The 144179-nt window shown below is 43.1% G+C and overlaps 1 protein-coding gene across 1 annotated transcript; it reads right to left on the bottom strand.

Moving 5' to 3' along the window:
- Nucleotides 1-32630: 32630 nt before the first annotated feature.
- Nucleotides 32631-96587, bottom strand: LOC145349490 (collagenase 3-like). Its single transcript, XM_080198025.1, has 20 exons — nt 96456-96587; nt 80749-80900; nt 76538-76683; nt 75513-75638; nt 72924-73085; nt 68717-68825; nt 62417-62547; nt 58519-58675; nt 58314-58411; nt 51296-51388; nt 37201-37364; nt 36597-36829; nt 36352-36500; nt 36126-36251; nt 35652-35813; nt 34545-34695; nt 33695-33825; nt 33223-33382; nt 32884-32987; nt 32631-32749 (listed from the first exon to the last, which is right to left on the bottom strand). Exons 1-20 carry the CDS (start codon nt 96564-96566, stop codon nt 32646-32648), a joined length of 2769 nt encoding a protein of 922 aa, XP_080054151.1. The 5' UTR covers nt 96567-96587; the 3' UTR covers nt 32631-32645.
- Nucleotides 96588-144179: the final 47592 nt, after the last annotated feature.

Raw genomic sequence — 144179 nt, 5'->3', positions numbered from 1 at the left:
AGCTGAATGTGGGGAGCTACTTTAAACTCCACTGGAGTGAAATACTCCTGGCCGGGTGGGAGATATTATTGGCCAGCAGAAGTCAGTCCTGGGCCTGATAATGACATTTAGATTACATTAGAAACAAACTAAAATCACCTACCTGGTCTTCCCGCCGGTTTCCAGCGTGGCCTCGACCACACCTGCTCTCCGACGATGGGAGACACGCATGCGTCGGGAATGCATGCACAAATCCTGTGAAATGGCTGACACGTGCATCTCCCAACCCGATGCACCAAAAAACTAGCATGTCACGATGGGAGAATCAGGCCTCATAAATCTTCCCGAGTCAGGAACGTATGGACAGGTGAATTGGCCCGAAAGAGTGAACAATGGCAACCCCTGGTTAACGAGCAGATAGACACCATCGCCGTTAGCCAAACTAAAATTGGGATTTTAAACAGGCTCAAAGCAAAGATGAGGAATTAAAGCAAATACAAGAAGGGGCACACCCCGCTTCCTACAATAGGTAGGAGGATAAATTATCATCAAAGGATGGACTTGTCCTGAAAGATGGACAGGTACATGGTGTTAATGCAGGACAGTAATCAAATTATATCACTGCCACCATGTCCAAGATCATCAAGGGGTGGAAGTCATGGCAGAGCAGTTAAAGGGCTATGTTGGTGGCCAAATATTGATGATGTAAACATCAATAACTACATAATCTGTGCACAAAATAACCTCGACAAATATACATGAGGGAGAGCTGAGACGTACCTGGCCTGCAGAGGGTCCTTAGATGAATTTACAAGTCAATTATATTGGCCCTTTGCCACCCTGCGTGGGAGCATATGGATATATATTAGTCACAATAGGCACTTTTAGCAACTGGTTCGAAGTATCCCCCACCCGCACAAACACGGCCAAAGTCACATCAAAAATTCTCGTGCAGCAAGAGTGGGTAGGTGCTCCCTTGGAGAATAGAATCCAACAGGGCACTCATTTCACTGCTCAAGTAATGCAGTACATTATGAATTTTTGGGAATCAGTCAAAAGTTCCACATTGCATACCATCCTCAATCCAGTGGGAGAGTAGAGAGGATGAACCGTACCCTAAGGTACCTTTAAGGTTAGAAAGACTGCCCAGCAGAATAATTCCACATCAAACCCTTTGTCCTGATGCTATTACAGAATATGGTAGCAATTTCCACCAGCTTTACCCCCATGTCTTGATGACCAGATGCCCCGTGAAGGGAATCGAACCTCTGTTCGGGCTAGATCTGTCCGAGCCCAAAATCTCAGACCTTAGCCATGAGAAAGCACTAACACCACTACTGGATAAGGTTCAAGCTGTACAGATAGCAGCAGCTGTTAAAATGAGCCAGGAAGAGAAACAGAGCAAAGGCTATTCCAAAGCAAAGTAAACCAAGTAGTGTCTGAACTAGGACAAAAGGTCATGCTCCAGGTTTTCCAACCAGGCATCTTTCTGTCCTCTGGTTCTCAAGTATTCTGGTCCTCATTCTGTGGTAGGTAAGGCAAGGTCACTGAGTTGCAAAATTCTAGTGGACTCTGGGAAGTCCGGATGGTACCACATAAATCAGATCAAGGCATACGGTTCCCAAAACAACCACCAAATTCACATAGCCCTAAAGGAATATGAAGCATGGACCACATATCCTGATCCCTTGCCACCGATTCAGATCCCACAGAACAAGAAGACAATGCCATTACCCACCCTGACCACTGCCCCGAAACAGAACTACAGGGCAGCACTCCGCTCACGGAGCGTCGATGAGTCATCATGGCTCCGGGGCTCAGAGAAGTGTTTTGAAACTCCAACGAGGAGGATGAGGCCAAGCAAATTCCTGACAGGATCCTTCTATGTAAACACTGTTCATTTTCAGTAAGCATGTGGGCACTGCTGCTCCCTAATTGATCATGGTGCCGGAAAAGCAACAAACTGTGTAGACACAACCACAACAAATTTTTAATAATCCCCTCGTCATACATATATGTCGGGAATGTTATAGAAGGAGCACAGCTTTTCTTTCTTCGTTTGTAAGAGACCAGTGTGTTAAAATTAGAAGTATAATAGCAGTTAAAAACACAAGTTAGTCCAATGTCTAAATTATCTTGATCGTTATTACTGACAGAAAACCCTTATGTAGTCTCTTCTCATCTTGTCTCACATCATCATTAATAACACGACTTCTGTATCTGCTGGTTTCTGCACATTAGAACAGTTAATGGCACAAGTTCTTAGAGGAAAACTTCTCATATTCCCTCATCTCATCTTGTCATTTATATCACAGTTCCCCTGAAGCTCTGCCATCTTCTTCCAACTTACACAGAATAGAGGATGGACCAAGTGGTCCAGATCCTAGCAGCAAGCTCTCTTGTGCCAAGAAGCATCAGCTTAAATATAGGCGTGTGACTGCAGACACATTCCAAAATCCACATTTGTGGTAAACCTACAAAATGTCTGGTCAGGCCAGAATTTATATCTGATATAATTGACATGGTAACCGTAATGGGAGTTGGGAGAATCAATTCCAAAAAGAGCTTTTCAGGGAAAGATTCGACAAATAGACTTACATTAACACTGCAATGAAGTTACTATGAAAATCCCCTAGTCACTGCACTCTGGTGCCTGTTTGGTTACAGTGAGGGAGAATGTAGCATGGTCGATCATGGCACCTGGAGGAAATCCTTACAGACACAATGAGAACGTGCAAACTCCACACAGGCAGATCCAAGCTGGGAATCGAATGTACGCCCCGGCACTGTGAGGCAGCAGTGCTAACCACTGTGCCGCCCCACATGACTGTGTTCAAACCTCTTACACCCTATGAGGGATTGAGATATTATTCTTGTTACTGTGAGTACAATACTGGCATGGGTGTTCACTCACTGGATACATCATACACCTTCGTAAATACATTTTGCGTTCATGATAATGTTCTCATCATGTGAATGACTCTTACATTTGAATCAATGTGCCCTCTTATTGTGAATATGACCCAAGTTTCCACTCCATGACTGCTTCCCTTCATGTGTCTCAGATTCATGTGATATTTAGCAGACTCATCTTAGTCACTCACTCCTTGTGTCATGTCAGGGAGATGTGTCAAACCACATGGCTGTGCATTGATCCTCTAAGCTTTGTAACCTCAACACAGAGGATGCACCCAGGATCCATTAGTCACCCCAACACATGAGACCCAGTGATCACCCCAACATCCAGGATCCAGTGATCACCCCAACATCCATGACCCAGAAATCACCCCAACACCCAGGATCCAGTAATCACCCCAACATCCTGGATCCAATGATCACCCCAATGCCCAGGATCCAGTAGTCACCCTAACACATGTGATCCAGTGATCACCCCAACACCCATGACCTAGCAATTGCCCCAACACCCAGGATGCAGTGATCACCCCAACACTCAGGATCCAGTGATCATCCAACACCCTGGATCCAGTGATCACCCAACACCCAGAATTCAGTGATCACCCCAATACTCAGGATCCAGTGATCACCCCAACACCCTGGATCCAGTGATCACCCAACATCTGGGATCTAGCGATCACTCCAACACAAGGATCCAATGGATCAACCAACACCTGGATCCAGTGATCACTCCAACACACGGGATCCAATGGATCACCCCAACACTGGGATCCACTGATCACCCCAACACCCAGGATCCAGTGATCACCCCAACACTCTGGATCCAGTGATCATCCCAATGTCTGGGATCCAGTGATCACTCCAACATCCAGGATCCAGTGATCACTCCAACACTCAGGATCAAGTGACCACCCCAACATTTATGACCTTGTCTCTGGTGAATTCTTACTTGTTTCGGTTCTGTAATTGTGCTACTTATAGCTTTAGTATCTGCTCACAGCTTGGAGAGACCAATGGCCTTTCCTTTCAATGCTTACTCTTTTCCTTTCGACTGCTTCTTCAGCTCTTTCATTTCTGAAACTTTATTTATTGCATTTTGTGAAGATGGAGTAGAATTTTTACAACTAGTCCACTTCTCATCTTCTGTGCAGTCAGCATAGCCTGTTCCTCCGCCATGGAATTACATGTGCTCATGCTTCTTGGAAGGTTAAACATAGTGCAGTTTCCCTAGCACTGAATTGTGTTCCTCAGGTCATAACATAAAAGTGTTATGACCTGAATCCATTACGATCTCTACAACCATGTGGAAATCATCTTGGCTGCTTGAATGTCACCTTCAGGTGCCAACAATAGCACAATGTGCAGGAGAATCAGCTGTAAATAAAAAAGACAAAACTGAAGCATTTTATAAAAATAACTTTTATATGATTTTAAATGGGGACTGAGTTACTTCTCAGATCCTTGGACCAATTTTCCACTGCATTTTAGAATAGTGGTTTTGAATCCCATGTGCAAAGAGATAAAAGCACAAGACAGGAACAGGCTCTTCAGCCCTCCAAGCCCAGGGGATTACCAAATTTATCTTACTGGAATGTGAATTTACAGCGATCTGCCCAAATGTAATGCCTTTTGTTGTATTCTAAACATTTGAGGTACATTCCTGTGCAAGATGTGACTTGTTCAAAATGTGTTGGTCTGACAGAATACTTCCTGTGGCTGGTTAATAATTACTCCCAAATGCCTTTCCATTCCTCCTTTGATAATAGACATTTTTAACATCTGTAAATATCTCATATTGTTTACATGTGTTAAAAAGTTGTAGATGGATCATCAAGGTTTATTTTATAAAAGTTCATAGGGATAAGACATTTTTAGAAAGGTGTTTTCCACTGGGTTTATCACATTTGGTGATTTGTCTCTCTGCGGATTGTCTCCTTGACATGATGGAGGTTTTGACACACTCTGATGATGTTTTGCTGCAGTTGTGTAGGGCATTGGTGAGGCCACGCCTGGAGTATTGTGTGTAGTTTTCGTGCCCTTATCTGAGGAAGGGTGTCCTAGCTATAGAGAGAGTGCAGTGAAGGTTTACCAGGCTGATTCCTGAGACGGCAGGTCAGTCATATGAGGAGAGACCAAATCAGTTAGGATTATATTCACTGGAGTTTAGAAGGGTGAGAAGGAATCTCATAGAAACTTATAAAATTCTAACAGGATTAGACAAGGTAAATTCAGAAAGAATGCTCCCGTGGGGAGTCCAGAACTAGGGGTCATAGTTTGAGGCTGAGGTGAGGAGAAATTTCTTCACCCTGTGGGTGGTGAGTGTGTGGAATTCACTACCACAGAAAGTAGTTGAGGCCAAAACATTGTGTGATTTCAGGAAGGAATTAGACATGGCTCTTGGGGCTAAAGGGATCAATGAATACCGGAGGGGAGGGAAGTGGGGGATCAGAATATTAAATTTGATAATCAGTCATGATCATAATAATTGGCAGAGCAGGCTTGAAGGGCTGAATGGCCTACTGTTGCTTCTATTTTCTATGTATGTTTCTATGTATGCTGAAATGGGAAATGTTTAAGACATTACACACAGTTAGAAAGTGATGGTTGTAAACATCCTCATACTCATAAGACTTAAAGTAAAGATAGACAGGCTGGGACATAATGATCGAAGACTGACTCAAGGCTGACCTGCATGGGGCCCTTGGAAAAGAAAGCATTGACTTTTGCGAGGTTCTATTCGCAACAAACAGACCTCACCAAAAGCCTGAGTATTTTCATTGGACTTCAGGACTGCAACCCTAAAACCTGAAAAGGATGGCAGAAGAAGGAACAGGGGTAGTGATAATATAGATTTTAAGATCCTAAATTTTCAGAATGTTTTCCTGAAGGGACCTCAGTCATTAATGTCTTATGGGTTGGATGCCCATAACGGTAAGACAGTAAACCAGTGATCTATCAATGGATGAGATCAGGTCTTTGGGTAACCTCCCCAGACCGTGTGGAAGTGAAGGGAGCAGCTGTCGAAAGCCCATTGCCTGGCCAGGAATCGGATCATTCAGGGACCAGCTGCTGAGAAAGAGAGCCCTCTTCAGCTGTTCCAGTTGTAAACACCTGGCCCAGTAGGTGCATTGTGGAGGCTGGCCACAACACGGAGCCTGATTTTTCCTTTCCTCCTGTACAGGGGAATCCCCACCCCGCTGAACGGCAGTTTAAGAAACTGGAGGCAACGGTGGAGACCGGCAACTTCCTTGCCATTTTCCTCACAACTCTGCCTATTTTTGAGAAAATGTCACCGTATGTGTATTAGAAGCTTTAAAATCAAGCTTAATTTATATTTGTTCAGCTTTAGTTTCATTTTTAAAAGATGTCTGTAAGTCCGTGGGTCTGTTTAGATGCCTGCATCGCAATTGAGATTTTTCTATCCCTAAAGGAACCTCACTGGTCCCACTGCAGTGAACGGAGATTTGGCTGAGTGCCAAATTCTCTGTTGTCCCTTGCAATGGTGGTGGGGGTGGAGGGGTGAATGGTCAGAGAATTCTAGCCCTTCCTTCTGAAAGTAAGAAGTCTCACAACACCAGGTTAAAGTACAACAGATGAGTCAATGAAAGAGCAGCGCTCCAAAAGCTCATGATTCCAGATAAACCTGTTGTTGGACTTTAACCTGGTGTTGTGATACCTCTTACTGTGCTCACCCCAGTCCAGCACTGGCATCTCCATGTCATTCCTCCTGAAAGGATTAGTGTGGTGAGTGTCTTTTCAAGGGCAACTCAACTGGGACTCAGAATGGGTAATCATCCCAGGGGGTGGAGCCCTCTTAGGCCAGGAGACATGTCTAGCTACAGCCATGAGGGCAGGTAGAAAAACTAGACTGTAGCAACCAGCGACCCACACAGCAAAACAGAACCAGTTACTTCAGTTGAACTAAAGGCAGTGCAGTTGGAAGCAGGTTTCCACAGACACAATCAATACAGGCAGAACAACACAGAGGAACAGAGAGCAAATTGAGAAACTAAAAAAGACCCAGATACAAGGGGGAAGGTCAGAAGCAAGTTCCAAGAAGGAGTTTTGGGTCAAAGGAACAAAGAGTAGGAATCTGCAACAAGAGGTACTATTCTGTGAAGTTGAGGTTGAGGAGCAGAGAGAGGCCTCAGGTTAAAAGACAGGGCTGAAAGGTGCAGACGTGGGAATATGGGCTTGTGAGAAGCCAGACACCTGAGGTGATGAGCAGGTTGGTGACAAGCAGTTGCCAAATTGTGTGAAGATTTGGCATGTCTCGATTTCATGTGTATCAACCATTATGGAATGTGCTCCTGTAAATGGCAAGGTAAATGGGAAACAGGCCTCTGTGTTGTCTTCACTTCCATGTGGAGTGAAGGTGGGAGTGCCCAGAGTACAGTCAACGAGTGAGCTCCTTTCTGAAGAGTGGTTCAGATGGGTATATAATGGTTAGCAGCCCCTGAGCTGGCCTCCATTGCAGCACTGTACTGGGCCTGCTGCACATGAAAACCTGCGTGGAGGGGGTGGGGAGTGGGGGGAGGGGATCGAGGAGGGGGAATAAACTCAGGCTGAGCCCATCAGTTCAGCTGTGGGGAGACTTTGAGGCAGCAGAGTAAAATCTCCAAGAATTTGCAAAGTGTTCATTATTGCATAAGGGCTCAGTGACATTGGTCATTTTTCTAAGAGGCATTCAGATATTGCAAAGCACAGAGAAATAAAGCAGGAAAGTCAGTATTCACATTACAACCTGCAGTCAACACCTCTCAGCCACCTTGATTCCTGCCAACATTGACTTGGAATGAACATTTTCACTGGGCCTGTTCAGAATCGTCTGACCTCCAGTTCCTGTTCGTGTCTGTCCATGTGGGCAGCAGACCTTCCTCAAGGTTCTGAGGACCGCAAAATCAAACTAACTAGCAGGCAAAAGTGGGAACACAACCCAGATTTGATCCCACCTCCCAATTCCCACCTCCTATCAGAAATTTAGGATCCTGATATGAAAAGGTAGTAATAGTTGCTGAATAAAATGGAGGATACACTATAAGTCATTAGAGTGGCACAAATGAAATGTTAAAAAAGAAAATGATCCAATATTTCTGGGATACAGGAAGGGCATTGGAAGGCTTCAAACCACTGAAAAATCCAACAAGGCTGAGAACACAGAAGGTCTTAATGGAACGGTCGCATTTGCATCTTGTAGCTTTGCCTCCCATCGACAGTCAACTAATTGAACAACATGCTGGACAGAAACACGAGTAACGAGAGGCCACAGCCACTGATAGGCCTCAGTAATTGTGAACTGGGATGGCTGTCAATTGGGTCAGAGTATGTGGGGTCCGTGATCGGGAGAGTCGGGGGAGAGGGGGTTGCTGATGGCAAGGAAGCTCCTGTTGGCAATTTGGAAAGTGAGGTTGGAGGCCTATGATATTGAGACCTGGGCAGGCTGTAAATTGCAGCTGGGTGAGACAAAAGCCTTTCTCAAGGAACTTGGGGGAATATATCTGCTCCTTCTGGCCCACAAGGAACGATAAAAGTGCCAAGTATCTTGGGGAATCAGCAGAACCCACCTTCGCTTCACTGTTGAGTTTCCTGATTCTTGGGAAATCCACAGGGTATCAGTTAATTTCCTGATTATACTGGAAAAGCCTCCTTAAAAATGTTCAGGCGCGAGTGACATGTGAGCATGAAGTTATGAAGGTTTTACTTCACATCTCCCTTACCCATCATGAATGGGCAAAAATCGAGACTGTTAAGTGTGTGGGAGGTAGAAACAATGTAGATGGGAACCACTTTTGAGTTAGCTGACTTTCTTAGTACACCATTACTTTGGGTAATTCCCAGATGATTTTATTCCCAATGGATCACACAGTGATATCATTCATCAGCTGCACTGTGTGGGTGCCGGAGGCAAGTGATTTTGCAACAGCAGAAAATAATGACAATGAAGAAGTTAACCTGTTACCTCACAAAATATTTTTACATCCAAATATTCTATGCCACTGTGCTGTACGTGACTGGACAAGAGGTTAAAATACGTTGATTAAACATCAGCTATGTGCTGAGCTATACATATCTTCCAGAGGTCATTATCATTCTCTTTATCAGAGAAACTGCAGACAGCTAGACAAAAATAATAATTTTTAAAAACCAGAAATGTTTTAATTTTATGAGTGAAAAATATTTTGTTTGAGTTTGGATCCTGCCTCTTCCCCTTCCTTTCTCTGCATGCTGACACTATTTCAGTTTACTTCACTGAGCCACTACTCCATTTCAGAGTCGTGGGGAGTTAGAGCCTATCCCGACTGGCACTGGGCATTAGGCAGGTTACACCCAGGGCAGGGTGCCAGTCCATCATGCTGTTATCATCCTTTAGCAATTACAGTCTGGTCCATTGATCAATTATGGAATGATTCATGTTTGACAAAGTGAAGATCAGAATGAAAAGCTCTGTTTAAATAACAATGAATGTATTTGTCCTTTGGAAGGAAAGGCATTGCACAATCAAAAATACCGCGACTTGCCCTGATGATTCACATATTTCCTTCACAAAATGTCAAATAAAGAACAATGTTATAATTTTTGTAATCTGAAAGAGTGACAGCAGTCGCAATCCAATTTAAACACATTGAGGATGGTTTTTCTGTCTTAAAACATTTGAAGTCTTTTTCCAAGGCACTTTAGTTACCTACACTCATTGTGGTGTAGCAACAAGAGATTAAGAAGGAGAGAATCTGCATTTCTACATTTTCCAGCATAAACTGCGGCAAGTTACTTTATTGGCAGAAAATAGGATGGAAGCATCTTCTGCTAGTTTTTTTCCTGAAAAGTTGATCCCTTCAAATTGCTATATATTCTTGTTGTCCTTTCCTGGGATCCATTCATTGACTCCAGAGTGAACAGTTTAAGGATATTTCAATGAGGGGCAGTGAAATGGTCACTAAGTGTTGCATCTTATTTTGCAGTCATAATGCTCTCAGGTAAGTTAGATTGAGTATTTCACTGTGATTCTGTAATATTGTCCAAGCTGCAGTATGATATGAATTTATCAGGTGCGTGATATGTCTTACAGAAAAGCTGAAGAATTTGTCACCGTTGGTATCATAGTGAGACAGATTGTTCACTGAGTGGGCTGTAAGGGATAGTTTAGTATTTGAAAGGCCAGAAAGTTTCTGCGGCGTCTTCCAATCTAAACAACTGTTCTGAAAGCCAATAAATAGAGTGCTGACTATTTATTCCAGTTACTATCGAATCTGATGAGAGACGCTGACTGGCTTGGAGTCTATTCTCGATTCCAAGAAGGCTGCCATGTACATCATTGGTGCCTGCAATGAAGAAAAGACCTTTCCCCATATTACTGCAAATCAGAACTGAACATCCATCAATCACACAGGCCAGTTGCTGCACATTCTCAGGAATTGGTTTCAGAATACCAAGTGGTACGATGTTCAGCAAAGATCTTTCTTTCCAGACTATTATGCACAAATTTGGGGTTGCATAGCTCTGTAGTCAAGGGTACAGATGATGTTCCAATCCAATGAGGCAGTTCTGAACCAGTGTGTCTTTATTCGTTTTTCTTTCAAACACTTCTCCAACCAACAACTGGCAAAAGATGGAATTTAATCCAGCTGTACGTGACAGGAAATATGCCAGCCACTTAATGGTGGGAGAGACAGCACAACATTCTCTCAGTGGCGATAAAACCTCCCACAACTAAGTTGGGGACAGGAGAAGGCCAATGTGGGAAATTTCCTCGCTTGCACTGGATGTCAATCAGGTTGTTATGAACCAATTGACCCTAATTATTCCTAAACCCGCTGGAAGCTAATGGTGACTCAAAGATTAAGTGCAAGTGGTATGACTTTCTTCGTTCTCCAGAAGACTGCCATTTGGGGAGGGACGGGAGCCTCTTTCTAACACACTTCGTGACTGATCAAGGGCTGCTGAAAGCCAGCCCCTGCCCTTGCCTCCCCTCCTGTTCCCCCCAACTCTGATGCCCTTCTCTTTCTGCCTGACTCATCTGAGTCAAGGGCACCAGCTACAATTACTGGCAAAGACCCTGGGGCCTCACCACTGCTCCATCTGGCATTGCCGGCAATGGCGAACTGCTGGCCTCTGATTGGCCGACAGCTCTCGGGAGTGGGGTTTCCACCCCAGGCTCTGAATTCACAGGCAAGTTAATGGCTGACAGGCATTTAATCTAGTTAGGTCTCCCAGACAGAAGCATGGTGTGTTTCCCATCACTTAGAGAAACTGTGCGCTGGACCCAAATCAAAAACATTAAATCTGACCTTTCTGCTTCGAACGATAACTCTGGTCACTTTTTCTTTTATTCATTCATGGGGCATGGGCGTCACTGGCTCGTTGATCAATACTTATTGCCCATCCCTAGTTGCCCTTGGAGGATAGTTGAGAGTCAACCACATTGCAGGGGCTCTGGAATCACATATAGGCCAGATCAGATAAGGATGGCAGATTTCCTTCCCTAAAGGGCATTAATGAACCAGATGGGTTTTTCGACAATAGATTCTTAATTCCAGATTTTTAATTGAATTCAAATCCCACCATCTGCCATGGTGGGATTCAAACCCGGGTCCTCAGAACATTAGCCGGGTTTCTGGATCAATGGTTCAGCAATAATATCACCAACCCTTATTCCAATGCCTCATAACTGTCTGTGTAAAAAAGGTTTTGTCTCCTTTTATTGGTAACAGATTTCTTATATTTAATTATATATTGATGCCACACTGCCTATACCTGTCAACTGGAAACAATCATTTTTCCAACCATTAGTGCCTTCCCTTCATAAACTTAAACACAGCTGTCAAATCACCCACAGTCTCACCAAATTCAGTCTCTTTCATTGATTGAACCTGCTCCAAGAGGTTTGGGAACAAACTGAAAAGACTACAGTTCAAATTGGAATTAAAATATTCCTCTCTCTCAGAAAGGTCAAATAGTAACCCACTGGATGGAAATCTTACACTGCGGTACTAGATGGGATGCTCCCCTGAGGGCGATTGATTAAAATAGATAAATATTCAATTTTCTGGAATTGATCCTTACCTGATGAAAATTGAAAAAGAAAAATCTCTAAAAAAACTCAACCGAAACTATCCACTGAACTTCCTGTGATGTGTAATTTCCCCAAAATGAAGTGAAGCATAACTATAGCAGCAGCTGTTAGCCCCAGGCTACTGTTCCTGCCTGTGCTTCATAATCTATGGAAGTTGACTTCATTAAGCTCAAGAGAATCTTATTCAAACTTTGCTGTAGGTATCAGCATTTAAAATACCCAGAGCAATGTAGATTCCTATAAACAAACAAATGCATACCTATACTTTCTAATTTATCTGTGAAATATTTTTAGAATTTTATAATTCATCGTATATACTCACATAAAGGTTGACCTCGTGTAAAAGTCAATCCTATTTTGGTCTAAAAGAAAATATAATTTTTTTCATTTATGTTATATAAAATCAACTTTAGGTTTTCAGAGATCAAACCGCTATTATTAGTTACTTACCACTAATTTTTACAGTTCATAAAATTAAATTAAATGGGCGGCATGGTTGCACAGTGTTTAGCACTGCTGCTTCACAGCTCCAGAGATCTGGAATCGATTCCCGGCTTGGGTCACTAGCTGTGTGGAGTTTGCACATTCTCCTCGTGTCTGTGTGGGTTTCCTCCAGGTGCTCCGGTTTCTTCCCACAGTCTAAAGATGTGCGGGTTAGGTTGATTGGCCATGCTAAAAAAATGCCCTTAGTGTCCTGAGATGTGTAGGTTAGAGGGATTTGTGGGTAAAATATGTGGGGATAGGGGGTAGGGCCTGTGTGGGATTGTGGTCGATGTGGACTCGATGGGCCGAATGGCCTCCTTCTGTACTGTAGGATTTCTATGATTTTAAAGGCATATGTGGAAACTTTAAGTTTTCCCCTCCAAAAATTCCAGTGGCAATCTCTCAACCAGTTGACAAAACTAATGAATACCGCATGATACCGCATGATACATCATGATAACTTCGCCAAAGAATATCAAGTATGCAGCTCAATTTAAACTGGAGAAAAGATTGGCGGAATGGGTTAATGAATATCAGCAAAGTGGTCACATTATCACCAGTGGAGCCATCTGACTCCATGCTGTCAGAGAAAGCTCTCCAAGAAAAATAGGGTGGTCATCATAGGGGATTTTAACTTTTCCAACATTGACTGGGACTACCATACTATTAGAGGATTGAATGGAGAGAAATTTGTTGAGTGTATTCAGGAGGAATTTCTCATTCAATATGTGGATGGCCCGACTAGAGAGGGGGCAAAACTTGACCTTCTCTTGGGAAATAAGGAAGGGCAGGTGACAGAAGTGTTAGTAAGGGATCACTTTGGGACCAGAGACCATAATTCTATCAGTTTTAAGATAGCTATGGAGAATTTGGGTCCTCTAGCAGAGAAAATGGAATCAATTGATAGTCACAGGTGAGGTGCCTGAAGATTGGAGGGTGGCAAATGTTATGCCTTTGTTTAAAAAGGGCTGCAGGGAAAAACCAATGAGCCACACATCTGTGGTGGGTAAGTTATTGGAAAGAATTTTGAGAGACAGGATCTACAGGCATTGAGAGACACAAGAATTGATTAGGGTCAATCAGCATGGCTTTGTGAGTGGAAAATCATGTCTCACAAATTTGATTGAGTTTTTTGAAGGGATAACCAAGAAGGTAAACGAGGACAGTGCTGTTGGTGTTGTCTATATGGACTTTGGCAAGGTTTTTGACAAGGTACCACGTGGTAGGTTGTTGCATCAGGTTAAATCTCACAGGATCCAGGGTGAGGTAGTTAAATGGATACAAAATTAGCTTCTTGAAAGAAGCCAGAGGGTGATTGCAGAGAGTGGTTTTTCAAACTGGAGGCCTGTGACCAGCGGTCTGCCTTAAGGATCAGTGCTGGGTCCACTGTTATGAGATTTATGTTAATGATTTGGATGAGAATATAGAAGGCATGGTTGGTAAAGTTGCAGATGACACCAAGATTGATGGTATAGTGGACAGTGACAAAAGTTCTGTCGGATTGCAACAGGCTCTTGATCAATTGGGCCAGTGGGATGACGAATGGCAGATGAAGTTTAATTTAGATAAATGCGAGGTGATGCATTTTGGTAAATTGAACCAGGGCAGGACTTACTCAGTTAATGGTAGGGCACTGGGAGAATTACAGAGCAAAGAGATCTAGGGATACATTTTCATAGTTCCTTGAAAGTGGAATCACAGATGGACAGAGTGGTGAAGAAGGCATTTAGCAGACTTGGTTTCATTGTTCAGAACATTGAATATAGAAGTTGGGACATCCTGTTGAAATTGTACAAGACATTGGTAAGGCCACACATGGAATACTGTGTACAGTTCTGGTCACCCTATTATAAAAAGGATATTATTAAACTAGAAAAGTGCAGAAAAGATTTACTAGGATGCTATTGGGACTTGTGGTTTGAATTATAAAGAGGGGCTGGATGGATTGGAACTTTTTTCTCTGGAGTGAAGAAGGCTGAGGGTTGATCTTGTAGAGGTCTATTAATAATGAGGGGCATAGATCAGTTAGATAGTCAACATCTTTTCCCAAAGGTGGGGAAGTCTAAAACCAGAGGGCATTGGTTTAAGATGAGACGGGAGAGATACAAAAGGGTGCAGAGGGGCAATTTTTTCACACAGTGGGTGGTGAGTGTCTGGAACAAGCTGCCAGAAGTAGTAATAGAGGCAGGTATAATTTTGCCTTTTAAAAAGCATTTAGACAGTTACATGGGTAAGATGGGTAAAGAGGAATAGAGGCCAAATGCAGACATTGCAATTGGGATTAGCTTTGGGGTTTAACAAAAAGGGCGGCATGGACAAAGTGGGCCGAAGGGCCTGTTTCCATGCTGTAAACCTCTATGACTTTATGACTCTAAGCAAAGAAAGATGGCACAGATATTCCTGTATACAAGGCCAGTGCCAGGTGGTGCACAAGATTCATGGAAAAGCACTACTTAGTATAGGATTCTGTCAGAAAACAGAAGTTTCACAGTGTTTGACACCTAATCTCTGAAAAAAACAACATCATCAGGATGATTGGCCATGCGAAGACACAGTTCACAATGGTTCCATCTTCTATACTGATGGCACAAAATTACAGCTAATGTGATATTTAAGCATGAAGCTTTCCCCAAAGAGAAATTGCAGAAAGATGTTGTCATCCACGTTCAACGGAAAGGCTGAATGGATGAAAGCGGTTGCAAGAAATGGATCAAAATGTAGAACTTGAAACCAGGAGGACTAGAATAAAGAATAAGGACTAGGTAAAGAATAAAGTTTGCATCTGTTGGGAAAATCATTGGCCATAACTTTTGACTAGTGTTGGAGAGAAATGGCTTGACAGAATTAGAAGAATTTAATGCACATTCACCTGCTATTGGAACTGTGCTGAAACTTCCAATGACTGGAATTGCTTGGGGCCAGCTTGGAAGACTCCTTATAAGCCCGAGTATAGTCCAGTTCTGGTGGATTCAAGCAGGGCATACCCCTTTTCTACTGGACTGATGAACAGCATGTTCAAATTCCACCTTGTTGATGCTGTAGCCCACAATGTGAGATCAACTAACACACCCATAAAAGTTGTTCCTAGTGGTCTTATGCATGTCGTTCATGATGTTCATATAAATAAACCAAAAGATATGAAAGAATTGGAGGACTGGAAGGTGAGGTAACTTTCACTAACAGCACTGTGGGTGTACTTACACTGCATGGACTGCAGTTCAAAAAGATGGCTCACCAACACCTTCTCAAGGGCAGTTAGGGATGGGCAACAAATGCTGACCTAGCCAGTGATGCCCACAATCTGTGAAAGACCAACTGTAATGGGCCAAATTTTACTGTCCCACTTACCACAGAAATTGGAGCAGATGATAGGCAATGGAAAGTTCCATTGATCTCGCAGGGAATTTCCAGTTTCGAAGCGAGTGAGGCTGGAAAATCTTGCCCAATATGTGAGCACCCTCACTGGCAACATTGTGCTAATTAGTCATAGGTACAAGGAATGAACTTGATCACAATACTTTCAAGAAACCATTTCTAATATGTAAAATATTGAATGCACTTAACGGTACTGAGGCCAATTACTTGTCGATGATGATACCAACGTTACTGATACTAATGATAATCATGATGATGGTGATGAAGAAGATCCATTTGAAAATGTTACATAAGCAGGTTATTGGGATGAGTTGTTCCACGATTCAGGTTGACATCAGAGTAATTTTGAAAAATGTAAAATGAAGCGCAGCATTTAATTCATCATGTTATACATTTATATTGTGATGGATGAAATGTATATAGCTAGTCAGGCTAGAAAATAAGCAAATGTTAGAAAATTAATATGAATTGTTCAGTGTTGTTGGTTTTTACCTTATCCCATTGCAACAACCTTTATTGGGTCCAAATTAAGCACACATGGCAATCCTCAGAACATTGCTCACGTACTGCAGCATTCATCAGCAGAAGCTTTATTATTATTTATTATTAAGGCCATTAAAACATTCATATTTTCAGTGAACCCCATTGATTCCATGATGCTTAGCCTAAAAGAATGGTCTCAATCTCAGGGCTTTTCCATAATTATATACATATATTAAAATGGATGCCCTGAAGAATGCAACGTGCAGAGAGAAGAACGGAGCAGAAGGAAAACGCTTGGCAGCGCTATAGAGTTGAGGGAGAGCACTCCTATTCCCTGACTGTCGAGAAAGAAGTCTTTTAAAAGAAATAAAATAACACTTATCTTTCATTGGCAGTGATGAAAAACACTGATTGGGCCAGTCCTGATGCCTTTCCTGCTCATGGATAACGAATTTTGTCTCAAGGTTCTACAACAGGTATTAGGCACATTCAAGGTACTGAAAAAATGGGCCCAATAGAATCCTACATTGCAAAAGGAGGCCATTCAGTCCATCAAGTCTGCACCAACCATAATCTCACCCAGGCCCTATCCCCATTACCCCATGCATTTACCCTAGCCAGTCCCCCTGACACTAAGGGGCAATTTAGTATGGCCAATCAACCTAACCTGCACATTTTTGGACTGTGGGAGGAAACCAGAGCACCCAGAGGAAACCCACGCAGACACAGCGAGAATATGCAAACCCCACATAGACAATGATCTAAGCCAAGAATCAAACCCAAGACCGTGGTGCTGTGTGGCAGCAATACTAACCACTGTGCCATTCAGCAGTCAGACCACATCTGCGCAAATTAGGCATATAGCAATCCACTGCTCAATTAATATGCTCCATGTCCATTTAATTCACATAAACAAACTCAATGTATACTAATTTCCAGCTCCATGGGGCAGGGTTGCCCCTTGCAACCCACTGCCCCGCCTTCACCCCCAGCAACCCTGCTGTCAGCAGGGTTTGTTCGCACCCTCTGCTGCTGGAGAACCTATGGCAGGGATGTTTCCATCGGCAAGATCTGAAGAAACAGCTGGAAAATCCTACCCATGTTCAATCTGGCTCCCATTTTGGGGACAGCCCTTAATTCTGATATTATTACCATTGTACAAATATTTGTAAACATTGTCATTTACTTTGCAGTCAGTGTTGACATTACTCCAGTTCATGAAGAAGCTGGCTGCAGAAAACAAAAAGCCATGCCAAAAGATGGATCCTGAATGAAGTAAGGGGGATGCTATTAAATCTAGCAGCGCTCAGTGCTATATGACTCAGACTATAAAGTGATGCAATCACTCCCACTCTAAGTGGTGATTAGGGCAGCAGGAAGAGGAACAGGAGGTGGCTAAGGAGGAGGAGGACAAGGAAGAATGAAACCAGGAAAAATAAACAACTCAGATAAGGAATTCTGGTACAGATTTTAAACAGATGGCTCATAAAAACTTCCAAGATTAAGCTCCATGTTGGCTGAAGGCCAAATTTGCAAAATGTGATATTCAAACAATTTTTTCATTCGAAACTTAAAAGTCAGGAATTTAAAAGCCGCCCCCAGTTCTTGATACGGGACATTCCAGTGCCTGAACCAACATTTCAATCCATTAGTTTCATGCACTAAATGCTGGGAGTACCAATTAAAAATTTAAATTATCTCAATTTCTACTATAGTGCAGTGAATCCCAGGTACATGTCGTGCTGAGGAGCAATGATTCTGGTAGCATTTAACAAAGGGTACATTCTTCATCCTGACCTATGATGAAACTGTGAACAACGCCTTGTACTTAGAAAGCTCTTTTAAATACGAAACTCTTCCAAGATTTTTTACAGAGGGAAAAATAAAAGAGGACATATATGAAACATGGCAAGAGCGTTAGAGAGGAAACCTTGGTCAAATTGATGGCTTTTAAGAGGGTGTTAAAATTGAGCTAGAGTGGATGAAGGATTTAGGAAGGGAATATGCCTAAGGCAGATGACAGTTTAGCCAGCATGGGATAAATAAACAGAGGACATATGCTCAAGTCTGAGGGCAGAAAGGTGTCACATGACTGCAATAGGTTGCAAATTTAGAGTGGGGCAAATGCATGGTAGGGTTTAAGATGAGTTTAAGTATTTTGAGTTAAATGGGGAATGCTGAGTCAATGCAGATAATTAAGACTGCCAATGATGGGCAAGCAGGATATAATATAGGACGGGAGATGGGAAGCTGAGTTTTCAATGAGTGAGCTTTTTCAAAGAAACAGAATGTGGGGTTGGCAGAGTGAATGTTGGTGTGTAGAGCTGATTAAAGTAGAAGATGGTTCTAGCAGCAACGGAACCAAAAGAGAATATGCTGGAAAATCAAAGGGTCATTTGGACTAGAAATGTCAACTCTTTTCTCTCCTTACATGCTGCCAGACCTGCCGAGATTATCCAGTGTTCTGTCTTTTGGTTTCAGATTCCAGCATCTGCAGTATTTTGCTTTTATCTAGTAGCAATGGAAATGCATAGGGCATTTGTGGGCGTTACTATGAATTTTTCTTTGTAATAGATGAGAATTGGGAATTAAGGCTTTGCAAAGGTTTTGCATAATCATATTCAGCCTGAGCAGCTAAACAGGAAGCATTGGAACAGGAATAGGCCATTCAGCCCATTGAGCTTGCCCTGTCATTCAATATAATCTTGGCTGATTATTTACATCAATGCCTTTTTCCACACTATTGCCATATCACCTTATGTCATTGGTAGTTAGAAATCTATCATTCTCTGCTTTATACATATTCAATGGCTGAGCTTTCACAGCTTTCTGGGGTACAGAATTTCAAACATTCCTGTGTAAAGAAATTTCTCATCATCTCGGTGATAAGTGGCTTCCCCATTATTTTGAAATTTTGTCCGCTGGTTCCATACTTCCCAAACAGGAAACATCTTCTATGCATCTACTCTGTCTGTCCCAGGAACAAGCCTGGTGAACTTTTGTTGCACTTCTTCAGTGGCAGTAATATCCTTCCTAATGTAAGTGGGCCATAACAGTCAATCTACTCAATAGTCCACTTAAAAACTAATTCAAGAACTGTTCATATTTATTCTGGCAATTCTGTTCTATTATATGGGCCTTGTTAATGTGGTCAAGATCTTTCTGACATTATGTGAGGAGCAAGTTCCTTTTCTGTTTTCTCCCTGAAGGAGGCTGTTGACATAAGGGAGACGGAGGAGGTGGACCCATGGCAGAAATGTTAGTCATGTGGTTCTGATATGACAACTTTTGGAGGAAAAACATCTGCTTCACCACATTCAGAAAAGTTGAGTCAGATGGAAGCACAAAGTAAAACATTGCCTGTCAGAGAATGGATAAGGGTGAGAGTGTCAGGCGCTTTCAACACGTGAGGAAGGGAGATTAGAAAAAATTATAGCTACTGACTAATCCGCAGATTCATTCTGTAGAGGAGCTTTGTATTAGATTGCATTGATTCATCAGTAAAATCTCCTTAGAACCTTAATGGGCAGGACTGTCCACGTTCCCCCACCATGTGGCAGGAGGCAGCCTGCTATTGGCTGGCAGTGGGATCTTCCAGTTCTTGTATTGTCAGTATACCCAGAAAACAGAAATGGAGGAAATGTAGACTGGAAAGAATCTGTTCTGAGTCTGTTAAACATCTAAACAAGAGAAAATTCTTGTTCATAATGGTTTATCCGATAATTGTTTTGGATGTGAACTGTGTGGTGATTGTGAATGTGTGCAATGGAGAAGTGGTATTCTCACTGGGCAAGTAATCCAGAGCCCCAGAAGTGGTGATCAACCGGGTGAGTGAAGGAGGGTTGCGATTGGTTGGGAGGTGAAATGGGGGTGGCATTCAGCCGGGGGTGGGGGAGGTGGCATCATCAGATGGGAAATTGGGGGTCTGGAGGAGGTGATTTCTGGGCGAGTGGGCTGGATGACAATCTTCCAATGTACATAGTGCATTGGGAGACCAGGTGCATGTGTAATGGCACCTCTAGCAGTCATCAGCCGGTTTTCCAGCATGAATAGAATCCGTCCTCTCTTCCTTCAGGGGAGAATCACACTTTGGCTCATTTTTTTTCTTTAAGTGACATAAGATAGCATCGGAGAGCTTGCTCAAAAAATGGACGTGATTCTCTCCTGTCTTCATGCTTGTTTGACACTTAGAATCTTTTTGGTAAGATCGGTCCCCTCCCCTATGTCTCATAGGACCCCTCAGTTACATAATAAAGGGGAATTACCACAGGCAACAGGGAGGCACCTTAAGGATCCTGTTCTGAGCTTATTACAGAATGGCAGCAGCTACAACACTGGAATGTTCAGCTTGGTAATGACTGCACTGCCATTTTAACTGCCTTACATCATTAGCATCAGTCAGGACAAGTTAAAAACAGCCCATGCAGAATAAAAAAATAAACTGGTCATATCTTCTTTGGTTTGATCACTGAAGTTTTAAAAACAATTAAAACACAGAATTTGAGAAATATTTACCTTCATTTATCAGCATGGAAGATTAGAGTCTGTGTACGGAATGCAGATGCATCTCTCTAAATTTTGAAATTAGTGTGGGTGGAGGCTGATTTTATTGTCGATTCAGAAGCCAATGGGCTCAGTTTTCCAGCCTTAAATCAAAATGAATCACTGAAAGTATTATGTTTACACACAAGTTTTCTGTTAGTAATTAGAATATTGGGCACCAAAATATCCAACAACATTTCACCAAGTCGTTTATGATATGTTCAAGAGCTTTGTTCTTTCATTTTTTATTGGTGGATCGGGATCAGTAAAATGACTCATTATTGAAGTAAGTAACTACAATCATATTAATTTTAAAGGCAATGTGTCTCGCAAAAAAAGAGTGGAACATGTTGTCACGGAAACCTGTGTGGTACATCTGAACGGAAAATATCATAAAGTCTGTTTGAAATAAAACCAGAAGGTGTTAGCAACATTCAGCATGTCTAGCAGCATCTGTGGAGAGAGGAACAGAGTTAAAGTTTCAAGTCAAATATAACTTTGTCAGAACTGTTTCTGTTCTGCTTCTGTTTATCTTGATAACCAAAGTAAAGCTTTTAAATCTACCTGTAAAAAGAAGATAGATTAAAAATTTATACAGTGACTTTTTATGATAATTGATGTTTATTAAAACCAATAAATTCCTTTTGAAGTGTAGGCCTTGTTGTAATGTAGGTAACATGGCAGCCAATGTCGGCCCAGCTGCTGAGAGAGTGATGATGGAGCACCTGGAGGAAACCCACGCCGACATGGGGAGAAGGTGCAGATTCCACACAGACAGTGACCCAAGCCAGGAATCAAACCCAGGTCTGTGGTGCTGTGAGGCAACAGTGCTAACCACTGTGCCACGCTGCCACTCCATCCAGGAGCACAGCAAGGGGCAGTAAGGGAAAGAAGGTGCTAGCTGAACTATCAAGTGTATCGTCCAAGAGTCAACTACCTCCAAATGGCTGAGCAGCAGTGCTATGGACTGAACCTATCCAAGCAGGTGTTCTTGAACATTTGTGCTCTGGTCCACAATGACCTAAAGCTTTGTGACCCCTATTGCAGTCATCAGGGTTACCAGCAGCTTGAACTGTCCACGGAATTGAATGGCATCTGACAGCCTGCAGCTCATCAGGCCATCAGGGAGATCCTGTTCCAGAGAATAGGAGTTGACATTCACTTCAGAACACATGGGCCAGTGCAGGCAGAGAGGGCATTGGGCTTTGCACCATCAATGCATTCCCTGAGAGATGGGGAGTATGTGGAGAGGAGACTACACCTGAATGAGACATAGATAGAGTTGGGGATTTGGTTCAGCTCAGAGGGTCCAAAAGATGTTCCTTTTTCTACCTTGTTCCCAGCCTCTTGCACTTATTTCTCTCCAAGCTGGATGAGTGCAATGTCATATTACTTTATCTGAATAAATTATTAACTAATTGACTAATTAAATAAATAAGATTGGACAGACATGACAGGGTTGGTAGAGTGCCGTGACAACAGTGTGTGGGATGTTGTGGAATGCATTGCAATTCCAGTCAACCTTATCTGCAGTAAGTGTCTGAAGCTTAGGTAACTTTGGCTCCAAGTTGCTAAGCTGGAGTCTGAGTTATGGACATTGTGGGGCTTCAGGAAGGGAGACGAGTTACTTGGACACTTTGTTCCAGGAGGCAGTTACTCCTTTTAGGTTAGAACATTAGAGCTGGCTAATGATCATGGAAGAGGATGTGCAGTCACAGGTCAGGCAGATAAAGGGTGGAGTGATGGAGGAGCCTCAGCCCTTGACTTTGTCCAACATGTACGAGGTTCTTACTGCCTGTTTGTATGAGGAGAAGGACTGCAAGGTGGATGAGTGGACTGCCCATGGAAGAATAGTGAAGGATACCAGTCAAGTGTGGGGATTGAAGAGGAAGGTAGTCCTGAGAGGAGACAGCATTGTCAGAGATAAATACATTGGCTGCATCAACAGCATGAGTCCGAACACTAGATTGCCCAATGCCAGAGCTAAGGGAAACTTTCTGTGAGAAGGGGAAGTACGTAAATTAATAACAAAAGAACAAAGAACAACACAGACACTGGCCCAAATCCAATTGTCTGCATGGCAAACAGTGATAGTCACTGAGTTGTCGTGTTGCCCAGCATCTGGTCCAGTTTAAGCACACACTAATGACATGAAGCACTAAGCTACTCTTGAAACAACCAAGAGCAGCCCTTGTATGACCCATCGCATGTATGCCCCTTGTTAACAAAGAACAAAGAACAACCCAGCACGGGAAACAGGCCCTTCGGCCCAACGAGCCCGTGCCGCTGCATCCTCCTACACCTACCCTGTCCTGCGTGTATGCGAGTGGAACCCCTAACTTAGCCAGATTTGGGGAGAATAGTGTCAATTTGGTATTCCAATCAGCCTAAGAGCACATCTTTGGGGTGTGGGAGGAAACCGGAGCGCCCGGAGGAAACCCACGCAACCACAGGGAGAATGCGCAAACTCCCACAGACACAGGCCCAAATCCATGTATCTGCACAGCTAGCAGTGCTAGTCACTGAGCTGTTGCGGTGCCCGTCTACTGGTCCAGGATCAAGCACACATACCAACACGAAGTACTAGGCCACTCCCGGAACCTCCAAGAGCAGCCCACGCACGACCCACCGTGTGCATGCCCCTCGTTTGACAACAAGGTGGACTGCCACCTGCAGAATAAAAGACAAAAACGTTAACATGTAAGTCTACATTTCCGGTGTCTCCCGAGGCTCTGACCCTATTTAATACCCTCTACTATAACCCTCCATCCTTGTTTCGCTCATGTGTCTATCTAAGTAAACCTTAAACAAGTCCAACGTGCCTGCCTCCACCACCCTACTCGGTAGTGCGTTCCATACCCCCACGACCCTCTGCGTGAAGAACCTTCCTCTCACATCCAAATTATACTTCTCCCCCCTCACCCTTAGATCATGACCTCTTGTAATTGTCCCCAATCTAGGGAGCAGCCTATCACTATTGACTCTATCTATTCCCTTCAGTATTTTATATACCTCTATCATGTCTCCCCTTAATCTCCGTCTTTCCAAGGAGAAAAGTCCCAGTTTCTCCAACCTTTCCTCGTAACTCAGTCCTTCCATGCCAGGCAACATCCTGGTAAACCTCCTCTGCACCCTCTCCAGAGTCTCCACGTCCTTCTGGTAGTAAGGTGACCAGAACTGGACGCAGTACTCCAAATGCGGTCTAACCAACGTTCTGTACAACTGAAGCATTAGACGGCAGCTCCTATACTCTATACCCCTTCCTATAAAGGCTAGCATTCCATAAGCTTTCCTCACAACCTTCTCTACTTGTGTCGCAACCTTCATAGACTTGTGAACCTGCACTCCCAGGTCCCTCTGTATTTCTATACTCCTAATCGGTCTACCTTTTATCACGTAGCCCCTCTCTGCATTATTCCTTCCAAAATGCATCACCTCGTATTTGTCAGGATTAAATTCCATCTGCCACCTATCTGTCCAATTTACCAACCTATCTATATCCTGCTGTATCACCTGACATACCAACAAGGCGGACCGACTTAAAACCTGTGAATTAAAAGAGAAAAACATTAGTATCATTCCACATCCTTTTACATTACCAGGACGTCCCAATGCTAATGAACCTTATTTAAAACAATCTACTATATCCTCCCATCTCCAACCCATTCATGTGCCTGTCTAAGTAACTCTTAAACAACTCCAGCATGCCTGCCTCCACCATCTTACTTGGCAGAGCATTCCATACCCCCACTACCCTCTGTGTGAAAAACTTCCCTCTAATATCCGTGTTATACCTCTCCCCCCTCACCCTAAGCCCATGGCCCTTCGTACTGTGTGTCTCTAACATAGGAAATAGCTTACCTCTGTTTACTCTACCTTCATAATCTTATATACCTCTATTAGATCCCCCCTCAGTCACCGTCTTTCAAGGGAAAACAGCCCCAATTTGCTCAATCTTTCCTCATAACCCAGTCCTTCCATACCAGGCAACATCTTGGTAAACCTCCTCTGCACTCTCTCCAGAGTCTCCATGTCCTTCCGTTAGTAGTAATGAGAGAGGATTTTAGATTGGAAGATCAGAAATCAGTTTTGGCGGAACTAAGGAACAGCATGGGGCAGCACACTCTGGCAAGAGATGTTTACAGGCCACTAAATAGTGGGAACCTGGGGCATGATTGAATCAGGAAATTAAAGATGTGTATAATAAGGGTATATAGTCATCACGTCAGACTTCAATCTATAAATAGACTAGGTAAATCTAATTAGCACTCATGCTGAGCAGGACAAATCCTTGGAGTGTATATGCGATGGTTTTCTAGAACAGTATGTTGAGGAGCCAACTGGAGAATGGACTCTTTTAAAGCTAGTACTGTGCAATGATAAAGGGCTCATTAATAATCTCATTGTAAAGGAGCATTTAGGGAAGTGTGACCGTCATATGATGGAATTTTACATGACGTTTGAAAGTGATGTAGTTCAGTCAGAGATTAGAGACTTTAATCAAAACAAAGCAAGCTATCAAATCAGCAGGGACAAGTAAGCTTAGGTAGATTGGGGAATTGCATGGATAGGTTTGATGGTAGTCAGATAATGGCTATTATTTCAAGAGTCAATGCATGGTTTGAAACAAATTTATAATCATGTAAAATCTAGTAGGAAAAGCAATCAAGCCATGACTAACAAGACAAGTTAGAGTTTCTATCAGATCCAACAAAGAGGTGTGGAAGTTAGGTTACAACAAATGTGAAAATTAAAGTTCCATAATTTCAAAACAAAACTCTGTCAAGTAATGGAAAATATTATTAGCCAAACATGGCCTTCAGTCAGGCCAATACTAACATAAACAGGATAAGCGAGTATATCTAACGCCTTCTTCCATAAACACTGCATTCCAGGTTAGGATAGCAGGATGAAAACAAAGAACAAGTTACCATGGAGATTACCAAATAGCAAGATATGGGGGCATATTATGCGAATGAAGGATTGGTTTTCTATTGGATAAGAAAGGGCAAAAGGCTATGCTATGATTGGTGGATATGTATATCAATGAAAGATGTGAAAAATCCCTCATTCCTGATTTGCTGTAATTGACTACAACTGCTGAGCTGTTTCTCTGTAACCCCAGAACTGCTCCACCCATTCTGTGTTGGTTGTAGAGAGTTCTCCTTGTGCACAATTAATTAAAAACCTTGAGATGGATGCATGGTGTCCAGCACTGTTTACTGAGTGTGCCTCTAGGTTGCTATTACCCAAGAGAACACTGACAGTTTTTGGAGGTTCCACTGAGATTGCAAACCCCTGGAGTGTCTACACGGGAAGGAAGTGCGATGCCTCGCTGACCAAGGGCTCAGAAACCATGGCTGCCTGATTTTTAGGCATTGAGCCGATTTGACCAGGGGAATGCACGTGCTGTCCTGTGTGGACATTACCAGGGTAAGTAGGTGGAAGCGAGAGTTCGAATCCCTCGAGGGTACAGCTAAGGGTTGGGGGTTGGACCCCCCATATAGGAATTTTTTCAGGGTTCAAGTCCCTGGAAAACCGTGATCCCGATTTGGCTGATTACCTAATTCCAAATCAATCCAGATCTTTTTTGCTGTTGTACCCTTTTCCGCTACATGATGGCGGTGAGCTAGATGACCTTGTGCTGCTTGAATCGTTAGTGTTTCAATCCTTTGTTAGCCTTTCTCATTAGTCTTGAATGTTTTGTATGTGTGTTGGTTTTTTTCTGCCTGTGTGTAACTGCGTCTCACGCTGGCCGGCAGGATAGAATAGATCGCCTCTTTGATCATGGGAAATTCATTAGGGAAGGCATATGAGCCTCCTTTCAAGAAAACACTTGCTGCATACATGTATGTGCACTAGGGGCAAGAAAGGGACAGATGCATCTAGGCCTCCCGGACTGGCAGAGACAGGTGACGTCGGAGCTTCAGCCCAGCTACCCTGGCATCCCATGGAGCATTCCTGTGGCCTCTGGGCACCCCAAGGGAGGAGGAAGAGCTTGAACCCATGCCAGGATCTTCCACCCAGGAGATCCCGAGATCTACCGATTCACCCCTTCCTCACACAAGGGCATCTCAGGTGGTGAGAAACTGATGGTGGCTGCTCTTGCGGTGGTCTCTCTATGCCAACCACATCCTGAGCCACCTCCTCCTTCTCTGCCTCTGCTGCCGTGATAATGGCCAGCTCCAATCGAGCAAACTGAGATCCATCTGCACAGTGCTGTTTGGACAGAGCATAGAATGACAGATTATTATCATTGGCTGCATAGACCCAGCACGGCCCCAATCCCTCACTTGGGACAGTACCCCGACTTGTGAATGCTGGCAACACCACACAATCCATGGTGCCATGCGTGACCCAGTTAGGGTTGTGTAAGATTCTCATCCTGACAAATGCTGGCACAGATTCTGCAAATCGGTGTGTAGCCTTGGGCAATGCACACCCTTGAACCATTGCTATGTGCTGAGCTGCAGCATCCGTTACAGGCATGTGTTGCTGGTCTGTGTCACAGGGCAGGGACAGACTGCAAATCAGACGTGTGCCCAGTGACAGCAGATTCCATGCAGTCCGTGTCTGAACCTCTGCACCCCGGCCTGGAGCAGCAGCTGCTTCATCTGGTTAGGCCTCAGTCAGCGCATGGCGCACTCCTCCCCCACCCCAGAGCACCAGTCCCTGACCACACCCAGGTGTCACTTGTCAATGGGCCAGAACCTGAAGGCAGCAGGAGGAAGGCCACCAGGCATTTCCAGGGCCTGCCTGCAACATCCCAGCACACCACTAGCAGCACTTACCTCCTCACACTAGTTCAAGGCTGCCACACCTGGCTGCGACTCTTAAATACCTGTTCTGATGCGTGCCAAAATTACATCACGCCAAAGAGCTGGGAGATGTAGACATGGGTGGAGATTGCTGTGTGGATTCCACTTATGGCATGCAAAGATATGCAAACTTATATTAAACAGTGGCCCACCAATTATCAGCGGATCCCCAGCAGCGCCATTTTTGTCTGGCTGGGAGATGCACACAGGTTGAAAACACTGGCAGGGACCCGGTGAAATGGCCGACTCCCAACCCGACCCGCCAGAAAAGTGGCTGATGCGGATGGGAGAATCGTGGCCATGCTGTCCAGCGCTGTTTGTGTTAAGAGTGGACTGAGTATGCCTTTAGATTGCTGTTAACAAAGAGAACTCTAACAGAGGCACATAAAGTTGCCAAATAAGTAGTAAGCCTGAAGTTGGGAGCATTTGAAAATTCAGCAAAGAAAACAAGGAACTTGCTTAAGAAAGAGAAAATAGAATATGACAAGTGAGGAACCTAAAAACAGATGGTAACAGCTCCTATAGGTATGTAAAAGAAAAAGGTTAGCAAAGACAAAAGTGAGCCCATTACAGGCAGAGACAGGAGAATTCATAATGGGTAAAAATAGAAATTTATAGTGGGTAATATGGAAATGACAGAGAAACTAAACAAATACTTGTATAACAAATACTCCCCTGCCTTCTCATCCAAGATCTTTATTTACATGATCTTTCATCTTTATTTACATGAGCTGTCATCTGCCCGCCAGCCTAAAAATTGAGGGAAAAGTCCCTAAGTGACCACTTAAAGGCCTTAATTGGGGCAAGAATGTGCTTGCCTGCCCCAGTGTAAAATCATTACCAGGTGAGGGTGGGAAACCGGAGAGAACCCTCTCCAGCAATTTCATTCTTCCCTCCCCACCTCAGAACCTGCCGAGGGTACATTGAGATTGTAATGTTCTGGCCTTTGTGTTAGCCTTCCCAAGGGTCTCACACAGGAAGTTCATCAACAAAATGAGAGCCTGTGGGACTGGGGATAACATACTGACATGGACTGATTTTGTTTAATGGATGGAAAACAAAGCATATGGATGAACAGATCATTCCCAGGTAGGCAGGCTATGAGGATATGAATAGTCAGGTACCACAGGGGTCAGTGGTTGGGTCCCAGGTATTTACAATCTATATCAATGATTTGGATGTGGGGAACAAACTTCCAAATTTGTTGATGACGCAAAACTTGATGGGAATGTGAGTTGTGAGGACGATGCAAAGAGACTTCAAGGATATTTAGGTAGACTGAATGAAATCATAGGAATCATAGATATCATAGAACCCTACAGTGCAGAAAGAGACCCTTCAGTCCATCGAGTCTGCACCGACCACAATCCCACTCAGGCCTTACCCCCATATCCCTACATATTTTACCCACTAATCCCTCTAACCTTAGCATCTTAGGACACTAAGGGGCAATTTTTTATCATGGCCAATCAACCTAACCTGCACATCTTTGGATTGTGGGAGGGAACTGGAGCACCCTGAGGAAACCCACGCAGACATGAGGAGAATGTGCAAACTCCACACAGACAGTGACCTGAGCCAGGAATCGAACCCAGGTCCCTGGAGCTGTGAAGCAGCAGTGCTAACCACTGTGCTACTGTGCCAAATGGGCAAGAACATGGCAGGTAAAGTGACAAAACATGAAGTTATCCACTTTGGTAGGAAAAACAGAAATGGGGAGAGACTGGGAAATGGTGATGTCCAAAGAGACCTGCATGTTCTTCTTCATAAGTCACTGAAAACCAACACACATGCAATTAGGAAGGCAAATAGTAGCAAGGGGATTTGAGCACAGGAAAAAGAAGCCTTTCTGCAGTTGTACAGAGCCTTGGGGAGACCACACTTAGTGTACAGTTTTGGTCAATTTGTCTAAGCAAGGATACATTGGCTACAAATAGAACGCAAGGAAGATACTTCTGGCGAGAAGGTGGGATTGTCCTTTGTGGAAAGATCGAGGTGACTGGGTCTGTATTCTCTAGAGTTTAGAAGAATGAAGTGTACAAAATTCTTACAGGAATCACTCAACAAGATAAATACAGGAAAGGTATTTCCCCGGGGGTGGGGACGGGGGAATGTTTCTAGAACCGGGGATACAGTTTCAGAATAAGGTGTAGACCATCTAGGACCAGAATGAGGAGGAATTTTTTTCGTCAGAAGGTAGTGAATCTTTGGTAATCTTTACTTCTCTGGAGGCTCCATCAGTGAATATGTTCAAAGTAGAGGTTGATAGGCTTCTAGATATCAATGACAACAAGGAATACCGGGACAGTGCAGGAAGAGCACATTGAGGTAGGAGGTCAGCTCTGATCTATTTAAATGGTGGAGTAGGTTTAAAGCAAATGGCCCATTCTTATGTTCACAGGGTTATCAAGGCACCAATAGATTAACAAGCACAATTCCTCAACTGAGAAGCTTTCCATTCATTGAATGTCCAGTCGCTCTGCCACCACAGAAATCACATCTTGCTGTCAGTGCTGGGTTCCAGAGCAACTGTCATCATTCCTTCCTCCTGTGAGAGTCCAAGATGCAGGATTGCTTCAGGCCAGAATCCAGACTCTGTTACTGGCTGCTGGGCCATGAGAGTTATCCCCTGGAGAGGTGGCTCTTGATGCTCATCCATTAACCAGATAGACGCAGAGAAACACTATAAGCAAAAACATCTACTAAACCGAAGTTGCATTGTACACTCCCTTGCCACCCAGAGACATTGAGCATGGTAGACTGTCATGATTATCACCCGCACAGGTCATGCATCTGCAATAAACTCAGCGCCAGCACCTTAACTTTCATTTCAGCCTTTGTACAAGCCATAGCAACACACAACTCTGATCATAAAATATTATTATCAAACTGAGATAAATCAATGAAAAACAGCAGTGGTGTAGTTGCTATGTACTTGGACTGGCGATCCACGTGTTCAAATCCGACCATGTTAATTTTGATAAAATGCCCAAGAACTTCGACTCTGATTTGAAGAGATTATTTGGAACTACTAATTTCAATAAATAAATCTGCAATATAATGGTAACCATGACAACTATCATTCATTGTTATAAAAAGCCACTTGATTCACTTGGGAAAGGAAATCTTCCATCCTGAATTCATCTGACCTTCATGTGACTCCAGGCTCACAGTAATGGGTTGATTCTTAACTGCCCCCCACAATGATCTAGCAAGCCACTCAGTTCAAAAGCAACTTGGGGTGAGCAGCAAATGCTGGCCTTGCTGGGGGCACCCAAATCCCAGGAAAGAATAAAGAGACAATCGCTTGGTGGTAATGAACTTGATATTGCTGACAAAAGGCAAGCTTTGACAGTATGTCTGTTTCATCAGCATTAAATAAAAGGTGAAGGTGATCATCTGTGCTCAGTGCTGATGTTGGCTGCTGACATGCTCTGACCGTTATGGGCACCCAGTCTGCTCAGCTCACCTCCATGTTGTTGTATAGAGTTAGAGGCCTGTCATCACTTAAAACACACCTGCTTAGGTTTATCTAGTGTTGAACCCCCTTGTGGCTTTGGACCCTTGACCTCATTGTGACACTGTGACTGCTAACTTATCTCTTTCCAGGCCCTTTTGTGCATGGTGGCACAGTGCCATAGACCTGGGTTCGATTCCCAACTTGGGTCATTCTCTGTGCGGAGTTTACATGTTCCCCTTGTGTCTGCATGGGTTTCCTCTGGGTGCTCTGGTTTTCTCCCACAGTCCAAATGATGTGCTAGTTAGGTGCATTACCATGCTAAATTCTCCTTCAGTGTACCTGATTTTCACAGTAACTTCATTGCAGTGCTAATGTAAGCTTACTTGTGACACTAATAAATAAACTTTAATAGTTTCTTTGGGTCAACGACTGTGCAGTTCATGTATGTTTTGTAGTAATCAAGAATTCCTAAGAAACTGTTGAAAATATAATTGTTCAGTATACTTGCTGAAAACAGCTGGATTTCTCAACTTCATGATGTGGAGATGCCGGCATAGGACTGGGGTAAACACAGTAAGAAGTCTCACAACACCAGGCTAAAGTCCAACAGGTTTATTTGGTAGTTTGCTACCAAATAAGCCTGTTGGACTTTAACCTGGTATTGTGAGACTTCTTACCGTGTTTTCCAACTTCACCCACTAGTGGGATTCTCCACTTCCACTGTCGTGAATGGAAATACGGCTGAGTGCCAAATTCTCCGTTCTCGCCGGAGGCAGCAGTGGGGCATGGATGGCTGGAGAATTCCAGTGTCTTATTTTTACGTTTTTGATCAGTTGCTAATTTCAATGACATGTTTACTCTAATGTGATGCAAGATACCATAAATTGTGTTGGCCTCATGTCAACCAATGATTCATACATGATGATGTAGAAAATTGAAAACTAGAATGTATAAAATTTAGTTCAAGGCTTTTATTCATCATCTCAGTATGCTTTGAAAAGTTATGTTTTAATACAAATGTCCTGGCAAAATTATACATTCAAGTGATTCAGCACTGTTACAAACATGAAACATACCAGCAGAAAATATATTCAACTCGTCCGAACATCACAATTTGGTAAAAGTTTATCAATTATGCTAAATCATAGCCATTTACTTTGTATTAATTACATAAAGTGAATGATAGAAATAAACTACACAAATACAATAGAAAAATATTAGCTATATATCAATCTTGTTTCTGTCCTTAATTATGCCTGCATATTTTAATGACATGTTAAAATCTCAATACAATTTAATGTATTTGTATCTCTTCAAAAATAAATGAAATACTATAAATCACTATGGAAGAATATTCAATTGTTTCAAGACAAATGTATAAAAGTTTTAACTATTAAAAAATAATTATTTTTCAAACCACAGCAAAATAATCAAATTTTAATCTGACATGAAGATCCGCTGCTTTTACAGATGCATTGCTCTGATTAGATAGATTCTAAGATAAATTATTTATTATTAGCTAATAACAATTTAGCCAACTATTTGGCCTTAAGACACGGATAATACGTTTGTTCTTGTAGTCGTATTCATACTGTGCTGCTCCATTAGAGAAGTAGAAGTAGCCTAAAGAAGAAAAAATAAAATCTTCAATGTATTGTACAAATAGAATAATTAGCTTAGAAAATAATTCAAAAATGGGCCATTGTAGTTTCATAAACATTAAATATTTCAACCTTGCCACCTGTTTCTGAACTCACCATAGTTTTGAAATGCTGACTCTACTTTGTTCCCAATTCCAGGAAAGTCATCATTTATCTTTCTGGGGTAGCCTCTGTCCATTTGTTTCCATATCAAATTATAACTAAACAAAAAGAATAAGATATTTCATTTTAAATGGATATCATTTTCAAGGGATCTTGTCAATTATTTTGTTTTCATTATCCATGTTTGCTTCAGAAATCAGAGAACCTATTAATATTATTTTTCCCAATACATTTAAGCTTTAAAATGCTCTTGGTAATACTTGTTTGATTCTAAAAGAATTTTGCTTTATTGTGGAGGAATGGGGAGCATTGCATAATAATACTAGTACATACCTCCAGTACTGGTTTCCCACGAAGAATAATACTGTTCTTGTCTCCTTGATATATAAGGCAGCATCTATATGTGTAACATATCTTGGCAACCCAAAGGATTTGATGCTCCGAGGATAGCCTCTCAAAATCCTGAAGCCTCTAATTAGCCAGTACATTGATCCTAAGGGATTTTAACAGTGATTTCAGTCAACAGTGAACTGATGCGATCTGACAATAAAATGTTTCAAAAGTATTCTCTGAATGAGCACATAGTTTGCAGAAGTGCAGCAATGGAAAATAAGAAGTGGATCTTTTAGCTTTCCATTCTACATTCGTTATCAGATAAACAAAGGAGGAAAGAAAATTTATCTTATTGGCTGATCTTGCAAATTTTAATGAGTGCGCAAGCTTATATATTGCCAATAAAAAGCATTGGCAATGCAGTGCTGAGAACAGCACGCAAACTCTGCGTAAAAAGGAGCATTTCTAGAACCTTTGAAAAGGGCCACCACATCTCTGTTCTTGAATTCAACTGCAGCGTCCACTGACCGAATGTTTGGGAAAATATGCTCGATTAGAAGTGATGTTACATCTTGACGTCGGTAGCGTTTCCGCCAAACGTTTCTAAACAATGAAAAGGTTTAATTCATTAATGAGGGCAACGTTTTTAATCCAGAATAAAGATAGATAGAATGTAAAGTAGACCCCATCAATCAAAAGAAGTACAGACATACCAGCACGGAGACTGGATGCCATTCAAACTTTGGATGAAAGTGTATTACAATTTTTCAATACAACCGTAACTACCAATCTTAAAATAAATAACATTTGAGTTTCTCCTCCTTGAAAACAAATCTGATCTATAATTTAGCCTTTGTGTTATATAAATTGGTGTAGTGATACTATGCGTTTTACTGATGCCATACCAGAAAATTAAATTTCAAATCCGTAAGATTTGCAATAATGGGAAGTGACTTTTTCAGATTGCATAATTGCAGAACACACATATTTGCAATTCTGCTTTTTGCTGAGATTTTACCAGTGCTTTCATCTGTTTCACTCAGAGCTAGATTCCATGAGGCATTAAGATAGGTTTCCTTTTCCCTCCCATCCTTCTCATGAGGATCCCACCTCTACGGACAATTCCAACTGATGTGAGAAATGTAAAATGAAAAATTACAGCATCCTGTTTCTCTTTGATGTAGGACATCAACACATATTAACTCATGGTCCTGCCAAAATTGACGATTGTGTGATATTTAAACGAACGATTGAATAATGTCTGCAGTGATGATTTTGGTGTGACAAGCTGAGTAAAACAGAACCAAAAATGGTATTCGTACCTGTCCTTGAAGAACCATAAATCTCCTCGTAAACTTGTAACTGCATCAAATGACAACTGGGGATCGCACTTATCCAGGGTTTGTGTTGGTTGAGGTGGTTTGGGCTGTGGTTGTGTTGGCCTGGGACGTGGTCTTGGACCTTGACGAGCTCCTAGAACACAGCCGAAGAACTGTTTTCAAGTGATGCGTACGTCAGAAAGTAATATATGTTTTGAAATGATGTGATCATTTGATAATAGAAGGAAATAAATATTTCTAAACTCGACTGATGTCCATTATTGAGAAATGTTTGTAGAAATTTTAAAACGATACAGGCGAAAAAGCCAGGGAATTGAATGAAATGGATAGGTTTAGTAACTGCCTTGATGGGTTGAATGGACTCCTGTGATGTAAAATTATGTGAAGAATTACTTGTAAAATTCAAGGATCACGGGAGCGTTTTAAAAGCAATACAAGTCCCATGAACCCATGAAATAGCTCCTACAGAGATGATACTTAGCAAATATATATTACATATATATGCATTGCTCACAGCGCATTGGTAGGGGTGGTCGGGTCATTGATAAGAAAATTCTGTGGTTTTACACAGATTGAAGCAACTGTTTTAAAAAATTGGCTTACATTTCCCAACAAACAATTGAGTTTTCCTGTGGCTGATATTTGCCGTGGATGGGGCGGGACGTCTGTCAACATATTCCTGCACCAGTGGACTTTGCTGAGCGTGGCTCAGAGATATTCTACCCGCTTCCAATTCCAATGAGACTTGACCCTCAGATAACTAGGTCTTCCCGTTGGAATTAACAGCAGATGGGAGAAAACAAAAGAAGAAGAGGGAATCCATCTCCAAGTAGTATTCTGCTTTTGAAGTTTGCGTGTTGTTTAATGTTACCTCACCACAGGGTGGGTTCACTGAGAGGTCAGTTACACAAACTGTGTTCGATTTGTATTTTTGCAGTCCCGGATTGTGTTTTATCCTCAGCAAGGGCAACACAAAAAGCCTTTGGACTGGACATTGTTTTAATCTGAAGGATGGTGAATAGGACACAAACATTGTTTTTTTTTAAAGATGTATGTTTACAGATCAGGTCATTACAATGTTCAGCATACCATATAAAGCCTGGATCCCGCGAACATCGTCATCTGGGAGACTAAAGCCTTTGGTGTTGACATAGGAATAGACAGGAAACATCAGTGCGGATCTATCCCGGGAGTGACCCAGTCCCAGAGCATGTCCAAACTCGTGGGCAGCGACAAGAAACAAATTGACTCCTGTGAAGATGGCGAGACAACCAAATTGGTCAAATTGCTAAGAAGCCATGGATAAGAAAAGGCCTCAATATGAGGAACGAATCAAACATTTGCCTCGTTACAAATATGACATGCTCCGATGGAAGCCAATGTAAAGATTTGTCGTTTCACACTTGGATGAAAATTGTAAAAGGGAAAAGTTCACACCACGTAACTTTTCCCGTCCATTTCGGATAAGGGAACAGAATGAGACAACAGAGACATTGATAGAGAAATAAAAAGCGACCCCCCACCCTCTAAATCTCTTCCCATTTGTACGTGGTGGCTCCTTACCGTCTTTGGACAAGGTCCACCTCTCATCTTCATCAAAGTGAGTGTCGCCCCCAAAGTTCGGTCCAGGAGCAAAAGCGTGAGCCAAAATGCCACTCTGTCCATCGAACGCGTTAAAATCCCCGTGATCTAGGAATATAGAGCGAGGGCTTTAATATATATATATAAACAGAAATAAAGAAATCATCGAATCATTCCACCGAGACACAAACAGAATTGTTGAACCTACTGCCTCTTGCAAACAGTATCATGATGTCAGCCTCTCCAGTGTAGAGTCTGACAAAGGTCAGTGGGGTGACATCGCTCCAGACTTTCAGGGCCAAAGCAACGGCAGTGTCTACCTCTCTGTTGTCCAGGTCCGGCGTGTAATTTACAATTCTATTCAGGAAGAAAGGGAGTGAATGGATCAGTTCTCTCTCATTCGGTTCCAGTTTTGTAAACCCACCCAAGCCCCCTTACAGCCAGCTTCTGTACCTGTAAGTGATTCTATTGCGAGGCCACCGTGGTTTTCCTGGGAACAAGGTGTACTGCTCCAGGTCGGGGACCCCGCAGCGAGGCTTATTCATCAATGCCAGGGTCTCGCCGTTCAGCGTCCCCGTTACTCGCAACCCAAAGAATTCCTGCATTTCTCCAATCTTCTCAGTTAATCCGGTCGCGCTCTTTTTCAAAGTCGATCCTGTCATGTTGTAAAATGTCTTCAGGTAATTCTAGTGAGGGAAAGCAAAGCAAAGTTTACTTTAGGACGAAAATAAAATCCACAAATTTTGTTTTCCTTACCTATCAAGAACGCATTTCCAATTTAACACATAAGGGGCGATGGGGTTTCTAGTTTAAAAGCAAAGTACTGCGGGTGCTGGAATCTGAAACAGAAAAGGCTGGAAAATCTCAGCAGGTCTGACAGCATCAGTGGAGAGAGAATTGAGCCAACGTTTCGAGTCTGGAAGACCCTTCTAGTTTATGTTTTATATGCACAATTATTGCTTTCATATATTATATATGCATGTAATATAAACACTAAAATATCAAATATAAACACAAGAATATATGCTATTTATTTGCTGTTTCATATCTTTTATACCCGGCATTTGTTCCAGTCCTTTTCGCTGAATGTTTGAGTATCCGAATTGTGCAGCAGAGGTAAGCATGCTGCCAGGTTGACTAATGTAAACAGAACGAGGATCTTTACGTAGTTCATCTTTTGGTTTGAGGCGTCCTGCGATGAACTAAATCTTTTTACACTGGCTGGATTTTATAGAGCTGATTAGGTCTCTTGCACAATCTTACCGTGCCTAATATGGGGAAATGACCAATACTTTTTGTTTTGCTGGGATATCATCAACATCTCTTGGCATTTTGGAGCTGGAGGCATTACCCATAAACACGCTGCTTTGTGTGTTTCAACGATACACTGTCAGTTGTGGTTTAGAGACAAAAATAACTGACGTGTGAAACACGGAAAGGGAGGGTCCCCCGCCCCTGCACATTGTATGTTACCAAAAAAGGTTTTTTTTCAATTAGGGAAGATTTCCTGTGGTTTCGTTGTGTTAGCGTCATGGTAAAATTGACAGGAAGGTTAGAGAATTGAAGAAATGTTCCAAAAGGATGCACTAATGATTTTTGTCAAAAATGGCAGTCAGGCAACATCTAAAATTATGTTTACAAAGTGACTGGCAGATAGTCATTTGATGACATCTTCAGGTTCATGTGAAGGCCAACACCACTGGTGTTACTAGCAAAGTTTCAGCCAGATCTATTTCTTAATCAAAGTTTCTCTGTTAGCATTTTCATTCACCAACAGACAGTCAAAGGTGCGTGGGTTAACCTCATTTCAGAAATGTGAAAGGTTTTGATTTTAATCCCTTCTAAGTAAGTGGATTTTGAGTAAGTTGTCATAAGCATAGACAACTTGACATGCCAGCACGGTACACTACCTGTTGCCTCGGAAAAGCAGCTAGCATAACCAAGGATCCCACGCACCCAGGACATCCTCTTCTCGGAAAAATGATTTAAAGTCTGAGAACATGCACCCACCAGTTCAAGAACAGCTTCCTCCCTGCTGTCATCAGACTTTCGAATGGACTTATCATATATTAAGCTGATTTTTTTCTTCACCCTATCTGTAACTGGAACATTCTATTCTGCACCCTCTTCTTTCCTTCTCCCCTATGTACCCTATGGACGGAACGTACAGCCTGCAAAAAACAATACACTGTATCCCAACACATGTGACAATAATAAATCAAATCAAATCAGTATGGTGGTTAACCCAGGAGGACCACTATACTCTCTTTTCATGGATTAACATAACTGCTTCTTACTATCTGTTGGCAAATTCTAGTTCACAATTCTCTTTGGTTGGGTTTAACATTTCAGAAATTTTATATCTCTATTCTCAAATGTGGATGACGTTCACTTCCAAACAAACACAAATTCAGGATTCCTTGACTTTGCCCATGGCTGGGATTCTCTGGTCCCACTGCAGTGAATGGAGATTTCATGAGTGCCAAATTCTCAGTTCGCACTGACAGGAAACAAGAAAAACCCAGTCATAAAATCCATTACTTTTTGTCCATTGTGTTAATCAATATAATTAAAAATAGGCCATGTAACCATTTGTTTAATTTTAATATAAGTGGTCTGCAGTAATCTAATTGGGATGTATAATCCAAAGAGTGCCAAACATAAACTTAAGAGTTACTGCCAATATCATAATTTTAGCATGGATAGAATTGATTCCAGAACCTATTCATACATTGACAAGTATCCTTAGTCACTTTCAAAAGCTACAGTACTACTAGGGGTCAAGGTAGTTGTAGTTTTGTACCTTTTCCTGCACTCATCCATAACTGGCAAGTGTTCCACAGACACGTGAATTGGCCAGGAATATCATCTGACTTGAGATATGTTTGTTCAATCTGTAACAAGAAGGTGCCAAATCTATCTCCCTCTTATATAAATAATATCATAATGAAATAAATTCTTCTCTGATATCAAAACAAACAGTTTGTTTTGGATTTCTGATTTAGATCGGAGAAATCACAAACTACTTTTCACTTTAAATATTTGTTCATGTAATTTATTTGACAACTCCTTTCACTCTTAATGACTTTGCTCCTGAGGTGTCGTTGCTTCAATCACTTTATTTTCCCTGGAATAAACTATCAAAAAAAACATTTTTGTTTCAAGCACTTGTTTAGTTTCTAAACTTCCTGAATCACCTGGATCTTTGCAACTCACAAGCCCATTCATTTGAAATCGATCTGTTATAAATTCTATGTGATCTTAGCTTTTGCTATGCGTGTAAAATGAAGAGTGCTGTGCCATGATTTTTCTCTGATTTATTGTCTTTTTGAGGCAGATTTGAAGGATTCGCAAGCAGCCATGGTTTAACATCTTAAACCTGCTACAGGAGAAAAGAATGAATTAAAATTGCTCTTCCAAAATCCACCAGTCCCCTCCAAGGCGCACGAGAAATCCATTGTGCCACAACTGTACCATGGCCACCCCTTTGAGGCATTCAAATGTTTTTCTGAACTGGGCATCAATTTGCTGGGTGGCAGATGTTGCACTCACTGCCTCTGCGATCATGCTCTATATAGCTTGATCGGGCCTTTCCTGACCTCAGTACCTGGCAAATGATCCTTCATGGCTCACAAGAGTGCTACTATTTTCATCTGGAAATGTTTCAGCTCACCCGTACCTGCCACAAGCCAGTTTACCTTATACTATGGTAGGATTTCAGCATGGAACCCCAGAGCATTGCCCTAGTTTGAGGATTATCAGTTCAGTGACCTATACTACCGGATCACAGGAGGAACACTTAAAAGATTTTGTCCTGCACAGAGAAGGTTAAACTGAACAAAGCTCTGGTAGAATTTGAAACCAAGAACTCCTGATTATTAAACAATTGTCTTAACCAACAGAGCCACAGTCGGCTGGCTACTCACATCTGAAGCTCTTCAAGTTAGGCCTTCAAATTGCCATTGCGCATTCTGACACCTCATTGAGAAGTGATGTTGCACTTAATTACATATTCAATTAGAATAGTATTTACATTCTCCAAATAGGTTTTGTGCAATGAAATGCAATTTTCTGGTTTGAAAACTTGCTTTTGCAAGTTAAAGTTCTGGAAGAAAATTGTAGCAGGATAGGGGAAGTTTCAGTTTAATGGGAGTTAAAACAGCCCCGCTGTAAACATATCAATAGGAGCAATATCCACATTGGAAGAATTAACAATCACACAAGCTGCTAACTGCTAATTTTGAGAGACTGCAAAAGACAGGCAGTCAATAACCATGAATGTATTCATTTTGGGGAGGTTTCTGGTCACACCATCTACACACAAAAATCCAATTGGTCACAGTGCAGCTGCAGCTCACGTGTGAATGCTAAACAAGGAACAATGGGAGGGATGCCACAAAATGTCACTAAATTTCTGATTTCCAAATAAAATCTTGAGGTAAAACAGAAGCAAAATCTGTGTCGATGTTGGGAATAAACCAGAAAATGATGAAAGTACTGAGCACATTAAGTAGCATTGTGAAGAGAACAACAGTTAACATTTGGCGTTGATGAACTTACAGCAGAACTGGCAAATGTTAGGGAGTTGGGATAGGTTCCAAGCAAATAACCTGTACAATGGGAAGGGAATTGGGAGGGAATTAAACACTAGGGTGTGATAGGGTGAAAAGAAAGAGGAATTAAATGATAAACAAGATACTAAAACAACAGAAAGTGAAGTGATATTGAGACAAATGAAGAAACAAACAATGGATCCAGAGAAGCTGCAATTGCTAAAGGCAGAACAAATGGAAGGAAATCTATTATCAGTACTAGATCTGGCCCACTCTTAACTGCTTTCTGAAATGTTACAGCAAGCCACTCAGTGCAAAGTGATTAGGAATGGATAACAAATGCTGGCCTTGCCAGCAACATCTACATCCTATGAACTGAACAAATAAAGAAAAAGATTGGTCTTTAATGAATAGATTAATGGGAAGGGCTAATATTATGATGAAATAGTATGAACACATGCTGTGTATCATTGTGGACAAAGATCACATAAGAATATCTGTTTTTTCTCATAAATGATTGGAGCTTATCAGTGTAGTGGCTCGAATATTACACAATGCCAACTTATCTTAGTGATAGCACTCACACTTCTGAATCAGAAGTTTAGTACAAGTACAAGTTTCAGTCCAAGTCACGAGTGTGTTGACTGAGCAGCATTGTTAACATTCAAATAAGATTCTAAAAATAAACCCTGTCTCCTCAAGGTAAGTGATCTATCCACAGATTTTAAAAGAGCATGGATGTTCCCCCTGCCCCAGTCAACAGCTGTCTATTAGTTCATCCCAATCAAACAGATTGGCTAGTTATGTATCTTATTTGCAATCTGTAGAAATCTGTTGTTGGCAAATTGATTGTTGCCTTTGCCCTACATCTGAAGTTCACACATTTTACTTTTAGTAAACTTAGTTAATTTTTACCCCTTTCCTGATCCACTAGCTGCCTACCGCTGTAACACATTTAATACGTTTGACTCATTTATTCCCAACCCACTGTTTAAAAGATATGCGTTAAAAAACATGTAAAAATTCGGCAATGTCTTAACGGCATTGCTTGCCATCAATGTGATGACCAAGGCTGCTTATTTGAGCAGCATTGCATGGTGCTCGCAGTGATGAGTCAGGGTTTGAGTCAGAAGTTTTTTTTGCATAAGCGCCAGAATTTTATGTTGCTCGGATGAGTGGAAACATGTGAAATCTCGCAAGAAGAAGTTGTGCAAGCATTGGAAGCAGACCCGCCGACAACCAAGTGGGCATTTAGACAGTTAAGGGAATTTTAAGCGGTCTGTCTGTTATTACAGTTGGCAGGTGGATCAGTTGACCAGGGGATTAGCTGCAACCTCGATCCAGGGCGGGATGAAATGTCAGGACTGAAATAAAATTTAAAAAGGTGTTGGGGACGGAGACTTGTTTTTGGTTGTTCTACTTAGACACCCTGCTACTTTTTTTCATCTGAATTTATTATTCACAGGTCAGCAGCTCTTTGAGAACATTTCACAGCCGCTGTCCCCCTGAGGGCGCACATTAGAAGCAGCAGCCTGCCCACTCCCTCCATTCCCACTCCCTTCATTCCCGTTCCCTCCATTCCCACCTCCTCCCCATTCCCATCTTCTCCCCATTCCCGCCCTTTCCCCTTTCCCACTCTCTCCCCATTCCAGCCCATTCTATTCCCACTCTCTCTCATTCCCGCCCTCTCCCCATTCCCGCCTACTCTATTTCCATCCACTACCCATTGCCAACCTCTCCCATTCCCATCCTCTCCTCATTCCCACCCTCTCCCATTTTCACCAATCTATTCCCGCCCTCTCCCCATTCCTACCTACTCTATTCCCGCCCTCTCTCCATTCCCACCCTCTCCCCATTCCCACCCTCTCCCATTCCTGCCCTCCCCCCATTCCTGCCAACTCTATTCCTGCCCTCTCCCCATTCCTGCCCTCTCCCCATTCCCATCCTATCTTCATTCCCGCCCTCTCCAGTGCTCTCGGAAAGGGGGAATTTCAGGCTAATATCTTGATTTAATTCCAGCCAGTGATGAAATTTCAATTTTTCACAGTTAAGTTTTGACATGTGGCAGCATAAATAACCTCGACAGCAATGCCAGGTACTTTGAGGAAATTTTACTGACAATGGGGCCCAAAACCCAGTCAGCTGCCTTTGTTTCATCTCAACCTTGAGTTGACTGTCGATTTGACATAGCCTTGGAGATTCTCCTGTTCTTTTATTGACCATTCAATAATCAATGCCAGTGTAGTAAGATGTAAACTGGGAACGTGATCCTTCACATTCGCCTGGGAGAGTTGAAGACACTACATTGAGAATCTTGTACTGCAGAATTCTTACTGTCCTGTAATCCATCCCTCAGGATACAGCCTACAGGAAATACACTGAGCAGACCATCAATGAATGCTTTGACTCAGTAATATCAGAGTTCAATGTTCAAAAACTGGAAAACAAATTTAACTGTGGCACAGAGAGAAAGTCATTTCTCAGGCTGGGAATGAACTTTCTCTGGCATATAAAATAGCCACGTGGAAAGATCTTTGTGTACAAAGGTTTCATCATTATTTATATGGTCATCATTTAACATTATTGGTTGATTGTCAACCCTTAATTACTATTTTTGGGCTGAATAAAGGTATACCATTGTTAGCTGCTTTCTATTATCAATCCTATGTACAGCAACATACAGTAAGAAGTCTCACAACACCAGGTTAAAGTCCAACAGGTTTATTTGGTAGCACGAGCTTTCAGAGCACTGCTCCTTCATCAGGTGAGTGTAGAGTTGGGTTCACAAAGAGGGCATAATGAACATAGACTCAATTACAAGATGATGGTTGGGATGCAAGTCTTAACAGATAATCAGGTTTTTATAGGCACAGATAATGCAAGTGGAGAGAGGATTAAGCACAGGTTAAAAAGGTGTGAATTGTGAATCCAACCATTATCTTGTAATTGAGTCTGTGCCTATATATGCCCTGTTTGTGAACCCAACTCTACAGTAACCTAATGAAGTCCAACATTGGCATCTCCACATTATGGCTATAACAATGTAGTCATGACCACAGAAGTAAAGGGGAGGGAGATGTTATTTATTTAACTGGTTGCATGATTGCTTTAAGAGCTGGTCACCTGATTTGAGGGTGATATCATTACAGCGTGGCACAGGCAGTTGCTTTCAATTTCAATTTGCTCTCTGTACAGATCAGAGCTCCAAGAATAATTTGGTTGTTGATAGTTTTAATATATGTGTGTAAACCACATTCTTTTCTTTTTGTTTAAAAGCCACAACCCTGAACATAATTAGGAGCTCACACCCTGCCCTCCAGCACTGTGGGTGTACTTACACAATGTAGACTGCAGCAGCTCCACAGGGTGGCTCACCACCATCTTCTCAAGGACAGTCAGGGATGGGCAAGGAATGTTGGCCCAGCCAGTGATATTTCATCCTGTGAATGAATAAAAACAACCAACAAAAGCTTTAGGGGAAGTACTTAAAGGGAGGGGAGATGGTTGTATAGTGGTAATGTTGTCAGTCTAGTAATCCAGAGGTACAGACTACTACGTCAGTGAAACTTGTTCCAACCCCACCATGTCAGTTGGTGGAATTTAACTGCAGTCAATAAATTTAGAATTAAAGAAGTTAGTCTTGGTGATCATGACCAGGAAACCATTGCTGATTATTGTAAAAATAAATTTTGTTTACTGGTGTCCCTTTAGGGGAAGGAAATCTGTGTCCTTATCTGGTCTAGTCTATATGTGACTCCAGACCCACAGCAATGTAACTCTAATCCCGAGTGGCCTTGTAAATCACTCCATTGTATCAAACGGCTTCAAAGTCTATGAAAAGGAACATAACCAGATGGATCATCCAGCATTGACATAGGCAGCAGAAACAACAATAGTAAACCCAGACCTGAAGACCCTGTTGACACAGTCCTGTTGACCCTGAAAATTCCTCCTTATTAACATCTAGGGGCTTCTGTCCCCATTGGGATGGCTGTCCCACAGACTAGTCAAGTAACAGCCAGATGTAGTGATACTCATTGAATCATACCTTACAGACAATGTCCCAGGAACCGTCATCACCATCCCTGAGTATGTATTGTCTCACCAGTAGGAGAGACACAGTAATTTGGAATACATTTGGGAGACAGTTGCCTTGGAAGTTCTTAATATCAACCCTGGACCTCATGAAGTCTCATGGTACCAGATCAAACATGGGCAAGGAGACCCCTTGCTTGTTGACATCTAAATGCACCCTCTCCCCATTCTTGCCCCAGCTGATGAATTGGTGCACTTTCGTGTTGAACACCACTTGGAGTAAACACTGAGGATGGTAAGAGTGCATAATATTATTCTGTTTGGGGACTTCAATGTCCATCACTAAGAGTGGCTTAGTAGCACCGCTAATGACTGTGTTGGCCAGGTCCTAAAGGACATAGCAGCCTCCACCACTTCAACGGGCAGAGAATTCCAGAGATTCACCACCCTTTGAGTGAAGAAGTTCCTCCTCAACTCCGTTCTAAACTGCCCCCCCTTTATCTTGAGGCTGTGCCCCCTAGTCCTACTGTCCTTTCTGAGCGGGAAGAGTCTCTCCACCTCTATCCTATCCATCCCATTCATCATCTTATATGTCTCAATGAGATCTCCCCTCATTCTTCTAAACTCTAACGAGTACAAGCCTAGTTTATTCAGCCTCTCCTCATAGCTCAACCCCCTCAACTCCGGCATCAGCCTAGTAAACCTCCTCTGCACTCCCTCCAAGGCCAAAATATTTTTGCGTAAGTACGGCGACCAAAACTGCACACAGTACTCCAGCTGTGGCCTCACCAATGCCCTATACAGCCGCAGCAAGATCTCCCTACCTTTATATTCAATCCCCCTCGCTATGAAGGCCAGCATCCCATTCGCCTTCCTGACCACCTGCTGCACCTGCAAGCTGGGTTTTTGCGACTCATGCACAAGGACCCCAAGGTCCCTCTGCACCGTCGCCTGCTGCAGTTTTTCGCCACGTAAGTAATAGTCCTTCCTACCATTATTCCTACCAAAGTGGACCACCTCGCACTTGCCAACATTAAATTCCATTTGCCATTTCCTGGCCCATTCGCCCAGCCTATCTAGATCCTTCTGTAGACTCTCCACACCCTCCGCGCAATTTGCCGTTCCACCAATCTTGGTGTCATCAGCAAATTTCGACACCCTACACTTGGTTCCCTCCTCCAGATCATCTATATAAATGGCAAATAGCTGAGGCCCCAGCACCGACCCCTGGGGCACTCCATTAGTCACCAACCGCCAATCCGAATAGCACCCATTAACCCCCACTCTCTGCCTCCTATTTGACAACCAATCCTCTATCCACGCTAACACCCTACCCCCAACTCCATGCCCCCTTACCTTCTGCAATAACCTCTTGTGAGGTACCTTGTCAAACGCCTTCTGAAAATCAAGAAAGACCACATCCACCGGCTCTCCTCTATCCACCGCCCTAGACACATCCTCATAGAACTCCAGTAAATTTGTCAGACACGACTTCCCCTTAACGAAACCGTGCTGCGTCTGCTCTATCAAGCAATTCCCCTCAAGATGCCTCGCTATTTCCTCCTTGATGACGGATTCTAACATTTTACCTGCAACAGACGTTAAACTAACCAGCCTAACCGGACTTTTCCACTGTTCAGCTAGGGGAAGGCTTGCTCATCTGGGTTCTGCATATCAGACAGGAAATTTGAGATCACAGCATCAGTATTTGGGTCAGCGAAGGGGGCAGAAAGATACAATTCGTGGTCATTGGCATGTATGTGGAAGCTGACTTCTTTGGAAAACGATATGGAAGTTGAAATATATTCTTCGTACAAGGCTCATGATTTGTATATACGTCCATGACTTTATTAAATCATCACTGGCTTTAAAACATTCTCACTCGTATTTCTTTTCTTGTTCTTTAGTCCCACCAATGGTGATTCATCGATTGACTGACTCACTTTGTTTATTCCTTATTATCACCAAGGTAACATCTGCTACTATTGTGACCAACTATCCCCATTTTTCTCTATTCATTCTAATTTATGATTTATTTCTTTGGTGAGGTGAGTAAACCATACAATCTGGGCAGTGAGAAGTTACTCTGGGTCTTCACTGTTTGTAGTTTCAACACTCTGCTCCAACAGAGGACAGGGCTTTTCTTGCCTTCCTTCCATGTGGATATCTGGAGTGGGATGCTGTTGTCTATTGGAATTCCCATTCATTCAGGTCTCCATTCTTTCTACCATATTCCTTGCATGGAGCAGATTCCCAGAATCTAGGCCTGTCAAAAGTGGGCCCAATGGATTTGCAAAATAGAATTTCACAAAGTAAAATCATCGACCTGTGACCCAATAGAAAAGCAGTGACTTCAACATTAAGTTCAGCAGCCACCATCCTCCTCTCTCCAACCTCCACCCTCCACAGTTGACACTGGCTGGCCTCTCTCCGCACATATGTTCATATACATCTCCAAACTTTGGGATGAAGTTTAACAGGAATCTGTGGGACAGTTTGAAGTTCTCCCCTTCTTAGGTACTTCCAAAAGGGCCTCTAGAGAAATTTCAGGACTGTTTCCTGAAATATTCACCCACCCTGCAGCCAAGTTTCTATTATAGGTGTGAGCTAAAGTCAGTTAGCAGGATTTATATCTATTTACATCTATTTATACATTTACATTGATAATATTTGCCATATTTGAGGCATTCTTTGGTTGATTGCTCTCCTCTCTGTTTTGTCAGCAATGGATGCTATTTTCTCTAAATCAGTGATGGGCAACTTAGGCCAGTGAGTGGGCCACATAAATTGCCCTCATTTATCTCAGTGGGCCGCAAGATTGAAATTGGGCTTGTTTGCTAACCATGACCCCATGAATAAGATTAGTTACATTGAAGATACACTGAATATTTCATAAGTCATAGAAAATGCATATATCTTTTAAATATTAATAGAACTATCATCAACTTCGAGTGGTAAAAAGAAAATAAGTATTTAAACTTTGAAGGCAGAGGGAGCACACGGCTCTCACAGTCAATGTTGTGTGCAATTGGCATGCAGCTCACTTCACTTGCCCTTGCTTCACATTCATATCACTGATAGGATAAAAGCTACATGGACGGAAAGCGGCAGAATGTGGCAAACTTGTATGTGGGCAATAGTCAACAAAATGTCTTGTGAGTGACACTCAGAACATAGATGGGCCACATGTGGCTCTGGGCTGCAGGTTGCCCATGACTGCTCTAAGTTGTCACTCACTTATCAGTTGTTTTATTTCTGCCATGCCATCTACATAAACATTTGACTAATTCTATCCCAGGAGTTGATAGGGATGAAAGTCTCCATAATTACCTCAATGAGGCCCATGTGGTTGGGCTTTTGGAGTATGATTGATGTAATGATTGCCTACCCAATCAGGGTGTCTCACCTGTAAATATATTAAAGAGTGTCAGGTTTACTGACACTCTGCATTCTGACTTTGTACCTGAAACGCTGTTGGGAGTGGAGATAGGTTTGTAAATCAAGGGAATCTGGTGCAGGGACACCAGCCTCTGAGGTGTTATTTCAGTGGCGATGAGGAGAAAAGAACAACTCTCAGGAACTTTCTTGCTAACAGCGGCTTCACTTGGGTTCAGCCATTTTCAGGCATCATGCCTGTTTGGGAAACTGGACTCTTTTGACCATGCTATGGAGGACTGGGCTCAAAATGTGGAATATATGCATCATTTCTTTAGGGTTAACAGCATTTTGGCAGATGATCAGCAATGGGTCATTCTTCTGACCGCTTGCGAACCGTCAGCATTTGCCATTATTTGCAGCTTAACTTTCCGGAGGCACCAGATTCCGAAACCTTTCAGGATTTGGCGAACCTAGTGAGGGAATATTATGGGCAGATGTTTGTGATTGTCACTGATCACAAGCTGCTACTAGGGCTACTAAGTAAGGACAATGCTGTGCCACCAAAAGCATTGGCCCATATCCAGCAGTGTGCATAATTATTGGCTACCTACACCTATCAGTTGGAACAGCATCCGGGAACCTGTGTGGCAAATGAAATGCCTTGAGTAGGCTAGCTTTAGCAGATACCCCGCCGATGGTACCACAAGTAGGAGAGATGGTAGTGACCATGAATTTTCTGGATAAACTTCCAGTGGCTCCACATAACATACGTCTTTGGATGCATAAGGACCTGGTCCTTGCGAAAGGTAAACAATTAGTGCTGACGGGAGGAACAGAAAGAGCAAGACTGCTCCAATCCCACCTGTATTGGAATAGAAGCGAGCAGTCCACTGTAGAAGATGGCATACAGCAACGTGGGGCAAGAGTGGTTGTTCTGAGTCAAGATCACCGTTCCACATGGGCTGAACCATATCACAAACACACTGCAGTACCCAAAATGAAGATGCTGGTAAGAAGCTATGTTTGGTGGCCTGGAATAGATGTGGACATAGTGGCATGCGTGGGTCAGTGCCAGCCCTGCCCCCTTCACCTTGTCCCCTAGGCCCTGCCCTCTCTTGGCACTGCCCAATGTACAGTGAGCAGAGCCAAGATGTCCCCTGGGTATGGGCACTTTGTCCCTTGGGCAGTGCCAGGGGCGCAGGCTGGCACAGCCAGGGTGCCCATGCCCCCACCACCTATGCCCTGCGTGGCCCCGATTGCCCCCCTTCACTCCAGCGGGGTTTCCTGCTAGTTCCCTGTAAATGGGGAGCTGGTCTAAACCCCGCCAGAGTGAAATAGTCCTGGCGGGGTGGGTAATGCTGTTAGGTCCGGACAATTCTGTGCTGGGCCCCATAATGAGATTTAAAGTAAATTTAAAACAGATTTAAATGACTAACCTCTCTTTTCACTGATTTCCAGAGTGGTCCCAAGTGCGCCTGATCTCTGACTGTGGGAGAAGTGCATGAGTCAGGAACGCATGCGTGAATCCTGCAGAATGACCAACACGTGATTCTCCCATCCTGATGCACCAAAAAACATGTGCATCAGAATGGGAGAATCAGGCCCCCAATAAACCAGAACTCTGGTGCTCATAGCATAAGGGATGAGCACCTGTTTGATACACCCTGCCCACATTGGACACCGAATTGGAGAAATTTGATCTGGTGCTGAAGTGTCACAAAAGGCCATGAGGCATGCGAAACGACGAGGTTCCTTGGACTTAGTGGGGGAGGGGAGTAATGACCTCAAGGAGGCATGATGCTGGCGTCTTGGAATATGAGCTCCCTGACTGAGATAATGATTAACTGAAAATCAGGGAGTCTCACATGTGTCCATAATAAGGAGTGTCAGGTTTACTGTAGAATTGAGTTTGCAAATTATGGGAATCTGGTGAAGGGGCACAGGCCTCCGAAAAGTTATTTCAGTTTCTGAAGCAAAAGTGGAGATTTAGCAAAAGAATGCTATTTTGCAAACACCATTGACGTGTGGACTGAAAGCTAAGGCCCGGATGTCACATCTCTTGCTGCGATGGCAGTTACAAAGTTGATTGAATCAATCTGGGAGGCTTGGAGGTGTTAACTCTCAAATCACATCATGGCTGGCTTTTTATACACCATCAATTTTGTCTATAAGTTGGTTTCTACTCCCATTGTATCTTTCTTCCTGAGTCAACTTGTCTTTAACTCTATCCTTCTATTTCTAAAGCACCACAGTCTTGCTCACCAACTGATCACTTTCTTTCCCATCAGTCCAGAGTGCTCATCAGTTATTCCACTTAGACTCATCAACCTAGGTAATTCCTATTTAGAATAGATAATTAAATGTAAGGACATAGGAGCAGTTGTGGGTCATTTCACTTCTCAATGAGAGTCTTATCTCCACCCACCCACCTTGGCCAGGAGGAATCCATCAGTTTAAATTACTAATGGAGGTCATCTATTGTATATTTGGGAGAAAGATCCAAACTTTAACCACCTGCTGTGACACAAGGGGTGGAATCTTTCTGTCCCACCTATCACTGGGATCGTCACAGGCGGGACAGGACCTGCAAAGGTCCATTAGCCATAGGTGCGATTTTCTTGTCTTGGGACAAGCGTGGCTGGAAAAACCACCCAAGGTGTAACCTAACTTCTCCCCGATGATTGATTGATTTATTATTGTAAAAATCAGTACCTGCTCAGATTAAATTTAGTGTTTTGAAACACGGATCAATGACAATCAGTATCTTCAATATCTTCTTTATTCTCAGCAGGATACATTGAATCACAATTTTTGACATTAGTGAATTGAATTAATGGATTAGTAGAAAGAAATATTCAACCTTAAACACCACGAATATTCTAATCTGCTTTCAATATATATGTTAGAAATGATACAGGCATTTATTGTGAGACTAATATATTCATGGTTCTATATGCAAAGCTATTTTATGTCATATTAACAGTTATCTTGTTTCAAATCATGCAGTAGATTGAAATCGGTTAACAGACTGCTCAAATCAAAAAGCAACTAATTTGTGAAAGAGTTAATGATTAAACTTGACTGAATAGTTAATTTTTCTTCCATCAGGGAGTACATGTCCATCCTCTGGGTCATAATATGAGTCGAAGTACACAATGCTGTGGTAGCAATGCACATTTATCTAGCTACAATTATTCCATCCCGTTGGAGTAAAACGTTTTTGAAATGCAGTAATCTTATATATGTATACATCACGTCCACTTGTGAGGTAGAAATTATCTGTCATTTGAAAAATAAAGTTTATTTATTATTTGCTTAAAATGTGGGAACCACATTTCCTCCAACTTCATCAGATGCATGTTATAACTCTAACAGTACACCAGGGAAACATCTAGGAAACAGACAGGTGCCAGATTCCAGTCGACACCAGAAGTTGGTGTTATAATGGGCAGAACATCAGGCTGCTTCATGCCAGATGAAGAGGGTTGAGTTAGTATAGGGGACAGGGACTCCTTCTGTTGGAATTCCTGCATTCATAGCCCAGAAGAGATTGGAATAAGATTTTTGATGAGAATCATTGTCAGGTTAAGGAAGCAGTGTGGGCCCAGGAGACAAAATAACATGTTTTAAAATTATCTATTGGCTTCCTTGCACAGGAGCACTAAGGATGGAGTCCATTGGTCATTGAATCCTATGGAACTGCTTAGAGTCAGTAGACTGGTCAGTATTTAAAAACTCTGCGGCCAGCCTGAATGACTATGCAACTTCATTACTAAGTGTGTAGAAGACTGGGTGCCAAATAAGCAAAACCGCGTGTTCCCCAACCGGAAACCATGAATGAACAGGGATATCCACTACTTGCTGAAGTCTGGGTCTGAGGTATTCAAATCAGGTGACCCTGACTGATTCAAGAAAGCCAGAAATAATCTACGGAGATCCGTCAAAGGTGCCAAAAAAACCAAGCTAGAGTCCCAGACTAGCCACACGGACCCGCGCCAACTGTAACAAGATCTGCAAGACATAACAGTCTACAAGACGAAGGCAGGTAAAATCACTGACTCCAATGTGCCCGTCCCTGATGAGCTCAATGCATTCCATACCCATTTTGAGCAAGAGGTCAGCGAGAGCATGCCTTCCATCTTGGAAGCCTTGGACAAACCTGTATCTGACGTCACTATTGTCGATATCAGAACAACCTTCTTGAAAGTCAACCCATAGAAAGCAACTGGCCCGGATGGGGTATCCAGACAAACACTCAGATCCTGGGTGGATCAGCTGGCGGGGGCATACACAGACACCTTCAAACACTCTATACAACAATCTGAGGGCCCTACCTGCTTCAAGAAGATGACCATCATTCCGGTATCAAAGAAAAGTCAGGCAGTGAGCCTTAATGACTATTATTCGGCTCTGACATATATCATTATGAAGTGTTTTGAAAGGTTAGTCATGGCATAAATCAATTCCTGCCTTCCAGATTGTCTGGAGCCACTATAGTTTGCCTATTGCCGCAACAAGTCCACAGCAGACACCTTCTCCCTGGCCCCACATTCAACCCTGGAACACAAGAATCCCAGGCTAGCTACACCGCTAACTATGGCAAGGTCTGCGAGACATAACAGGCTTCAAGATCATCGGGTCCAATGCATCACTCCATGATGAGCACAATGCACTCTACACCCTTTTTGAGCAAGAGGTCAGCAAGAGAATGCCCTCCACCCTGGAAGCCCTGGAAGCCCTGGATGAACCTATGTCTGGAGTCACCATTGCAGATGCCAGAGCAGCTTTCTTGAAGGTCAACCCACGGAAGACAACTGGCCCGGATGGGGTACCTGGACGTGCATTCAGATCCTGCATGGATCAGCTGGCAGGGATATTCACAGACATCTTCAACCTCTCTTTATAACAATCTGAGGTCCCTATCTGCTTCAAGAAGATGACCATCATCCCGATACCAAAGAAAAACCAAGCAGCGTGCCTTAATGACTACCGGCCAGTGCTTCGAAAGGTTAGTCGTGGCACAAATCAATTCCTGCCTCCCAGACTACCTGGATCCACTACAGTTTGCCTACCGCTGCAACAGGTCTACTGCAGATGCCATCTCCCTGGCCCTGCACTCAATCCTGGAACACCTGGATAACAAGGATACCTATGTCAGACTCCTATTTATTGACTACAGCTCAGCCTTCAACACTATTATTCCCACGAAACTCATCTCCAAACCCTGTGGTCTAGGCCTTGGCACCTCCCTCTGCAAATGGGCCCTGAACTTCGTAACTCCCAGACTATAGCTACAACTCTCACCAACTTTTACAGATGCAGCATAGAAAACAGTCTTTCTGGTTGTATCACTGCTTGGTATAGCTCCTGCTCTGCCCAAGACTGCAAGGAACTTCAAAAGGTTGTGATTGTAGCCTAATCCATCATGCAAACCAGCCTCCCATCCATTGACACTGTCTACACTTCCTTCAAAGCAGCCAGCATAATTAAGGACTTGTGCTCACCTCGGACATTCTCTCTTCCACCTTCTTCCATTGGGAAAAAGATACAAAAGTCTGTCACAAACCAACCGACTCAAGAACAGCTTCCTCCCTGCTGCTGTCAGATTTTTGAATGGACTTTCCTTGCATTCAGTTGATCTTTCTCTACTCTCTAGCTATGACCGTAACACTACATTCTGCACTCTCTCGTTTCGTTCTCTATTAATCGTATGTTTTGATTATATAGCGCGTAAGAAACAATACTTTTCACTGTATGTTAATAAATGTGACAATAATAAATCAAATCAAATTAAAAAAACATCAAGATAACAAAGACATCCATGTCAGACTCCTATTCATAGATTACAACTCAGCCTTTAACACCATTATTCCTACGAGACTCATCTCCAAACTTCATGGCTGAAGCTTGGCTCCTCCCTCTGCAACTGGATCCTAAACTTCCTAATCCACTTACTGCAGTCAGTAAGGATAGGCAACACCACCTTGTCTACGATCATCCTCAACATCGGTGCTCCACAAGGCTGTGTCCTCAGTCTCTTACTATATTCCTTATACACCTTTGACCGTGTGGGCAAATTCCCCTCCAACTCAATTTTCAAGTTTGCTGATGTCATCACCTTTGTGGATCGATCTCAAACAATGATGAGATGGAGTACAGGAAAGAAATAGAGAATCTGATGAACCGGTGCGACGCCAATAATCTCTCAATGTCAACAAAACAGAAGAGATAGTCAACGACTTCGAGGCATAGTGGAGGGCATGCCACTGTTTACATCAACGGGGATGAAATAGAGAAGGTCAAAAGCTTGAAGTTTTTAGGTGTCCAGAACACCTGCAACCTATCCTGGTCCCTCGATCCAGACACTATAGTTAAGAAAGCCCACCAAAGCGTCTATTTTCTCAGGAGACCAAGGAAATTTGGCAAGTCTGCTACAACTCTCACCAACTTCTACAGATGCACCATAGAAAGCATTCTTTCCGATTGTGTCACAGTTTGGTATGGCTCCTACTCTATCCAAGATAGCAAGAAATTACAGAGGGTTGTGAACGAAGCCCAGTTGATCACATAAACCAGCCTCCCATCCATTCACACTGTCTACGCTTCCAGCTGCCTTGGAAAAGCAGCCGGCATAATCAAGGACTCCATACACCCCGGACATTCTCTCTTCCACCTTCTTCCATCAGGAAAAAGATGCAGAAGTCTGGGGAAACATACCTATTGACTCAAAAGCAGATCCTTCTCTGTTGCCATCAGACTTTTGAATGGACCATCCTTGCATTAAGCTGATTTTTCTTTACACCCTAGCTATGACTGTAATGCTACATTCTGCACTCTTTCCTTTCCTTCTGTATGAACTGTATGCTTTGGCTGTATAGCAAGGAAGGAACAATGCTAATGTTTGTTAATACATGTGACAATTATAAATCAAATCATATCAAACAGGACTCTCCTTCCCATTCGAATTGTGCATAGACTCAGAATCCTAACAGAATGGGGCATTTTGGCACAGGAGATGACCCCAAAGGAGATCAACATGTCACATGTTAAGCCCGTACCTTTTCCAGTTAATTATGCAACCAGCGTGATTATGTCACATTGCATGGCGTGATGGGCAGGAAGTTGCATACTTGCCGTCATGTCCAAGTTATATTGAAAATGTATCCAGGCTGCCATTCATTCATCAGGCCAGGAGTGCTGGACACAGCTTCCAGAAAGCAACACAAACAGACTCCAGGTTCAGTAATGCTCCCCTGGACATTCTCTTCCACGCTGTGGAGGAAAGAAGGGATGTCCTTTTCCCAGAGATAGGAGTAGGATGCCCACCAGACCTCCTACAGTGGCCTGGGAGGAGGTCGCCATGATAGTCAGTCATGGTGCCACAGGGGTCCAGAGGTGGACTGCCCTGCAGTGCAGGGAATGAATGAACAACCAAATTCACACTGTGAGGGCAAGTGAATCCCCTCCTCACTACACTCTTCAAAATTCATTTGTGGGATGTGGGTCTCATTGGCTAGACCAACATTTATTGCCCATCCCGAGTAGCCATTAAGAAAGTGATTGCGAGCTGCCAGCGAAGAAACTGTGATATATTTCTAACTCAGGAGTGACTTGAAGGGGAACCTCAAGGTGGTGTTTCAAGGTAATGCTGTTTTTGTCCTTCAGGATGCTCATGGGTTTGGAAAGCGCTGCAGAAGGAACCTTGGTGAATATTTGCAATGCAATTTGTAGATGATACACACACTGACACTGTTCATCAGTGGTGGGAGGATTGAATGTGGAAGGGCTAGCAATCAGGCAGGCTGCTTTGTCCTGGATGGTTTTTTGAATGTTGTTGAGAATATTCTATCACACTCCTGACTTGTGCCTTGTAGATGGCTTTGGGTCAGGAGGTGAATTACTCGCTGAAGGATTCATGGCCTCTGACCTGCTCTGGTAGCCACAGTATTTACTTGGCTAGTCCTGTTCAGTTTCAGGTCACTGTTAACCCCTAAGATGTTGATAATGGGAATTCAGCAATGCTAATGCTAATGCATGTCAGGGGGCAATGATCAGATCCTCCCTTGTTGGAGATGGTCATTGCCTGGCGCTTGTATGGAGTGAATGTTACTTGCCAGCTGTATACCCAAGCCCGAATGTTATCCAGGTCATGAGGACTTCTGCAATAATGTCCTGGAACTGAAATGATTGACCTCCAACCACCACAACCATCTTCCCTTATACCAGGTGTGACTCCAAGCAGTAGTGCATTTTCCCCCCGATATCCATTTACTAAAGTTTTGCTTGGCCTATTTGATTGGCCACACTTGGTCAAATACTGCTGTGATGTCAAGGGCAGTCACTGTCACCTCACCCTGGAGTTCAGATATTTTGTCCACATTTGAACCAAGGCTGTAATGAGGTCAGGAGCTGATTGACCCCCCCCCCCCCCAACCCAAACTGAGCATCTGTGAACAGGTTATTGCTGAGTAAGTGCTTTTTGATAGCACTGTTGATGACTCCTTCCATCACTTTATTGATGATCGAGAGTAGACTGATGGGCCAATTCCCTTCCTGATGAGCTCACGGTTGCTACAGTCTCCCAGCCCACCTTGAATCCACCCACTCCTAAGATCTGCGCAGACATCCGTGTCCACTCCAGCCATCTAGACCAGCCCTATACCTGCCACTTTACTGAATGTCACTGCCTCCTCTCAAAGCTATAGTACCCTCTCACCAACAGTCCCCTCAGTTTGCTGCTGCCATTAGCATTATAGATTCTTCTATTGGAAACTGGCCCCTGTCTGTTCCACTGTCTCTTGTTACCCTTCTGCATTGTGTCCCCTGGTTCGCCCTCCCCCCAGTGCCCAACGTACCTCCCCAAGGTTCCATGGTTTCTTCCCTCCCCCTTCTGCCTTTCCCACTCCCTGTTGTATCCTGGCATTCCTATATTACCTTCCCAACTCCCCTGCGCTGCTGGCGGGAGGGGGGCAATTCCAGTTTGTGAAGTTGCTTCTGCTGGCTGGGGAATCTCAAACATGGGGATAAGGTCTCAGAGTAAAGGGACAAGATGAGAAATCTCTTCTGTCAAAGGTTAGGGAATCTTTGGAATTCTGTACCCAGAGGATTGAGGATGCTCTATTCTTGAATATATTTAAGCATGAGATAGACAAATCTTCATCCTCAAAAAGCATCAATGGATATGGGGAACCAATGGGAGAGTGAAATTGAGGCAGATGATCAGCCATAATTTTACGATACTCCAAGGGCCATAAGTTCAACCCCTGATTCGTTCTTTACCTGGTGAAACATAAGACTGCTAAAATATGAATGGATTTTTCTTAACTTGTCATTTTGAATGGTGTAAAGTCAACAGTTGGAGCTTTCATTCGCTTAGAGGATAATTGTAACCTATGCAACCTGGTGGAAAACAAGTGAGACAAACAGCAAATTTTACCTTTCACTAAAATCAATGGGAGGTAAAAGCAATAATTTTCAGGTGGGGTTAAAATGGTCTCCTTGCGCTCTGGTATTTTGTATTATTGAAGAGTCCCTTTGTTCCTCTGAAGTGTAATGGAAAAATGTTGATGCTGTACTTGAATTGTGACTGATAGGAAAGGCATACTAATTGCTCTGATTTCAGATAATGGACATGTACCAAATGTTCTTTGTATTCTAAAAATGTCAACTCTTACAGGCAGTAGAGAAAATGATGCCCATGTAAAGTGACTTGATGGGGCCAATTTGGTGAAGGTCAGTCTCTGGAATGGAGCCTTGCTTTATCAAGGCATCAACCCAGGAAATTGCTGTTGGATCCCATGATTTGTGACATGATTTTCCAGTAAGAAATCTTTAGTGTGCTCTCTCTGCCAGACTCTGTATTCTATGTTTCTACAGATACGTTCTGTGCCACAAACAGTCCTTATATTCTCAATGCAAAGAGTGGGGATCTCATGACACTAACTTTTCTACCATTGTGCCAGAAGCTCCGGGTTTGTTTGCCACGGAAGGAGCATTCAACACAATTCAGCAGGCTGAAAATCAGCTCGGAAATACTTCCACCATTTCCCCCATTATTCCCAAAGAATAAAAATCAGTAAGGTTGTGGAGGTACACTGACAACAATGTAAAAGACGCAGTTATGAACGTTTCCATACATTTTTACTATTTCCATTATACTGCTACTAAACTATAAATTATTATTCTCCATCAAGTGGACACTTACTTCTCATCCGCAGAGCTGCATCCACCTTAGAATTTTGTCTAAAGACGCTGCTGATTTTTCTTGGATTACTTCTCAGTTGTCTCCTGTTTACATTATAACTAAAGAAGAAGGTACATGGTACAGCATGTTACAATCTCCATAGCAAACACATAACAAAAGTATCATAAAATGGGTGCAAGATAGAAATATTTGTGAAAATACATACAGCCAGAACTGCTCTCCTACAAAGAAGATTATCCAATTGCCCCCAAGTCGTACTGCAGCATCTATTTTATTAACATTGCTTGGAAAACCAAAATCCGAGATATGCTTTGGATATCCTGATCTTAGAACAGTTTGACTGTAAAGCCAGTATTGTGATCCTGCAAGGTTAACAGAATTTCATAGTAACTTCATTGCAGTGTTAATGTAAGCCTACTTGTGACTCTAATAAATAAACTTTAAAAACTTTAAAAAAGATTACAAAATGATTGACCAAACCTAACACTCAGTTTTATGTGAGTAGAGCTTTAAATTTTGTGTAGAATTGTGATACTGATGCACTTTAATTGAGTTGCCACACAAATATAGACTGTGCTAATAGTATTGGGAATAACCCATATAAGGACCAATTATCTCGTCACTTGAAAATCATGTCTGGAAGGGTGATCATGATAATGTTGCAAATGCTAAAGCATTAAGTCAAGATGATGGTACTTCCATCAATGTCAGTGTGGTGAAACCACTGACCCATAGTCCAAAGCCACAGGAAACTTTAGTACTGCAGAGGTGGTGAGAAACTAGAAGGTCAGAGAGATGAGAAATTCCGAGATGCCTCTGAGAGGAGAGAAAGGAAAAATATAGTTGTGTTTAGGGGAAGATAATGAGGGCAGGTTCAATAACAGGAGTAGGAAAATAAACCTATAGGTCAATCTGGGCCTCACTCAATCACTGCCTGTTTACATGAAAATGGTTATAACCCCATCTTTGAACTTGATTATGTCTAAAGTTTTTAAAGCATTGATGTGTGAGTGAGTGATCGATACATAGAACAAACTTCCTTGGGAGGTGATCGAAGGAATTAATATTGATTTATTCAAATGCAGATTCAACAGATTTCTTTCAGAGAATAACATCCTGGGGTGCATTAATTTAAGACTTGCCATTGGGGAAGTATAGCACTCCAAGGAGGGGGAAAGTGGACTTGAACCTATGGGCTGTGAAATTTGATTGTGCAGCATCACTGGTGCCAACGGCACTGAAACACAAAGCTGCCAAAATGTTAACTCTGGCATTTCCTGCCACTTCTTGTTCCACCTCCAAACAGGATAACACTGATCCTCACCTCACTTTCCTGGTGGGATTCTTAATGGTGCAGGGTATATTTGACTTCTTACGTGGGTACCACAAATTACTGGGGAGGTGTTACATAACCACAGGACTGCCAATTCATTAACCTTCCATTGTGGTGTGACCATGACCAGAAGATCCTCTTGGTGAAAGACAGCTATCCTGACATTAGCCATGACACATACACCCAGTACCTAGTTGGCTCATGATTCCCCTTGGCATCTGACTGAATGAGAACATTGCATCTACAGTGCAAACCATGCAGCAACCAGGGACATCACGGAGCAGAGCGTCAGTGGCTAACACATTTGCATTGCCAGGTCTATTCAGTGGATCTGTCCAAAACTCACTGAAGCGTGTCATCAAGCCTCAAGTGCAGGATGCAGTTTAGCTGAATCCTGCACTTGAGGACATGAACTTTGAAACCAGACACTCATGGGAACCTCTTGAGCAGTAGGAAGAGGAAGGGGGAGGGGTTTAATGGGGGTGGGGGGTTGAGGCACTCCAGCAGCCCCTCATCATCTTTTAAATCTATCCACTATGGACCATCCTCGGGCAACCTGTGTTGTGTTTTTGCCTCACAATTCCTACGTTTCTATCTTGATTTTATATAGATGTCAGGAAAAAGTTACATTTTTCAAGGATCTTAACTTAGTTTAAAAGCCTTAAAAAATACACTTGGAAATATATATACATGGAATGTTCTGTTGAGCAGATGTACAGGAGAATGAAATGGTTGAGTTTGAATAACATTCTCAGCGGAATTACTGAGCTTATTCCACATGTGTTTCTGCCGGATATACAAAGCTGGCATTAAATATAAAGGGACATGGGGAAAAGGTGTGGAGGTGGATTTGAGACTAGGGAGAGAACAGCCATGATCTGACCAAATGGTGGAGCAGGCTTGAAAAGACTGAATTTGCCTACTTCTACTCCTAATTCCTATGTTCCTATGAATCACATTCTCAGTGGAATTGCTGAGCTTGTTTCTGTGGCGTTGGGTGTGGATGTGGGGATGTGGAGGTGTGAGGGGGATGGGTGTGGGCGTGGGGGTGGGGGTGGGTGGGGGTTAATGAATAGTGCCTCAGAATTTGAATCATCGAATAATTTCAACTAAACAACTTTGAATGATCAATTAATGCTCTCAGTGAAATCCTCCTGAATAAACACAGTGAGCTGCAGACGTCCACTTTTGTTCAAGGACAAATCTGCCAGCAAGTTCAGGGAACAGAAGTTGACAGTGAGTGTGATTATGAATCTATAGAACTTGCTGCTCTATTCATGCCACTCAATCTTGGATCTCACATCAATGACATCTGACCCTTAAACCCTTACACTTGTTGGCTTTATGTATTAATTGACCATGGAACCAATTTCAGAAATGCAAGGCTCATCAGTACCCTTTTAACAAGGTGATAAGTTTTGATGCAAAGCTGAACAATTATTCCAGCTCAGAAAAGAAACAATTTAAATTGTTGAGATTCACTTCTGCCTGTAGTTAATTCATATCAGTGATGTTAAACATATTAAATTTAAGATCCTGGATGCCCATCTCCCTTGCCACTTTGTCACTTCCGACAAGTTACAATGCAGATTATATCCAAATTAAACAGTGAAGATAAATGTTTCACAAACAGTATATACTTTATCACGACTTTGATAGGCAAGGGGATTAAGGGTTATGGGGAGAGGGCGGGAATGTGGAACTGAGCCACGACAGATCAGCCATGATCTTATTGAATGGCGGGGCAGGCTCGAAGGGCTAGATGGCCTACTCCTGCTCCTATTTCTTATGTTCTTATGACTTGAGCCATGTATTATGCTGGCTCGAAAAGGCAAATCTACACAAAAATTCAAACCAACCATGGCTGGTGTGTGATGATCTTGATGCATTTGATTAGTTTCATAACTTCTGCACTTTGATTTCCCTTTAGGGACTGCTGGGGAAGTTCTGGATGGATTACCAGACCAATCATTAATCTGTTGATCTGTGTCATGAATGCTCCACCCATTGCACACAGGAGCTGGAGTAGGAGTTAAAGCCAAAGCTCCTTGCACGAGAGGTGGGAGTGCTGCCTATGAGCCACAGGACCTCCTGATGCATCAGAGTCATAGAACCATAGAAAATGCATGGCGCAGAAAGAGGCCATTCAGCCCATTGTGTCTGCGCCAGCCAAAAAAAAAATAAACCAGCCGCTCAGCTTAAGCCCACTTTCCAGCAGCTTGTCCATAACCGTTCAGCTTACAATGCTTCAGATGCAGATCCAGCTGCCTTTACAATGGCTTGAGCACTTTAGCCTCAACCACTGATTTAGGCACCGAATCCCAGACTCCTCCTCTCTCTGGGTGAAAAAGATTTTCCTCATGTCCCCTCCAATTCTTCTGCCAATCACTTTAAATCCATGACCCCTTGTAATTGACCCCCTCAGCTGGGGGTAACAAGTCTTTCCTGTCTACCTTTCCTAGGCCACTCAGGGTTTGTTACACCTCAAGCAGTCACCATTTAGTTTCCTCTGTCCTAAAGAGAGCAACCCTAGTCTTTCCAATCTCTCCTCATTGCTGCAATTTTCAAGCCCTGGCAATGTTCTTGTACATTTCCTTTGCATTCTCTCAAGAGCAATTATATCCTTCCTGTAATTTGGTGACCAGAAGTATAAACAAAACTCCAGCTATGGCCTAACCCAGCATTTTATACAGTTCCACCATTACATCCAATACACTATAACTGATACAATAATAGGTTTATTTCAAAAGACAAATAGGAAATGTATAACCTGAGAAAAATATAATTTCGTTTCCATTGCGTCTCCGGTGGAATTCAACAGCAGCATCAATATTTGACACCATACTTGGCCAAGTACTTCTAACTGGGATTACCTGTGAAGTCCTTAACCTCTTGTAGAACCTACATAATACCACAGAAAATTGCAACAGTGGTTATCCAAATTTAATAAGATAATCTTTTACATACGTGTTGATGGTTGGAATTCTCAGCCACCAGTATGCAACCAAGAATGACTTCAGTAGGTTTTAATTTATCATTATGGGCAAGGATTTCTGTATTTGTCATGTGTAGCAAAGTTGTAAGCATCATGTTAATATTTTCCACGATGTAGCACTTTTTTCTTCAATGCAATTCACTTGAAATTAAGCAAACAAAGGATCAAGAAATTCCAAATGTACATGTTATCCAATGCAAATTAAGAGTCCTTATTCAATTTCACCACCTTAAAATCATTGAGTTGAAAGCTACCTCACCCAAAAACTGTGGAGGCAGAGCACTCGAACATTTTCAAGGCTGAGATCGATAGTTTTTCAATCAGTCAAAGAAATGGGGTAATGGAGATAAGGCAGGAAAGTGGATTTCGTGAGTGTTAGATCAGTTGTGATCTGATTAAATGGTGGGGCAGGCTCAAAGGGCTGAATGGCCTACCCCTGTTCCTATTTCTAATGGTCTTAAAAAATTGACTTTGCCACCAAATTGAATGAAGTACCAATGCAAGTTTCTGCCCGTTGCTCCTACCTGTGGGAACTCAATGGAGTCTGTTAACTTTAAACTTGCTTTAAGTGCAAGGGAACTAATTATAGAAATATTTAGACATTAAAAAATCTTGAATTAATGAAGAAACTGACTACTGCACACAAATGTAACCAGCAAATTGTTCTATATAGTTTTCTAAATTATACTTTGTTAAAATTAAGTTATTAATGAGGCATTGTGACTAAAAATGGTGATTTTGTGTGATAAACCTATTCACAGTTTATTAATAAAACGGCAGCACTTTCCAACTCCTAAATATAACAGAGGAATATTTCAAATATATACCAGTTTCCAAATCATGCTGCTTTACACTGGGTCACAGAAGAATTTATGTTTAATGAAACATAAATGAAATTGAGTGGATACTTGAGCAAATGGAAAATTTCTGAAAACTGGAGTAATATTAAGCACTATTTTGTCGGTTGTGCTCAAGCGGGGAACCGTCGCTGTTCTTTATAAATGTAGTTATAATGTTGCTGCACATTGAAACATTCCCCATTAAAGTATCAAATTTACTTTTTTGTAACCTCATAAAGAAAGCTCAGTTAGAGAAGAGATATTTTACGAAAAAAGGAAACTTCAAAATGCTAACATTCTGAATAAGAAACAACATTGCTGAGAACACACAGGAAGGCCATCAGAATCTGAAAAGGTGAAAAGGCAGGTCAATGTTCTTAGTGCACAGCCTTCATCAGTTGTACATCCTTAGGCAAATACTGAGTTGCCCTATTGCTGGAAATTTGATTATTCTGAGCACTAATGTTGCAAAGCTTTTATTTTTAGCTTGCCACCAGTTACTTGCAGTCTTTTCACTTACATATCATCTAAAATGAAGGCCAAACATTAGCACTCGATGGTTGATATTAGTTCAATGTGTGAGAAGAGGGAATGAGCAACCATGAGATCAGGACTCACTGCAATTCCCAACCAATTCTTACACTGCCCCTAACCACTGCTGGTCCTTCAAAAACTCACCTCAGCATCTCATTATATTATGCAAATAGGGGCTTTGTGATATGCTTAAGTCACTTAGGACAGTTTCTAGATACGCTATTCACCATTTATCCATTTATTCGAAGCAGTGAATGTCCTAAATACCATTTATTGAAGGGACCACTCACGATCACTCATAAATTGACCCAAGAGTTTGGAAACAAAAAACAGAACGCATTGGAAATACTCAGCAGATTTGGCCTAAACAGAGAATCTGAGTTAACGTTTCAGGCCTATGACCTGGGATCAGGAGCAGGAGCAACATCCCCTTCTCCCAGTGCTTACTCCTGTTATTGGCCAGTGCAGCGTGGGAAGTAGACAATGTCCCACCCACCAAAAAACAAGCTGCAGCACTGAAGGGGTCTGCATGACCTTTGCTTCTTGCTGGCAGGAGGAAAATGAGGGCTGGGCCCATAAAGACATCCTGCTGGTTAGAAAGACCAAACAGTGTTGTTTACCTGGTGAATTTGCTTTTCGTTCAGATGTGTATAGTACAAACACCACTTAGGGCAGAATTATCGCATATTTTTTCAAAGAGTTGGTTTCAGTGAGAAAACTGGAGAGAATCCCGCTGGGGTCGATGGTGAGAAAAATCGTCATATCTTGAGCCACTTCTCTGAAAAATAATTTTCCGTGAGTCTGCAGCAGCCTGCCTCTGACTCACTCGCCCTGGTATCACTTGAGCTCATCAATCAGCGGGGTGCACCTTTTAAACACTTTCCCAGCCACTTGTTCCAAAATTCCATCAGAGGGATGGCAGCCAGGAAGACTGTCCCAAGAAATTTGCAGGGAGTCCTCACTAAGGTGCTGGATGGGGTGGAGCAGAGGAGTGACATCCTCTCCCCTCACATGGGCAAGTCACCAACCCCATCTGAGAGGCTCTGGCAGCGTGCGTCAGTGCCAGCTCACTACATAAGAGGACAAGAATCCAGTGCAGGAAAACAATCAAAGTCTCGTTACTTGCCAAGAGCCCATTAACACAACCATTACATTTCCACAGGCCAACAGCCTACAGCCACCTCAAAGGATCTCAGTACTCACCCTCCATCCCCAATTTCCTCTTATTCCCACAGTGCATCTTCTCCCTCACATCCCCGCTCCCGCTCACCGACTGCGTATGCCAGGCATCTTTACCATCTGACCATAAGAACATAAGAAATAGGAGCAGGAGTAGGCCATCTAGCCCTTCGAGCCTGCCCCGCCATTCAATAAGATCATGGCTGATCTGTCGCTGCTCAGTTCCACTTTCCCGCCCTCTCCCCATAACCCTTAATCCCCTCTCTTATCAAAAACCCATCAACCCGCTTCTTAAAAATATTTAGCGAGGCAGCCTCCACCACTTCAACGGGCAGAGAATTCCAGAGATTCACCACCCTTTGAGTGAAGAAGTTCCTCCTCAACTCCGTTCTAAACCGCCTCCCCTTTATCTTGAGGCTGTGCCCCCTAGTCCTACTGTCTTTTTTGAGCGGGAAGAGTCTCTCCACCTCTATCCTATCCATCCCATTCATCATCTTATATGTCTCAATGAGATCTCCCCTCATTCTTCTAAACTCTAACGAGTACAAGCCTAGTTTATTCAGCCTCTCCTCATAGCTCAACCCCCTCAACTCCGGCATCAGCCTAGTAAACCTCCTCTGCACTCCCTCCAAGGCCAAAATATCCTTGCGCAGGTGCGGCGCCCAAAACTGCACACAGTACTCCAGCTGCGGCCTCACCAATGCCCTATACAGCTGCAGCAAGATCTCCCTACTTTTATATTCAATCCCCCTCGCTATGAAGGCCAGCATCCCATTCGCCTTCCTGACCACCTGCTGCACCTGCAGGCTGGGTTTTTGCGACTCATGCACAAGGACCCCGAGGTCCCTCTGCACCGTCGCCTGCTGCAGTTTTTCGCCACGTAAGTAATAGTCCTTCCTACCATTCTTCCTACCAAAGTGGACCACCTCACACTTGCCAACATTAAATTCCATTTGCCATTTCCTGGCCCATTCGCCCAGCCTATCTAGACCAACATGCATCCTGTCTACACTCTCCCCATGCACCACATTGCAGAACAAACTCGACCACAATCAATGGGAACGAACACTCAGCCAGAGTGATATCCGAGATGAAGACCCTCACTCTGTTTGAGGAGTGAGCCCTTGAGCTGGCCGGAGAGGAGCAGGACTGCACCTGTGCTGGGACCAGGTGGAGGGTGCGGGTAAGAGAAAATGATGAGAACCCCAAAAACTCCAGTCACAATGCCGTTCTCACACGAGTCCAGTTGCTGCTCTTATTCCCGTCATGCACCAATCCCATCTCTGTTTCCTTGCAGATCAAGCAGTCGACCAACCTGATCCATCCTCTCGCACTCTGGAAACAATGGACCCAAGTAGCTCCAAGGAAAATATCTCAGACAAGCTTGGAAGGGGTATCACAGCTGTCGCCCTAGCCCTCCACCAGCGCAGATACTAACTCCTCGGTGGGAACATGTAGTAGACTGGCTAGTAGGTCACTAACTGGTGAACATCGCACTGCGGATGATCCACAGCAAGTGGAGGCAGGAACATCCCAGGTAACTGGCACTCAGACTGATGCTGGACATCCCTAGCTCTGCGCCCCTTTCGGGCCCTGGTCAGTGCCTGAGGTCCTTCCTCAGCCTCCTCTGGGAATCACGTCTCACTGCCCTCCTGGGTGTTCACCTCATCAGAGGAGATGTGATGGGCCACCACCTCCTCCTCATCCAGCTCCTTGCCGCATTGAACTGCTAGGTCACAGAGGGCACAGCACATCATGGTGATGCACAATACTCTCCCAACTCTGCATGACAGACAAGCATCTATCTTGGATAGCCTTTGTGTCCCCCCCAGGGTAGGGACTGAGGTCACGTGCGAACATTGACTTGACCTGTATGCTGACTTTCTGGGAGGGGGAGGTGAAATGCAGCTACAACACTTCATGTTTCTGGGCTGCTTGCTGAGCTCTGTTACCTTTTCCCCTTGTGTTAGGGGCTAAATCTGTGTCACCTCTCTCTTATCGAGAGGTGCAAGCCATGGAGAATGATGCTTTGGGACTCAGCTCCCAACTCTTTTGAATGAAATAATTAATCCATATGAAACGAACTGAGGGGTAAAAGTAAAAGGGGCAGCCTCTTAAAGGGATACTGCCTTCAACAAAAATAAGTCACAAACGAAACTTAAAACATCAAATTAAAATGTAATTAAAGGGGTCAATAAGGTACTCCAGTCCCTGCAGGGCCCAACAAGCACAGAAGGCCTCGACGGTGCCCGTGGACACCTCATGCTCCGATTCCATGGACATGGACATCCAGCTGTGAATGTAGCCGAGGTAGAGGGGCAGACAGTCGGGTTAGACGGCGGCCTTGATCACCCGCTGCCTAGGCCTGCTAATGGTGACAAATAATCAGGCCCAGGAGCAGGTTCACAAGTGCGTCCTCCTCCTTCCCACCCCATTTGCTCTGTAGATCAGGAGCATGGGGCTGAAATGCAAACAGAACTATAACAAAAGCATTTTTTTAATCACTAGAAAGGGAGTGCAGTCTAAAGCATCCTATATACGCATGGTCCGCACAAAAGGACAGGTATCTTGGAGTCTGTGAACAAACTTTTTTCAGCTCACCCATGCCTATCACAGAATGGTTAACCATCTATCATAGTGGGATTTGAACATTGAACCCCAAAGCATTACTCTACGATTGTGGTTTACCAGTTTGGTGAACCTACATCATTAAGCCAAAGGAGGAGGATTAACTAGTGGATGTCAATCAGTGGCAGAATCATGCACTACGGTACTGACTTAAGGGGCATAATTGACTCATCAAGGAAGGGTTGGTGATGTTATTAGGAAAGTTCCATCCTCCTGTGGCAGGTGAGGCTCATCTGATTTATTTCAAATCTCCAGATTACTGTTAGGGAAACAAAGGTAGTTTTAAAGGACTTATGATAAACATTAGAAACAAGGTATAGCTTAAAGTGGATTTAATTTAATGTTTCTGTGCCTGGAAGGGTAAAACCTAGAATTAGATTAATGCTTGATCAAAGATGTTTATGTTTGGGTGTTAGTTTCAATTTTCAGATGTGATTCAATTATAATTAATGAGGGTTATGGTATGAAGAATAAATAGAAGTAGCAGGGCTTGTTTAGCAATGGGAGGTAAGATTGGAAGGGTTTTTATTCTTAGTTTAGCTGAGTTTGTGGGCAGTTGGGGACAAGACACCGCAAAGTGAACATCTCTCAATTCTGCCAGGAGAACTTGAACAGGACGAGGGAATTACAAAGATGCAAGCTTCCGAAGAAAAAAATTACAGTCCAGATAGCCAGGGAATTGGGACAGAAGGAATGTTATTTGGAAAGTCTGGATTATGGTTTGGAATGCAAACCGTTCGAGGAAAGCACTATTATGAGAGAAGATTATAACGCATGTTTTTGGGAATGGCTTTTGGAAACTCTCATGTCTCAATCATCTGGGGGGGATTCTGAGCAGGAATCCACAGACACTAATTTGAGTTCAAAGAACTTGGGTAATAAGTGTACTCTTTACCCGTTCTTGAAGAAATAATAATTTCTGTTTATCCTCACAGAAGCATCCATGAACAAATTTGGGTCACAGGGAGATGGTTGCTGAGTTGGATTCTGGCCTGGATTCTGTCCTGAATTTAAAGAGAAATGATTGTGAATGGCGCAGAAATAAGAGGAAATTATTACACTGTCAATACAATAATTTGGCACACATAAAGACAGGCATAATGGCACTTTAAAATCATTTTCATCCTTATGAATATCAATGTGCCAGGTTCTTCTAACACCATCCGAGGGTATGTCTGATCTCATTGATGGACAAATGGACTACAGGTGCTGACATAGTTGTTTGGAGTGGAGATGGAGCAGCCCTGGGAATCGTCAGCTTTAACAACAGATCCCATGGAGACTCACAGTGTAAAATCATAAGAAATAGAAGAAGGAAAGAGGTCCTTCTGCCCTTTGAGCCTGTTCCACCAGTTGATAAGGTCATAGCTGATCTGAAGTTCCCCTTTCCTGCCTCTCTCCCAAAAGCTTCGACTCTCTTGCTGATAAAAGATCTGTTAAACTTTGCCTTGAATATATTCAACAAACTAGCCTTCACTGCTCTCTGCGAATTCCAAAGAGTAATGATCCTGTGAAAAAACATATTTGATAAGGTGCCATCAATATTTATTGCAGAAAATAAAAGCTCATGGTGAAAGGGATAACGTTTTGGTGTAGATGGAAGATTGGCTAGCTATCAGGAAACTGGGAGTTGGCATAAATGGATCTTTTTCTAGTTGGCAGGATGTGTGAGTGCTACGCCACAGGATGAATGCTGAGGCCTCAACTTTTAAAAATTATACAAATGATTTGAAGGGGCTGAAGGTATGGTTGCTAAATTTGCTGATGACACAAAGATAAGTCGGAAATTAATTTGTGAAAAGGATGTAAGGAGGCTATAAAGGGACATAGATAAGTGAGGGGGGAAGATCTGGCAAATGGACAATAATGTGGGGAAATATTAAATTCTTCATTTAGGAAGGAAGAATAAAAAATAAATTTATTATGCTGATGGTGAGAGTTTGCAGCTGTGAGGTGCAGAGGGATCTGGGTGTCCTAGTGCATGAATCACAAAAGGTTAGAATGCAGGTCCAGCAAGTAATTAGAAAAGCTAATAGAATGTTATTGTTTATAGTGAGGGGAATTGGTTACAAAATTAAGGAGATTCTTCAGCAAAACAGTAGCATTGATGAGATCATATCTGGAAAATTGTGTACAGTATTTGTCTCCTTTTTCCAAGAAAGATATAAAGGCATCAGACGCAGTTCAGAGAAGATTTACTCGACTAATATCAGGAATAAGTGAGTTGTTTCCTGAGGAAAGGTTGGGAGGTAAGGTTTTTAATTAATTAGAGTAAGAGACAATTTGATCTAAACCATCAAGATCCTGAGGGGTTTTGACAGGATGGATGTGAAGACGATCTTTCCACTTGTTGAAGAATCTAGAACTAGGGAAGTATTTAAAACAATGTGGTCACTCATTTGGGACAGAAATGGGGAGAAACTTTTTCTTTCAGAGGGTTGCGAATCTTTGGAACTCCTCAACAGAGTGAATATTTTTAACAAAGAGCTAGATAGCTTCTTGATTCACAAAGCGTGAAAGGTTATTAGCAGCAGTTAAGCATGTGGGGTTGAGATTACAATCTGATCAGCCATGATCTACATGAATGGTGGAGCAGGCTCGAGGGACTTCCCCTGTTCCTAATTTGTGAATTCTTATGTTATCATCTTCATTTTAAATTGTGCGACTCCTTATTTTTCTAGATTATCCCAGGAGAGGAAACATCCTCCCAGCGTGTATACCTGAGAAGCAGCCTCAGAATCTCATGTGTTTCTTTAATATCACCTCGCACCCTTCTAAACTCCAAACAAGATCAACTTGCTCAACCTTTCCTCATAAGAGAATCCTTACATTCCAGGAATCAGGCTAATGAACCTTTTCTAAATGGCATCCAATGTGCTTATATCACTTCACAAATAAGAACATTAAAACTATAAAGAGTGCTCCAGATACAGTTCCTACTTTAACAGTCTACCCACTTGCAACAAAGACCAATATTTCATTTGTTTTCATAATTGCCATATCCTGAATGGTAACTTTTTTGATTCATGTGCAAGGACACCCGATCCCTCTGCACTGCAGCATTCTGCAGTCTCTGTCCATCTGTCATAGGAAAAATATTAGAAGCAATTATTAAAGATATAATAGGAATGCACTCAGAAAAGTTCAAGATAATCAGTGGGGTCAATATAGTTTCATGACAAGGAAATTTTGTTTAACCAACTTGAGGGTGGCGGGGGGGGGAGGAGGTGGTGCGGTTGGTGGAATGACATGGTGGCACAGTGGTTAGCACTGCTGCCTCACAGTGCCAGGGAACTGGGTTTGATTCCTGGCTCGGATCACTGTCCGTGTGGAGTTTGCACATTCTCCCTGTGTCTGCGTGGGATTCCTCTGGGTGCTCTGGTTCCCTCTCATAGTCCAAAAGACGTGCTGGTTAGGTGCATTGGCTGTGCTAAATTCTCCCTCAGTGTACCCGAACAGGCTCTAGAGTGTGGCGACTGGGGGATTTTCACAGTAACTTCATTGCAGTATTAATATAAACCTACTTGTGGCTAATAAATAAACTTTAAAAAACTTTACTTCAATTTCTTTGAAGCAGTAATGTGTAGAGTGGATAAAGGGGAACCAGAGGATGTTCTGTGCTTAGATTTCCAGAAGCTTGCTGTGAAGAATAAAAGCTCATGGTGTTGGGGGTAACATATTGGTGTGGATTGAATATTGATTAGCTAACAGGAAGCAGTGAGTACATTGAGAGGAGGACATAAGGAGGCTAAAAATAGATTAGTGAAGTGAATGGGTAAAGATTTGACAAATGGAGTATTCAGTGGAAAAATGCAAAATCATCCATTTTGTCAGGAAGAATTGAAAAAATCATGGAGATGGTTCTCCCAGCCTGCTGCACTGCTTTAGCAGCGCAATGGGCCAGGAGACATCAGTGGAGGCCATTTCGTGGGCTCACCGCTGGGCGTCACAGCTTCTATGCATCTCCAGTATGGAGTCAATTTCAATATTTAAATCCCTATTTACATCCCATTTTTAGGTGCAGAACAGACGTCTCCAGGCACGAGCGTCCCCCCCTGCACCAATCCTCCCCTCCACCGCTCCCTGGCAGGAGTTGTTCAGTACAGTGGGGTTTACGATGCTCCCCATGAATGGGAGACAGGTGGACTGACTGCACTGGAAGGAATAGAAGCCATGGAGGCCCCCCAGGAGATCAGGGATAAGGAGGGGTTCCCCTGATGCAGTGCCAGCCTGGCAGTGTCAGCCTCATTCCCTGACACTGCCCAACGAGCAAACTAACAATGCCCAAGCAGCAACTTGGCACTGCTGACCAGGCATTGAGCAGTGCCAAGGGGGTAGGGCCAGAGGGGGCAGGGTCTATTCAGGCAGGGCCTATAGTGGGGCCAATTGATGGGTAGGGCTAGTTCTGTTGCCACTCTGCACAGTGACATAGAGAGAGAGAATGGCAATTGATGTTGGCCATCTGGATGGTGGGGTGGGGAGGTTGTTGTGGAAATCTGTCTGGCTAGGGGGGGAGGCATTGAAACTGACCTGAGGAGTCTGGGAGGCTAGCAGTTGGGGTTGGAGAGGAAAGTGGAGTGCCAGAGGGACAGTTAAATTGCAAGGCTGGCCAGTGATCGGGAAGCTGGCAATGCACACATGTGCTGATCTCCTCACTGACAGATTGACGCATGTGCAGTGGCTCACTCATTGCTCTGCTGCTGGCCTCTCTGATGGCAATAGGTCCCTGATTTTCAGAGTGAATCCCATTAGGATACTCTGCATGGCTCAGAATGTCAGAGATTCATTCTGAAAATCCCACTAAAAAAAACCAATGGGAGTTACTCTCGTTTTCACATGAATTGGGGATTTTGAATGTTTTTGAGAGATTCCTGGCCCATATTATCAAAATGGTAAGAGATTGCAGAATTGCGAAAGGTTAGTATGCAAGTACAGCAAGTATTTAGGACATTTAACAGGAAGCTAATAGAATCAAGATTTTGCTTGGCTACCAATATATCTTGTTAATTGATTAGGTTTTGTTTGACAGAGCTCTGGATTCTATTAAAAGAACGATATAATTGTAATTCAAGGATACAATATACAGGTCATTCTCACTGTACCATATAAAGACTGGATTCCATTCATATCATCTTTTGGAAGCTTATATCCATTAGTGTTCACATATTTATAAAAGGGATACATCAAAGCATTTTGATCCCTGGAGTGACCGAGTCCCAGAGAGTGTCCAAATTCATGGGCAGCAACGAGGAACAGGTTGACTCCTAGAAAAGCAATGTTAAAAAATTGAGTTCAAAACTGTTTCAAGAATAGGTTATTAAGCTTATGGTTTATTACTTAAATGTACAAAATCTTAGGTCTTTTGTGAATCCTCCATATGTTGGAGATTATATACGATGGATTTGCAGTTTGGCAGCAGACAGAGTCCATGCCCTCCCCAACTGCAAGCCTTGCCTTGCAGCCCTTCCAGCTACTCTCCCATTTTCCCAGTTGGGCTCCATGCCTGCAGTCCCTGCATGCCTCGGGCTATCTACCCCCTTCCCAGATCAGGGGTGTTGTCCTGAAGCTGACTCAAAGTGACAATCACTGTTAGGCAAAGCCTTACCATCAACCCCACCCTCCCTGAGAAGGTGACATGGTATCATCAGCAGTGATGCTGTGTGCTGAATTAGAGATGCCATGAGCACTGCATGATGCAAGATAGGCGAACAAGCCTCCAAGTCCCAAGCAAATTGCATGTCGCTAGGTTCCCATTTGGCACTGTGAATAAGGTCGGCCTAATTGCATGCCAATGTGTCCTATTGATCCAGTGTGGGAGGATGATTCCGGCCAGCATCCCTTTGAGTGAGTACTCCACAGTCAAATTCATGCAAAACACATTCTCAACTTGTGCCACTGGAAAAATGTCCTGCCATTGGAAACTTGACTACAGCAAACTGGATTTATGATGGCATAAAACTGATTTTCATGCTCCTGTCATATTTCTCATTCCAGCCCGCCATGATACCCACTGTGGACTGGAGAGAACATTCCTATCCTTCAGGCTGTTCTGCTAATTTCACATTTCCTCCCATTTAATACTTCTGCTTACAGTGACCACTGACAAAGATGTCAGGATGATGACTCCGAAGGTGCAGCTGAGCAACAAGCTCCTCAATCACATTTTAATTTATTGTTTTAAGTTTCCTTCCTGCATTTTTTTTTTGTTTAGAATGGTTCACCCCGTTTACCACTTATTTTTGCTCTTCTTGCTTTCTCCTTGAGCTTGGTTACTTTAGTTTAATTGTTTTAAGCAAAAAGAAGGCAGAACAACAATGGGAATACACTCAAATTAATTCTGTGGCACCAAGTTAATAATCCGTTTATAAACGCTTTAGTTCACATATACTTCACATTTCAGTGATTGTCTGAACTTTAATTGGACATAAAAGGAACATTAATTGTGGTTCTTTGCACCCATATTAAAACTAAAGGCCAGTGTGCAGTCTTATCGGCTGTTCACACCACGCTCCAGCTGCAACAAGTTGGAGAATTTCGTGCCCAGTCAAATCTCCATTCACTGGAATGGGATGGGAAAATCCCACAGGTGCGAACACCCAAAAAGTTCCAGCCCTGGTGTTTTATTCTCAGAATGGAACTGATTGTGGAAATTCAATGTTACATGAAATTGAAAGGCAAAGGCCTAAAGAATAAAACTCCAAGGGACCATGAATGTCCCATTTGCACATAATTATAAATACCTGTGATTTTAAAGTGCTTTGTAAAAATATATTTATAAATTCTTGTAGGTTTCAGCCTAGCTTTCCATATTTCATGATGGCCAGAGATTCAGTAAATACACATCTCATTAACCTGTGCTTAACCCTCTCTCCACTCACATTGTCTGTACCCTTAAGACTTGATTACCTGTAAAGACATGCATTCCAACCATTATTTTGTAAATTGAGTTTGTGCCTTTACATGCCCTGTTTGTGAACAGAACTCTCACTTACCTGATGAAGGAGCAGCGCTCTGAATACTAGTGGCTTTTGCTACCAAATGAACCTGTTGGACTTCAACCTGGTGTTGTGAGACTTCTTACTGTGTTTACCCCAGTCCATCACCGGCATCTCCACATCATAACTTTGGAAGGGCATTGAAAGGCACTAGCAGAAACTAAAAGATCAGCTGGCGGAGAAGAGAGTCCAGAGAGTGGCCAGCAATTGTCCATCCTCAAACTCAGTCCCTCTTACTACAACCAATGCAGCAGAGACTGCTGTGTTAAAGTAGGGTTCCGAAAGCACACCAGATGCTGTTTGACACAGGGGTAACCACTCAAATAGAATCTGTCTTGTATAAAACTGCTGTCTTCTATTTTAACAAAGGTTTTACTTTAAACATGACTTCAGATGGAGAACATAGAAATTTGGTACAAATATATTAATCACCCAAAATGAAAATGTACACAGCACATTTCCAGGCCTTACAACCTTAATTTTTTTTGCACATCAGGGCGCTTGTTGCCAGAATAACTTTAAGTTAAAAAGCAATACATCCATTGTCCACTATAGTTATCATTTCATCTAATATTACAAATGCATGCCTGTGGCAAACAACCTGCCCCTCTGCTGCCTCAAATCTGCTTGTTTTCCATCAGTAAGGACTCAAGCTACTTAGCTTATAGAGTTTTCATTAATGTTGAAAACACCTACCTCTTTGATTTGTTGTCCACTTTTCATCATCATCAAAATGAGCATCACCGCCAATACCTGGTCCAGGACCAAAGGCATGGGCCAGAGTTCCACCTCTTCCATCAAAAGCAGCTGAATCGCCATGAGCTATCAAAAACGATTGAATAAATATGTCAGTAATGATTGACTTGCAGCTCAGGATGAAAACCATAGGTCTTTGTTTGGACAGGGATTAAAATATAAGAATGCTGGAATAATACAGTTGAGCAATCAGCAGCTGTAATAAGGCAATATTTGCATTTCAGGTGTATATTTCTCATTGGGCTGTGTTCCCTCTTTTGTCTTTAGTCTATTAACAAGATTTTATTATTCTTTATTCTTCATTCTTCATTCATGGGATGTGGACTTCTTTAGTGATGGCAGCTTTCATTGTCCTTGAGAGGTAGTGGTGAGCTATCACCTTGAATTCAATTCAAGAGTTCAGAGTCAATCATGATAGTTGGGGATTAGGGGTCACATACAGTCCAGACCAAGTACAGATAACAGGTATGTTTCACACAAGCATGTTAGTGAACCAAAGAGCTCTGTAGTTGCTATTGGGTCACTATTACTGATGCTATTTAAAACTCCACAGCTGGAATTCTCTGACCTCTGCCACTGCTGGGATTCTCCAGTCTCGCTGCAGCGAATAGAGTTTTGACTGAGCACCAAGTTCTCTGTTCTCACTTGGAACAGTTGAGGGGCAGGTCGTGTGAGGCACGACTGAGATTGGAGAAGCCTGGCCCACATCTATTTAAAGAATTGAATGTAAATTCACCAGTTGCGAAAGCAGAATTTCAATTGACGTTTCCAGACTGTTAGTGTCAGTCTTCAGATTCTGAATCCAATAAAATAAACATCTATTATTATACCACCTGCACCTGAAATATCACAACCTGCTCATTTATTTACAGATGCAAATTGGTCTGCAAATATTTCCAGAATTTTCTGTTCTTATGTTGAATTTCCAGTATTTGCAGTCAGCTGATTTTATTGTTTGAACATACCTCCAGTATCAAATTTAATTTCAATGTCTGCAGGAAATGTTGTCTGAGTAAATGTCAGTGGAGTAACATCAGCCCAAATTTTAAAAGCCTTTTGCAAAATATCTTCCACAACTTCCCTTGACAAGTCCATCGTATATCGCTGTACCCTGTGGAGACAAAGTCTATTACATCACTATCTGTAAAAATGTCTTCACTCTCACTGAACCACTGACTCCAATCCAGGGTCACGGGGAGTTGGAGCCTATCCCGACAGACACTGGGCATTAGGCATGGTGTGCCCAGGACAAGACAGGATACCAGCCCATCACAGGGCACACACACAGCCAGACACACTGAAGGGCAATTTACCATGGCCAATCCACCTAATGCACACATCTTTGGACTATGGGAGGAAACTGGAAGACGCAACGCAAACCCACATAGACACCAGGAGAATATGCAAACTCCACACGGAGCCTGGGTTTCGTGGCCTCACTCATCCCGAAACAGTAAAATCCCACCCAAGATCAACTGACGTTTTCATGGTCCGCTCCTCGGCCTTTCTGATTCCTGTGGTGGGCGAGGCAGTAAGATTCTGACCAGATAGTCACCCTGGAGTTGTGAGGCAGCAACCGCTGTGCCATCCTCATTTTTAAAAGGTTGAAGGATAATTATGCTGATTGTGTGCAGGTGTTTCTGAGGTCAATGTTTGCCCTTCAGAAAACAGCTCATGCCACCTACTCCAGTCACTCCCACAGTGACAAACATTAGCATCCAAACAGCAGAGTTCAGATGGCCAGTTTCCAGGGAGAGATTATGTGAATCACTGAGAAGGAGTGAAAGGGATTCTGACAGAGAACCAGTTCTTGATTTTATTCAACTGCTGAACCCATGGATTTAGACAGCAAAGGGCCTGCCTGCAAATTGAATTCAGCAGAACTTTATCAATTCATTTGAGAATGTCCCAGCAGCATGAAATGTTTGGGGCATTTCTGTGTGAAATGATTCTACATTTGTGCAGTGCCGTGTAACCATCTGATTGAGCTGCCCAACATCATGCAGACCAGGGCCTTCTACAACAGGCCCTTGTGGGCAAGGTCCTAAACTCAGACAAAGTCTCCTTGACTGGGGTCTGGGAGCCCAGTCGCTCTTTTGCTACTTACAATATTGGCTATCTCAGTGGAGTGGACAGCTGGTTTGTGATGTGGAATGGTGCCAACAGTGCAGGTTCAATTCCCGTACTGGCTGAGGTTATTCATGAAGGCCCCACCTTCTCAACCTTGCTCCTCACATGAGATGTGGTGATCTTCCAATTAAATCACTACCAGTATGCTGTCCAGCAGCCTGTGGTTATTGGGGATGATGGTGACTTCACCTTTCACTTACAACCTGGAGATTACAGTCTTCATAAATCCTCAGTCACGCATTGTGACTTTGAATTCAACAAATCTGATCATTTGTGGATTAGCATCAGAAAATGATAATGGAAGCTGCTGGGTTGCTGTAAAATTCCCACTGGTTCCCTGATAGTCTCCACTCCTACTGTTACATGTGATTAATAAACTGGGAACTCTATATTGAGAGAGTTCATTTTGGATGGGGTGGGTGGACTAAGGGTTGTCATTGTGGACAATATATTTACTGGTATTAATTGATTTGAAGGTAGTGTTGAAGTGCTTTTGCTGTTCAATATAATTGATAAATGTAGAGATGATTTGTCCATTTGCCAAACATGTTATTGTTTCAAATGCCGGTTTACATGAGGGAAATAGTGAATTTGTGCCCAGGTAAATCATGTAACAGTCAGTTATGAACTTAAAGCTTGACAGAATTCTCCAGCCATTGTTCAGAAAGAATAATGGAAAAAAATCTCATGGCCACTGGCAGAATTGTTCTTGTTGGACAAAGGATTTTGAAAGTTTGTGAATCTGCATATTTCTGTCACAGCCTCACTCAAAAATTATGATCTTGATGGAAATGTTCTGATAGAAGGATTTTGGGCCTGTTTGTTAAAGGGTGAGGGGCAAGGATAAGATGGCTAACTCTTCATCATCTAAAGCTGCAACTGGTCTCAATGTGTATGTTCTCTCTGATTTTTTTCCTCTCCCAGAAACAGAAAAACAGTTTGTCTGGTGAGTATAACAAATACCATGATAGTTCTCGACATTTCGAGTGTTTTTGTCACTCTCAGCTTGGAGATCAGGTGCAGTTTTAACAAATGAATGTTCCTCAAAAGGCACAGGAATTAACCATGTGATATTTGACTTTGTAAAAGCTTTTTCCACCACATTTACCGAGCAAACTGCCTGGAAGACTTTCAAATGGATGAAGAGAAATATGGGCCTGAGGAAGTATAGCTTGAGAAGGGCTAGGGATGTGGGGGGTCATGAAAGAGGGCGTTGATGAATGGGAGGGTCATGAAGAGGGTCCTCAATATCAACCTGAGATAGGGGCACTGTTTAAAAATAGTGCCCGCTCTCTGTGAAGCTGGCTTTACCAACAAGTGGAGCTTAAGCTCCACTTCTCTCGGAACCACAAAATCCATCACTCTCCATTGTTGGGAGACTGGTATCTGATTTGTGGCAGCATTTGTGCCTGATGACCTGCAACTTGAAAGAAATGGCGGAGGTGATAGTGGATGCCTTGGTGGTTATTTTCCAGACGTCGCTGGATTCCGGGGAAGTGCCGGAAGATTGGAAAACGGCTAATGTTACGCCGTTGTTTAAGAAGGGTGGCAGGCAAAAGGCAGGGAATTATAGGCCAGTTAGTTTAACATCTGTTATAGGTAAAATGTTAGAATCCATCATCAAGAAGGAAATAGCGAGGCATCTTGAGAGGAATTGCTTGATAGAGCAGACGCAGCATGGTTTCGTTAAAGGGAAGTCGTGTCTGACAAATTTACTGGAGTTCTATGAGGATGTGTCTAGGGCGGTGGATAGAGGAGAGCCGGTGGATGTGGTCTGTCTTGATTTTCAGAAGGCGTTTGACAAGGTACCTCACAAGAGGTTATTGCAGAAGGTCAGGGGACATGGAGTTGGGGGTAGGGTGTTAGCGTGGATAGAGGATTGGCTGTCAAATAGGAGGCAGAGAGTGGGGGTCAGTGGGTGCTATTCGGATTGGCGGTTGGTGACTAGTGGAGTGCCCCAGGGGTCGGTGCTGGGGCCTCAGCTATTTACCATTTATATAGATGATCTGGAGGAGGGAACCGAGTGTAGGGTGTCGAAATTTGCTGATGACACCAAGATTGGGGGAACGGCAAATTGTGCGGAGGGTGTGGAGAGTCTACAGAAGGATCTAGATAGGCTGGGCGAATGGGCCAGGAAATGGCAAATGGAATTTAATGTTGGCAAGTGCGAGGTGGTCCACTTTGGTAGGAATAATGGTAGGAAGGACGATTACTTATGTGGCGAAAAACTGCAGCAGGCGACAGTGCAGAGGGACCTCGGGGTCCTTGTGCACGAGTCGCAAAAACCCAGCCTGCAGGTGCAGCAGGTGGTCAGGAAGGCGAATGGGATGCTGGCCTTCATAGCGAGGGGGATTGAATATAAAAGTAGGGAGGTCTTGCTGTGGCTGTATAGGGAATTGGTGAGGCCGCAGCTGGAGTACTGTGTGCAGTTTTGGGCGCCGTACTTACGCAAGGATATTTTGGCCTTGGAGGGAGTGCAGAGGAGGTTTACTAGGCTGATGCCGGAGTTGAGGGGGTTGAGCTATGAGGAGAGGCTGAATAAACTAGGCTTGTACTCGTTAGAGTTTAGAAGAATGAGGGGAGATCTCATTGAGACGTATAAGATGATGAATGGGATGGATAGGATAGAGGTGGAGAGACTCTTCCCGCTCAGAAAGGATAGTAGGACTAGGGGGCACAGCCTCAAGATAAAGGGGGGGCGGTTTAGAACGGAGTTGAGGAAGAATTTCTTCACTCAAAGGGTGGTGAATCTCTGGAATTCTCTGCCCGTTGAAGTGGTGGAGGCTACCTTGCTAAATATTTTTAAGAAGCGGGTTGATGGGTTTTTGATAAGAGAGGGGATTAAGGGTTATGGGGAGAGGGCGGGAATGTGGAACTGAGCCACGACAGATCAGCCATGATCTTATTGAATGGTGGGGCAGGCTCGAAGGGCTAGATGGCCTACTCCTGCTCCTATTTCTTATGTTCTTATGTTCTTAAACTGATACTCGTCAGATTGATAATTGAACAGACATGTCATATCACAGTACATAACAAAAATGTATACCTATAGGTGAGAGCATTTTTTCTAAACCTTTTCCCTGATAAAACTGTGAAATCTTCTGCATCAGTCACTCCACATCGAAGTCTGCCATTTAACTCCACTGATCCATTGATTGGGCTTCCAGTTATTTCAAGTTGGTAAGCCTTCTGTGTTACCTAGATCCAAGAAAAAGGTTAATTTTCTTTTGATACCATTTTATTCTCTTTCTTTTATCATCATTAGGAGCTGAAGTTCTGTTTTAAATGAAAAAGAAATTATGTATTTTTTTTAATTATTCATATGTAACAACCCAATGATAAGAATCACGAAACATGTGATTTTCAAAAGTGGGGCTTTTGAAATTGGAATTGTTAATGGGTTGTCAGTTAAGACTGAACAGCTATTCCCACTTTTCCTCAAAGGAAATAGCTTATTCACAGTCTTTTTATTTTCCATCTTCAACTTGTTGGGGGTTTCCATTGTCCCCCGCAAACCTGCACAGCCCACTTCCACCTCCTTTCCAAAATCCACAAACAGAGTTGCCTGGTAAATCCATTGTACTGCCCTGTGGTACATGTTTCTTCCTATCTTGATTCAATCCTACTTCCTTTTGTCCAGTCTTTTCCCATGACAATCATGATTCATCTGATGCCCGATGTCATATCAACAATTACCAGTTTCCTGGCCCTACATGCCTCCTCTTCACTATGGAGATCCAATCTCTCCACACCTCCATCCCCCACCAGGAGGGTCTCAGGGCTCTCTGCTTCTTCCTGGAGCAGATGCCCAAACAATCTCCATTTTTTAGGGGCATCTTGACAAATATATGAATAGGATTGGAATAGAGGGATATGATTCCCAGAGGAATAGGGAGTTTTAGTTGGGCAGCATGGTTGATGCAGGCTTGGAGGGCTGAAGGGCCTTTACCCGTACTGTAATTTTCTATGCTCTTTGTTCTTTTTTCACCACCACTCCCCTCTACCTGGTTGGATTTGTTGTGTCACTAAGCAATTTCTCCTTGAACTTGTCTCAGTTCCTGCAAACAAAGGTGTGGCTAAGGGTACTCTCATGGGTCCCAGTTACGCTTGTCTATTTGTGGGTTCTGTTGGACACTCCCTGTTCCAGTCTTATTCAGGCCCATTCCCACAACATATTTTCCATTTTATTGAAGACTGCATCGATGTAGCTTCATGGTGTTGTCTGGACCTGGAAATATTTATCAAATTTGCCTCCAATTTGTATCCCTCTTTCACCCCCACATGATCCATCTCCAACACTTCATTCCCTGTCTCTTCCTTGACCTCTCTGTCTCCAGTTCCGTTGATGGACTGACACCAATATTCATTTCAAACTCAGTGATTCCCACAGCTACCTCGACTACAGCTCCCCACACCCTGATTCCTTCAAGGATTCCATTTCATTCTCCCAGTTTCTCCATCTCTGTCACATCGATTCTGATGATGTCACCTTCTGACATGTCTGCATTTTCCTAAACCAAGGTTTCACTCCCTCTGTGATTGACAGGGCACTCAACTGAGTTCAACCCGTCTCCCATACGTCCGACCTTACCCCTTCCCCTCCGTCCCAGCACCGTTCTAGTGTCCTCTTTCTCCTCACTTTTCACCTCACCAACCTCTGCATTCAAAGGATCATCGTCCACCATTTCTGCCAACACCAACAAGATGCTACCATGAAACACTGGGGCAATTAAACGCAGACTTTGAAGAACACCTTCGCTCAGTCTGCAAGCGTCACCCCATCCTTCCTGTTGCGTGCCATTTTAACCCAGCACCTTGCCCTCATCGCCACATGCCCATCCTTGGCCTGCTGCAATGCTCCAATAAAGCTCAGCACAAGCTAGAGGAGCAGCATCTCATCTTTGGGTTGGGCATGTTGCAATCCCAGGACTCAATGTTGAGTTCGGCAGCCTTAGATTACGATCTTCCTTCTCCTTCTTAAACCCCTTTTTTCAAACACCACATACATATATTGCCTCAATACAAAATCCTCCCCTTTACCCTCCCACATCAGGACATGTGTCCTTTGTTATTAATGTTGCTATATTTTGTTGCAATCTCTCACAGCGACACTTCAATATTGAATACATTCTCCTTCCCTTCAGATATGAAGAGCCAAAAGGACTCAGATGTTAACTATTGTTTCTCTCCCTACACATACTGCCAGACCTGCTGAGTTTTTCCAGCATTCTCTGTTCTATTTTCAGATTCCAGCATTGCAATATTTGCTTATTGCAATCTTTAACTTCTCTTGTTAGCCATGGATAGATAGATTTTCCTGATGGGCTTTGTGCCTTAAAGGAATTTGAATTTGTCATTGGTCATGTGTTAATTTTTTAAATGCTAGCTGTTGCCAGTTGACTGGCATCATTATTAACGTAGTTTCCCAATCAAAGACAATCTGCCCCTCATCATAGTTTCATTTGTTTTATTTTAAGGCCATAATTTCAGATTGAACCAGATTATTTTCAAAATTTATGTAAAATCCCGCCAGATAGTAGTCACTCTTCCCCAAAAACTCATTTATACTGAGATTAATTGGTCCCTTTTCATTGTGCAAATAGATCTAAAATAACCCATTGTCCAGCTGGTTCCTCAACAAACTGTTTAAAAAAAACAGTCATGTATACATTCCAGCAATTCATCCTCCACAGTAATAGAATTATAGAAGTACTAACTTGATTTCCCCAGTCTGTATGTAAATTGAAATCTCCCTGATGGCTGTGTTACCTTTGATGTGGAGATGCTGACGTTGGACTGGGGAAAGCACAATAAGAAGTCTCACAACACCAGGTTAAAGTTCAACAGGTTTATTTGGTAGTACAAGCCACAAGCTTTCGGAGTGCTGCTCCTTCATCAGGTGAGTGGGAGTTCTGTATATAAACGGGGCGTATAAAGACACAAACTCAATTTACAAAATAATGGTTGGAATGCGAGTCTTTACAGGTAATCAAGTCTTAAAGGTACAGACAATGTGGAGAGAAGATTAAGCACAGGTTAAAGAGATGTGTATTGTCTCCAGCCAGGACAGCTGGTGAGATTTTGCAAGACCTGCACCCAGGCAGCTCAGGTCTAATGATCGTTTTTCGCCGACTGAAGCAGCAGTGAAACTCGGTGTCTACCTGGGCGACTGAGCAGTCCTCTTCAGGAACGCACTGCTCACCTCCGTAGAATGAGGAAGCGGCTAGAAAAGGTGCCCTAAACATTTCCTGCTTCACTATAACCTGGTCAGTTTACCGCGCCTGGCGGGGATCCCATCTTGCAGTCGAACAAACAAAATAAAACACAAGGGGACATCGCTCACCATTGGCACCTGAAACGTGCGCATGCTTTTGGACAACCCTACAGCAGACAGACCAGAGAAAAGGACAGCCTTAGTTGCCAGAGAGCTTGCAAGATACAACATTGACATTGCAGCCCTGAGCGAAACTCGTCTTGCCAACGTAGGTCAGTTGACTGAAACTGGAGGTGGATACTTTTTTTCTGCAGTGGTTGTGGCAGCGATGAGTGTCGTGATGCTGGAGTTGGATTTGCTGTCAGGAGTCACCTTGTTTGGAAACTTGATAGTCTACCCAAGGGTGTGAACGACTGGCTTATGACATTACAGCTTCCGCTACAGAAGGCCCTGATCAGCACCTATGCCCCCACAATGAACAATGGATGAGATGAAAGACAAATTCTATGAAGAACTAGACACCCTACTATCAGCAGTGAGTGGTACCGACAAGCTGATCTTGCCTGGCGATTTCAATGCAAGAGTAGGGTGTGACTCTGCAATCTGGCAGGGAGTCATTGGGAGGCATGGAGTGGGCAAGTGTAACAGTAACGGCCTACTCTTAATGAAGACCTGTGCAGCACACGACCTCCTCATCACCAACACAACCTTCCGTCTGCCTACCCGTAACAAGACCTCCTGGATGCACCCCCGCTCTAAGCATTGGCATCTTATTGACTATGTCATTGTCAGGAGAAAAGACAGGCAGGATGTCAGAGTGACCAAGGCCAAGTGTGGTGCTGACTGCTGGACACATCACAGGCTCATTGACTCCAAAATGAGGCTCCGCATCAGACCCAAGAGGCGACCACAAGGAAGCAAGGTTATGAAAAGAATCAAAAGAATCAATGCGGCCAAGCTGAAGAACCCCAGCATAACTTCAGCACTGGCTGAAAGACTTAGAAATCAAGCTTGCTGACCTACAGCTCGCAGGCAGCTCTGAGGATGACTGGGAACGCTTCAGGGATGCTGACCATACATCTGCGCCAAAGATGCTTGGGTCCTCTACCCGCAAGCAGCATGATTGGTTCGATGAGAATGAGAAGGCTCTATTTGTTGAAAAGTACCATCTTCGTCGGGCCTGTCAGAACAACCCATCATCAGCTGCCAAGAAAAATGCTTTTACTAGTGCTTACTATGTAAGAATAAACTATGTAAAATGCAGGATTCCTGGCTGAGTGCCAAGGCAGATGAAATACAGGGATACACTGACAGAAACGACTTGAACTCATTCTATGAAGCCCTCAACACTCTCTACAGACCTCAATCTCTTGGGAGTTCCCCCCTCCTAAGTACAGATGGTACAACTCTCATTACAGAGAGGGCTCAGATCCTGCAGAGATGGGCTGAACACTTTGAAGCCATCCTCAGCCGACCATCATCTATTAATGATGAGGCAATAGACAGGATTCCCCAGGTCGATATCAACAGCACCATGGATGAAGTCACGAAAGCTGTCAGCCAGCCATCCAGTGGCAAAGCCCCAGAGGCAGATGCCATACCCGCAGAGATCTACAAAGCTGCTGGTCCTGTACTTATCGAGAAGCTCACTGAGTTGTTCCAGTCCTTTTGGAAACAAGGATCCATTTCTCAGAGACTTAAAGATGCTTCCATCGTACACCTCTCCAAGAGGAAGGGCAATCGGCAAGTATGCAACAACCACCGAGGAAACTCGCTACTCTCCATCACAGGAAAAACCCTCGCAAAAGTCCTGTTAAATTGTCTGGTCACTCATCTGGAGCTGGGCCTGCTTCCAGAGTCACAGTGTGGCTTCTGCAAAGGTAGTGGGACTATTGACATGATTTTAGCTGCATGCCAACTTCAGAAGCCGAATCGCGAGATCTACACAATCTTTGTTGACCTCGCGAAAACCTTCGACACTGTCAGCCGACAAGGCCTGTGGAGGATCATGTCAGATGGTACGCCAGTTCCATGATGGCAGAGGATCCTCTGAGGCATTCGCAGTCACCAATGGCATCAAACGGGGCTGTGTGCTCGCGCCCACACTGTTCAGCATGATGTTTACTGCCATGCTGAATGATACCTTCTAGGATAGTGTTGCTGGAATCAGCCTCAAGTACAGAGTGGATGGGAAACGCTTCAACCTGGGGAAACTTCAAGCTTTTACCAAAGTGAAAGAGATTGTTCTGAGAGACTTCCTCTTTGCCGATGACTGCGCCTTGTACACAGACTCAGAGCCAGAGATGCAAGTCAGTATGGACAAATTTTCCACAGCTTGTGTTAACTTTGGACTTACCATCAACACTAAAAAGACCGAAGTCATGCACCAGCCTGCTCTTCATGCACTGTACACAGAACCCATAATCACAATCAAAGGGCAGAAACTGCAGGCAGTGGACCAGTTCACTCATCTTGGCAGCACCCTCTCCCAAGCAGTGACTATTGATGCAGAAGTTAACTGGAGAATAGCAAAGGCAAGTTCTGCTTTTGGTGGACTGCGCTCCACTGTATGGGAACATCGAGGAATCAGCCCAGCAACAAAACTGAAGGGCTACAGTGCCGCAATACTCACTACCCTCCTGTATGCCTGTGAAACGTGGACTGTGTATCGAAGGCATGCAAGACAGCTCAACTGTTTCCACATGACTTGTCTTAGCAGAATATTATGCATCAGATGGCAAGACAAAGTACCAGACACTGCAGTTCTCTCTAGAGCAAGTCTACCATCTGTCCACGCACTGCTGATGTGAGCACAGACCTGGTGAGCAGGTCATGTCATCCGTATGTCAGAGAAGCTCATACCCAAGCGATTCCTTTTTGGGGAACTCTCTGCTGGAAGACGTTCGCATGGAGGGCAGAAGAAACATTACAAAGACACACTCAAGGTCTCCCTGAAGTCGCTTGGTATGGACACGATCACCTGGGAAACACTGGCACAAAACAGCCCGACCTGGCGCTGCCTCATCCACAAGGGCTGTCAAGATTATGAAGCCAGGTACATTGCTTCAGCACAACTTAAGCGTGACCTGCGCAAGTCCAGAGCCGCAAGCGCAACAACTACAGTGTCTACACAAGTCTGTCCAATATGTGCCAGGACATTCCGTGCCCAAACTGGCCTGATCAGTCATCTTCAGACACACCGCAACCAGCCTCCAAATGACTAATGGTGTCGAGGTCCTCATCAACGACGATTGATGAACAAGTACAACCCTCTCTTTACTCATATTGTCTGCACCTTTGAGGCTTGATTGTCTGTAAAAATTCGCATTCCAACCATTATTTTGTAAATTGAATTTGTGTCTTTAAATGCCCTGTTTGTGAACAGAACTCCCACTCACCTGATGAAGGAGCAGCGCTCCAAAAGCTTGTGCTATCAGATAAACCTGTTGGACTTCAACCTAGTGTTATGAGAATTTTTACTATATTATCTTGTCAGATATATCTCTAATGTTCTGATTTATACCATGCCCTATGTTACTATTAACATTTGACTACCAATAAATATCTGCTACCCATGTTTGCTGTCCCCTGCTGTACTTAGCTCCACCCAAACCGAATCGAAGATCCTCTCTCACTAATGGACAGGTCCTTTCCTTTATTAACATCGCTATCCAACTTCCTTTTCCTTATTGACTAACATTCCTAAATGTCAAACATGTTTGAAGATCCAGTTCCCAGCCTTGGTCACTTTGCATCATGTCGGCATAATGGTTATTTAGTCATATCTGACTACATCTATTTGTGCCATCAATTCATTTACCTTCTTGCCAGAGCTGTGTGCAATCAGATCAGTGGATTTGATTCTGTCTTTTATTATTTTTGCAACTTCTTGCCTTATCTTTTCAGTTTATATTCTCTGACCCTTCCTACTCTCCTCTGATTATCTTTCCCTTATTTCAGCATTGCTCTGTTGCCTTTTCCTCTCTTTATAATTGATTACATTTTCTCTCTAGGAAGGAAAGGGGCAGGATGACATTCAGATACTTGCCTACCCATCTCCACTTGCTGCAGCCTTTCTCCATCCCTGGCTCCTTAGACTAAGGGATCTTTCTCTGTCCTCGAAATCCAAGCCTTAATTTCTTCAATCAATTGGGGGGCCAGGGGGATGGGGGTGGTGGGGGGGGGAGGGGGAGGGGGGAGGTAAAAAAACATCCATGGCTAAACAAGGAGGTCAAGGACAATATAAAGACAGAAACTAAGGTTTACCATATTGCAAAGGCCAGTGGTAGGCTGGAAGATTGGGAAACTTTCAAGCATAAACAAAGGGATACTAGAAAAGTAATAAAAAGAGCTAAGGTAAATTATGAAAGAAACTAGCACAAAAGATCAAAAATGATAGCAAACTTCTATATGTATATAAAAGGGAAGAGAGTTGCTAGGGTGAATGTTGGTCCCTTGGAAGATGAAACTGGAGAGATAATATTGGGGAACACTGAAATGGCAGAGATTCTACATCAGTTTTCAGGGTGGAGGACACTAGTATCATTCCTATTGGAATGGGCAAGTCAGAAGTAATAGAGGGGGTAAAACTTAGAACAATCAACATTGATAGGGTAAAGGCACTCAGCAAAATACTGGGATTGAGGGCAGACAAGTCTCCCGGCCTGATGGCCTACATCGTAGGGCATTAAAGGAAGTGGTAGCAGAGATAGTGGATCCATTGGTTATAATATTGCAAAATTCCCTGGACACTGGAAAGTTTCCATGGATTCGAAAAATGCTAATTTAATACCCTATTTAAAAAGGGAGGGAGGCAAATTTGGGAAATTACAGACTAATTAGTTTAATATCTGTTATTGGGAAACAGTTAGAATTAATTATCAAGGAAGTAATACCAGGACATTTGGAAAGTCAAAATGCTATCTATCAGAGTGAGCAGGTTTAATGAAATGCAAATCATCTTTGACTAATTTGCTAGATTCTTTGAAGATATAACAAGCAAAGCGGATAATGGGAATCCTGTAGGTATAGTATATTTGGACTTCCAGAAGATGTTTGATAAGGTGCCACATAAAAGGTTAATACACAAGGTTAGGTCACATGGGATTGGAGTAATTTGTTAGCTTGGATAGGTGACTGGCTGATGGACAGAAGACAGAGAGTCAGGATAAATGGGTTTTCTTCTAGATGGCAAGAAGTAATTAGTGGGGTGCCACACAATTCGATCCTTTGGCCCCAGTTGCTTACTGTTGACATTAACGACTTGGATACAGGGATAGAAGGCTCTATAGCCAAATTTACAGATGACACATAAATAGGCAGGATGCAGTGAGAAAGCAAGAACCTTACCAATATATATACATATATGAAGAGCAAGAGGGTAACCAGGGAGAGCATTGGTCCACTCAAGGACAGGAGAGGGAATCTATGCGTGGAGCCAGAGGAAATGGGAGAGATATTAAATGACTACTTTGTGTCAGTATTCACCAAAGAGAAGGACTTGGTGAATGATGTGTCTGGGAAATGATGTGTAGATAGTTTGAGTCATGTTGAGATAAAAAAGGAGGAGGCATTGGGGTTCTTGAGAAACATTAAGGTAGACTAGTGGAGTGCCCCAGGGATCGGTGCTGGGGCCTCAGCTATTTACCATTTATATAGATGATCTGGAGGAGGGAAGCGAGTGTATGGCGTCGAAATTTGCTGATGACACCAAGATTGGTGGAACGGCAAATTGCGCGGAGGGTGTGGAGAGTCTGCAGAAGGATCTAGATAGGCTGGGCGAATGGGCCAGGAACTGGCAAATGGAATTTAATGTTGGCAAGTGTGAAGTTGTCCACTTTGGTAGGAATAATGGTAGGAAGGACTATTACTTACGTGGCAAAAAACTGCAGCATGCTACGGTGCAGAGGGACCTCGGGGTCCTTGTGCATGAGTCGCAAAAACCCAGCCTGCAGGTGCAGCAGGTGGTCAGGAAGGCGAATGGGATGCTGGCCTTCATAGCGAGGGGGATTGAATATAAAAGTAGGGAGGTCTTGCTGCAACTGTACAGGGCACTGGTGAGGCCGCAGCTGGAGTACTGTGTGCAGTTTTGGTCACCGCACTTATGCAAGGATATTTTGGCCTTGGAGGGAGTACAGAGGAGGTTTACTAGGCTGATACCGGAGTTGAGGGAGTTGAACTATGAGGAGAGGCTGAATAAACTAGGCTTGTACTCGTTAGAGTTTAGACAAATGAGGGGAGATCTCATTGAGACATATAAGATGATGAATGGGATGGATAGGATAGAGGTGGAGAGGCTCTTCCCGCTCAGAAAGGACAATAGGACTAGAGGGCACAGCCTCAAGATAAAGGGGGGGCAGGTTAGAACGGAGTTGGGGAGGAACTTCTTCACTCAAAGGGTGGTGAATCTCTGGAATTCTCTGCCCGTTGAAGTGGTGGAGGCTGCCTCGCTAAATATATTTAAGACGCGGGTAGATAGGTTTTTGATAGGCAAGGGGATTAAGAGTTATGGGGAGAAGGCGGGAAAGTGGAACTGAGCCACGACAGATCAGCCATGATCTTATTGAATGGCGGGGCAGGCTCGAAGGGCTAGAAGGCCTACTCCTGCTCCTATTTCTTATGTTCTTATATTCTTATGTACGAGTCCCCAGGGCCTGATCGAATATACCCAGAGTACTGAGACAGTCAAAGGAGGAAATTACAGGGACCTTGACAGAAGCCTTTGTATCCTCACTGGCTACAAGGGAGGTCCCAGAGGATTGGAGAATAGCCAATGTTGTTCCTTTGATTAAGAAGAGTAGCAAGGATAATCCAGGTAATTACAGGCTGGTGAGCCTTACGTCAATGGTAGGGAAAGTATTGGAGAGCATTTGTTGAGACAGGATTTACTCCCACTTGGAAATAAGTGAATGTATTAGCATGGTTTGTGAAGGGGAGGCCATATCTAACTAACTTGATCAAGTTTTTTGAGGGAGTGATGAAGGTGATTGATGAGAGTAGGGGAGTGGATGTTGTCTACATGGACTTCAGTAAGGCCTTTGACAAGGTCTCTCATGGCAGACTGGTGCAGAAGATTAAGTTGGATGGGATCAAAGGTGAACTGGTAAGGTGGATACAGAACTGGCTCGGTCATAGAAGGCAGTGGGAGGGTACATTTCTGAGTGGAAGACTGTGACAAGTGGCATTCCTCAGAGCTCAGTGTTGAGACCTTTGCTCTTTGTAATATATATAAATGATTTGGAGGAAAATGTAACTGGTTTGATTAGTAGGTTTGTGGACGACACAGAGGTTGGTGGATTTGCAGATAATGATGAGGGCCATCAGATAATACAGCAGGATACAGATCGGTTGGAGGCTTGGGTGGAGAACATAACATAAGAACATAAGAAATAGGAGCAGGAGTAGGCCATCTAGCCCTTCGAGCCTGCCCCGCCATTCAATAAGATCATGGCTGATCTGTCAGTTCCACCTTCCCGCCCTCTCCCCATAACCCTTAATCCCCTCGCTTATCAAAAACCTATCAACCCGCATCTTAAAAATATTTAGCGAGGCAGCCTCCACCACCTCAACGGGTAGAGAATTCCAGAGATTCACCACCCTCTGAGTGAAGAAGTTCCTCCTCAACTCCGTTCTAAACCTGCCCCCCCTTTATCTTGAGGCTGTGCCCTCTAGTCCTATTGTCCTTTCTGAGCGGGAAGAGCCTCTCCACCTCTATCCTATCCATCCCATTCATCATCTTATATGTCTCAATGAGATCTCCCCTCATTCTTCTAAACTCTAACGAGTACAAGCCTAGTTTATTCAGCCTCTCCTCATAGCTCAATCCCCTCAACTCCGGTATCAGCCTAGTAAACCTCCTCTGCACTCCCTCCAAGGCCAAAATATCCTTGCGTAAGTCCGGCGCCCAAAACTGCACACAGTACTCCAGCTGCGGCCTCACCAATGCCCTATACAGCCGCAGCAAGACCTCCCTACTTTTATATTCAATCCCCTTCGCTATGAAGGCCAGCATCCCATTCGCCTTCCTGACCACCTGCTGCACCTGCAAACTGGGTTTTTGCAACTCATGCACAAGGACCCCGAGGTCCCTCTGCACCGTCGCCTGCTGAGAGATGGCAGATGGAGTTAAATCTTGCCAAATATGAGGTAATGCATTTTGAAAGGTTTAATACAGATAGGAAATATACTGTAAATGCAGAACCCTTCAGAGTATTGATAGATAGAGGGATCTGGCTGTACAGGTACACAGGTCACTGAAAGTGGCAACGCAGATGGAGAAGGTTGTTAAGAAGGCATACGGCATGCATGCCCTCATCGGCTGGGGCACTGAGTTTAAAAATTGGCATGTTGCAGCTTTATTGAACTTTAGTTAGGCCGCACTTGGAATATGGTGTCTAATTCTGGTCACCACACTACCATAAGGATGTGGAGGCTTTGGAGAGGGTACAGAAAAGAGTTACCAGAATGTTGCCTGGTATGGAGGGCATTAGCTATGAGGTGAGGTTGGAGAAACTTGGTTTGTGCTCACTGGAATGACGGATGTTGAAGGGCAACCTGAAAGAAGTCTGCAAGATTATGAGGGGCATGGACAGAGTGGATAGTCAGAAACTTTTTCCCAGGGTTGAAGCATCAATTATTAGGGAGGATGAGTTTAAGATGCGCGGGGCAAGGTTTAAAGGAGATGTGCAAGGTACATTTTTTACACAGAGGGTAGTGGGTGCCTGGAACTCACTGCTGGGGGAGGTAGTGAAAGCAGATACGATAGTGACTTTTAAGGGGCATCTTGACAAATACATGAATAGGATGGGAATGGAGGGATATGGTCCCTGGAAGAGTAGGGGGTTTTAGTTCAGTCAGGCAGTATGGTTGGTGCAGGCGTGGAGGGCTGAGGGGCCTGTTCCTGTGCTGTAATTTTCTTTGTTCTTTGTTCAAATGGATATAGATAGATGGAGAGTGGGCCAAAATGTGGCAGATGGAGTTTAATGCGGATAAATGTGAGGTCATACAATTTGGTCAGAAAAATAGGATGGCAACTTATTATCTAATTGGGGAGAGACTTTGGGTGCCACGGTGCAGAGGGATCTGGATGTCCTTGTTCATGAATAGCATGCAGGTACACAAATAATAAAGTGAATGGAATGTTGGCATTTGTAGCTAAAGGGATAGAATATGAAGGTAAGGGAGTATTATTGCAACTATACAAAACATTAGTGAAGCCGCACCCAGAGTATTGTGCACAGTTTTGCTCCCTTATTTGAGAAAAGATATCATGGTATTGGAGGCAGTTCAGAGGAGGTTCACTAGGTTGATTCCAGAGATGAGGGTTTGTCGTATGAAGAGGGATTGAACAATTTAGGCCTATACTTTCTGGAATTTAGAAGAATGAGGGAAGGTCAAATTGAGATATATAAAATGAAAAATAGTATGGATAAAGTAGATGTGGAGTGGATGCTTCCTCTTGGGGGCAGTCTAAGACAAGAGATCATAGTCTTAGGGTAAGGGATAATAAATTTAAAACAGAATTTAAGAGAAACTACTTCTCCTAAAGTTTTGTGAATCTGTGGAAGTCGTTATCCCAAAGTGAGGTGGATGCTGGGCCAGTGAGTAAATTTAAGGAGGAGTTAGACAGATTTTTAGTTGGTGATGGGTTGAAGGGTTATGGGGAGAAGGCAGGAAAATGGGGATGAGCAGCATATCAGCCATGATTGAATGGCAGAGCAGACTTGATGGGCCAAATGGTCTAATTCTGCTCCATATTTTATGAACTTATGAGATTGATTGGTAGCTTTTAAGGGCGGGACTTCGTCTTCAGTGATGGATTCCAGTCCCGCTATCCACCAATTTAGCCCAACCTGCTGCTTCTTATATGTGGGGTGGGTTGGCTCCCCTGTAAAGTGCAGGCCTTGAAGTGGGATCCAGTTGCTGTGGTCCACGTAAGTACCAAAGACATTAGAGGTTGAATTAAGAAAGGGGTTCTTTTGAGGTTACATGAACATCTGGGGGTGAAATTGTACATCTATACTTTGCCGATATTAATGCCATACAGAGTTTAGATTTTGAAAATATTTTAGTCGATTTACTGGTGTCACAAGTAGGCTTACATTCACACTGCAGTGAAGTTACTCTGAAAATCCCTAGTTGCCACACTCCAGTGTCTGTTCAGGTACATTGAAGGAGAATTTAGCATGGCCAGTGCACCCAACTAGTCTGTCTTTTGGTCTATGGGAGGAAATCGGAGCATCTGGAGGAAACTCACACAGACATGGAAGAATGTGCAGACTCTTCACAGACAGTGACCAAGTCAGGAATTGAACCCAGGTTCCTGGTTGTGTGAGGCAGCAGTGTTAACCACTGTGTCACCATGCTGCTTTTCAGATAATATGCTTCTTTTGTATCTTTCTGCCAAAATAGCCAATTTCACATTTTCCCATTTTATATTCCATTTGCCAGATCTTTCTCCCTCACTTAACCTATCTGTATCTTTCTGCAGTCTCCTTATATTCTCTGCACAATCGACATTCCTACCAATCTTTCTCCTGGTTTCCTGGCCAATATTTATTCCTTAGCCAACATCATTAAAATATTCTCAACATTTATCTAATTACTGTTTATGGGACATTGATTGCACAAATTAACTGCTGCCATTTGCTATTTTGTATCTGTGGCTATGCTTTAAAAGTACTTAATTGTCTGCAATTTGGGTGTACTAAAATCATGGAAGGTACATATAAATGAAGGTCCTCGCTTTTAATTTGTTTAAGACTTCATAAAGTATTGTTTTACTTGACAGATACTGAGAAAATGTTCACCTGACAAAGGTCACATAAGGAGATTCTAAACTGGAACATCTGTACCTGAATATTGTGAATTGACATTATAAAGTCTTCTCAAAATAGGATATCTGCTGTCCAGCCTTTTACAATGGACAACGGCTGAGTGGTGTTCTCACTGGACTAGTCATCCAGAGATCTTGGGTAATAGACATAGAAACATAGAACAGTACAGGCCCCTCGGCCCTTGATGTTGTGCCGAGCTTTGTCTGAAACCAGGATCAAGCTATCCCACTCCCTATTATTCTGGTGTGCTGTACATGCCTATCCAATGACCGCTTGAAAGTTCCTAAAGTGTCCGACTCCACTATCACAGTTCATTCCACACCCCAACCACTCTCTGAGTAAAGAAACTACCTCGGACATCCCTCCTGTATCTCCCACCATAATGAGGAGCTACATCCACCTGAGGAAATAGTCTCTGAACATCCACTCTATCTACCCCACTCATCATCTTATAAACGTCTATTAAGTCACTCTCATCTTTCTCCACTCTAAAGAGAAAAGCCCTAGCTCCCTCAACCTTTCCTCATATGACCTACCCTCCAAACCAGGCAGCATTCTGGTAAATCTCCTCTGTGCTCTTTCCAATGCTTCCACATCCTTCATATAGTGAGGTGACCGGAACTGCACACAATATTCCAAATGTGGTCTCGCCAAGGTCCTGTACAGTTGCAGCATAACCCCATGGCTCTTAAACTCTTAACCTCCTGTTAATAAACACTAACACACTATAGGCCTTCTTCACGGCTTTATCCACTTAAGTGGCAACCTTCAGAGATCTATGAATATGAACCACAAGATCTCTGTTCTTCCACATTCCTCAGAACCCTGTAATCCACATTCAAATTTGTCCTACCAAAATGAATCACCTCACACTTATAATGGGTAATGCTCTGAACTGAGTGCTGTACCCACATCTAAGCTATTGATACTAATGAACAAAATGAATTTGAAATGCACCACCAGAGTAGATTCAGAAAGAATATTCGCGATGGTAGGGAAGCCAGAACTAGGGGTTATAGTTTGAGATAAGTGATAAACCTTTTAGAACTGAGTTGAGGAGAAATATCTTCACCTAGAAGGTGGTAAATGTATGGAATTCAATACCACAGAAAGTAGTTGAGGCCAAAATGTTGTCTGATTTCAAGAAGCTCTTGGGGCTAAAGGATTCAAGGGAAATTGGGGGAAAGGGGGTATTAGGATGTTGAATTTGATGATCAGCTATGAATATATGATGTTCATTATCATAATGAATGGCGGAACAGGCTCAAAGAGACTACTCTTGCTTCTAGCTTGTACGTTTTTCTGAGGCAGTTTGGGTTGCTCGAAAGAGAGCTAGCATAGACTGGATGGGCTGATTAGTCTCCTGTGTGCTGTAATGACATCATGACTATGATTTTATGAATTAAGACTGGAAAACTAGAATTTGGGAAGAGCCATTGGGACATTTGAAACTTTGTGCAGCTGTGGATAGTCCTCCACTTCTATAAAGTAAGATAGATGCAGTTTGGCTGAACTCTAATTTCCCTCAGCTTAGTACTTCATAGGATATTATTACCTATAATGTTTATCAAAACATTCAAAAGAAACATAGAACAAAGAAAGCTGTATCCAAGTTAGTTATAATTATTTACTACTCTTACATATCTAAAAGAAAGAGTAGCATTAGATACGCTTCATATCCAAATGCTTGAGTTCTTTACATACCACAGGACGTCCAGTATCATCCTCCACTGAAAACAATGGAGCTGCAGTTGAAAGAAAGGCAAGAACGCCGAGTTGAAGCACAACTGTAAGACAAAAGTACATTGCCTTCATTGTGACTGTTTACTGTGTAGTAAACAAAGGTAGAGTCCACTGCCCATTTTTATATAGAGATGGAGCATTAATTAGTGCAGGTATTCATACCTCAGAGTAATTACTGTTGAAATAGTGAACAAATATTTTCTTATGTAGCAATTATGCTGTTGCTAAACATAATTTAAGTAAATCGTTTTGCGTGTAAACAAAAACTGAGGAAGTAAAGAAGCAATAAAATGCTTTAACAAATATCTTAAGTCATTGGGTGGCATGGTGACCACTGCTGTCTCACAGCCTCAGACACCCATGTTCAGTTCCAGCTTTGGGTGACTGTCTTTGTAGAGTTTGCACATTCTCCCCGCATCTGCATAGCTTTCCTCTGGGTACTCCTGTTTCCTCTGACAGTCCGAAAATATGTGGGTGAGACTGATTGGCCATGCTAAGTTGCCCCTTAGTGTCAGTGAGATTAGCAGGGTAAATATTTTGGGTTATGGGCATAGGGCCTGGGTGGGTGTAGGTTTGATGGGCTGAATGGTCGCTTTCTGCAATGTAGGGATTCTTTGATTCTATCATAAAGCATTAGAGAAGGGGTAGGACAAATGTAATGTTCCATAAACCCATGTAGTGATTACATTTTTCAGTCCTCGACCATTAGACTTGTCCAATATAATAGAACAAAGTTTGCCAGAGTTCACTCTCTCTGTCGTCAAAGAAATGCATTCTGAACACCAGACTGCCAGTAAATCATCGGGAATAACACCATGAACTTATTTTTAACATGATAATGTGATCCAAAGATTTTCACATCAGACTCCTACTAGGATGAGCGACCAGAAATGCTGTTAAAGAGGTAGCTCTTAAGGAGCATAGTGAACGAGGTGGAAGAGGTACAGAATTGGAGATGGTTAGGCAAAAAATTGTTGAGCTTAGGTGTGATTTCTGGCAGACAAGATGGCTCAGCATTGGCCATGTGAGATTTTCCAGCGCTACCAATAACGATGATCTTATTGGCAGGACTGGAAATTCCCATTGGTGGCTTGGACTGGAAAATCTCATCCTATGATTCTAAGCAACTGAATAAAACAATTATAACTTGCTTGACTGAGAGCCAATGTTGGTGAGTACACAGGATGATAGGTGAACAGGATTCACAGTGACTGGCCTGTGACTGGGTACCCTGGATGGATCCAGCACGAACCAGCTGGTGGAGGTATTCGCAGGCATTTTTAACCTCTCTTTACAGCAACCTGAGGTCCCTATCTGCTTCAAGAAGACAACTATTATCCCAGTACCAAAGAAAAGCCAGACAGTGTGCCTTAACAACAATCACACTGGCTCCGACATCCATCATTGTTTTAACTGCACAATGCTATTTATTTTAAATGCGTTAACGTTGTTATTAAAATAGTTTACATCAGGAATTCATATCAATGTGATGAATGCCAAGATATTGCACAGCATTCTATGTTAGGTGAATTGTGCGAGGGAGTTAATTGCAGTTCCCTTTAATTAGTGTTTTAATTTATGTATCATGCTACAGTGTGTTAATTAAAATATTTTTAAAACCGTTGTAGACATAAGCAAAGAGAAATTGATGCCAATGTAAATTATAGCCTTTGAAATAAGCAGCAAATTGTTGAAAATAAAGAGGGAATTAATCATTGTCTTTGTGTGAAGTTGTACGACTAAAGTAGTGACATGGTGGAAAAGTTGATTAAGTATTTGGTACAAAATAAGGAAAACTGACTCTGCATAACCTAAGACATGAATAAGACCGGAGAAAGTCAAAACCTGATAAAGCTGATTCCACATAACCTAGAGCTATATGAGTAAGACAAGATAAGGTCAGTGATAAAGGAGTCACCAACCTTCTCCTGTTCTATCAAAGAACAAGGTAAAGGTAAGAATGATAAGACAAAGAGTTTGAGGAAGTCTGCAAGTTGTACCATTATTTATGGCATTACTTATGATGCCACTATTTGATCAACTTCCTCGGGTTATACAAACTGATAATGGTTATGTATAAATACTGAATTAATTCTTTACGTAAGGGCAGACTTGAGGAAGAATTAGCAAGTTGTGACGACGGCTCTCTGAACTCAAGTTTTTGTCAATACCGCATGCAGTCTTTTGGAAATAAAGACAAGTTATTTTGTTGGAATGAACTTTGTTGAGCCTTTTTACCACAGTCCAGAATCAGGAAAATTTCCACTTCAACATTTGAGGTTCTGCTTCTTAATTCCGTGCCGAGGTACTGACCTGAGGAAAGACAGATTAGTTCTGGGGAAAATTCTGTGCAGGAGTTATTTCCTTTTCCTGAAGTTTGATTTGATTTGACTTATTATTGTCACATGTATTATGCCGTGAAGAAGGCTTATAGTGCGTTAGCGTTTATTACAGGGCGTTTGAGTTTAAGAGCCATGGGGTTATGCTGCAACTATACAGGACCTTGGTGAGACCACATTTGGAATATTGTGTTCAGTTCTGGTCACCTCACTATAAGAAGGACAAGGAAGCATTGGAGAGAGTGCAGAGGAGATTTACCAGGATGCTGCCTGGTTTGGAGGGTAGGTCTTACGAGGAAAGATTGAGGGAGCTTTTCTCTTTAGACCCCAGGAGGATGAGAGGTGACTTAATAGAGGTTTATAAGATGACGAGGGGGATAGATAGACATGCAGAGACTATTTCCTTGGATAGATGTAGCTGGTACTAGGGGGCATAACTATAAGGTTCGTGGTGGGAGATATAGGAGGGATGTCCGAGGTAGGTTCTTCACTCAGAGAGTGGTTGGGGTGTGGAATGCACTGCCTGCTGTGATAGTGGAGTGGGACACTTTAAGAACTTTCAAGTGGTTATTGGGTAGGCACATGGAGCACTCCAGAATGATAGGGAGTAGGATAGCTTGATCTTGGGTTTGAACATAGCTCGGCACAACATTGAGGGCTGAAGGGCCTGCACTGTGCTGTACTGATCTATGTTTCTATGTTTCTATGCATTAGTATACAGTAAAAAGTATTGTTTCTTGCGCACTAGACAGACAAAGCATACCATACATAGGGAAGGAAAGGAGAGAGTGCAAAATGTAGTGTTTCGGCCATAGCTAGGGTGCAGAGAAAGATCAACTTAATGTGAGGCAGGTTCATTCAAAATTCTGATGGCAGCAGGGAAGAAGCTGTTTTTGAGTCGGTTGGTACATGTCCTCAGACTTTTGTGTCTTTTTCTCAATGGAAGAAGGTGGAAGAGAAAATGTTCAGGGTGCGTGGGGTCCTTAGTTATGTTGGCTGTCTTTTTGAGGCAGCAGGAGGTGTAGACAGTGTCAATGGGTGAGATACTGGTTTGAGTGGTGGACTGGTCTTCGTTCGCCATTGTTTGTCTTTTCTTGTGGTCTTGGACAGAACAGAAGTCATACCAAGCTGTGATACAAATAGAAAGAATGCTTCCAATGGCACACCTGTAGAGGTTGGTGAGAGTCGTAGCAGACATGCCAAATTTTCTTAGCCTTCTGAGAAAGTGGAGGCATTGGTGGGCTTTCTCAATTATAACGTCAGCATGGAGGAACCAGGAGAAGTTGTTGGTGATCTGGACACCATTGTTTGAGATCTGACCCACAATGGTTGTGTCATCAGCAAACAGAAAATTGAGTTGGAGGAGAATTTGGCCACACGCTGATAGGTGTGTAAGGAGTATTGTAAAGGACTGAAGACACAGCCTTGTGGGGCACCAGTGTTGAGGAGATGTTCTTGTCCATCCTTACTGATTGTAGTCTGTGGGTTAGGAAGTTGAGGATCCGTTTGAAGAGGGAGGGACTGAGTCCCAGGCCACAAAATTTGAAGATGAGTTTTGTACAAAGAGCAAAGAACAAAAAACAACACAGCATGGGAAACAGGGCCTTCAGCCCAACGAGCCCGCGATGCCAATTCAACATTGTGAGTCTCCTCTTCCACCCATGACCCTTGTCTACACTTATGGCACTCCACATTGGAAACCAGATTGAGGGGAGACTAATTTAGGGACAATTTGTTACACCAATCAGCCTAACAGCGCATCTTTGGGGTGTGGGAGGAAACTGGAACACCCGGAGAAAACCCACACAAGCACGGGGAGAATGCACAAACTCCCACAGACACTGGCCCAAATCCTTGTATCTGCACAGCCAACAGTGATAGTCACTGAGCTGTCATGTTGCCCATCAGCTGGTCCAGTTTAAGCGTACACTAATGACGTAAAGCACTAGGCAACTCTCAAAACATCCAAGAGCAGCCCTCGCACGACCCATCGCGTGTATGCCCCTTGTTGGACAACAAGGCGGACCGAAGCACCTGTGGATTAACGTAGGAATAATGGTGTTGAAGGCTGAACTGTAGACAATAAATAGGAGTCTGATGTAGCTGCATTTGTTTCCTAGGTGTTCCAGGATTGAGCAGGGCCAGGGGGATGGCATCTGTTGTGGAGCTGTTGCAGTGGTAGATGAACTGTAGTGGATCCAGGTAATCTGGGAAGCAGGAATTGATTCGTGCCAGGATTAACATTTGGAAGCACTTCATAATAATGAATGTCAGAGCCACCAGACAATAGTCAACCAGGCACTCTGTCTGGCTTTTCTTTGGCATCAGGATGATGGTCGTCTTCTTGAAGCAGATAGGGATCTATTGTTGTAAAGAGAGGTTGAAGATGTCCACGAATATCCACACCAGCTCTCCGTGTAGGATCTGAGTGCTCGTCCGGGTACCCGATTTGGGCCAGTCACTTTCCGTGGGTTGACCTTGAGGAAGGTGAATCTGATGCTTGCAATGGTGACCTTGGATACAGGTTCATCCGATGCTCCTGGGGTAGAGGACGTGCTCTTGACCTCTTGCTCAAAACAGGCTCAGAATGAATTGAGCTCATCAGGGAGGGGTGCATTGGTGCAAAAAATTTTACATGCCTCATCTTGTAGCCTGTTATGTTTTACAAACCTTGCTTTGGTCAGCATGGGTTCATGTGACTAGTGTGGGACTCTAGCTGGGTCCAGTACTGTCTTTTAGCATCTTTAATTGACTATTTTAGATCATATCTGGCTGTATCAATCATATTTGGATTTTCAGAAACAACTCTCACAACTTCAGAGTTGTAACTAGTACAAGTAACTTCAGTCCTTGGCTCTCCAGAATCAGCAGCTTCACCGATGTTCTTCCATTTATCTGAAGGCCAGAGGGAGGAATGTTCATTGAAGATTGCAGGTATTTTGCAGCAGCTCAGACATTAAAGCCTTGCATGCAGCAAGTCTTGGACCATAAGTGGTAAGTAACATTTGCACTATGCAAATGACAGGTAATGAACTTCTCCAACAAGAGAGAATCTAGCCATCTCTGCTTGATGTTCAACAGAATTACAATCACTGAATCCCTCACCATCAATGTCCTGGAGGTTACCATTGACTAGTAAATTAACCAGACTGGCCATATCAGTCAGAGATTTTGAATTCTGCAATGAGTAACTTACTTCTTGACACAAACCCTGTCCATTGTCTTTAAGGTACAAGCAAATAATGTGATAGAATATTTGGGTGTACTCAAGAATCTCAACATAATGCAGGACAAAGCAACACCGCCCAAGCGACATCTAATCTATGATCTCTCCCTTCCTCTTCCTCCAGTTGTCCCATTCACAGATCATCCTTTGTCATGGGACTTGTAGACCTGGCAATGATTCTTGTGGCTGCTGCAGTGGAGGAGGAAATGTGTATGCTGCAAGGGCAGCCTAGGCCAGAGGCTGCAGCAGGAGGAGAGGCAGGTGTCACTTTTTAATACCTTCTATTAAAGGTAGAAGGATGGTAGGAGTTGAGGGCCTAAATGTGATTACTATCACTAGAGAGGTAGTGGTTGATAGACTAATGGGACTGAAGGTGGACAAGTCCCCAGGACCAGATGGAATGCATCCCAGGGTTCTGAAAGAAATGGCAGAGGTGATAGTGGATGACTTAGTGATTATTTATCAAAATTCGCTGGATTCCAGGGAAGTGCGGGAAGATTGGAGAACGGCTAATGTTACGCCGCTGTTTAAAAAAGGTAGCAGACAAAAGGCAGGGAATTGTAGGCCGGTTAGTTTAACGTCCGTAGTTGGAAAAATGCTAGAATCCGTCATCGAAGAAGAAATAGTGAGGCACCCAGAAAAGAATGGTTTGATCGAGCAGACGCAGCACGGATTCGTTAAGGGGAAGTCGTGTTTGACGAATTTATTGGATTTCTATGAGGATGTGACTATTGCGGTAGACAGAGGGGAACCGGTGGATGTGGTGTTTTTAGATTTCCAAAAGGCGTTTGATAAGGTGCCTCACAAAAAGTTGCTATAGAAGGTTAGGGTGCACGGAGTTGGGGGTAAGGTGTTAGCATGGATAGAGGATTGGTTGTCTAATAGGAAGGAAAGAGTTGGTATGAATGGGTGCTATTCTGATTGGCGGTTGGTGACTAGTGGAGTGCCCCAGGGATCGGTGCTGGGGTCTCAGCTATTTACCATTTATATAGATGATCTGGAGGAGGGGGCTGAGTGTAGGGTGACGAAATTTGCTGATGACACGAAGATGAGTGGAAAAGCAAATTGCATGGAGGGTGTGGAAAGTCTGCAGAGAGATCTGGATAGGCTGAGTGAGTGGGCAAGGAGCTGGCAGATGGAGTACAATGTTAACAAGTGTGAGGTTATCCACTTTGGCAGAAATAATAGTAGGACGGATTATTATTTAAAAGGTGAAAAGCTGCAGCATGCTACGGTGCAGAGGGACCTGGGGGTCCTTATGCACGAGTTGCAAAAACCCAGTCTTCAGGTGCAGCAGGTGATCAAGAAGGTGAATGGAGTGTTGGCCTTTATAGCGAGGGGGATAGAATATAAAAGCAGGGAGGTCTTGCTGCAACCGTACAGGGCACTGGTGAGGCCGCAGCTGGAGTACTGTGTGCAGTTTTGGTCGCCGCACTTGCGCAAGGATATTTTGGCCTTGGAGGGAGTACAGAGGAGGTTCACTAGGCTGATACCGGAGATGAGGGGGTTGGACTATGAAGAGAGACTAAATAGACTGGGTCTGTACTCATTAGAGTTTAGAAGGCTGAGGGGGGATCTTATAGAGACATATAAGATAATGAAGGGGATCGATAAGGTAGAGGTAGCGAGATTCTTCCCGCTCAGAAAGGGCAGCAGGACTAGAGGACACAGCCTCAAAATAAGGGGGGGGGGGGCAGTTTAGAATGGAGTTGAGGAGGAACTTCTTCACTCAAAGGGTGGTGAATCTCTGGAATTCTCTGCCTGTTGAAGTGGTGGAGGCTACCTCGCTAAATATATTTAAGTCACGGGTAGATAGGTTTTTGATAGACAAGGAATTAAGGGTTATGGGGAGAAAGCGGGAAAGTGGAACTGATCCACTTCAGATCAGCCATGATCTTATTGAATGGCGGGGCAGGCTCGAAGGGCTAGATGGCCTACTCCTGTTCCTATTTCTTATGTTCTTATGTAGTGTCGATCAGGGACAGGAGGCGGGTGCCCATTGGCCCAAGGTGGAGGCCAGGGCACACAGGAGATGGAGATGCCATTGGTTATGGACATGCATGTCAATTGAGGAACTGCCAGACAGTGTGTGCCGCCTGCCCAGGCTCCATTTCCAGTGTGTCAAATCCTTGCAATCTTGTCACTTCAGGGCACAGGGACACCCACTCCTGGTGGTGGTGATGGTCATGGCGGCACTCAATCTTAATGCCACCAGGTCCTTCCAGGCTGCCAGCAGGGACCTCTGTGGGATCTCCCAGTCCATGGTGAACAAGTGTGTCCAAGAGGTGATGGATGCCCTGTTCACTCTGGCAGGCCAGTATACAAACTTCGACTTGTACCAGCCCCAGCAGGAAGCCCAGGCTGCAGGATTTGCCACCATCAGCATGCAGGAGGCTATTGAATGCACATATGTCACCCTGTGGTGAACAGAAAGGGGTTCCACTCCCCGGACATTCAGTTGCTGTGCGACCACAAGATGCACATCGTGCATGATAGCTCCATTCTGAGGAGTTCTGAAATCCCTGAGGAGCAGCCTATACTGCAGGGATGGCTCCTGGGGGACAAGTAATACCCACTTAGGACTTGGCTAATGACCAGTGGAGAGGCCACTGACCAAGGTGGAGACCTGTCAGAATGAGATCCACGCTGCCAACCAGTCAATCATAGAGCTGTATTTTGGGCTCCTAAAAATATGGTTTCCCTTCCTAGACTACTTTGGCAAGCCCTCCAGTACAGTCCCCTGACACTCTCCTACATCACGGTGATCTGCTGCGCACTCCACAACCTAGTGCAGCAGTGGGGAGACTTCTTGAAGACGGAGGAGTGCGACCAGCCAGATGCCTCTGGGGAGGAAGCAGCCCAGGAGGATGTGGAGGAAGACGAAGAGGGTGATAAGAAGGCTGAGGAGGAACCAGGGGATGGGGGACAGGTGGCAGCAAGGATCCAGCAGGAATCGGCAGTGAGGGAAGCCCTCATCACCACAAGGGTCTTGGACAAGGGGGTGTACAGTGTTATAGCCACCCACTTGCCCAGGAGTCTGAAACCCTCTTCCCCAACTCATTTCTCTGTGCCATGGTGACACCAGGGTGATGGACCTGAGTTGGTCATGTTAGCGGGTTACTGTTATATGCTGGAGTGTGATGGTGTCTCACTATGTGGCACAGTGTGATGGTGCTGTGGTACAAAACAAGCCTGAATCCTACCTGATCTCTGCATGCACATTGGTGCCTGGGCCCACATCTGAGTGGTGCTTGAGGCCACCAACGACTGCTGCAGTGCCCCTGGGTGGTGATGGGAGTTGGTGTGGTCCCAAGGTCCACAGTGTTCTGGGGATGCCATGCCAGGTTCTGACCCAATGGCCTGCAGGGCCCCTGCATTTGGCAATATTTACTCTGAGCACTTGGATTGCCTTGGCAGTCATGGGTATACCACAGATGCTTGGATTTGGCGATCACATTACCAGTGGGCATGCCATGCACATAACAACGTTTGGAGCCTCTCTGAGTCAGACTGGGATACGGTCATCCCTATTGAAGGTCCATCACAGTCACGTTAGTCACAACTATAGAGTGCAATAATGTTTATTGATGAATATAACAGTGTAATAACTTGAAGTGTTGAGACTTAACAGTGCAATAACACAGGTAGAGGTGGCCATCGATACTCCCTTAGCTAACTGGTGAAGTTCTTCACCAGCCCTCTTGGTAAACCGACAACCTCTTCATCTTACGTGGCCTATTGCTACATCAAGGTGTCCCCCTAGGATGTACATCAGAGGTGGAGGCAGTCGGCTGCTTTCCGCGCTCTGTTACCCGGAGGGCCCTGGCAACATTCTGGTGGCACAGAGTTATCCCATGCCACCCTGTTCATCCCGCTGCCCTTGAGATGCACAAACTTTCAAAAGAATACACTATCATATCAATGTTTCAAAAGTGTTGGATAGCCAACGTCACTGAATTCTTGTGAAATCGGTTCAGCGCTCTGAGATCTCACTGGGATTGCTGTATGACTTAGCAACACTGAGACTTGGTGCGATGTGAAAATGTGATTGGGACACTTGAATGTCGTATTGCATCAAATCTTTTGCAATGTTAAGGTCTGACTAAGCTGTTAAGAAGTTCTCTTGTTCGCCTTCTGAGTTTGTTGATACCTTTAATTCAAATTCATACCATCATTAAACAACAGCGTAGGTTGGATGCTTGCTGTAATTGTAGGTAATTACTGAGGGAAAACCAGCATTGCTCTCACTCCACAGATTCAGGTTGTTGTTCAGTCACAGAGGAACCAGGGGAGAAAATTTATCTAAATTTCTTTCTGTCAGGAGGTAAAGAGATGCCTTCTGGGTTCCACAAAAGTAACACAAGCTACAATTGAACCAACTTCCTCACCCTTCTGAAGCAGAATCTAGCCTGCGAAGCCTCTCTTTCTTTATCGGATGTCAGGTTGAACTGTCAGAGATTAGTATAGTCTGAGCCTGGGCTTACCCCCAATCCCACCCCACCTCCTCCAATTTACCTGCCTCCTCCCCATCTCCCTGCCTACACTCACCCCCGTCTCCCCTGCACCCCCCTCCCCCCCACTCCCCCACCTCCCTCCTCTGCCTCCGAATGATCCTTTCCAGTCCCATAGCTCCCTTTCACTCACCCACTTTGGGTAACAAAACGGACTCGCCTGCCTTCTCCCGTCAGGTCTTGGAGTACCCCAGCTACCTAAAGGAAAATATTGTTGAATGACAGGAAACATTATTTTATTATGATGGAGTGTAGAAAATTTATCATAGTAGGTCAAGAAGTGTACATGACTTCTAAATGTTAATGACAAACCTGGCAGTAGTCTGATCGATTCTAAACTCGAGTTTATGGCCGATCATTCTGTGAATTAGATGTAGGTTTAGTTTTCTGATCGATATATGGCAAGCTCAATGGTGAACAATCACTGAAACAACGATATGATGACTTCAACAAGTTCCAATCCCACCATCAGACTCATCATGGACTATTCTCCGGAATCGGTTGAACATAAGAACATAAATGGCAGAGGTGATAGTGGATGCCTTCGCGATTAATTTCCAAACCTCGCTGGATTCCGGGGAAGTGCCGGAAGATTGGAAAACGGCTAATGTTACGCCGCTGTTTAAAATGGGTAGCAGGCAAAAGGCAGGGAATTATAGGCCGGTTAGTTTAGCGTCTGTTGTAGGAAAAATGCTTGAATCCGTAATCAAAGAGAAAATAGCGAGGCGTCTTGAGAAGAATTGTTTGATAGAGCAGACGCAGCACGGTTTCGTTAAGGGGAAGTCGTGTCTGACAAATTTATTGGAATTCTATGAGGATGTGTCTAGTCCAGTGGATAGAGGGGAACTGGTGGATGTGGTGTTTCTTGATTTTCAGAAGGCGTTTGATAAGGTGCCGCACAAAAGGTTGTTACAGAAGGTCAGGGGGCATGGAGTTGGGGGTAGGGTGTTAGCGTGGATAGGGGATTGGCTGTCAAATAGGAGGCAGAGAGTGGGTGTCAATGGGTGCTATTCGGATTGGCGGTTGGTGACTAGTGGAGTGCCCCAGGGATCAGTGCTGGGGCCTCAGCTATTTACCATTTATATAGATAATCTGGAGGAGGGAACTGAGTGTAAGGTGTCGAAATTTGCCGATGACACAAAGATAAGTGGAACAGCAAATTGTGTGGAGGGTGTGGAAAGTCTGCAGAGGGATCTAGATAGGCTGAGCGAGTGGGCGAGGACCTGGCAGATGGAGTACAATGTTAGCAAGTGTGAGGTTATCCACTTTGGTAGGAATAATAGTAGGAAGGGCTACTTACAGGGCGAAAAGCTGCAGCATGCTACGGTGCAGAGGGACCTGGGGGTCCTTGTGCATGAGTCGCAAAAACCCAGCCTACAGGTGCAGCAGGTGGTCAGGAAGGCGAATGGGATGCTGGCCTTCATAGCGAGGGAGATTGAGTATAAAAGTAGGGAGGTCTTGCTGCAACTGTACAGGGCACTGGTGAGGCTGCAGCTGGAGTACTGTGTGCAGTTTTGGTCGCCGCACTTGCACAAGGATATTTTGGCCTTGGAGGGAGTGCAGAGGAGGTTCACTAGGCTGATACCAGAGTTGAGGGGGTTGAGCTATGAGGAGAGGCTGAATAGACTGGGCTTGTACTCGTTAGAGTTTAGAAGGATGAGGGGGGATTTCATTGAGATGTATAAGATGATGAAAGGGATGGATAGGGTAGAGCTGGAGAGGTTCTTCCTGCTCAGAAAGGACAGCAGGACTAGAGGGCACAGCCTCAAGATAAGGGGGGGCGGGGAGCAGTTTAGAACAGAGTTGAGGAGGAACTTCTTCACTCAAAGGGTGGTGAATCTCTGGAATTCTCTGCCCTTTGAAGTGGTGGAGGCTACCTCGCTAAATATATCTAAGACGCGGGTAGATAGGTTTTTGGTAGGCAAGGGGATTAAGGGTTATGGGGAGAAAGCGGGAAAGTGGAACTGAGCCATTTCAGATCAGCCATGATCTTATTGAATGGCGGGGTAGGCTCGAAGGGCTGGATGGCCTACTCCTGCTCCTATTTCTTATGTTCTTATGTTCTTAAGTCCTGAAATCGACATGCCAAACCCTACTAAACCATCCAAGTGTGACCCTGCAAGATCTTGCCCAGGTGACCTCTAGATGATGGGGTGGGTGGTGGCTGACGTATTGTGCCTGACAGCTGCGAACCACAAAGGACTATAACAACAGTTAAAAGATAAATCTTTGGCTTTGTTGTATGGGAACATTCCCCGGCACAAGTTTCCTTTCCAGTAACACCTTTCTTCACTGTTGATGCTCTTGGGTAACTGATGGGCAGTAATTGAGCTGATTGGAATTGTCTTGGTTTTTGTGGCCAGGGTAAACCTGGAAAGTTGCTATGCCTTTGGGACATACCAATGTTCTGTTTTTATTGGAACAGTTCAGCTAATAACTAGGCAGCTAATAGGTGGAGAAAATGATGGATAATGCAATTAACCGTGCTAGTAAGTAAAACTTCCTACCGATATCCTGCTTTCAATTCAGAGTTTGCATCCGATGACATTTTCTTCCTTTGAATTCATGGTGAACAATCACTGAAACAACGATATGATGACATCAACAAGTTCCAATCCCACCATCAGACTCATCATGGACTATTCTCCGGAATCGGTTGCATTCTTGGACACATGCATCTCCATTAAGGACGGTCACCTCAGATCCTCACTGTACCGCAAACCCACGGATAACCTCACAATGCTCCACTTCTCCAGCTTCCACCCTAAACATGTTAAAGAAGCCATCCCCTACGGACAAGCCCTCTGTATACACAGGATCTGCTCAGATGAGGAGGATCGCAACAGACACCTCCAGATGAAAGATGCTCTCACAAGAACAGGATAAGGTGCTCAACTCATCGGTCGACAGTTCCGATGCGCCACAGTGAAAAACTGCACCGACCCCCTCAGAAGACAAACACGGGACACGGTGGACAGGGTACCTTTCGCCGTCCTGTACTTCCCCGGAGCAGAGAAGCTGTGACATCTTCTCCGGAGCCTTCAACATGTCATTGATGAAGGCAAACATCTCGCCAAGGCCATCCCCACACCCCCACTTCTTGTCTTCAAACAACCGCACAACCTCAAACAGACCATTGTCTGCAGCAAACTACCCAGCCTTCAGGAGAACAGTGACCACGACACCACACAACCCTGCCACAGCAACCTCTGCAAGACATGCCGGATCATCGACATGGATGCCATCATTTCATGTGAGAACACCGTCCACAAGGTACACGGCACATACTCTTGCAACTCGGCCAACGTTGTCTACCTGATACGCTGCAGGAAAGGATGTCCTGAGGCATGGTACATTGGGGACATCATGCAGACGCTACGACAATGGATGAATGAACACCACGCAACAATTACCAGGCAAGACTGTTTCCTTCCTGTCAGAGAACACTTCAGCAGTCATGGGCATTCGGCCTCTGATCTTTGGGTGAGGAGGACTTCACGACACGCAACAATGCAGAGTCGCTGAGCAAAAACTGATAGCTAAGTTCTGCACACATGAGGGCAGCCTCAACCGAGATCTTGTGTTCATGTCACACTATCTGTAATCCCCATGACTTGCCTGGGCTTGCAAAATCTCACTAACTGTCCTGGCTGGAGACAATACACATCTCTTTAACCTGTGCTTAACCCTCTCTCCACTCACATTGTCTGTACCTTTAAGACTTGATTACCTGTAAAGACTCACATTCCAACCATTATTTTGTAAATTGAGTTTGTGTCTTTATATGCCCTGTTTGTGAACAGAACTCCCACTCACCTGATGAAGGGGTAGTGCTCTGAAAGCTAGCAGCTTGTGCTACCAAATAAACCTGTTAGACTTTAACCTGGTGTTGTGAGACTTTTTACTCCTTTTATCATTATATCAGTGTCATTTGTGACATTTCACAGAATGCTATGAGAACCTTCATTCATCAGATAACCAATGTGATTTATTGTAGGGCTTCCAAGCTTATTATTTTTGACACATTCCATATGAAGATAAAGAAGAGATCATTGCATTCCATCCGATTGCTGGTTTCCTAAAGGTAGTTAGGGCTACTGATGGAACACTAATGCCATTGAAGGCATCAAGTGATGACGCTCTTTAATTCATCAACAGGAAATGATTCCATTCTTTAAATGTTATGACAGAGTATGAACCACAAATTAGGATCCTCAGCGTAAATGCAGATAAACGGGCAAGTGCCCATGACTCATTCGTTCTTGGAAACTCAGTGTTACATCAGACCATGACAACTTAACAAGATGGCCATTGAGAATATCACTTATGACACCATTCTAGAGAACCAACAATGAAGCACAGGAATTTTGTGGGGAGGCAATAGCCGAGTGGTATTATGGCTAGATCATTAATCCAGAAACTCAACTACCATTCTGGGGACCCCGGTTCGAATCCCACCACAGCAGATGGTGGAATTTGAATTCAATAAAAGTACCTGGAAGTAAGAATCTATGATGATGATGAAACCATTGTCAATTTTCGAAACAACCCACCTGGTTCATTAATGTCCTTCTGGGGAGGAAATCTGCTGCCCTTGGCTTCTTGTGACTCCAGAGACACAGCAATGTGGTTGACTCTCAACTGACCTCAGGAAACTATGGATGGGCAATAAATACTGGCCAGCCAGTGACACCCATGTCTCATGAATGAATTAAAAAAAAATATAGTATTATCTTCTTAAAAATAAATAGCAAAATAAAACTGAAATACAAGCTTCAACATATTGATATAAAAGGAGAGGGATGTTCTGTTTTCTGTAAACTTCAAGTTGTACTGTTGTTTCCGAGCTGGACATCAGTAGATGCTCCCAGGGGAGTGGTTAGGATCCTGTAGAAATTTTTCAGAGACATACGAATTATGCTGTTTTTTAATGCGGGAGATTTCTCTTTATTAAATTCAGCTCAGCAAATACAAAGATACAAAGAACTGCCAAATACAGTAATTCTGGTTGAAGACTACACTTAATTGGTGTTACACTAAGCCTAGCATTACCATCTCTTCTTACCTTTCCTTAGTTTCTCTGTCCCATGTCCTGGGCAATTCTGGTGGCCCACTTACAAACCTAAATCATTCCCATTATTACTGCTGTGGCTTTAAAGGTCACAATGACCCCCTGCTCTATAGGTTTATCCATTGCCTGGGGTTGTCATTGGGATATGATTTCAACTGTGTCCAATGTCACCTCCATGGGCTGTGCTTTTCTTTACTAAGGGCACATGTTTGCCCTGTGACAATCACTTCATAGGGTCCCTCCCATCAACCCTTAACTTTTTTTTGTCTGTCATAAGTTTTACCACTACCTTATCCTCTGGTGTGGGTAATTTGGGGGTATTCTCTCGTGTCATTTTAACTCAGTCTCTATGTTGCTGCTGGGTGATTGCTTGGTTTTTGAGAGAATGCAGGCAGACTATCAAATCTCTCATACTTTAGAATACTGTTCCTTGGCTTATTTCAAGTTCTCTATCCCCCTCCTCCCTGTTATTGCCTCCTCTGGGAGGTATATTGCTATTCTTGTCATTAGGTCAAAGGCAGTTAATCCTGTTCCTCGGGCGGAGCAGCTCTCTGTCACAGCAATATTGTGGGCAAAGTCTGTACCCGCTTATTTCCCTCTTGTAGTATTGCTTTAAGTAGACTGTTTTTTAACATCCGATTCATTAGCTCTACAATTCCTGAACTCTGGGGGTGGTACAGAATATGGAACCGCTGTTGTATTCCCGACACCCAACAAGCTTCATTCAAGACTTTCCCTGTGAAGTGGATTCCCTGATCGGAGTCTAATTGATGGGACGCTCCTCATCTCAGTGTTACTTCATTCACCAATATCAGAGCCATGGTGCCAGCTGTGGCGTCTTTACACAGAAATGCTTCAACCCATCGAATAAACTGATCTATGATTACCAAACAGTATGTCTCTCCCATCACTGGGGATAATGGCCCTATAAAATCTATCTGTAAATTCTCCCAACGCCCTTTAGGATGTGGTTGATTCCCCATCTTAATTCTACAGTGATGACCTGGTTCCAACAGTATCTGCATCACTGACAAAACTTTGAGATATCTCCTCCCATACCTTTCCATTACCAACATTGTTTTAATAATTGAATGATTCTGTCTCTCCCTGTATGAGCTAATATTTTCATCAGGGTTTGCTTTTTAGCATCCGGAGCTATTATCTTCCCTTCCCTTCTCCATATTCCATCACTGTCTTCCTGTCCTCTGCAATTTTTCCACCCCCGTTTCTCATCTCCTGATGCTTGCTTTTGCATCTATTTCACATTAATATCCGCATTGTCTCTGGCTTGTAGTGCTGCTATTTCTGGAGTTTGTATTCATTTCCAATCTTGTTCTATTAAATCTTTCACGGCTTGATCAGCCTAACTATTGCCTCTTTGTGCCTGGCTCTCGATCTTTCTATGGGCTTGTATCTTGAACTCGACTGTTTCTGAGGGGCTGCAGGCAGCTTGAATTAAGTCTCTATAATTAAATTCTCATACTGTATTTGTTCGTCACTAGATGTTACAAACCCTCGCTGACGTCAAACTGTCATGTAATCATATACTACATCAAAAGCATACCTGCTGCCTGTATAAGTATTAACTCATTTTCCCCTCGCCCATTCCAAGGTTTTGGACAGGGCTATTAATTTAGCTACTTGTGCTGAGTTACTCCCAGGGATTTGTTTTCCTGCAATCACTGTACCTTTATTGTCTGCCAGTGCCCATGCAGTGTTGACTCCTCCTTAATATACTTTCTTGCCCCATCCACATATAGATTAATCACCTCTTTTCCCACAAGTGATTCCTTCACCAGACCCTCACTTGTTTCCTCATTTACTTCTGCTATACATTCATGCTCCGTTCCTTGTACTGTTAGGTCCCTTGCTGGATTTTCCCTTGTAAAAGATACGCTTGCCACTGTGTCATTTCCCTCATCCCTAACTAATATGCCAATTTAGTGGTAGAAGCAGGCACTCCTAGTAAGTTCGCCTTGCATCTGATACAATTTTCAATCTTCCCATGTTCAAAATTTGCTGTTCTGTGTTCGGAACTACTTCTCTTAGTCTTGTGATTTGGTTCACTAACTTTGAACACTAACACCACAGTCCAACCAGAATGCTGTTGGGTCATTATGGCAATGTAATAATTCCCATCATTGTTGGACAGCACTAAGGCTGGTGTTGTTGCTAAAAATTGATCAGCTGGTGATGAGTGCAGCCTCGTACTCCCCTGCCATTCTATCTTTTGTAACTCCTCACTAGATGCCCTTACCCCTTTTACTAGATTTTCTTACAGGCTGATAATTTCTGTTATGTTGAAAATCTGCAAATACATTCTTGAATGTCTTGAAGCTACTGGAAATCTTGCTTTATTTGCAGTTACCTGCAAAACAGAAACACAAAGATCTATCGTGGCTAGGAGAGAATGAGTTAATTCTTGGCTAGTTTCAAAAGGAGTGGAGCAAATGGATGTCATTACATCATCACCCTTTTTATAAAAATCTACCAAGCATTCGGAAGCCAAGATTAACTCCTTTCTCAGAATCTAATTCTAGAATTGTCTCTTCATTGTCAATTGTATCAGGAATATATCTTTGAACCTAACAAGAAGTTTTGATCCAGGATTAATCCGAAACAAGATTTTTCATAATCATTTTAAATATCCCAACTTTTAATTAGCCGTACCAAATTATGATTATCACATTTTCACACTTATTCTACACCCCTGCAGCCTGGGCTTCAAATTTGCATATTTAATTGTTTCCATAAATCTGCCATCATAAACTAATACATGCACAAGTTTCAGGGTGCTTTAAAATTAAACCAACTATTTGCTGAAATGGTTAACTTTCCTATAGCCCCCAAGTGGAACTTAATACGCACTATAGAGATAGTGCAGTTCATAAATTTTAAACAAGCCACCTTGCACTTCCACCTTCTTAAACTGACAGAGCTCGAAATCTCTGTCGACTTCCTATATTTTTTTGAGAACAACCATGGCCATCGATTGTACTCAAGATTAAGGAATTTCAAAAGCTTATCTTATTTCAGTTTACACTCTAATCCAATCCAATTCCGATTTGATTTTAAACCATATATCAAACCCATTGTTGTAAAGTCTCATTTAAGGCAAAAGAACATTAAAACATTAAAGCAAATAACATAAGAAAAACATCCACTCAAATACTTTATCAAGCTCACAAACAAACACAAATGGAAGCTTTCAATCATTCATTCCGCAGCATCCCCTTTTATTTTATCTCAATATTCTAAACTGGAATGAAAATACAGCATTCAAGGAAATTAAGGAAAATTGATTAAGACTAGATTAAGATTCATTCTTCTTTCTTCTAAACTGTAATTAAACTTCAAAACCAAGAGTAAATTCAAGAGCTTTTAAACTTACATTATAACAGATTTAGGACTTTCTTTGTCTCTTTGAAACTAAACCAAAATGTAAAGCAGGGCATTTGCTGTCAGCAATAAATACTCTACAGAAACAAACAATGGCTTTGAAAACTTCTGCCCTTGATCTAATGCAGCTTTATTTGGTAGCTTTCGGAGGACTGCAGAAAGCTATTGGCATTTACGACCAAATAAATCTGTTGGATTTTAACCTGGTGTTGTGAGACTTCTTACTGTGTTTACCCCAGTCCAACACCGTCATCTCCACATCTTGATCTAATACAATAGCATCCACCTCTGAAATACAAAAACTACTCAAATGATTAGCTCAACTTCAGGTTTGCTTAAATCAGTTTTTTTCCTTTTTGCCAATTAATTCACAATATTTCCATAGTCTCTCTCTCTTTCTCCCTCAACTCCGTAACACAGACTGCATGTTATCTTCCCTGAATAGAAGCAGGAAGCCCTTTTAGGTTTTTTGTGAGGTTAGTGAGAGTTTGAGCTCCCACTCCTTACTTATACGTGGTCAGTTTTCAATCTATCCCAGCTATCGAGTTTCTTGCTTGGCTTCAGCAGATTCTGAATCATATTTTTAAATCACTATGTTTATTAACTTTCTGTAATTGTATTAAACTGCCTTGGGTCCCCTCCTGGAGGTTCCCTACCACTCTAGACCGGCTGATATCAGTACATTATACCGGTTCTCGCGCTAGTGTCTTATGGCCATGTGTCTTTTTAGCTCTGCTGCTCGGACAGTGCAACAGTCCATCTTTGCTCCGCTAATTGGTGCATATCCCATCCTCTACAACTTCTCTCCATGTGGCTTCCTTTAAGCTCTGCTACTCACAGCAGTGCAAAAAAATCTTCCCCTCCCCACCACCCCCAAAATTGGTGCAACTTCACTCATGAAATACTGTTGTCTGCAGCTTCTTTATTTTTGTTTGGGTTGCTCAGCTTATGGTTCTGGCAACCTGATACATAACTCTGCTAACTAAAACCATACTCACCCATCTAGTAGGCATGCCTTGCTGACAAAATCTGGTGAGTCACCCTGCTCACAGCACCAATACTCTGTAGGATTTTTTCAGAGATCCAAGTATTATGTTGTCTTTGATGTGAGAGATTTCTCTTTATTAAATACAGCTCAGCAAATATAAAGAATTCCCAAAAACAGTAATTCTGATTGAAGACAAACTTTTATTTGTCCAGGCCTGGTCCACAAGTATGAAAGAATAGTTTGGCAAAGCCCAAACAATTCTAAATGGCATTGTTAAAGGCAGTACAATTATAGTTTCTTCAGAAATCATCTGCCTGTCTACTCTGTTCATCCTAGCTGGATGAGCCAATCATTTTAGTATAAGTCACTTACCTTGGCCAATACCTTCCACCTTCTGGCAACATGAGAATACATAGGTCTGTAAAGTCTGAAGGTTTTTGCCCACTGGCAACTTACTGCATAAATCCGGAAAATTCTTTCCCACCATCTCTTAGCAACCCACTACCTAAGTCTGTAGAGTTCAAAAGTTCCCTTTCCCACTGCCTTTATTGGGAAAAATTATCTTACTTTATTCATTCTACTATCTGGGAAGCTCGTACTGTCTATAACCCATACTGATAAAAACTGTGCTGTATGGTTGTACTGTTCTTAAAGAACGTAGCTTGCCTTACTCAGCTTCATTCCATTATGCCTAGGTGCAGCCTGCAGTTAGCCAAGGTGTACATTGAATATATAAAAGCACATTTAAATTCCCTGACAATGATTATATGTGTTTCTATGCAAAACAGTACCTTCACATCTCCTGGCACTTTATGCTTTTCCTCTACTGTATTCATTTCTAAATTAGTCTATCCCGATTTATTAGTCTGTATAATAGCAGGAGTGTGAGGAATGGAAGGCAGAGGGTAGACCTGGAGGTGAGAAGCAGGAATCAATAAGGATACATGAAATGTGGACAAACAAGGGGTTAAATCGATATCACAATTTTAACTGAAAGTGGATGCAGATAAACTGGAATATGACGGGGGTGGGTGTTTTTAGTGTAGCACACGAAGAATGGACCGCACAGACACTCAGAAGGTGGGGGTGAGATGGTCTGAGAGGAGATATTCTCATCCTTAGCCCTCACAGCAATGGAGATCTCTGCGAAAGTCCAAGTCCTTGGCCTGGGGCTTGCAGTCAGGAGTCACAGAGCACAGATAGTTTTGTGGTGACGTGGAGAGGAGTCACAGATTACAGGCAGTCCAGGGGGTATGTAAACCAGTATTACTGGGGATGAGGGACTGGAGAATAAGAGGAGGGCGCTCTCTGCACATCATGAGTTTTAAGGTCTGTATCAAGCATTCAGACAATGAGAGAAATTCCATCTGGGAATAGAAGTTGAGAACTATCTTGGTGCATCTAACTGAAAGTACCAACTAATCTGATGGGAAGGGTCTGCTGCAGTGTGGAAGGAGTACACTGCTGGGTTAATGGGCCCTTTCTGGAGAAGCCCTCTAACTTGTTGGTGCAAGAAAAGTGAAAAGGAATCAGCTTAGTTAGAAAGGAGGAAGACGTTCTTGGGAAGAAAGCTGAAAGCCAGTGAATTCAGGTTAAATAGATTCACAGAGGCTTTAGATCACAGTCGCTGCATTTCAAGAGTTATGATGAGGGATGTAGATGTTGGGAAAACAGACAAGCATGAAGAAGGTACAATTGTATCACACATGGCATTCAATCAATGATTGCCAGTCATATGATTACCAAAATCTGCATTCAAAACTACCTTGAGTACTGAATGGTCATTAGTATGCAGCATCTGAGATTGTAGCACAGAGCTAGTTTGGGCCATTTACACTTTATCATGCAGAGCTCCAGTTATCACATTTCTGGGGTGTTATCTTGGTCAACTCGATGTCTGTGCGAGCGTCTTGGGAACAAGAGTGCAATAGCCACCACAGAAGGAAGTAGTGTTGCAAATGTTGTTACCCATACATTTCCCATAGATTTCATATTCAGAGCTTCACTTTCTAGACTCCTTTTTAATTCTTGCCTTCAATATTTCATTTCAGAGAGAAGTCAAAAGGATAAGTAGGTCCAGTTTTCAAAGCTACCTTTTCAGAGTCCTAATGCAATGGAGGAGATGAAGGAGGGAGCGGCGATACTGAATGCATTTGTAGCAGAAGGATCTGTCTGAGGGACATGGTCAAGAGCAACCAGAGCAGGAAGGTCAGGAGGAGAGATCCAGACAAACAAGTCTGATTGCCAGACTTAGGATTTATCATGGAAGTGTCTCCTATTTAAAGACGAGTAAGAGGCAGTGATGGGCACATCTGTGCTTGTACCCAAGATCTAGTACATCACATATGCCACATTCATCATGAAGACTTCACACCTAGAGTGGTTAGAGGAAACCTCCTGCCAGTAGCTTTCAAGGTGATCGCTGTGCTCAATTTCTTTGCTTCTGGGTCTTTCCAGAGATCAACAGGAGACCTGTGTAGCATCCCTCAGTCTGAAACACGTTACTGCTTGAAGACACTTACCAATGTCCTTTACACAAAGCCCAGCATTATGTCAGGCTTGCTCTAGACGGGGATGGCCAGGCTGTGAGATTCACAGGCTTTCCTACAGAGCAGGCTGCTTTAGACTGCACCCATGTGGCTCCAGGTGCCACGACAGTGACCCTTAATGTTAATAAACTGCAAGAGCTACCACTGCATCAATGGAGAACTGGTGTTGGACCATCAGAAACACATGCTATAGATTTGTGCACCGTACCTTGGGAGTTGCCATGATGCCTACATCCTGAGTAACTCTCAGGTGCCTGTGATGTTTGAGGGGTCAGTGCAGCTACAGGGAAGGCTGTTTGGGGATAAGGGGTAGCCATTGAAATGCTGGCTGATGACACCGGTGCACAGTGCATCGCCCTCTGGGGCATTCCAAAGAGAGGGACAATGCTGCTCACAGCTCCACATGCTCCCTTACAGAGCAGACCATTGAGCTTCTGAAGATGCATTTCAGATGCTTGGATTGTTCAGGTAGCTCACTACAATACACTCCTGATAGGTTTTCCAGCATCATCACCAGGTGTTGCACCTTTCTGGCAATGCTATGAGGTGATCTCTTACCAGAGAGTGACCTGGAGAAGGAGGAGAGCTCATCAGAGGATGAAGATCTGGAGGCCCCGGAAGCTCAGGAGGTTTTTGAGGGTCAGTATGAACCATGGAGGAAGGGAAATGTGGGAGCCGCACTCATCCAGACAAGTGAAGAATCCATCACACTCTTGACTTACAGTGCATATGGGTAAATGGTGATGGTGGTGCAGTACTGGGTGTGGTAAAGGGGGGGAGTTACTCAGCACAGCAATCACAGCCTTTGACCTGCTCTAGTAGCCACAGCATTTTTATGGCCAATCCAGTTTCTGATCAATGATCATCTCAAGGTGTTGCTGGGAGATTCTGCGATGGCAATGTTGTTAAATGTCCAAGGCAATGGGTTCTCTCTTGTTGGAGATGTTTGTTGCAGGCACTTGTGTGGCACAAATTTTATTTGCCACTTGTCAATGCAGGTCTTGCTGCATTTGGACAGGAACTGTATCTGATGAGTTGTGATTGGTGTAGAACATTGTACAATCATCAGCAAAGATGATCACTTCTGATTTTGTGATGGAGGGAAGGCCAGGGATGAAGCAGCCTTGCATACCACTCTGAGGAACTCCAGTAGTGACGTCCTGGAACTGAGATGATTCACTGCCCACAACCACAACCATCTTCCTTTGTGCCAGATATGACTCCAAGCAGTGCAGAGTTTTCCTCTTGATTCCCATTGACTCCAGTTTTGCTAGGCAAGTGCTTCTTCATATCAAGGGCAGCCATTCTCACCTCATCTCTGCTGACAGGATAATAATCATACAACACCATGTTACAACCACTGGACTAGAAGCATAAGACCAGCTCAAAGACGCAGAAAATGTGCTAAGCAAATGCATTCGAGTGGTTAGCTGACTTTTAACATAAGAACATAACATAAGAACATAAGAACATAAGAAATAGGAGCAGGAGTAGGCCATCTAGCCCTTCGAGCCTGCCGTGCCATTCAATAAGATCATGGCTGATCTGTCGTGGCTCAGTTCCACTTTCCTGCTTTCTCCCCATAACCCTTAATTCCCTTGTCTATCAGAAACCTATCTACCCGTGACTTTTGAGTGGAATACTGGATTATTTGATTATAAATTTCTTTTGTGATGGTCTTTATTTCAGAATTGTAGCCAAGGGGACTCCATGATGGTCAGTAAAGCAGGGAGAGTAAGATTTTGGAGTGTTGATGGCTGAGGAATTGAGGTTTTTTTCTTTATTTCACTGTCAGATGAGTTGATCACATACAGTCCAGGTCCACTAATGAAGCTCAGTGCTGAAGCTCAGGTTGAGGCATTTGTAACAAACTTCATCAACAAGTGCTGAATGGATGAGCCATCTCAATCTCCTCCAGATGCCCCAGCATCACAGAGACTAGCCCTCAGTCAGTTCAGTTCACTCCGCATGATATCAAGAAAGGGCTGAAGGCACTGGATACTGCAAAAGCTCTGGTCCCTGACAATATTCCAGCAATAGTATTGAAAATGTTTGCTCCATTTCCTACTGTGCCCCTAGTCAAGCTCTTTCAGTACAGCCACAAGCAGCACTTGCTTGACAATAACCTGTTTTACATCCTGCCAGAGTCACTCATCTCCTGATCTCATTACCATCTTTGTTCAAACATGACCAAAAGAGTTGAACCGCAGAAGTAAGGTGAGAGTGACTGCTGTTCACATCAAGGAATCCTGGTAAAACTGGAGTCAGGGGACAACTCTGCTGTTTACAATCATACCTGGCACAGGGGAAGATGGTTGTGGTTGTTGGAGGTCGATCATCACAGTTCCACGATATCACAGTCTGAGTTCCTCAAGGTGGTGTCCGAGACCCAGCCATCTCCAACTGCTCCGTCAGTGACCTTTCTTCCATCATAGGGTTGGAAGTGGGGATATTCACTGATGACTGCGCAATGTTCAGCACCATTCACCACTTCTCATATAGAGAAACAATCCAGATTCAAATGCAGCAGAACAATATCCAGGCTTTTGCTGACTGTGACAATGTTTATGCCAGACAGGGGTGAGTGACCAATGACCATCTCCAACAAGAGAGAATCTGACCATCACTCCTTGACATTCATTAGCATTACCATTGTTTTCTCCCCCATGTCAACATCTTGGAAGGACCATTAACCAGAAACTGGAGTGGACTGGCCGTGTAAATACTGTGGCTACGAGGGCAGGTCAGAAACTGGGGGTGGAATTTTACCAGGAGTGTCAGGCTCAGACTGAATACTGGCATTTATCTCTCCAAATGCGCAGACAAGTTTTCAGCGCAGATTTTCTGCCACCTCCTTCCAGCACTTTTCAGGGCAACAGCCACATTCCTCAGGAGTCCTTTAACAATCTGTACCTCTGTTTTGCCATTCACGCATTCTGATCACTCAATTGATACTTTCAGCACATTCTCAGCCTTGTGTATCCTTATTTACAATCCCTTTGTCCCATTCACAACCCCCCCCACTGCCCTCATAGTATAAATCTCTGATTCTCTTTGCTCTCAGCTCTGACAAAGGGTCATCTAGACTTGAAATGTTGGTTCTATTCTGTCCCCATAGATCTATCAGACCTGCTGAGATTTTCCAGCATTTTTTGTTTTTGTTTCATACTCCAGCATCCACAGTACTTTGCTTTTATCTTGGTATGGCTCCCACTCTGACCAAGACCACAAAAATCTACAAAGGATTGTGAATGTAGCCCAATTCATCACACAAACCAGCCTCCCATCCATTGACTCCACCTACACTTCCTGCTGCCTCGGGAAAGCAGCCAGCATAATCACATCCCCATACCTCCCAGATATACTCTCTTCCACCTTCTTTCATCGGGCAAAAGATACAAAAGTCCTGAAATTAAACAAAAGCTGTGCCAATTTGGTCTCCGTGGATGCTGCCAGTTGCTTCCTTGTACTTCCGAGATGAGGAAGTTTGCACTGCCCATTCCGCCAGTTCATTTGACAGGGAGTGATAAGGTGTAATTCAGACTTGTCAGATATCATCTGATATCATTGATATCATCAGATATCAAAGTTCTGGAAATCACCACTAGTAAAGGCCAGCCCATCATCAGAAACCAGAATTTCAGGTATCCAGAGTATACTGGATTTCTCGATTGAGTGAAGTTTGGTGAGCTGTCTGACTCCTTCCCCACCCACCATACTACTAAAGACAGAACACAGGTGGCTGGGAAGATGGTGCGAAGACCTCCTGGTTTATTGGAGGAGACCCCCTCTCCCACCTATACATCTGTGAGTGGGGAGCTGTAAAACCTAACCCTAAAGTCTAGGAGTCCAGGGCTGAAAAATACCATCACTACATGTGTTTGTAAAACCTTACATGACTGTTTCTCGAATTCTTTATGATGTAAAATAACACTTCCTTATTTTTGTGTTGCTTCTTTGTTTTCTGTTGAAACTAAAAAGGATTTATTGAAATTATATTAAGCAATAGCACAGTCACTACATAAGGAAATACTTTTCCAATGTCTCAGTAATAATTATTCTGAGATATGGACTTTTGGTTAGAGTTATTTGGTTGATTAATATTGCAATGCTTCATAAAGATAGGCTGTGGGCACTGCTTTTTACCTGGAGATTGTTTTCCACACAGTATAATTGGTATGAGTGCTCTGCCTGAAGGCGGCTCCATGATTCATTATCTGCTGATGCTGACCCTGAGCTGTCCTCTTGTTAGTGGTGGTTTGCTATTGCCTTCTACACTCAGAGGCAGGGCAAGGAGGCAGGTGCCAAGGTTACCTCTGCTGGAACAGGAATCAAACTTATGTTGTTGGTCTTATTCTGAATCAAATGCTAGCCTTCTATTCACTGGGATAACTGACCCGTTCTCCAAAGTAAACACCCATAATGAAGACAATGTGCTTTTACTATGCTGTTGTGCTCAAAATAGCTTTTCTAGCTTTTCCTTCAGCTGCACTTCCGTTGCCTTCAGTGAAGATGGTTCCAAGATGGCTTGGTTGTGTGAGAGTGCTTTTGGAGTTGGGTGGAAACAGGGAGTTCAAGGAATAAGTTATAAGGAGGTAAGTCATCATTAAGTTTGCTTTCATGGTGAGCTAAATTAATTATTTAATTAGAAAATTAAAAGCTGCACTTTAATTAGTGCGTTCCTGAAGCAGGAGTCAACTGAGTCAGTTTTCAGTTGAATCTGTGGTTGACTAATTATACAACTGGCTGAAACAGTATTGTAGTTTCAATCAGTCAGGGCTGGAATTGGTTAGAAGAAGAGAAGGAAAGAAGGGCTTAATTAGTGCTAAGTATAATAACAATTTTTTTTAAGTGATTGATTAATTAACACTAGAAATGTCAGGCAGGTGCAGTGCTCTATTTGTGAAATGTGGGAGATCCGTGACACTTCTGTAACTCCGCCATAGACAGGATTTACAGAGATGTGGCTACACCCGAGGTGTAGCCAGATAGATGGATGATTGCCAGAAACGGTAGGCAGTCAGTGCAGGAATCCCCTGTGATTGTCCCCCTCTCTAACAGGTATACTGCTTTGGACATAGGGGGAGATGACCTATCAGGGGAAAATAATAGCAGCAGCCAGTGCAGTGGCACCGTGGCTGGCTCTTTTGTGCAGGAGGGAAGATTAAAGCACAGAAGAGCAATAGTGGGGACTCCATTGTCAGGTGCACAGATAAGCAGTCCCCTGTGGTTGTGAAACAGGCTCTAGGATGGTGTGTTGCCTGTCTGGTACCAGGGTTCAGGATGTCACTGAACAGCTGCAGGACATCATGAAGGAGAAGGGTGATAAGGTAGAGGTCGTGGTACATGCTGGTACTAATGACATAGGTAGAAAGAGGGATGAGGTCTTTGCACCAAGAATTCAGGGCATTAGGCAATAGACTAAGGAGAAAGACCTCTCGGGTTGTAATCTCTGGATTAATCCCAGTGCCATGAGCCTGTGAGTACAGAAATAGGAGAATAGCACAGATGAATGTGTGGCTTAAGAGTTAGTGCAGGAGGGAGGATTTTAGATTCCTGGACCACTGGGACTGTTTTTAGGGAAGGTGGGATCTGTACAAGCGGGATAGTCTACGTCTAAAGTAGAGCGGGATTAACATCCTTGCTGGTGGATTTGCTAGTGCTGTTGGGAAGAATTTAAACCAGTTTGGCAGGGGAAGGGGATCCAGACTGTTAGCAGAATAAGGACACAATATAACATTGAAAAGCAATCAGGTCAGAAGGAATACAGCAGTAGTAAGTTTCAAGACCATAAGACTACAAGACCATAAGACATATGAGCAGAATTAGGCCGCTTGGCCCATCGAGTCTGCTCCATCATTCAATCATATTTTTCTCATCCCATTCTCCTGCCTTTTCCCCATAACCCCTGATCACCTTATTAATTAAGAGCCTATCTATCTCTGTCTTAAAGACACTCAATGGCCTGGCCTCCACAGCCTTCTGTGGCAGAGTTCCACAGATTCACTACTCTCTGGCTGAAGAAATTCCCCCTCATCTCTGTTTTAAAGGATCATTCCTTTGATTTGATTTATTATTGTCACATGTATTAGCATACAAAATATCGTTTCCTGCACAGTGAATAGAAAGAGCATACCATTCATAGACAGAGTACAGAATGTAATGTTACAATCATAGCTAGGGTGTAGCGAGTTTAAAAGAGTTAGAATGAAGTTTGAGGAGCATAGAACATATTCGCTCTAAGGTAATAGGAAGGTGTAACAAACCCAGAGAACCACTGACGACCAGAGACATTCAGGATACAATGAGAAGGAAAATAAAGGCTTTTAACAAGTATAAGGGGAGTAAGTGGAGGCATTAGTGAAGGACAGAAAGTGCAGGATGGAGCTTAAGAAATCAATTAGGAGAACAAAGAGGGAATATGAGAAAGCTCTGGCTAGTAGAAGTCGGGAAAATCCTAAGATATTCGGTAAGTGTATCAATAGGAAGAGGATAACCAGGGAAAGAGTTGGGCCCATTAGGGACCAAGGGGGAAATCTGTTGGTGGAGGCAGAGGACATTGGAAGGGTGTTAAATTAATATTCCACATCTGTCTTCACCCATGAGAATGAGGAGATAGTTATGGAACTGTGAGGCTCTAGAGAAAATTATCATAGGAGTGACAAAATATTGGAGGTATTGGCAGGCTCAAAAGTGGACAAATCTCCACGTCTGGATGAATTATGTCCCAAGATTGTTGTGGGAGGCAAGAGAGGAAATTGCAGGGACTTTGACCCAAATTTTTAATTCCTCCTTGGCCATTGGGGAGGTGCCAGAGGACTGGAGAACAGCTAATGTGGTCCCACTATTTAAGAAATGTTGTAGAGACAAGCCAAGGAATGACAAACCAGTAAGTCTCACTCCTGTGGTTGGGAAATTACTGGAGAAGATTCTGAAGGAGAGAATCTATCTCCATTTGGAGAGGTAAGGTTTGATCAGGGATTATCAGCATGGTTTTGTCAGAGGAAGATCATGCCTAACAAATTTTATTGAATTTTTTGACAATGTAATGAAGTCTGTGGATGAGGGTAGTGCGGTTGATGTAATTTACATGGATTTCAGCAAAACCTTTGACAAAGTCCCACATGGACGACTTATTAAGAAGCTAATTCACATTGGAGACAGGGTGATCTGACAAGGTGGATTCATAATTGGCTTAGCAGTAGGAGACAGAGGATGGTGACAGATGGCTGTTTTAGTGACTGGAGGCCAGTGACCAGTACCACAGGGATCAATGCTGAACCCCCTATTGTTCATCATTTATATGAATGATGTAGGTGACTATGTGGGGGATAGAATCAGTAAGTTTTCCTGTGACACGATGTTTGGCCGGATGGTTAACAGTGAGATTGAATGTCTCCGCTTATAGGAAGATATAGACGAGATGATCAAAGAGGCGAATAAGCGGCAGATGGAATTTAATCCTGAAAGGTGAGGTGATGCACTTTGGAAGGAATAAATTGACAAGGAAGTATACAAAGAAAGGTACTGGGAAGTCCTGAAGAATAAAGGGACCTTGATGTGTTTGTCCATAGATCTCTGAAGGCGGAAAGGCAAGTTAATAGGATGATGAAAAAGGCATTTGGCACAGTCACCTTTATCAATTGTGGTATAGATTACAAAGGCAGAGAGGTCATGATGGAATTGTATAGAACTTTGGTGAGGCCACAGCTGGAGTACTGTGTGCAGTTCTGGTCACCACATTATTGGAAGAATGTGAATGCACTGGAGGGGGTGCAGAACAAATTTACCAGGATGCTGCCTGGGATGGAATATTTAAGTTACAAAGAGAGGTTGGATAGGCTTGCGTTGTTTTCGTTGGAGCAGAGAAGTCTGAAGAGGAACCTGATTGAGTTGTTCAAGATTATGAGAGGCATGGACAGGGTGGATAGGGAGCAGCTGTTCCCCTTAGTTGAAGGGTCAATTATGAGGCGACACAAATTAGAAGTGAGGGGTGGGAGGTTCGTTTGTTTGAAAATCCCTTTGTTGCCACACTCTGGTGCCTGTTCGTGAACACTGAGGGAGAATTTAGCATGACTGATGCACCTAACCAGCACATCTTTCAGACTGTGGGAGGAAACCAGAGCACCCGGAGGACTCCCACGCAGGCATGGGGAAAATGCGCAAACTCCAGACAGACAGTGAGCCAAGCTGGGAATCAAACCTGGGTCCCTGGTGCTGTGAGGAAGTAATGCTAACCACTGTGCCACCTATGGGGGATTTGGGGAAAAATCTTTTTTACTGAGAGGGTGGTGATGGTCTGGAATGCACTGCCTTGGAGAGTGGTAGAGGTGGGATGCCTCACATCCTTTAAGAAGTACATGGAGTCAGAAGAGATAGGTGAGGTGTTGAATGAATACTTTTCTTCAGTGTTCACTAAGGAGAGGGGCCATGTTTTTGAGGATGAGTGTGTGATACAGGCTGATAGGATGGAGGAGGTAGATGTTCTGAGGGAAGATGTATTAGCAATTTTGAAAAACCTGAGGGTCAATAAGTCCCCTGGGCCAGATGGGATACATCCTAGGATACTTTGGGAGGCAAGGGATAAGATTGCGGAGCCTTTAGCTTTGATCTTTGGGTCCTCACTGTCCACAGGGATTGTGCCAGAGGACTGGAGAGTGGCGAATATTGTTCCTCGCTTCAAGAAAGGAAATAGGAATGACCCTGATAATTATAGGCCAGTTATACTTCTGTAGTCAGTAAGTTAATGGAAAGGGCCCTGAGAAATAGGATTTATGACCATTTGGAAAGATGTAGTTTAATCTGGGATAGTCAGCACAGTTTCATGAGAGGTAAGTCCTGCCTCACAAATTTGATTGAATTCTTTGAGGGGGTAACAAAGTGTGTAGACGACGGTAGAGCAGTTGATGTCGTGTACATGGATTTTAGTAAGCAGTTTGATAAGGTTCCCCATGGTAGGCTCGTGAAGAAGGTAAGGAGGTGTGGGATAGAAAGAAATTTGGCCGACTGGATAAGTAACTGGCTGTCTTGTAGAAGACAGAGGGTGGTGCTGGAAGGAAAATTTTCAAACGGGAGGCCAGTTACCAGCAGTGTACCACAGGGATCAATGCTGGGTCCTCTGCTATGTGTGATTTTTATCAATGACTTGGAAGAGGGGGCTGAAGAAATAGCACAAAATAAGCAAGTACAAAGACAGCAACTGCTCACTGAGTCAAGGTCACTGAGAATAGTTGAGTTTAGCAATCATCGTTGAAGAAAAGAATAAATTGATTCAAACACAATAAAGATGACAAGGCCAGTGATGTGTTGTGACTGCAGAAGGTGGGTGTTCACATACACCAATGGGGTCTAGCTCAGGTTCGCCTACAATAAGTGTCAGTGCCTTGAGGAGCTTCAACTCAGAGTCATTGAGCTGGAGGTTGAATTGCAGACAGTGCAATATATCAGAGACGAGGAATGTTACCCAGACACTTAGTTCCAGGAGATGATCACATCCCTCAGGATCTCCTGATTTGGTCAGTGTTCAGGGACTGGAAGCTGTATTCTGAAAAAGGCAGGTAAGGGAAGAAGGAAGGTTGAAGTGGAAGAGCCTTAGCCCTTGCAATTTTCGAGATAGATTCAAAGTTTTTGTCGGGTTGACAAGATGAGAACAGGAGCTGCAAGGTAGATGAGCAAAATGACCAAGGCACTGTGGTATGGGGTGTTGGGGGGGGGCATTAACAGAAATGTGGCAGTAATAGGGAACAGTATAGTCAGGGAGATTGACACAGTTATCTGCAGCAAAGTGTGTGAGCTGTGATGGCTGTGTTGCCTGAGAAGCATGGACAGAGTGGATAATCAGAAGCTTTTTCCCAGGGTGGAAGAGTCAATTACTAGGGCGCATAGGTTTAAGGTGCAAGGGGCAAGGTGAAAAGGAGATGTACGGGGCAGATCTTTTATACAGAGAGTAGTGGGCGCCTGGAACTTGTTGCCGGGGGAGCTAGTGGAAGCGGATACAGTATTGAATTTTAAGGGCATCCTGACAAATACATGAATAGAATGGGAATAGAGGGATATGGTACTGGAAGGATTGGGGGTTTTAGTTCAGTCAGGCAGCATGGTCAGTGTAGGTTTAGAGGGCCAAAGGGCCTGTTCCTGTGCTGTAATTTTCTTTATTTTTTTGTTCTAATGCAACTACAACCCTTTTTAATTGATAATACCAGGGTAATTCTCTGGGGACACGGGTTAAAATCCCACCATGTTAGATGGCAGAATGTGAATTCAATAAAAGATCTGGAATTGAAAGTATAATGGTTAACTTGAAACTATTATCATTGAAAATGCATCTGGTTCATTAATGTCCTTTAGGGAAAGAAATCTGCCATCCTTACCTGGTCTGATCCACATGTGATTCCAGGTCTACAGCCATGTAGTTGACTCTGAAATGACAAAGCAAGTCATTCAGTTCAAGGACAATTGGGGATGGGACAACCAGTGACACCCGCTTCCCATGAATGAATTCTAAAAACTTGGGATGGGAGGGGGGCAGGCATGGACTTGGAACAATAGGAGAAAGGATAACCGTGTTGGATGGTGATATGTTGCTGTCCAGATTGGAGCCTAACATGCAATGGAAATGAAGATTGTATGAAGTGGAAATGATATTCACATTCTGTAGCAGGAAATCACTCATGTTGTCTTTGCTTTCCCAGCTGGTCAAATTTCACAATCCACGATCCCAATGAAAAGGTTTCCCAGTTGGCACGCATGTTTTGGAAATTTACTCCAATTTTACACAATTACTAGGGTATTAAACTTATAGAAAATGTGTTAACATTGAGCTTGCTGAGCTGGTCTTGGCAGAAAGACAGAGTAAAGAATGGAGACTTTTGGACCTTAGATTTGTGCTACTCCTGAATTCCTGGTGGTAAGTTCAGCACTAACTCAGCCAGGCGAGACTCTGCTTTGGGCGAGATCTGGGCATTACTTACAAAGCTGGCATACGTTGTCCTCATCTGAATAATGACAGCCATTCAGGCTTCTATTTTTGGATTGATATCGGAGAAACAGCTCTGGCAATCAATTTTTCACTATTTTGTGTGTTGACAGAGCGAGACAAAGGGAGTTATGGGTGGAATTTTGATTTGATTTGATTTCTGTCGGAAAAAAGATACAAAAGTCTGAGGACACATATCAACCGACTCTAGAACAGCTTCTTCCCCGTTGCCATCAGACTTTTGAATGGGCCTACCTTGCAGTAAGTTCATCTCTCTCTACACCCTAGCTATGACTGTAACACTACATTCTGCACTCTCTCCTTTCCATCTCTATGAATGGCATGCTTTGTCTGTATAGCTTGCAAGAAACAATACTTTTCACTGTATTCTAATATATGTGACAATAATCAATCAAATCAAATGACAAAGCAAGACAAAAACTCCAGGAATTTGTGGGTGGAATTTTACAGTTTGTCTGTGTGGCGGTGGGACTGTAAAATGCAGCCAAGCTGTTCAAAATTTCATTGATTCTGGCAGGATGAGAAAATCCAATGAGTGGGAGGGGCTGTAAATTTCCCATCCTATGACAAAGCATGAATGATTGTGGGGTTCTTTTCAAACAGTTTATGTCGCTATGCTAGCGGTTTGCCTGACTTAAATCAGGGTGGGATCTTCAAGGGGTCTCTCTTTATGCAATTTATACTCTTACCAGGGAGGATGGCTGGGTGCGAAGAGTCATAAATTCAAGCCATAGTTTTCCTTGGCTTGTTCAATCTTTTGAGGACTTTCTGAAGGTGGAAGGATGTGATAGTGACAAGGTGCATCAGTAAAACCTGACACAAAACCATCAAGATTGTGTGAACTAAACATCAAGATTGTATGAACAATGGTGGTGCTCCAAGGTCCCCATGTTAAACAAAATCATGTACAGGCTTCTGCCAGGGTCCATCTGCCAGCTCGTGTTGCAATAACTTATTGGCAATGAGGAAAGGGCTTTAATCCTGGGAGTCTCTTCACAAGACTCTGCACGCAGATGAGAGATGTGTAAAGATTATTGGAGACCTGCACTGGGAGTCTCTGTGACTGAGCAGTGCTCTCCAGGATACCTTCTGTCTCCCACAAATGGGAAGGGGTACACGAAAAGTTCCCCAGGAGAAGGCTGTCCCACTGTCTCCTGCTGGGAAACTACATCCACCAGGATCACTACCTTTGTATTCAGAGAATGACGACACTGAAGTTTGCAACTTGGAATGTGAGCAGACTCAGGGATAATCTCCGGAGTGACCATCCCAAAAGAACAACTGCAATTGTATCATGTGAATGATCAAGGCTCCAAAGAGGCATTGTTGCCCTTGTTGAGACCTTTTAAGACTTGATTAACTGATTAGCTGTAAAGACTCGCATTCTAATCGGTATTCTGTAAACTGTGTGCCTTTATATGCCCTGTTTGTGATCAGAACTCCCCACTCACCTGATGAAGGAGCCACGCCCTGAAAGCTAGTGGCATTTACTACCAAATAAACCTGTTGGACTTTAACCTGGTGTTGTGAGACTTCTTACTGTGTTTACCTCAGTCCAACGCTGGCGTCTCCACATCATGTCTAAGATACTTAAACAGGATTGACATTAACAGGAACTGCAATAGTGGCTTCCTCTTCTGACACAGGCAGGTCATTATCACTTGTTTCCACAGAGACATAAGTTATGTCAAGTACTTTGGTGCTTATAGGTTTGAAAACATTTCTTGATGAAAACACTGACTACTGGAGCGTCTCTTTACTCAAGTGGTCCACGTGATTACAAATGACCCATCCCTCCATGTCTTCTTGGTAAAACAGGAGTCCAGTCTCCGAGACAATAATTCCAGGGATGTAACTTAATACTAAAGTTTCATGTTATAACACCATGTCATATTATATACTTAATATGGGTTTTTTATGTTGCAATGGTGATGGCTCATTGATGAGATCTTGAGGATTGTGTATTTAAACTTTTATTGGTAAGCTTTAACTATGGACTTTTATAAGGACTTTAATAAGCAAATATGGACTTTTCCACAATCTTGGTCTTCATGTGTGAAGGAATGTTCATCGTACTCTCCTTCTGATACTGAGGTCACTTGATAACTTTTCTTCTCTTTCCAGAATTTCAGTTCAGCATCTTTCTCACTGATCATTTCATCATATTGGTTCTTGCACCTTTCCATTCACGTGATCATTTCAGTAATCTTGTCAGTTTCTTTCTGTGTCTGGATTCCTGATTCTGCTGTCAACTCCAATGTTTCTTTTGAAGTGTTTAACTTTTCTGCTTGTTCCAAGGGAATCCGTCATGTTCTTATTGGACAAATACATTTCACAAATGGAACTTTAATTTCTACTTGTCTTAACTTCAGCCAAACCCTTACGAGTTCACCGTTAGTCAAGTCTGTCTCTGACAAGGTGTTGATTTGTTTCCGTTCTGCAATTCTCTTGTTGCCTTCCTTGTGAGGTCTTTCAGTGGCCTCCTTCTGGGTCTTCTATTGCCTCTTATTTAAAATTTTCTTTTGCCTTCTGTTTGAGATTTTTATTGCTTCCTCTTTCAGGTTGACTGGTGCCTCCTCTGAGGTCTTCGGTTGCCCTTTCCTTGAGGTCATTGTGCCCTCTGAATCTTTTTTGAGTTGCCCTGTATCTGGGGTCTTCTCCAATTTTCCTCTCCATGGCCATTTGCTCCTTCTTGTGGCTGCTGCTTTTAAGTGCATTGCCACTTTAAATTCATTACCTCTTTAAATGGTTTAATACAGTCTTTTTTTCACTTAGCTCTCAGCAGCTGCTGACTTTCACTCTATTTTTCCTGTGTTTTTTGGAGTTTTAGCACAAACCTGCTCTTGTTTTTAACTGTGGCACAGTGGTTAGCACTACTGCTTCACAGTACCAGGGACCTGGGTTTGATTCCTGGCTTGGGTCATTGTCTTTGCAGAGTCTGTTTGTTTGTCATTGTTAAAAGTCCTTGCTAATTGTCTTGCTATACATGTCAACAGCATTCTGAGTTAAACTTTGTTTTTGATAAAAGCTCCTCATGGGGCAGTTGAATCACACCTGAAGTGAAACCTCTCATGCTCATCCTAGTCAAATTCAACATAAAACCTTTTAGGTAAGGCAAGCTTCACAGAATCCCTTGAACTATCCAAACTGACTTGTAATAACTAGGAGTTTGTGGAATTGAAATCTGATTGATTTGGGATTTGAACTCAAAAGCAGTGAGCATATTTATATTTTCTTTTTAGGTGTTATATTCAAGTTTAAATAGGGAGGGTGGTTGGACTGATGGGGTTTTCAGAGGCTCAGAATTTTCTGGGGGTGAGAGAATCATGCAGGTTACCTGACAGAAAGGTGACCAAAGCAAAGCTTTTGGAATTGGCAAACACATTGCAGTTAACATTGCCCGCCAAGAGTACGGAAAGGAGAGATAACTGTGGCGATAGCATTTGAAGTTGCCAGAAGCAGAGTTGGAATCGTTGGAAATGGCGAGGATTCGGTTACAAATGAAACAACTTAAATACAAAAAAGAATTAAAGCTATTTGAACTGCAGGCAAAAGAAAAAGGAAAAGAAAGAAACTGTCAACTTCAGAAACTGGCCTTGCAAAGTGAAAGTCAGGTACGAATGGCAGAGATAAAGGGCAACGCAGAGTCTGAGAGTAGTGATAAGGATAGTGAGAAGGAGCAAGAGCATTATAGTCAAAGGCTTGGTGGGGATCTATTTAAATATGTCCAAGCATTGCCAAAGTTTAATGAGAAGGATGTAGAAGCCTTTTTCTCATTTCACTTGAGAAAGTGACTAAACAAATGAAATGGCCACAGGATATATGGGTATTACTGATTCAAACAAAGTTAATAGGTAGAGCTAATGAGGTGTTTGCATCATTATTAGAGAAGGTATCTGGTATGTATGAGAAGATGAAGAAATCCACCTTCTGTGCATATGAACTACTGCCAGAACTTATAGACAAAGTTTAAGAAATTTAAGGAAAGAACTAAGTCAAATATACATTGAATTTGAAAGGATTGAACAGAATAATTTTGATTGGTGAATAAGGGCTTTGAAAATAGACCAGACGTATGAGGCACTTAGAGGAATGATTATTCTGGAGGAGTTTAAAAAGTCACTTCCTGATGTATTGAGAACTCATGTGGAAGAGCACAGGGTTAAAACTGCGAGATTAGCAGCAGAAATGGCAGATGATAATGAATTAGTTCATAAATCAAAGTTTGGTTTCCGACAAAAGTTTCAGCTGGTGAGGGATAGAAACTGGGCAAAAGACACATACTCAGGTGATAAAAATAAAGGGGATTTTGTGGGAGATAATAAAGGCAGTGTAACACAGGTTAAAAAAGAAATCCAGGAGGATGGAAGAAAATGAAAAGCTTCACATGTTTTTACTGAAAATAAATTAGACCGTGTAAAGTCACAGTGTTGGGGGTTTAAGAAAAGCACTGAAAAGACTGACATGGTAAAACAGGATAAGCCAATGGGCTTTGTTAAAGTGGTAAAGGAAGCAAAGGAGGCGTAAAAGAGGGTACAGCCTGATCAGTAGTTGATTGATAAGAAGGTGCCAGAACTCTTCAAAGAATTTATTTGTGCGGGTAAAGTTTACTCATGAGTACCAGGAGGAATAGGAAAATAGGTCAAAATTTTAAGAGATATGGGAGCAAGTCAATCTTTGATGGTAAGAGATGAGGAGTTGTGTCGTTTGGGAGAGCATTGCCAGAAAAAGGTGGTAATATGTAGAATTCAGGGTGAGAAGAGTGGTGTTCCATACAGGATCCACACATATACAGGATGAGGTTGGGTTGGAGAGTCCAGTGAAGAGTGATGAAGTGGTAGTAGGAATGTTAGAAAAATTATCTTGTCCAGGAATACAGATTATCTTGGGTAATGATATAATGGGATCACAGGTGGGAGTGATGCCTACTGTGGTTGACAAGCCAGTGGAACATTAAAAAACTGAGTTGCTGAAGGACACTTATCCTGGAATTTTTCCTGATCATATAGTAACAAGGTCACAAAGTCATAGGTTAAGACAGGAGGAAAAATCAAAGAGTGAAAATAAGGTTAAAGTTCAACTATCAGAAATGATTTTTAATCAAATGGTTAGAAAAGAACAACGATGGAGAATGAAGTAGATATTTTTAGTTCAGGAAAGTTGACAGAATTACAACAGAAGTATATAGAAATAAAACAGTTGTATCAGAATGTGGGCACAGAAGAGGAATCTGAGTGTATCGCAGAATGTAATTATCTTAAAATTGAGGCCTTAATGAAGGAATGGAGACCTTTATGTATTCAGACAGATGAAAAGTGGGCAGAAGTTCATCAAGTGGTATTGCTGGTACGGCATAGAAAGGAGTGCTGTCAGTAGCACATGAAGTACCAGTCATTTGGGGGTAAGGAAAACGCAAGCTAAAATACAAAAACACTCTTATTGGCCTGGACTGCATAAAGACGCGGTTAAATTTTTTTGGTCATGTCACACATGTCAAGTGATAGGGAAACCTCCAATGGTGATAAAACCAGCATCCATAATGCCCATTCCAGCATTTGATGACCATTTACAACGGTCTTCATTCATTTACGGGATCCCTCCCCAGAACAAAAAGAATCAATATCTATTGACCATAATGGATGTGTCTACAAGATTTCCAGAAGCCATGGCATTACATAATATTACAGCTAAAAGGATTGTAAAGGAGCTATATTTTTAACTAGATATGGACTACCCACTGAAATACAATCAGGCCAAGGATCAAATTTTATATCAAAGTTATTCATGGAGATTATGGATAGCTTTGGAATAAAACAATTTAAATCAACTGTGTCCCACCCAGAATCGCAGAGAGCGTTAGAATGATGGCATCAAACTTTGAAAACACAGTTGAGGGCTTATTGTCAAGATTATCTAGAGGATTGGGATAAAGAAATTCCATTTGTACTCTTTGCAATTAGGGATGTACCTAATGGGTCAACTAAAGTCAGTCCATTTAAATTAATTTTTGGTCATGAGGTAATGGGATCACTTAAGTTAATTCAGGAGAAATTGGTGAGCAAGCACTCTGAGACTACATTATTGGACTATATATCAAATTTTAGGGAAAGGATAAATAGAGCAAGTGAATTGGCTAGACAATATTTAAACGTTGTACAGAGTACAAAGAACACACCTGTCAACTCAACACTCTGATCAAGACCTTTGATCCGGACCTTCAGAGCACCCTCCGTGCTCTCATCCCATGTTTTCCCCACATTGGAGATCTCTACTGCCTGCCGAAAATACACAAGGCAAACACATCTGGCTGTCCCATCATATCGGGCAATGGGATACTGTGAGAGAACCTCTCTGGCTATGTCGAGGGCATCCTGAAACCCATTGTACAAAGAACCCCCAGCTTTTGTTGTGACATTATGGACTTCCTACAGATGGAGCAGTTGAACCAGGACCACTCTTTGTCACAATGGCTGTCTCAGCACTCTACATCAGCATCCCCCACGATGAAGGCATTACTGCAACTGTCTCAGTACTCAACGCCAACAACTGCCAGTTTTCAGATGCAATTCTACAACTCATCTGCTTCATCCTGGACCATAATGTCTTCACCTTCAACAACCAGTTATTCATCCAGACGCATGGAACAGCCATGGGGACCAAATTTGCACCTCAATATGCCAACATTTTCATGCACAAGACTTCTTCACCACACAGGACTTTCAACCGATGCTGTACACTCGATACTTCGATGATATTTTCTTCCTTTGGACTCATGGTGAACAATCACGACTCTTCAACAACAAATTATTCATCCAGACACATGGAACAGCCAACTATATGATGACATCAACAAGTTCCATCCCACCATCAGACTCACCATGGACTACTCTCCAGAATCGGTTGCATTCTTGGACACACACATCTCCATTAAGGATGGTCACCTCAGCACCTCACTGTACTGCAAGCCCACGGATAACCTCACAATGCTCCACTTCTCCAGCTTCCACCCTAAACACATTAAAGAAGCCATCCGCTATGGACAAGCCCTCCGTATACACAGGATCTGCTCAGATGAGGAGGATTGCAACAGACACCTCCAGACGCTGAAAGATCCCCTCATAAGAACAGGATATGGCACTCGACTCATAGATCAACAGTTCTGACATGCCACAGTGAAAATCTGCACCAACCTCCTTAGAAGACAAACACGGAACACAGTGGACAGAGTACCCTTCGTCGTCCAGCACTTCCCTGGAGCAGAGAAGCTACGACATCTTCTTCGGCGTCTTCAACATATCATTGATGAAGACGAACATCTCGCCAAGGCCATTCCACACCCCCACTTCTTGCCCTCAAACAACCGCACAACTCAAACCGACCGTTGTCTGCAGCAAACTACCCAGCCTTCAGGAGAATAGTGACCATGACACCACACAACCCTGCCACAGCAACCTCTGCAAGACATGCCAGATCATCGACATGGATACCATCATCTCACGTGAGAGCACCATCCACCAGGTACACGGTACATACTCTTGCAACTCAACCAATGTTGTCTACCTGATACACTGCAGGGAAGGATGTCCCGAGGTATGGTACACTGGGGAGACCATGCAGATGCTACGACAACATATAAATGAACACTGCTCAACAATCACCAGGCAACAGTGTTCTCTTCCTGTTGGGAAACACTTCAGCGGTCATGGGCATTCAGCTCTGATCTTTGGGTAAGCATTCTCCAAGGTGACCTTCATGACACACGACAGCGCAGAGTCGCTGAGCAGGGACTGATAGCCAAGTTCTGCACGCATGAGGACATCCTCAACTGGGATCTTGGGTTCATGTCACACCATCTGTAACCCTATGACTTGCCTGGACTTGCAAAATCTCACTGTCCTGTCTGGAGACAATACACATCTCTTTAACCTATGCTTAACGCTATCTCCACTCACACTGTCTGCACCTTTAAGACTTGATTAGCTGTAAAGACTCGCAGTCTAATCAGTATTCTGTAAGCTGTTTGCGCCTTTATATGCCCTGTATGTAGTCAGAACTCCCCACTCACCTGACAAAGGACCAGCACTCTGAAAGCTAGTGGTATTTGCTACAAATAAAGCTATTGGACTTTAACCTGGTGTTGTGAGACTTCTTACTGTGTTTACCCCAGTCCAATGCCGGCATCTCCACATCAGCATATGTTGAAACAGGAGCGGATAAGAAATCAAAAATTCAAAGTTTTACTAGTGAGATAAAATTTTAGTACTGTTATCAATGGCAGGTGAACCTTTAAAAGCCAAGGTTTTGTGGGCCTTATCAAATTGAGAGGAAATTGAGTGAAGCGAATTATTTGATAAGAATGCCAGATAGAAGGAAAACGCATAGGGTGTGTCATGTGAATATGCTTCAAAGGTATTTTGATAGGGCAGGAGAGCAGAATAAGGAAGTTTTGGCGGTTACAATTCAGAGGGAAGAACTGAATCCACATGACTCTGAATTTGATATTCCTCAAATTAAATCGGATAATGAGGACATTATTAAAAATTGGGATAAAGTATTGAGTTACCTCCCAGAGGAAAATCAAACTGACCTGAAAGAATTATTAATATTGCCTGGACAAATATGTGCAAGTAAGTTGGAAAGTTCTAGAATGGCTGTGTATGATAAGATGTGGGAAATGCTGTTCCAATTAAACAACATCATTGGCATAAGTTCAAAGCGAGATCGAAGGTAGACTTAAGAATGACATAATTGAAGTGAGTTGCAGCCAGTGGAGCTCACCCATTATGATGGTACCGAAACCAGACGATACCCAATGATTGTGTGTGGACTACAGGAAAGTTAATGCAGTTACAAAAACCGACTTTTATCCTATTCCACAGCTAGAGAACTGTATTGAGAATGTTGGACAATCAACCTTTATCTCCAAACAGAACTTATTCAAAGGTTACTGGCAGATACCTTTATCCAACATGGCAAAGGAGATTTCTGCTTTCGTGACACCAAATGGTTTATATCAATTTAAATTTATGCCATTAGGCATGAAAAACGCCCCAGACACATTTCAACGGTTACCTAACAAAGTCACTTCAGGATGATCCAGCTGTGTGCTGTACGTAGACAATCTGGTGATTTTTAGTCAGACATGGAGAGATCACTTGAAGCATCTGGCGGAATTACTTGATTAATTTCAGATTGCGGGTTTGGCGGTAAACTTGGCTAAGAGTATGTTTGGAAAAGTCTAGGACATGTTCCTCAGCCATATCATTGGACATGGAAAGTTGGCCCAATGGGGCATAAAAACGAAAGTTACTGGAGAGTTCCCAATACCATTGACACAAAGAATAATAATGAGATTTTTGGGCCTGAGTGGACTTTACCGTAAATTTGTGCTGAATTTTAGCAGCATGGCTGACTGGCTGAAGAAGCATAGCAAATTTCAGCAGATGGCAAAGTGTCAACAGGCATTTGACAACCTGAAGCTGTGTTAATCACTACTCCTGTTTTGGCTACACTAAATTACATAAAACCATTCAAGATGGCTATCATTGACAGTGATATGGGCATCGGTGCTGTTCTCTTGCAAGAAGACAATGAAGGAATAGAGCAGGGAGGCCTATTGGTTATTTTTTCCAAAAAATTGAATGATCACCAGGTGAAATATTCAACAACTGAAAAAGAGACCTTACGTTGCAACATTTTAACATTTATGTTGACAGTAATTTGTCGGAGACACTGGTGTATACTGATCATGATCCGTTGACATTTTTGGAGAAATTTAAGACTAAAAATGCCAGACTGTTTTGATGGAGTTTATTATTGCAGCCGTTTAATTTAAAAATTAAATTATATGTGGCAGGAAGAGAAAATGTGATTGCCGATACTTTGTCACGAATGTGATAGAGTGAAGGAAGGTTCAATGATGGAAGACCAGAACTTAAATGGACTATGTTTGCATATTTTGATTTTTTGTAAAGTATATGTATATTGTAGAGTACTAGTCATGTCAAACTGAAAGGGTATGAAAAACGAAACCATCTTTGAATGTTGATGGTTCATTTTCTTCTTGGGGGGGGAGGGTGTCATGTGAGTGTACCTTTAAGACAGGTTTTTTTTTCAAAAACATGCAGTTTACAACTTCAGCGATGTCATTGGGGGCGGAGCTAAGCTGTGGCAGTCAGGTGATAGGATTTCAATTTTGTTTGAGGCAGTCAGGTGAAAGGGTTTTTTTTCCTTTGGGCTTTGAGTTTCATTTTGTGGAATGTATTGGAAGCAGTTTAGCAACAAGTTAAGAAGCAGACTCTCTCTCTCCATTCTTCTCTTAGTTTGGTTCTGAAACTATTATCAGTTAGCTGAAGGAGAGACTTATTGCCGTCCTGCCTTAATGATGCTGTGTTTTGGGAACCAGATTTGATTACAACTTCTTCTGAGTTTCTTCACGAGGGACTTTCAGCATTCAACTCTGGAGGCCGGATTCCTGTAACAAGTGGGCATTAATGCTGTATTGTACTTATTTGGAGGGTTTTATATATTGGATGTTGGCTTTGGTTGGAACATGTTAAAGATGTTCCTTCAGAGTTATATATTATCGTTGTTGTTGTGTTTCTTGTTTGTAATTGTCAAAAGTTTTTGCTAATTGTCTTATTACACATGCCAACGATATTCTTAATTAAATATTCTTTATTTTTGATAAAAGCTCCTCATGGATCAGTTGAATCACACCTGAAGTGAAACTTCTCATGCTCATCCTAGCCAAATTTAACATAAAATATTACAGGTCAAGCGAGCTCCACAGAACCCCTTGAGATATCCAACCTGACTTGTAACACATCCTACTCATCTACCACGCCACCCATCTGCCATCTACCCTCTTACCAATTTATATTACCTATTCTGTCTTGTTACACACTTATCTTCTCTCCATAGATTTTCTAAGAAGCTTTGGGACATTTGAACTCTTTGCTTACTAGAAATACAGAAGCTGGTGTTATGAAACGAGAATGTTTGTCCTCACACTCAATTTCCATTCTTAAACCACTGAGATTTGCAAAATCCCACCTTCTGGTGTCACAATATTGGACAACTTTATAAATGGTGCTTTGATATAAAACTGAATGACAGGCCAATAATTCTGTGATTATTCTTTAAATAAAACCTGTCCACCTTGCAGGATCTCAATACTGGCTTTACACTGGGAATGTTCTGAGATCGGATTTTGGTTTTCCGAGCGGTGTAACTAAAATAGATGCCGCAATGCAAGTTGAAAAGAAATGGATAATATTCTTTGCGGGAGATCAATTCTGGAGGTATGTGCTGTCATAACCTTTCCGAAGTTTGACCCAGCATCTGATGCTTTTGTGCTCATGTGTTGAAAATCATAACCTACTGAGCCATATACTTTTTTATTTAGGTATAATATAGATGGAAATGAAATGAGTAGCAGAAGTCCAAGCTTAATAGCAAACATCTTTAAAAACATTTCAACTGTGGATGCAGCTGTTGAGCATCATGGTGAGTGTCCACTTTGCAGAGAAAGATAAATTATTGTTTTCTAACAGCAGCACAAATGAAATAATAAAATCAATGTGTAAAATATGCCAGTGAGATTTAAAAGATTGCTTTTTAATGCAGATGTTCTCAATTAAATGGATTTCTTTATATTAATAATATAAGGACTGTTTGTTGCACTGAATCCATATTTATAGGAACATGGATTATGGAATCAGGGATAAAGAGAAAATTTAATATTTATCACTGGAAAATCAGGATTGGCACAATGCAACAGGCCTGACAGTCATTTCTCTGATCTCTGCTCCATTAAAGCAAGTCTTCCATTTGGAGAATCTCCGTAAATTTGTCACCATTTTCTATTTTCTTGAATAATTTACACTTTGCGGAGTACTGGTGATTTTCTGGTATCTGCCCATAATATAAGATTGGTGAACTTTGCACCATTTCCATTCTGTCACAATTCAAATGTGTCACATTCACACTGTAGTGACACTATTCATAGAGAGATATTAACCGATTCTTCAAAAGTACAAAATACCACAGGGTGGACAAATGATCGGAATGGTTCCAACACTGATTGGTGGGGGAGTCATAAAGTTTCTCTGATTCCTACATGGCATTCCTGCACAAGTGAAATGTTGAAAGTCAGCCTGAATGCTGGGCCTCATGGTTGCCATGATGATTGACATCTGGGCCCAGTGTTGCCCCAGTGGCCAGTGACAGTAAGAGACGCAAGGCTGACAGACTTTTCTGTGCCCGGGTGCTCCTTTGAGATTTTGACCAATCTCAGCAGTCTCCTAGGAGGTGCTATTTCAATTTTGTCATGAGAAAGATTTGTCCCATGTGGTCCGCTCTGTTCAATGCTGCCGGCCTCTCAGGCGGGAATAGGCCTCACCCACCATTTGACAGAGGGAATCCTGACAGGGCACTTTGTGATGCACAGATTGTCAGAAATCACGCTACAAAAACTGGTGCTTGTTACTCCCATTTTCCTACACATTGGGAACTTCGAATTTTTTTGGGAGAATCCTGGCTTATATTTTGTTTTCCTTTTGTGTGGTAATAGCAGAACAGAGTAAGCTCTAACTAAGAGTCATCCTGACTTGAAATGTTGGCTCCATTCTCTCTCCACAGATGCTGTCAGACCAGCTGAAATTTTCCAGCATTTTCTGTTTTTGTTTCAGATTCCAACATCTGCAGTATTTTGACTTTATATAGAACAGAGTCATCTGTTAGGAGAGAAAAGAAAATCTCTCCAATTCTGCTTACACATATTGCTGAGAATATTAACACTATCCGTCCATCTCTTTCACTGAAGGAAAATGAATCTATCTGGGCACAATCTGGGCAGTAATTTGAGGTGCTGATGCTCTTTGGCACCAACCTTATTGAATTTTATACGATCACTGGAAAAGCTACAGATTTAACCTGGGGCATTTTCACAGCCAAAAGATCATCTCCAGTGCCCACCTGCCCCATTCTGTCAGGATTCGGAGTCTACCCACAATTGGAGTGGGGGAGGGTAGTAGAGTCAATGACCAGTGGACTCCCTCCCTCCCTGATGCAAGGAAACCAATCCAGAATTTTAAAACAAGTCACTTTGCCTTGCGAATCTTCTGTGGTGCCAGCTGAGGCTCAGATGGTGGCACTCCCACCTCTGAGTCAAATGACTGCAGCTGGAATCTTACCACTGTTCATGCCAGCAGGATATTCCCATCATGCCATGGCGAATGGAGATTTGGCTGGCTGCCAAATTCTCCAACTTCATTGCAGAGGGAGCATGGCCTGAACAGCAGGTAAGATCATGCCCCCACATTAAATTCTCACTCCAGGGCATAAGCACAAAAATCTGCATTGACACTCCAATGCTGAAGGAGTGTTATGTCTGTTGAAGGTGCCATTTTCCAGTTGAGATGTTAAACTGACACTATTGCCAGGATTCCACTCTCGCCTGCCTGACACTTGGGCCTGCTGTGGCTATGGTTATGGCTCTTTTATCATTTGTCCAGAAGGTTCAGGCTCTGATAGGCTGGAACTCCTCTGATTGATGAATGACAGCAGTAAGTGAGCTGCCATTGGCCGTAATGGTAGTTGACCACACCCTCTGGGGCAGTGGTTCTCTGCTGTTGGTTATTGGAGCCTCAGTGGGTGGGGCTCCCATTCAACCTCCTGCCTGTCTGGGGGTGGGGGGGCGTTGGATCACAGTGGGCACCACAGTGGGTTATTGCTGCTGCCTCACAGCGCCAGGGAGCCAGGTTTGATTCCTGGCCTCACCACAATTCACCTCACACCATTGGGTGATCGCCAGGCAAGAGTGTTCTCTTCCTGCAGGGGGACACTTCAGTGGTCATGGGCATTCGGCCTCTGCTCTTCTGAACTCCCACTTATCTGATGAAGAAGCAGCACTCTGAAAGCTAGTGGCTTTTGCTACCAAATAAACCTGTTGGACTTTAACCCGGTGTTGTGAGACTTTTACCATATTGGAATAAACAGGCTTCGGGCCTAAGCCAGGGGCAGAAAACCCCTGCAGTCAATTCAGAGAAATGGTGGAAAGGTTTGGCTTGATTGGAACATTTGATGAAGAAGCTGAATCACGGAAGGCCTACATCGAACGGTTCAGTACTTTTGTCACCGTGAATAAGGTGATGGGTGACCTCGTGGTGCCAGTCTTTTTGAGCACAATGGGAAGTTTGGCGTTTTGAGAAGCCTACTAGAAGCAGCTAGAAAAACCAACAGAGAAAACCTTTCCAGAGTTGTGTACGGTGCTGAAGGGGCACTTCACGCTTAAATCGCTGCTGACTGGGCAACGGTTCAGATTTTCTAAGCGGGACCAGATGGAGGGTGGAATGATTGCCAAATTTGAAGAGTTTAGCGGAGTACTGTGACTTTGGGAATTTCTTGCAGGCTGTAGCGTGCGACCAGATTAAATGTGGAGTCAATATGTCAAGCAAAATTGAAGGCAAATTAATAAAGATGGAGGTGGACAGGCGGGCGGCTGTGTCATTGATCCCAGAATCAATATATCAAACAAAGGTGAAGCATCTTCCCTTGAGTCCTGCAAACATTATCCTGAGAACATATATGGAGTAGTGGGTTCC

The sequence above is a fragment of the Carcharhinus amblyrhynchos genome, chromosome 10, assembly GCF_965287045.1.
Source record: "Carcharhinus amblyrhynchos chromosome 10, sCarAmb.v2.hapA, whole genome shotgun sequence".
In the NCBI taxonomy this organism is placed as follows: domain Eukaryota; kingdom Metazoa; phylum Chordata; class Chondrichthyes; order Carcharhiniformes; family Carcharhinidae; genus Carcharhinus; species Carcharhinus amblyrhynchos.
The sequence above is the reverse complement of the archived record's forward strand: the minus strand, read 5'-3'. Positions and strand labels throughout refer to the sequence as shown.

Bases quoted from the DNA above. Each gene is read 5' to 3' on its own strand.
- LOC145349490 (XM_080198025.1), bottom strand. From the start codon at position 96,566: ATGAAGGCAATGTACTTTTGTCTTACAGTTGTGCTTCAACTCGGCGTT. The intron at 75,639-76,537 runs GTATGTTCAAAC...CGTTTTTGATAG, and splicing joins AATTAAATTTGATACTGGAG to CTCATGGCGATTCAGCTGCT. The intron at 62,548-68,716 runs GTAAAGAGTACA...GGTATTATGTAG, and splicing joins TATTATTTCTTCAAGAACGG to GTTCTACAAGAGGTTAAGGA.